This window comes from Dipteris shenzhenensis, chromosome 17, assembly GCF_047967505.1.
Source record: "Dipteris shenzhenensis isolate YYH24624 ecotype China chromosome 17, Dip_SZ_1.0, whole genome shotgun sequence".
In the NCBI taxonomy this organism is placed as follows: domain Eukaryota; kingdom Viridiplantae; phylum Streptophyta; class Polypodiopsida; order Gleicheniales; family Dipteridaceae; genus Dipteris; species Dipteris shenzhenensis.
Window position 1 is genome coordinate 35,246,106 of NC_141612.1, and position 144,179 is coordinate 35,390,284.

General features: G+C 42.4%; 3 protein-coding genes across 4 annotated transcripts; 2 read left to right on the forward strand and 1 right to left on the reverse strand.

Moving 5' to 3' along the window:
* Positions 1-23,835: 23,835 nt before the first annotated feature.
* Positions 23,836-75,886, reverse strand: LOC147892039 (uncharacterized). Its single transcript, XM_087388117.1, has 6 exons — positions 75,809-75,886; positions 71,406-71,634; positions 70,841-71,099; positions 55,328-55,507; positions 54,226-54,381; positions 23,836-24,744 (listed from the first exon to the last, which is right to left on the reverse strand). Exons 2-6 carry the CDS (start codon positions 71,615-71,617, stop codon positions 24,571-24,573), a joined length of 981 nt encoding a protein of 326 aa, XP_087244243.1. The 5' UTR covers positions 71,618-71,634; positions 75,809-75,886; the 3' UTR covers positions 23,836-24,570.
* A 22,970-nt stretch (positions 75,887-98,856) lies between these two features.
* Positions 98,857-109,746, forward strand: LOC147892040 (nucleotide-sugar uncharacterized transporter 2-like). 2 transcript variants are annotated; one of them, XM_087388165.1, is made up of 8 exons: positions 98,857-99,216; positions 101,016-101,309; positions 101,539-101,690; positions 108,253-108,461; positions 108,578-108,671; positions 108,830-108,996; positions 109,105-109,275; positions 109,354-109,746. In XM_087388165.1, exons 2-8 carry the CDS (start codon positions 101,207-101,209, stop codon positions 109,625-109,627), a joined length of 1,170 nt encoding a protein of 389 aa, XP_087244291.1. In that variant the 5' UTR covers positions 98,857-99,216; positions 101,016-101,206; the 3' UTR covers positions 109,628-109,746. The 2 variants fall into 2 exon arrangements, with proteins under 2 accessions (XP_087244291.1, XP_087244293.1); XM_087388167.1 differs by having other exon boundaries at positions 101,121-101,309.
* A 15,101-nt stretch (positions 109,747-124,847) lies between these two features.
* LOC147892041 (D-3-phosphoglycerate dehydrogenase 1, chloroplastic-like) lies at positions 124,848-134,331 on the forward strand. Its single transcript, XM_087388049.1, has 5 exons — positions 124,848-125,593; positions 127,879-128,255; positions 132,641-132,751; positions 132,875-132,970; positions 133,204-134,331. The coding sequence occupies exons 1-5, from the start codon at positions 124,951-124,953 to the stop codon at positions 133,879-133,881; spliced, it is 1,905 nt and encodes a 634-aa protein (XP_087244175.1). The 5' UTR covers positions 124,848-124,950; the 3' UTR covers positions 133,882-134,331.
* Positions 134,332-144,179: the final 9,848 nt, after the last annotated feature.

Consider the following 144,179-nt stretch of genomic DNA (forward strand, 5'->3'; position numbering starts at 1 on the left):
CCCTCGCTTGCTGCGCGGCCCCTCCCTCTCCCTCCACTAGCTGCTGCCGCGCAGCCAGCCGCCCCCTCTCCGCCACGCTCCTCCTCCTCTCCGCCATGCTCCCCCTCCCCCTCTCCTCATCCTCTCTCCTCTGCTGGTCACTCCTCCCCCTCGCCTCGCCATGCTCCTTCACCCCGCCCCGCCTCACTCCTCTCCACCCTGCTCTGCTCAGCCAACCCACCCCGCCCGTCCCGCTTCGCTCCTCGCCACCCGCCCGCTCGCTCACCTCACCCTCGCTCCGCTCACCTACCCCACCTCGCCTCGCCTACTCCACTCCATGCCACCTGCCCGCTCCGCTCCACTCACCCTGCCTCCCGCTCCGCCCCGCCCACCTCACCTCACCCCCCCGCCTCGCTCCGCTTCGCTCACCTCACCTCCCCCTCTCTTTCTCCTCCTTTTTTCCCCGCTTCCCCTTTCCCCCCTTCTTTTTCCTCCCCCTTCCCCACCTCGGGAGTTCGCAGTTAGTCAAGTGATATGGCGGCTACGTGCCCGGAACCAGTGGCCCAGACGGACCCCCCCCTCCATCAGCCTATCGCGTCACATTGACAGAGCACCAAGTCTCCTTGGTGAAGTAGGCCGCCACGGACTTCTCCCAAACATCAGTTTATGGGAGGGTCATTGGCTACTCCCCTTCACGAGCAAACATCAGGGACTGGTTGCAGTCCACCCTCTACCTCGAGGACAGTCACATTGAGGAGGTTGCACTCATGGGACGTGGCATTTTCTGGCTTAAGCTCTCCTTAGCACAGGCTGCGAGCAACATGGTCAGGCAATCCCCTACTTCTGTGGGTGGGAAGATCATCCTCATGGTCCCTTGGTACAGGGGATTCAATGTAGCGGACTTCGATGCCCGCTTTCGTATTCCTCGACACCTAGTTACCCTTATCTTCCCAGGTCTTGCAACCGAGCTTCGCCCGATCATCAAGGACCTAGGGGCGCACTTTGGTTGGCCTATGTAGGACACCTACATTGATGCGGCAGCAGCCCAAGGGGTACCACATGTCAAAGTGGCAGTCCTTGATCCACAGAGCATCCCCTCAGAGTTCGAGATAGAGACAGACAGGTGTGGTGACGCAGCACATTTTGGTCACTGGTGACCCAAACCAATGTCTGAGATGCCATGGCTTCGGGCACCAGGCTCGCTCATGTCCCATTTCACGGGTACAGAACCTCAGAAGACCCCCGTTTAGGCATCTCAAGATACTCTGCTCCAGTTAGCGACATCCCCTCCCAAAGGGGAAGGCTGGACGAAAGTCAAATGAAAACGGAAGGGCAATAAAGCAGGCCCCAAAAAACCTTCCCAGCCACAACAAGAGCCCCCTCAAATGAACCCTACTCATCAGCAGCCTAGTAAGGGGAAGGAGAAGGGAAAGGAGAAGGTCAGCCAACCTCCCCCTCATCCCTCATCCTGCCCTCCCCCCCCTCTCCCCTCCTCCTTGACTCTCCGACCCCCACCCCCTCCAGGATCCCCCCCCCGCACCAGTGGTTCCTGCGCCACACTCTTCCTCGAGCATGGTACAGAAGGAATCCCCCCCTCCACCTGTGCCACTTGCAGCTCCGAAGCCAGCACAGACCTCACCCTCGTCTATCCCCTCGGGCCCGACGGCGGGGATAGGCCCTTCCCCACAGGTGGCCAGCACCCCTCCCTCCGATTCAGACTCCTCATCGTCGTCCCCAAGCCCAAGGGCTGCTTCTAGAGCTCTTCCATTGGAGTTTTACTGAGCAGGTCCTTGGGACTACTTGGATGCAGCAGGTATTGGCTCCTTTCCCGCATGCCTAGACATCAGCATCTTCTGCCTCCGAAAGGGGGCAGAGGGTAAGGTGTCCATTCTAGCTCCACACGATGGTCCTAACTATTCCTTCACTATCTCTAGTGAAGGGAATGAGCAATGGACGAATGAAAATGTTTGGGAGACGATACGAGACCAGACCCAGGAGCAGGTGCAGGACTGGATTGGTAGCAGAGCAGCGGAGCTTCTTCTGGAGCAGTGGCAGGAAGGTGATGTTCGTCTGCGTTGGCGCCACAGCGCCAAATGTTTCCGACTCCTGGTCATTATTAGACCACCGCTGGAGTGGGCCTACGCAGAAGGGCTTCAACCCTGGAGGACTTCAGAGGTTGCGGGCTTCTATAACATTTCCTTAGCAGAGGCGTCGAGCTGGTTAGAGAGAGCTTACCACCACGGGATGAAGGGCCTTTCCCCTCTGCTGAAGGTTTTAGAGGATGGGTCCGATGATCCGACCTCTCCTTCGAAACCTTCACAGAAGCGCCTTCGTCTCCACACAGGACATCCTCCGACCACTTCGACTTCGACTGCAAGCAGACAGCTATTTGTGGCCCACCTTTCCTCCTCATGAGTTTACGCATTATCTCTTGGAACGTTAACGGGCTCCACTCATCAGGCACCTGTGGCCCCAGGAAGATGGTGCTCAGACAAGAGCTCCAGCCAGCTTTGGTGGGAAAGGTAGATGTGCTCCTACTATAGGATCACAAGCTTTCGGCTTCACAGACCAGTATTTGTGGGAAGGTCCTCACAGGATGCTCCCACACCTACTGGGAACCTTTGATTGGCGAGCAGGGGAGAAGCGGGGGTGTCTGTACCTCCATCGACGCTTCTCTAGTTCAACATGTGTTTGGTTTTGGACTTTGATTCTAGGACGTGCGCTTTGGGTGGGCCTGCATATTGAGGGATCCCGCATTAGCATCCTCAATATCTACGCCCCGACTGATCTCAGACGTAGATCCGTTTTTTGGAGATCCTTGATAGACCTGTTGCCAGAGATGGACTCTTGGATTGTAGGAGGGGACTTCAACAACCTTGAGACCTTAGAGGATTAGCAGGGACGGGGCCCAGAGTTCCTCGATATAGCTCAGGCAAAGTAGGCAAATTGGGACTCCTTCCTCTTTGCAGTGGGAGGTCGGGACAGTTGGAGGGAGCCTTCCTTTCGTAGATGGCCTGGGAGTCTGGACTTCTCTTGGGGTTACAGGAGGGAGGGAGGCAGACTCCTGGAGCGGCTGGACTGTTTCTATGTTAGTGATTGGGCGCTTGGCAGAGGAGGAGAGTCAGGAGTGGTTCCAAGGACGACACTTTCAGACCATGCCCCAGCCATCCTAGTCCTGCGGCCTCTCAAGCCTCACCTCCACGTTCATGCCGGATCCCAGATTCCATCTACACCAGAGTAGCAATTCATAGCAGGATAGTAGACCTTTAGGAGCAGGAGTGGGACCCTGCCAGGGATATGGCAGCACAGGTAGCTCAGGCGCTTGCTGAGTCTAGCTGCATCTGCCAGTAGGAGGCGATTCAGGTCAGACACAGCGGTGTTGGGCACGGGAGAGGGGTCTCAGACGTGATCTCGCCTCAATTCAGAGGATGCAGCAGTCTTCTCCACGCTTTGAGGAGCTCAGATAGCAGGAGGTTTGGGCCCGAGCCATGCTAGAGGAGATCACCCAGCATCGCTCAGAGTTTTCATTTCATGCTTCCAAGTCCTTCTGGGCTAGGAAAGGCGACAGGATGTGCAAAGAGTTCTTCAGGACCCATGGACAGAGGTCAACAGGGGAACAGCTCCGGTCTCTTAGGGCGCAGGATGGTAGTGTCAGGATAGATCCAGATGAGGTGCGGGCCTTGGCAACAGATTTCTACAAATCATTATTCCAGCAGGAGCCCCCAGACCCTCTGGCCGCATTTGCAGGGAGGAGGTGTGGAGATCTACACCGAGACTCATGCAGCCCAGCATGTGTGACAACCTTCTCACACCTTTCACTGTTGCAGAGATGCAGGATGCGGTGAGTGCTATTGATGGGCAGAAATGCCCAGGTGAGGATGGCCTCTCTAGAGCTTTCTTCACCACCTTCTGGGAGTAGATCCACTGGCCCTTGCTCTAGCCTTCCAGCACATCTTCTCTAGTGGGCAGATGCCAGAGAGCCTTGCGTCAGGCCTGATTTGCCTCATCCCCAAAGGGGGGGGATTGCTAGGAGATCAGACAGTGGCACCCAATCACCCTCCTCCCAACCGCCTACAAAATCCTCACCAAGATGATCAGCAGTCGCATCGGCCCCCTGCTACACGACTTGATTCATGACACCCAGACTGGTTTTGTCCAAGATCGCAGCATCTTGGACAACATCTTTACTTTCTCAGAGGCGACGGAATGGGCCCAGCACAGTGGCCAACACCTTGCCATACTCCTTCTCGATTTTGAGAAGGTGTACGACAGGGTAGACTGGTCCTTCTTGGAAGGTACACTCGCTCGGTTTGGTTTCCTGGACGAGTGGATCAGAGGTATTGCTAGCCTTTACAGATTGGCCTCCAGTCGGGTTATCATTAGCGGTAGGATGGGGGAGAGATTCACACTCGAGCACTCGGTGCATCAGGGCTATTCATTAGCGCCCTACCTCTTCCTATTTTTTGCGAAGGCCATGACACACTTCCTTCGAGCTCGTACCACTGGTCTTCGCGGGATGAGTCTCCCTATTCGAGAGGATGCCAAGCTGCTGGACTCCGAGTATGCAGATGACACAGCCCTATATGTGCAGGATGATGTCGAGTCACTGGAGCGAGTGAGACTGTCCCTAGAGATTTTTTGCCTTGCGGCTGGGGCGAAAATCAACTGGCATAAGTCAGTTGGTTTTCTTACGGATCCGGGAGCCAGCTCACAGTGGGGTATTTTCCTCGGGTTTCGCTGGATCCCTAGAGGACAGACGACACGTTACTTGGGATTCCAGGTAGGCTTGGACATCACACCGGCTCAGCAATTCTTACCGATCCTAGCCTCCATACGACAGAAGCTTGCTTTCTGGAGCTCGGCTCAGCTTTCCTTGGTAGGCAGGGCCCTTGTGGTCAACCAGGTCCTTCTTGCCACTACTTGGTATGTGGCCTCTTACTGGTGTTTCTCGAGGTCTTGTGTAGCCCAGCTGAGGAGACTGGTGCGGAACTTCCTATGGTCTAGTTCAGACGGTTCCGGCACCCCCAGAGCTAGGGTCGCCTGGCAGACGGTCATCCTCCCCCAGGCAGAGGGCGGCCTCGGCATCATAGATCCAGAGCTGCAGAGTCAGGCACTTCTTGGTAAGCTAGTCATCCGCGGTCTGACCCCAGGAGGACAGACGTGGAAGCTCTTGCTACAGCATGGTCTCAATGAGTGTACTCCCCAGAGAGGGGGTGTTTGGCAGCCTTCTATCCGATGGATCTTCACTTCAGCTCCTTTGACTCAGCCCCGTTCCCCCTTCCTCCGTAGCCTTATTTCGGTCTGGAGGAAGTTGCGACACAGCCTTTCCCAGGTTCCCCTAGCTGTCGAGAGGAGAGAGATCCCATATCCCTTGGGCACTCTGGGCGCATGGGCCCGCGCGCTCGTTTTGGGTTTGGAGGGACGTCTATAGTTAGATAAGCCCAGGCGAGCTAGCAACAGCAATAGGCACGAGACGTGGGATCCAGGCTCGACGAGCAGAGATTGATGCTACCATCTTTGCAGGTTGGAGGATTCCCGCAGGCACCAGACAACTCTTCCTAGGAGACGAGAGGTGGCTAGGACAGTTCACTCTACGAGGCATTCCTTTGGTGGTGGCAGGCCTCTTCTCGGACTCTTCGGTACACTTCTTCTCCATCACTGATGACAGTCGCCTACAGAGCAGAAAGGTTGTGATCGACCCCCAGCTTCCCTGGCAATGCCTTCGCATTATAGGGCTGCAAGAGAAGACTTGGCATATAGACCCCCTGATTATGCAGGACCAGGATTGGAGACTCTGGATATGGGAGGGCCGTTCCTTGTCAGAGGTGGCGTGGGACCCAGGGGAGTGGTGTTGGCCACCATCGGAGACTCAAAGAACCCTACCCCCTTCTTTTCTTATAGTGCACGCACGGGTCGGCATGCTCTTGGGGCTCTCCAGCGTGGGCTACCCACACAGGCACATAGGTGGTATGCCCAGGGGATATCCTTGGTCTTTCTTCGCACTTTCTGGAAGACTCTTTGGGCTAGCTGGCATCCGAGGAAGATCTCCTACTTCCTTTGGATGGTGGCACACAAGGGGCTTCCAGTTGGCAGTTGGCTAAGACAGATGGGGCAGGAGGGGCATTGCCAGATGTGTTTTCAGGAGGAGGAGTCCCTGAAGCATTGCCTTTGGAGCTGCTCACATGCACAGATGGTTTTGAAGGGAATCATGGGGATCTTAGCTAGGGCTACACCCAAGCTAGGATCGATCACTTGGGGAGCCATTTGTTGGTGCAGCACTGGAGCCGGGACATCACTTGGCCTATGAGTTCTCTAGATAGGATCCCGTCTTTTTCATCACGCAGGCCACTTGGGCATACATGGATAGTTGTCCATGGCATCTGACAGAGACAGATGCAGGAGCGATGCCTCGGCACCCAGTTTGGGAGATCATAGGGAGCATCACAGGCTGGCATATCTGGACTTCCAAATGCTTTCAGACTGTAGGAGCTCAGACTACTTCTACTACCCAGACCCTAGCAGATATCTGGAGCATGATCATTCACACGCTCAAGGGTCAATGGGATCAGATTCAGGGAGAGTCCCGGGTAGGGAAGGAAAAGAGACGACATTTCCTTCGCGACTGGGACCACCGGGAGTTATTCTTCCAGCACTCCACTCAGAGTCTTCAGTGGCATTACGCCCCTCCACCGTGGCTATTTGTCCACTCTCTGATGATTATGCCCTAAGAGGCTTGTATTTAGCATTTTGACTTCTCGGGCTGAATCCGTTTTGTGATTACAGCCCGCTGGCCTTCAGGCCTTCTTGTACTCTCGCTTTCAAGTAATATAACTAGCACTACTTTTTGCGCAAAAAAAAAATGAACAATACGTGATTCTTGGAGCAAGGTTCTTTGAAAGAAAAATGTGATCAAACTTGTCCCTCTCAGTGGTCCCAAATGTGTTCCAGGAATGATGAAGTTGATGGTTCTTGCTTCAAAACAAATTATATGCTCCCAAAAATCTCAAAATCCATTTCAAGCAATATTATGTAGAAAACTATTGATAGTAAAACTACACAAAATGAACTATGAACTAATTGTTTCTTCAAAGTTACATCATTAACAAACAAATTTCATCATAATCATTGTGTTGCATTGTTCCAACGATTATCTCACCTGAACCTCCATACAAGCTATCTAGATGGACCCCAAACCTTCACAAATGGCTCAAAATCATGCAGCCTTAGAGATTGCAATAGGGAAAGTGACTAGTATTGAGAGATGGGCAAAAGAAAGATTGATTTTGATGCATCAACAACTACAATGCGTGAAACTCAATCTTCTTTGATCCTTTCTCAAAGAATCTCGTCCAGTAGCTCCTTCTAAGCTCCAAACACCCTGCATCATTCATGGCTTGCTCTGAACATTAATTGCCTTGTCTTCCTGAATGAAATGATTTCAGATCATGGAAGAATCTCATATGAGAGAGGAAGTGGCGAGATTTGAAGGAGAAGTGCCCAAAATAGAGAAAGGAGAAGGTAGGTTGAATCTCATTCAATAATCTTGAAAGTTTTGAAAGAATGAGAGTGAAATGGGAAGGAAATGTAGGTAGAGAAGAGAAGTGATGAGATTTTGGCATGAGATTCCATCCCATGAGAGGGAGAATACAGAAATAAGCTTCTGCTCAGGAGCCAGCAGGAAATTTGAAAAGAGGGCTGGAGCAAAGAAAAATTTGAAATGGTGCTCAGAAATGAGTTGGAAGGAAGAGGAATGAGAGAGAATGAAAGGAGTGTGGTAGTTGGATGGGAGGATTTGGTTTAAGTCAAATGGTACAAGTTTGGTTAAGAAACTAGGTTTCTCAGTTTGGTTACAGTTAAAAAAAAGTGATGGGAGAGTTGAGTCCTAGTTCATTCTTCATGTATTTGTAGTCACTATCCCAAGGCTAGTTATCATATGAAAGCATATCATGGAAGCCCATTTTGATAGGCTTCATAGAGAGACAAAAGGAAAAGGCTCCAATGCCTACAAGAAGCCTTAGAATCAAACACAATCCTTGATCTCTATTAGATGTCGCAATTATGGAGAATCTCATCATCCAATAAGATGTACATGGCACATGTGGTTTGGGTGTTTGTATACTTGTGCTTCTTTTAATTGAGACTCTCTCAACAAAACCTTACAAAAAGAAACTCAAAAACTCAAAGAACCTTTCATAAAAACCTCACTATGTAACTTAAACAAATAACTTATTAATGTTCATAACAAATCATAAGAACACGTATTCACTCAATAGAGCGTAGCTCAAGCTCTAGGATTCCTAAGCTTTTTCAGTCAAAATAAAGATAAGATGAGCTCTACAAGGTGTGCTTAACAAAGAATGAAGATGCATGAGAAAAAGGGCTTGTGTGTTGGTGGAAGGAAGAAGGTCTCTTGCCTTGATAAAGCAATGGCTTACACTCTCACTACCAAGGATAGAACACCATTGGTTCTAGTACCATGCTATACCATGTTATATTCCAAAGAGACTACAATATATATGTTTTTACCCCTTAGCGTTAGGGTTAGAGTTAGTGATTATCCCTATGTCCTTAATGATGTAATTTACATTTTCAGCAAGGGAATCAATTGGTAAAAAGTGGGGTGATCTTAATCTAATGGTATATAATACATCATCTGATTGAATCCAATAATTGGAGCATGTAGTGATATTTGATATTAGCATAGCATGCATTTAGTAGAAAATGGGAGTATGGTGAACCAACACTGAACAAAGCACACTCCCTTCACACAAGATAGGAGAGAAAGGAAATACTTCAATGTATTATGATGGAGTTTACCATGAGAGAAACATGTGCATGGAGTGTCATGTGGGTGCCTACACAAGTCTGAGACAATGTTGTTGACCTCCTTTATTAAGCCATTTGATGGTCTCAGGTTGCCTTTATGTGAGTTGGCCTAACAGTCGATTGTTTGATGGAGTGGATTGAGTTGGGGATCTAAGCCAAGTGGTTGATGATGTGGTAGCAATCAATCCATGATATAGATCAATCGAGTTGGCACCTGAGCCCCAGTCAAACTATTAGAAAAGAATGAGCTCAAAGATTAGGTCAAACAATTGGAAATGGATGATGTCGAGCATCGAAATTGCTATAATGGGTCAACTCGATGGGTGGCTATTGTCTCGTATCATGATAGATATGCCATATGCAAGGTTGATGCAAATTTGGTTGACTGCATTAATCATTTGGTACCACCAAAGATGCATTCAAGCCATATATAGACAAGACATCACACCACTTGTGGTCTAGGCCTTCAAGCCATCTCAATGTTACCACATGTTGTCATGGTGGATTCTCCACTATTTCTAAGCACCCAATTAAGGAAGTCAAGGGATGTAGAAAAGAAGGAAATACAGATTATATATTCGTGTAATCATGTGCACTTTTGTATGATTTACATTCATGAACATATTTTCCCCTCATGCAATGATGACAAAACCTTTTTAGTCTATGAAAACAAGAAACTAGCTATTTACTATTGGTACTATCACTTTTACATGTATAGATGCATTTGTCATCATTTATCATCTAATATAGTCATGCATTATCATATAGCATCATCATGTTGCATGCAGTCATATTACATGTTACATGTACTTGAATTGTGAATGTTACATGCTCCATGGATTAATCTTAAATTTGTCCATGTTCTTGACTATATGCATCCAAAAATAATGTGCCTGCCATTTGCAATTCACGTAAGTTATGACCACAGATACACAAGCATGTACCTTCACACAAGTTGTTTGAAATGTCAAGAGACGAGTCACATCGCGATGATGGAACCCAAAGAGTAGGCAAAGGAGGATCAAGAAGAAGAGAAGCACGCTCATGAAACTCATGGATGATTTGAGTGCCTACAAAAGATTATCATTGCACCTCTAATGCTTGCCGGAAAAAATCCAATGAATCTCATAATAGGCAAATCCTACTGGCTTTCATTGGAAGGACATTAGAAGCTTGGCATCCAAACATGACATATTGTCTATCTAGCCACTAAATGGAGAGGAGAAACTTCAATCTAAGGGAAGACAAAGAAGGTGAAGGCACTCTACCTTAGGTTCTCAGCTTGTTGAGAAGCATGGGAGATGGAATATCATTAATTGTTAGCACCCAGAGATCCTAGCTTGAGCATGTGACACATACATTGATGTATATGGTGAAGAGCCCCATTGTGGGGATGTGCCTGTGTGCTTCACAAAGATGTTATATGTGCTTCACAAAGATGGTGAAAGGACTCCTAGTAGACTTCTCCTTGTACAATGACAACAAACACACAAAGTGCAAAAGGACTCCCAATAGACTTCTCCTTATAGAATGACGACAAACACACAAAGTGTGAAAGGAGACCCAATAGACTTCTCCTTTGTTCACTTTGTGAAAGCAGTCCGAGTAGACTTTGCCTTTGTGAAACAACTCTTAGTAGACTTCTCCTTTGTGAAACAACTCTTAGTAGACTTCTCCCTATAGATTTCTCCTTGTATAAAGATGACAAACACACAAACTTGCCTTGAATGGATGTTGCAAGAATGTAAGAGATGATCTTAGATGTAGTGGTGGGAGCATGAGAGACAATGGAAGATCAAGTGGGTAGGCTTTATAATGAAAAAAAGCTCACTCTCAAGAACTTCAATACTTGCAAAAAAATATGATTGATGAAGTTGCATGCAATACTCTCATGGCTCTATAGGCACAATTATGAAGGTTTAACGAATTGAACACGCACTTAATGCAAGAGTGCATGGAGCATAAAGATGTATTGCAATGGTCATAGTTTGATGATTCTAAGATGCTAGTATGTCACCATCCTTCAATCCAACCATGCCTATTGGAGGCACTTTTAGAGGGGAACGAAGATGCACTCCTATGTGTTGTTGGTCACGTGACATTTGATGCATCTATTGGATACTATATCACAATTTTGAGGGGAAAGATTGGGTTCACAACAACATAACTTATTTACTTATAAATAATTGCTACTTGTGATTATTATTTGTCCTATTGAATCCAAAAGAGTAAGACAGATCACTAGTACCTATAACCCAACACAAAGATGACCCTTTTCTCCACATAGCTAAGACGTGGCTTGCTACTACATCCATGTAGAAAATGGACAACTATCCAATAAAATGAGAGGCACATTACAAAAACATGGGCCACAGAGGCACTAAAACATAGAGATCGATGAGCATGGAGAAGTGTGTAATCACAATCTAAAAACACACGACCACATAGGCACCACATAGAGATTGTAGAGCATAGAGAAGTATGCAATCACAATCGAAAAACACACTTGCACACCAATCTCTATTTAACATACATAATACAAATGGTTTACTAGCTTCAAAAGTAATGACAGTCGATGAAATTGAAAAAAACAAAGGCACTAGCTTCATTGTTTGTTTGCTTCCAAAAGATGGAGAAGAAAAGCCACATTAGAAACATGCTCAAATTGAAATGTTTGGGGAAAATTGAGGCTCTAAGTGTAGGTTCCATGTGGACATTGCTTCCTTTGAGGGAAGGGCATTGTCAAGGTTCAATGAAGCTAGGCTCCAAGACTTTGTGTGCCAACGAAGCTTGTGAGTGGCTTTGGAATGATCTGCTACCTTCCCTCCACTAGAACCTAAGGTATATATATATAATCAATTGCCAAGTCAACCACTGCATGTAATTTCATTGCCATGACATGTACGTAAAGTGCTAAGTCAATTGAGATTAGACCTTAGCCGTCAGATTGGTGCACTTTCAAACACAGAATCTAGCCTTGCACTTAAAATAGTGCAACATCTAATTCAGGTATATAATATTGGTACCCATTTTAAGATTCCCTAAAAAATTCATTAAAATTATAACTTCTTCAGAAAAAGGTCATATTTTGCATAGTGAATTTTCAAAACTTTTAAAATCCTATCAATTTTGGTACATAATGCTGGCAAATTATGAAGGGTCTCGACTACTGAGCACAATATCAATGTATTTAGAAAAATCAAGAAGTCTGTAATTTTTTTCCTTCCTTTGACCTTTTATTTTCAATAGAAAAACTACATGATACAACTTTCATAGAATTAAAAAATATCATCAAATTAATGGGAAAATGTAAATGCCTCCTTCAAAACATTCAATGCATATGGGTTCTCAAATGTCTTAAGAACACTTGTCTATTGAAACAATTCAAAATCACAAAATTATCAATATAATTCCATAATCGGAGTCTACTCAATTCTCTCATATGTGTCATCTACTTCATCTTCATAACCATCCCCAATAACAAATTAATCGGAAAAACTAAATGTTCAAAACATTCAAAGCATATGGATTCTAAAACATCTTGAGAACACTTGTCTATTAAAACCATTCAAATACAAAAAACTATCAATACAATTCCATAATTAGAGTCTACTCAATTCTCCCATATGTGTCATCCACCTCGTCTTCATCACCCTCCCCAGTCTGGGTTTCCATTTTTCATTCAGACTTTGTAGTTTGGGGCAGTGATGACACTCATCACTGCCCCAAACTACAAGTCTGAATGAAAAATTACGACAGGCAAAGCATTGTTGTCATAATTGACATGAACTGGTCAAGAAGACTCATTAGTTCCTTTGCTTTGTAAGGGACCTCATCAAAGGGGGATCCGGGAACATTAAATCCATATAGTATATCTGGAATGACCATGTACTCATTTTTTAGAACTATCTTCAACAATTCATTGCAATCTCCATTGAGCACACGATAAAAGTTTGGTGGATGGTTTTCCCCCCTGTCAAACTCTAACATGTCATCACTAAAAGTGATAGATTGTTGTCGAGTTCGATGCTCTTTTTCTTTTGCAGCTTGGTCAATCAATTGCTTAAAGCTTGCAGGCATCATACTACTCTCAAATCCCTTCTTGCCTCTTTTCTAAAGGTTGTTGTCAAAATAACAACTCAATATTTTATAACATTCAAATCTACAATTCAAAAGAAAATTTCCATTAGCATATGTATACCAAATTTGACATACCATGTTTTGAATACATTGAAATATGGAGCCAAGCAGTCCATCCTGTTGCTCTCTGGATACTCCTCCCGAACAGCATCCCAGTCTGGCATGTTCAATTGCTAGATCATTGCTTCCTACATTCTCATGTATATTTTATGCTTGCATTGAAAACACTTGTAAAATTTTTCTCTTTTACAGTTGAAACAAAGTCTATTGAGAAACATTATTTGTAAAGAGATTAATGTAAAATCAAGGAGAGACATGATGCAAAGAAGAGAAGTTTACTTACTCATCAAATTCATTGCCCATTTCATCCAAAGAGAGATCCCCAGACACCACTCTGCCAAGCACAGACTTAATTAGAATCTCATCTTTAATTCCTTACATGCTCTTCCATGTTGTGGCTCGAATTTCTTTAGGTAATGCCTTCAAGGTCTGGGTTCCTTTCTTGAATCCTTTAGGTATGATTTTTTTTTGCTTTTTTATTTCAAAATTCTCCCACTTTGGAAAAACTACATTTATCAAATCCCAAACTTCTTCACTACAAAATGTAATTTGAAACATCCTATCCCATGATTTGAAGCTGTCACTTGGCCTTGACGGATCTTTGATTGTTGCAGAAATCCCAGTCTCATTCAACAAAGACAAGAGAAACTCTAGAGTGATCAAAGAACGTTCCTTATTGAGTTTCGTAACGAACTCATTGTGATAAAAACAAATCTGTTCTATCCAAGTCATTGTCATTATTGTGATTAAAAGCTAGTAAGTTTGCCTACAAATCAGTCAAACCAGCATAAACTGTACAATTACATGTCTTGCAATGAGAGTTGTGCGGAAACTCAATATTCAACTGCCTTTTTGCCTCTGCTGAATTGGAGCCTCCAAGAATAAAGTAGTTATAATCATTTGCTTTTTGACGATCAAAAGATGCCTTGTTTGGACAATCTTTTGGATCCACGGGCACAATGTAGTTCACAACTTGTGCATTCGAATTGTCCTTCATTCGTGACTTCAAATTCTCAATATGGAAAGGTTGTATTGCACGCACCTCAAATGGCCAAAGGCTAGTCCTAGGATCAATAGGAGGTCTGATAACATGACCAATGTGTGAAGTAAGTCTGTCGATCCAAAAGGTTATCTTGTTGTACCTTTGCTTGGACTCTATTTTTTTGTGTTTCTAAGGTGCCATCTCCAATGTTAGCTCCTGGTACTTGCAGCTCACCACTGGTTGGGATTTCAATGATATCCAATGGATGTACTCTCCTTGGAGCCTTTGATCCCGGTTTACTCCATTTTTTCCCTTGTGCAATAGATGGAGTCTCCTCAACAACATCCTCATAAGACTCAAGAGAAAATGCACTTGCAGCTAATAGAGGTCGTTTTTTCAAGAGTGGTGCATGACCACTTGGGGGTGTGCTCAAACCATGCCCACTTGGGGGTGCACTCAATCCATGATGGCCTGAAAGAGAAGGTGCTCTCAATCCATGTAAACCCATGGGAGCTCTTAATTTCTGTGTATTAGAGCCAAATTTTTCAGCTTCAATAAGAACCTCTTGGTTTGATTGGTGATATAGCAGTATCTTCTTCATAACCCTCCTTTGTATGCTCCTCAGAATCACTATTGGAAGTTGATACCTCCATCTCCTTGATTATTTCATCAACCTCTACAATTTGATTTGTTAAGTGATAAATAAGATCCTAGACACAAAACAAAATTGAATCTCTCATAGTATTCAAAAGAAATTACATAAACATAGAAAATTAGAAATTACTTATGGATAGTAACTAACCTTCCCTTCCTCTTTGATTTGTTTTAATTGTTCCGCTACAGTGGGTGGAGTAACCGCTTTCAAAGAGAACTTCTCTTCCATAACAATACAAGAAATAGGTTTCTTATTGTTATCAATCCCAAGCATTTCAACACTTTCCTCGTTGGACTCACTTCTTGCGATATCTTTATTATTGGCTTAAAAACTGATCTTCCAGTGGGAAGTGTCTTTGGAAGCAACAAAGTCATCTCTTCTATATCAGTGTCAACTTTGATGGTCCATTTTGAATCAATGTTATTGTGTACTTCCGCTATGTCCCATAATTTTTGAATTTGCAATGAACCTTCATCAAACGGAGCAAGAACATCATAAATCTATTGAAGTTGTCCTCAAGACTTGGATCCTTGGCACTTTTCTTTGGTTGTTCCTTGGTGCCTTTCTTTTCCACCCTTATCTTTTGGATTCTAGTGGAAGCATCCTCCGATGTGGGCTTTCCAAAGACACGGATTTCTCTGAAAGTTTGTTTGTTCAACATGATACCTACAAAAGACATAAAGAATGTCAAAACATTAAGATATCATGGAGAGAATATCTCATGTTGAAAAAAACAAAAGCTAGTATAACAAGCTTGATGGTTTCTAAAAAGACTTTGAGCTTCTAACATCTACATTCTTCATGGAAAAAGATGTCAACATGCTTATTACTGGAACATGATTTTGGACTAGAGAATAAAAAACAAAAAAGCATGAAAAGTAATAACACTACATTGCAAAAACTTCAAAATTATGGCCAAAACACCTTTCTCTCTCTCTCAAATTTAATTCAAAAACACTAAAAATAACTTCATAATTCGAAGAGAAAATTTCGCTTTTTAATAGAAATCGACAAAAAATAAACAAAACTTACCAAAAAACCCTCTCCCTCTCTCCAACTCTCTCTCTCTCTCTCTCTCTCTCTCTCTCTCTCTCTCTCTCTCTCTCTCCCCCCCCCCCCAAACCCTCTCTCCCTCAAACCCCCTCTCTCTCTCTCTCTCTCTCTCTCTCTCTCTCTCTCTCTCCCCCCCCCTCTCTCTCTCTCTCTCTCCCCCTAACTTCCTAACTCTCTCTCTCCCTCTGTCCCTAACTCTCTCTCTCCTTCTCTCCCTCTCTCCCTAACTCTCTCTCTCCCTCACTCCCTAACTCTCTCTCTCTCCTCTCCCTCTCTCTCCTTCTCTCCCTCTCTCCCTAAATCCGCGGGAGCGTAGGCAAAAAGAGGTTGGGGAGGAGAATCGACAAGGGAGCTCGGGGAAGAAGAAGGTGGCAGGGAAGAAGAAGAAGATGATGGCGAGGAAGAAGAAGCTCCCTTCAGTCCAAAAAAAATTAAAAAATTGCATGAGGAGATGGAGAGCTTACCTGGCAAAGCTAGAGAGTTGAGAGGGGTAGATGGTAGAGGGAGACATGGAGAGGTTAGAGAAACTAACAAGAAGGGATTGGGGTAGAATATAGGGTAATTTATTTTTAGAAATGTTTCTTGCTATTTTTAGTAAATTGGATAGACTAGCAATCAAAGCAAATGAGAAACAAATGTGGGAATCTCATGTTTATAGAGAATATTTTCTATTTTTAGAAATTTCTCTATGCTCAAAACCCTAAATTTAACCTTGACTTTTATGGTCATGCATATAATTTCCACCTTTCATTGTTGCATGGCACTTTTGGGGCGTTCCCTTTGGAGCTTGCCAAAGTTCTGCATGGGAGGTTTGTTCGACACTACATCTATCTCAATTTCTTCTTCTCATAGTTCCAAGGGCGCTTCCTTTGCTACATTGGATGTATCGTGTACTAGTGGTGGAACCTCTTTTGCCACCTTGGATGTGTCTCCTACTCCTTCACCTAAGCATGATGGTGGACATAGAAGCCTAGGTACTCAAATCCATGGACCTAATATTCCCATTGAAGAGAATGAAATAATAGATGTCGAAGCAAGCACGAGAGGTCAACAAGTGTTATCAAGTATGTGGTCCATGTCTAAGCTCATTCAATAGCTCTCTTTGTTTTGTTTTTGGAGCTAGAAATTATTTCTTACAAAGGACATCTAATCCAGATGGATCTCAATGACTGTCTCGGCTATCACAAAACGGGAAGCGGAATTCAATCTCGTCTATTGAGGAGAGACTAAAGGGAAGACCAATGAATGTGGACCCAAAAAGTTCTAGCTACACAAGAGGGAGAGCTCGTATAATGCTAGACACTGCACATCTGAAAGAGACTTGCAATACTCTTTGTTGTAGCAGAATGTGCCTAGCCACTTTTGGGGTTGCAAAATTAAGGGTGTTACAGTAAAATTATGTTGAAATAAATAAAGATGATCAAAATTTTTATTTAGCATGGTCTGTAAGACCTAGGGAAAACAATATGAACAAAATTGTGTTTGAGTACTCATTCAGTTCAAGGATTGTTTGTCGCAAAGCATATAGACTTGCACATTGTCTTGGCAATGAAAGGCTAAAAAGATCACAGGCTCGCCTCTATAGAGACCCCCACATTTGTACAACAGGACAAATGAGAGTGCTTGGACCACATGGCGATATGGTATGCCCATGGTTGAAAGACTTTGAGCAAAAACATGCTGAGGCTCTTCGAAATAGTGACCAGTTGCACTTACCGGATAATTTCTCCAAGCATGAGATCCATTCCATGTACAAGGATGCCATGGTTACTGCAGGTGACGAGTACGTGACATACCAACATTTTTGTAGGATTTGGAAGAATGAATTCAACAACGTGAAGATACCAAAGCTTTGTCGCTTTGGTGTCTGTGCCACATGCGCAGACTTGAAGGCCTTGCATAATAGAAGTCAAGGACAAGAGAGAGGTGTGTGTAATGATGCCGTGAAAATTTGCTTCTTTTTTATAAAAATGGTTTGCTTGCAACATCTAATCATTTTCTATATTTGCAAAAGAAGCAATCGGAGAGTTACAAATGCATCGAGAAATGCAAGCTCTAGAAAGGAAGAAGTTACCAAAGCATCGCAAGAAGAGCTACCAACAGCCTGATAAGTACATAACCATCATCATTGATGGGATGGATCAAAAGAAGACCAATCTTCCACACTACAAACGAGTGCCCAAGGATTTGAAAGAGGAGAACTTCATCACATATCATGTGGTTGGATGCATGATCTACCATGGTGAATTAATCCCCAAGGTTTATCTTACGACACCAAATGTAAAAAATGATCCTAATCTCATAGTTTCCATTCTTAATTATGCATCGAGGAATCTTACACAACCTCTTCCAAAAGTGTCGTATGTCCAAATTGATAACACATCGAGAGAGAACAAGAATCAAGTTGTGTTGGCATATCTTTGCATGCTTGTGGAGAAAGGCATATTTCTGAAAGTGAAATTAGGATTCCTTATAGTGGGTCACACACATGACCATATTGATCAGATGTTTAGGCGGTTCTCAATAAAGCTGAGAAGGAAAGAAGCATGGGATGGGGAATTGCAAACATGGAAAAAACGATAGATTTCAGATGCTTTGTGTTTGGTGACAATGAGCAAATTGATCGATATATTGAGAAGCTCAATGAGTTAAGCTTTTAACACCAATTTCAAATGAAGAAAGATCAAGAAGGCACGATGTTGTTGTGGGGGAAGTTCTATTCCACATCACCGACTTGGGTTCCAGTCAAAGGATTGAAGTTCTTGAAGTGTGTTCCAGATCGTGAGTTGTATGTGGCACCCTCACAACCTTTACAATCAGTGAGGGAGTTGTAAAAACGAGCCATGAAGGAGGGGAGAGATGTAAACCCTATAAGTTCAGTCAATGAGATTAGAGAAACAATCCAGCATGCTGCAATGTATTTTGAAGATGTGGTGTGGACATGGTCGAATCCATTCTTTGCATCCCAAATACTTATCAATCACCTACTAAATGACCCCCAAGATGTGTCAGATTTTAGTTGGCCACAATGCATTGAACAAGATTTTGTAAATGCGCATATGAATGCTTCTTTAAGTGCACATTTACATGCACCTTCAAAGAAGAACTATCTTGGGGAGGAGAGAGAAATGTACCTTGGAGCAAGAAAGTCCAAAAAAGCCAAGGAAAGGGTTCAAGAAATGTGGAGTGGTAGCATCGAGGACTTAACAGTGGGTATGATGGTTGCTATGTTAGCAACATATGATCCTAGTGGATTTCCTTTTTGAATTGCTGAAGTTGTGAAAGTCGAAAAGGAAGGTTCAAACACCAAGTCAATAGAGGTTCATTGGTTTTTCACCAAGTCCATGGATGCTTTCACGGGTCGATATAACCCCGAGATGGTGGTAACAAGGAAGTGTGGCAAAAAAGGGAATAGGGCGACAAAGAATTGTCCAAGAATTGATACTCTACAATTGGATGAGGTAGATATTTTGATATATGCATTTCAATTAACATAAGCCGGGCATTTGCCAAAGGAGACACGATACATAATATCCCAAAAAATTCCAAAGACATTTAATCAGATGTAGTGAAAAAATGGAAGCCAAGACACGCCATGCAAAAAAGAGGGTGGCAGCTAAACTTGCCCAGGTTGACTCAGAGAATGTTCTAGTGGACAGCCTAGAGGAGGAAGGATCTTCAACTTCTATTGCACAAAGCTTAGGCTCTAGTGCATCTAAAGATGTAGGATCAGAGGATGAGTACTGTTCTTTGTAGGATCAGTGGCATGTATGTTTGTGCAACAATGTGATTTGTACCTTTTTAGGATTTTGAAATGTGTTATGCCATGGTCCTTTCATGTGCATTGGATGCATAGGCCCTTATTGTATTGGTTTTAAAAAATTAATGCATTTTTTGCAATTTTGGTATTCCAAGTGTGGGTGTTTGTGCCCGTTTTCCAAAAAAACTTTGTCGGCAAAATTTCATAAAAGCATTGTTTTTATGAATTTTTTCAACAACCATCGCGCAAAAAGACCATCTTTTTCAAATAAACGTAAAATTCTCCTTTGCTTTGCCTCTTTGAAGAGTCATTGATATCCTCTATTTTAGCTTCTATGTTACTAAGTTTGGTCCTAAACGATGTTGCTTATGTGTTTATCTACCCCTCGAGCCCATTTCTCAAACGAGCTTTGAGTCTTGTAAGGATACGAAAGGCTCATCATTAGGAGGAGATGTTGCATGGCTACAACGGAGAGTGTAGTGGTCTCACTTGCAATAAAGAGTGTTCCACATCAAGACTAAGCTTGCTGCATTATTGTGGATGGGCCGGTTGCCTTTTGTCTCTCTTGTGTGATGCGTCCACTGAAAGGCCACAGTTCTTCCTAGTCAGCTGTATTTTGGATTCTCTCCCTATTTGATGCCAACTTGATCCTTTGAGATTGAGCTGTAGAACTTTGGTCTCAGATTAATTCGGGCGTAAGTAGAGCTTGAGGTTGTTCACAATGGACATCTCCTCACTATGACGAGGCTAGATCGACCTTGAATCCACGTGTCCTCGATTTGTTGAGCGACCACTTCGATTGCTTCTAACCATCCATGTGGCATAATCTTCACGCTCACTTTTGCCTACCAAACTTAGGCTATTTACACACTGCCAAAGGCTGCCTAAGTATATCCCAATGTGGGCACCCAAAAAGAGTCTTGGGATGTCATAAATGGACACACCCCATTGCACACTAGCTACCCATCGTGGGTTTTAAAAAATTGAGTGCCCACCCCATGGGCACCCCTTTACACATGGCACAATAGTTGCCCAACGGTTTTGTAATGTGCGAGACCTTGAACATACAAGTGATTGGCAGATTTGAAGGGTGCCCATCATTTGTAGCCAAGCCACAAAAGGGCTTGGAGAGGATAGGACTTGGAGTCCACATAGGACTGGAAGGTTTGGTCATGGGCGATTGTGTATGTAACGAGATGCCCACCCATCGCTTGCCCATCGTTAAAAAACTTGACCCCTATTGGTTCAGTGGGCCACCTAGGGATGGAAGCCTCTCAGTGGGTAACCAACCTTAAATAAGTGAAACACTACTTTTTCTTTTTGGCCTGCCATGGGGAGGCCTTAGTGACGGTGAGGCCTGCTTCCAAAGCGAAAATGTTTTTTTTTTTTTAATGATGATTTTTTCTTGCTATTTTTCTCCTCCACATTCTCTCTCTCTCTCTCTCTCTCTCTCTCTCTCTCCCCCTCAACCCTTTCAATTCATCATCTCCGCTCTCTTTCGTTATTTGGATTTCCGACATGCCTTACGAATGATTTATTATATCATTCACCTTGTTTTTTTTTGGGGCGGCGTACTAAAAACTTAGCCAAGGTAGACTTATTGTTGATGAAATTATAGTTTCTCTCCCTATGGCAAAATCAGAAATAACAAAATTGGACTGGCTTTTTTTTCATCAGGAAGCAAAGGTAGGTCTACATCATTGAAGAATCATGCATTTTTGGCCTACCACTCAAGTGGTAGCCTTATTGACGGTGGGTGAGCGAAAATCATTTCTTATTCTTCTTTTTGTGTACTTCTCTAATTTCCACGTTTTCTCTTTCTCTCTTTCGATTTCAAGGCAAGGCCGAGGACCTGATTAAAATCATCATATTATGATTTTTACAATTATCTTCGACACATCTCTTCTTATTCCAAACGTCAAGCTCTCTGTGATCAACACCAGAACGCGATGCTTCCTTGATGACCCAAGCGCAATCCACAACCACACGAAGCTACTTTCTACCACAGGCATTAAGGGTAAATAGAAATTGAATCATACGGTGGATTTTTTGTGATTATGCAAAGCAGCTACTTTCTACCAGGACGATTACTGGCTCCTTCTTAAGTCAATGTCTGTGGGCACCAACAATTCACATTATTGTGGCAGCAGCTAGCTCAGGTGGTCAAGAGTTTTCGCCATCAATTTCTTCCCGATATTGCCTAAGCCAGAAGGGTAGATAGGGCGAGTGCTAGGGCAGCACCCTCAGCAGGGCATCAACCTGGAAATTGTTAAATATGAAGAATCGTTTTGGTAGAGTAGACGAACGCTGCACAGAAGCAAGCACAGAAGCGGCTTCACTTCTAGCACAATTTACCTCGTATATCAATGTCAAACCCGCCTGGGTCTTCTCTTTGTGCTGGGCCCTGTCCTCTAGTCTCGCATATAGATCACCTGTTTACCGATAAGCCTTTTCTCACCTATTCCCCAATGATCGCCAATCTTCACCTGAGTGATCGAGGTGGATACATCAAATTTCTCTAAGGAGTTTGTGATGCAACTTGCTTAGGAGTGTTTTTGCATTTTCTCATATAGCTTTCATATGTTTAGAGAGTAGCCTTTTAAATTGGATCTGAGGACCCGAACTTGAGGCCTCACTGCCAACCTAAAGTCCACAACTTCACAAGTCGCTCAATATTAGCTTTTGGATAGCTTCAGGTTGGTCCAGGTTGATCATGTAGTAACCTTTGTCCATAAGGGAGTACACATCTTAACATTTGGGTGTATTCACAAGGATCACATGAGTAAGATATATTGTTCAAACGCTTCAAGATGAATTCAGGTAATACAATAGTTGGAGAACGTGCTAATATAATTTCTTGAAAACTTTTGTATAAATTATTGCATAGTACACAGTTGATAAAATTCAAGCATTTGCCTTTCCTAGGATCGTGCTTGTTATCACTATCGCAAGCTTGACATGAGTTTATAGATCCTTCTATGCGAGAATGTTGTTCATTGTTCATTATAAATGAAAGCTCAATTAATAAAAGGCACAAGGTAGAGAGAATAAGCAAAAACGTCATAGGTTCCCTAATCCATTCATTTTTGCTTCTAGCAATATGCTAGTCTTGAAGAGTATATAAGCAAATGCCCATCATTTATACACTTACAGTAGTTACAGATGTAGAGACTACTAGGAGTGTGATTTAATTAAAAATCCTACCATGCTTGCTGACTTGAGCAATTAAGATACTTTTACATGTACGTAGTGTGTGGATAATAAACCTCAAACAAAGGTTGAATGCATGGCTACCATCATTGCATGATTTCCTTCATTATGAGCTTGCCCAAGGGTCACATGAGGATTAAAAACCTAAGGCAACAAGACACTTGAGTAATCAACAAACGTGTATATGGGAGGGATGAAGGCAAGCTAGCTCCTACAAATTGCTATACATTAGCTTCCAGCACCTTGGGTGTTGTGGGAATTATGGAAAACTCTGTATTTACACCAAGTTTTCAATCTAGCCTGAAATCATTGAAAAAGGAGCAAAGGTTAGCCATATGTATCACTATCCTTGGAGATTCTCCTCATGAGTTGAGCTTGAGTTATAGTCACTAGATATAATATAGTAACTAGAGATAAGCCCTCTTCAACAATGATGGTTAATCATGAGGAATCTTAGGATTTAAGAAGTCATAAACATGCAAATATAGCAGGCCACAGCTCCGTGAGTTAGAGCAATTGTGGATCAGTGGTTTCAAGTCAAGGATGCAACCCCATGGCCATCATCTGTGTTACATCAATCCATCCGAGTCACTGAAGCAGAACAACGGCACGGTACAAAGGCCCAAAACTGAACGGCTTGTAGGCAATCAACAGCAGGATCAGCCAGTCAATGTGTTAAAGATCCTACCAACTTTACACCGCTTTAAATTCTCTCCATGGTTCCTTTGAACCAAAGCAAGGTGATGGCATATGTCCTCTAAATGTTCTTCCTTGAAAACCCACAGGAAGAGTATACACATATCTCCACCGGCAGCGAGAACATAAATTAATCGGAAGTCTTCGCATTCAATTTTCATCAAAACTCCAGAGGAGTGTGAACTAGGTCATAGCAACAAAGGGAAAAACCTACCACAAAATTACGTCTTGAGGGTGCGACTGCTTGTCAAAACAGGACTGTTTCCTTGTAGTCCCTCTTATACAATGAGCCTTCAAAAATGTAGCTGAAAAGCAACCCCAACTCTACAGATGAGTTATCCGTATGAGCTAGCCAAATTCTTACGGTCAATTATACATGATTATTAGTTGTTTAATTACAAAAAGGCACAACCTATGGTTTGATGTGATGATGAGATCAATGAATTTAAAAACCAGGGTAATAATTGTGCTTCATTCTACACAGAACTCATCAGCAAGTTACTCGTTATGACTAAAGAATTATGATGTCTGTCGTGACATTTAGCCAGCTGGACAGATTGAAAATGGCATTTCAAATGCATTAAGATAAATGCATCAAGAATAAACAAGATAGAAATATCAAAAACAAATTGTAGTTCCTCTCACAACTATATGGCTTGAACGGGCCATGTTGTGAGGCATGTCCACCAACACAACCTTCCATCGCTCAGCAGATAGAACCTGGATTCAGATTGCAGAAACACATTCGCTCCAACAGGTTGATAAGGAGCTCAGGGATTCTCAGCAGCTTTGATTGTTCTCCAGTAACAATTGAAAGTTCCCAAAGAAGCAGAGTGCCCTCAACCAATGCTTCTTAGCTTGGTAGTCAATCTGTTGGACCAAATGCACCCGAATACCCCATAGGACAAAAGTCAAAATTTGACATTGGTGTGGCTGAGGCCGTCATCAAGATAACAATTTGAGTTTGTTGATAATTGAAATGGATGAAAATGCTCTCAATCAAAGCTGTCTTTTAATGGCACGGCACCAATTAGGATTTCAATGAGCAAGCCAGCCCTAGAAAACAGAATTAGAAACCAATATAATGACATGAGGGAAGCATGTAAGTGTGATAGCAAGGCATATCTGCCAGCTCAAAATAGCATGCACTTGCATTTCCTTCAGCAAACACTGGACCTGAATGATGCTGACCAAGTTCCAAGGTGACCATCAAAGGTAATCATTATCCTTTAGAAAATCCTCGAACTTAGTCCCTTCAAGAGATTGTACTACTTCTTTCCAATTTTCAATCTGGTCCTTCAATGGTTTTGTATGGATCTTCACATGCTGACTCCCAAGTTTTATTCTTGGAACACCCAAAAACGTTAAGATTCCATCTAAAATCTGTTTGAGAACACATAGTACAATAGATTCTCAGTCATGACTTAAAGCATGTCACAGAAGAATTAAATCATCACTTGCATGTGATACCATGTACAATAGATTATCAGTCATGACTTAAAGCATGTCATGGAAGAATTAGATCGTCACTTGCAATAAAAAACCATATAAAATGGGCAGTTAAATATGACCGTAACCTTTGAGCAAGCTTAAAGGCCAACCCAACGGCCAAAACCCAATGTGATGTGCTCTGTTTTTTACTTTCCTTAAAATTTGAGAGCCCAAGATGCACGACTCAAAGCACTGCAATCAGAATCTTAGTTGCTCAGATCAACCACATCAAAACACTGGATGCCCTTGTCAATTCCAAACGCAAGATTGCCAAGAATCAGTGAAGACTTCACGGTCCAAGATGCATACTTGAAACCTAGGGGAAGTAATCTCTTCCCTGCAGGGCAGGTTTAAAGTTACCATGAGACAAGTTGGATATCCTCTTGGCTTAGAGAAAATATGTGCAGGACGAAGGGAAAAATTTTATGCTTGCTCTTACAAACGAGAATGAGTTGTTGTCAATTATCTGGCCTCACTCAAGTTAGAGCACAAGAAGCAACAACAAATTGTCCTCTATCATAACAACGGCTAAAAACAACACAAAACCCGAGTCAAAGAAACATGTTTGTGCACATCAGGTGATAGTGTACAATGGATTGCAGATCTCTCACATGGTGGTGAACAAAGTATTGTGGACTACATCTTGGGGTCTTCTACTTCCAATTTACAAGCTACCAACCTCAGAGTCTTACCTCTCACACCACAACCAACACAAATCACTCCCATAGTTGCGACAACATACAACCACTATCAATTCAACCATACATTGGATGTCATATATGATAGCTATCTATACACATTTCTAGAGTGTCATAGAGAAGCAAACAGTTCTAGATACCAAAATCCAGCTTCTCATGCATTCTATTCGCATCACTCGACATTGCTCCTTTCCATACACAGTCCAGTCCGTGGGAAAGTTTCCTCAGAATGGACGGTATGAAAACGAATGTAAATGCTTAGGAGACATTGGCACTCTGAGACTAATAAAGGGCATCCAAGCAAGGAATAGACCACAAAAGAGTACCATGCTTGCCATGCTGCAAGAAAGAGCAGTTTCTTGTACAATACAAGAGCTCTTGACCATCTTTTACAGTAGAAATTCCAACAAACTTTTATGCTGACGCCCTTTATATGATGTACTCAATCAGCCCATCTTTGACCTCATTGACATTCCTTGCCCCCCCTCCATCTCTACACGATTTACCACATTCCTTCTTCAAACATGCCATCCAAAAATTACACAATGGCAAAGCCAAGGATCATGAGTGCCTTCACAAAAACTCGTAACTCAGAGTTGAGAAGTACTTGGCCCAAGCTATACTTCTAAGCACAGATACCCTTGCCAGACTATCATGATGGGCCATTTGACGACCAATGTGTATGGGTCAGCACTAGAGATTCACATAGAATCAGTACGCTAGCGGGCAAATATGAGAGAGAGAACCACACAGAATTCAATCGAAGGTCACTCCCTCCTAGATCACATAATCATAGAGGCCGGAAACTGATATCATCAAGGCCTGAAACTGATATCAGAGTGTACTACTTCTTTGTGAACTTCTGTAAGGCCTTTGATTCAGTGCCACCTGTTCAGCTACAGGTTCTTAGACATGAACCAGATAGTGGACTACCAGATCAACACTGTTCAGCCCTCTTTCTTTTTAAGATCACAAAACATATGGATACGCTCAGGTGGCTCATAGCTAGATAGCAACCTTGATAACAGACAATCACAAGTTTCTAAAACAAAGAGCCTACACAAAGTGGACAGTGCATGGTCTGTGAGGCAAAGTCCACTCCTCACAAAAGCCAAACTCGCAGACTGTTGGGCACAGCATCTTCAAGCTCTCATGCCCATCTAAGGCAACCTCCTAGTAGCATCACAATGCCATGCAATCTTGCAACGTCCACATGTCCACAGACTAATAGGAGTAGATCACATTAGTAGCAAAAAAAATTCGACATGCTTCCGGGACAAATTGCAGATTTCAAGGCAGATTTGCAAAAATCATTTGCAATGACAGACATGGCTCGTTGCACAATTACTTGGGCATCTAGTTTGCATATGTTGAAGGGGGTATAATGAGAGTCAGTCCAAGTACATTGGACAGCTATTAGATCGCTTCCAGTCTGAGGATTGCAAGCCAATTTCTACACTATTGGAGCCTGGCCTCTGTTTCTCCTCTGAAGATGGGAGTGCCCCATTTGAAACCACCCTTTATCAGCAGGCTGTGGGCGCCTCATTTATCTATGTCACACTTGGCCAAGTCTTCAGGATGCCATCTCCTAGTTGAGCGAATATATGCACAAGCCCAGCATATAGCATTGGCAAGCAGTGAAGCGGGCCTTCCATTACTTGGGACTGTTCTATGGTGATGAGTCTCCACTGGTCTTGCATGCATTCATGGATAGTGAGTCGTGACTGGGCAGGTTGTTATGACACGAGAGTGTCCCACAGTGGCAATTGTTTCATGCTTGGATCTTCATGCATCTCATGGTTCAGCAGCAGCCTACAGTTTATACTTCCAGTTGTGAACTGAGTACAGGGCAGCTTTCATAGCTACAGTAAAGTGTATTTGGCTCTACAAGTTGCTAGCAGACATTGACAGCCCGAGTGCTTTGGCGTAACCCAATGTTTCATGCACGTAAAAAAGCACATTGAGGTTCATTATAATTATGTTCGAGAGCGATTGTTAGCTGGAGACATTCAGCTGTCCTATGTTCCCACGGAGGACAACTTAGCAGATCTCTTCACGAAGGCTCTACTGCTACCCAAGTTTGAGGCATTTTGGCTTGCCTTACACTTGGCTCCATTTATTACGTGATGATAATCTCCTTGGCTTCCATAGGTTGCTATATCCATCTTGGACGAACATGTGCAACCATGATATAGATTCCAGGTATTCCTGAGACGTTTCCAGGACGCTTCAGCCATACCATGGAGGGCAGATTGTTAGCACTTAGCCTTGGTATGTGCCTTGTAGGTCAGGTCAACTCATACTTCACTAGTCTTGACTTGGGGGCCATATAGGCCACCCTTTGTACCTTCTCATTATCCATTTACAAGTACTCTCAGTTTCCTTCAGAAAGTTGTTTGCTCCCTTGCATTCCACTCCCTTTCCATTGCTTCCAATACCCAACAATGTCTTTGATCTTCATCAGTTCACTTGATTTCTTAGGGTGCATTGCACACCTCTAACTTCTCTAAAAGGGGATTTGATATACTTGTTGGTCACGTACGCTGACATCTCAAGTGTCAACACAGATTTAGTGTGTCTTTGATCTTCTTTCAATTTTATTGGTTTCTTAGAGGTGCACTAAGCACCTCTTAGCTCCTCTGCAAGGGGGTTTGGTCAACTTGTTGGTCTCTTTGGCCATTTGAAACCTCTCACTCGTCTGGTCGTCTGATCGTCGTTGGTCGTTCAAGCACTCCGCTCCATCTCGTCATTCGTGAGCTTCGTCAACTTCGTCATTTGTGAGCTCGTTAGCTACAGTTCGTCATCTGTGAGCTCGTTAGCTCGTCGTTCAACCAGCAACTCGTCGTTGAACAACAATTGCAGCAGCACGTCGTCCACCACCGCCCAGCGTCACGCAAACCCTAGCCATCTCTTTAATCCCAACCGCCACCTTAACCCTAGTCGTGTTAGTCTCGAAAAGTTTTCTAACCCCTAGCTAGGCTGAACCCCTAGCCCGGCTGGGGGGTTAGTTTAGCCAGGGGGTCAAGCCTAAGTCTCTCTTCGAAATCCCCTTCAACTCCAACAGCCTAAGTCAGCAGGGTCCAATATGCCACATTTGCAGCCATGACACCCTCTCCATATGCGGAAGCCCAATAGGCCACAACCAGGACACCCTCTTCATTTTCTCACACATACCTATGAGGAGGCTTTAACCGACCCATCATTGGGCACCATGAACAGATTTTTTATCTACAAGAGCAAGTAAGAGACTTAAAGATGCAACTGGCAGATGCACTTGCTAGAATTCAGGTTCTAGAAGGACATAGCAGGCAGGCAGTAATCGATGAGGTTGTAAAGTCTTGCAAGGCTTCCCCAATTACCCCCCAGCTAGTCTCTACACTCAAGGATCTAGTTCACACTAAAGTACAGACCGCTAAGAAGGAAGTGATTGTGGAGTTTGATCCAAAGGTAAAATAAGGCTGACATTCACGAAGAGATTAAAGAACATGCAACTAGGCGTGATAATGCTTTGAAGATCAGAATATGGAAACTCCCCGAAGGATGGTACAAAGAGGAGGACTCTTTCAACAACACCTTAGCACATGTCAAAGCAGCCATGCCTAACATAGATTGGACGGTTGATAAGGATGATGCTCTTGATGATGATGATGAACCCAGAGCAACTCGTATCTTACAGTCTAAAGGTCATGCTATCATTATGCTTAACTCACGGAACCTACACGTCAAGCGTCTCCAACAAACCTACAAGTTGAAAGAAACTAAGATATGGATAGCTGAAGGAACTTACAAGAGCTCAATTAAAAAATAAGGCAGCGGAATTAACTAAGGTCAAGGCTGCTAGGAATGATGGAAAATGGACAGCATACCGTGAGGGCATAGGATTCATTAAAGAGTTTAAATCCAAGCCAAAAGACTCTCAGTCTTAAACTGATGTATGGCCTATTATGTTTTCTCCAAGCCATAATGTAGGTACTCTAAATAATTGGAGCTGCTTTTTGCACTCCCTAGGAGCTGCCATGTGCCCTCCCTAAGCTGATGTACTAGATGGTTTTTCTATTGTCCCATAGACCTTTGGTCTCCCGTGGCCTTTGGTCTCCCGTGGACGTTATATTAGCTGACTCATGTCAATCTTCTCGAGTAGAATAACCAGATACTGCAAGACCAGACTCTTTCTTCTTTTTTTCAGATGCAATTCTCTTCCTGCATTCAGAGATATCATGCCCAAGTTTCCTGCAATAGTTGCATCTTTTCTTCTTCTTGTTATCCCCCGAAGAAGAGGCACCATGGGAGTGACCAGCATGTGAATGAGGGGGTTTACCAGCTGAAACCTTGCTTTTATGCTGGCTTTGCGATTTGCACGGCTTTGTTTCTTTTGAAGTTGAAGAGCAACCAGCTGGTCAAAAGAATAATGGTTGGCATTTCCACCTGCAACCAACCTCAATGTAGTAGCAAAGCCCTGATAAGAGTCAGGCAACCCATCAAGGGTATTAGAAACAAGCTGAGAATCACGCACCACCTCATCAATATTAGCCAATTGCTCTCTCAAATCCTTCACATTGGTAAGATAGGCATCCATGTTACCACCCTCTTCAAGCTTCAAGTCCTTTAGCTGCTTGCGGAGATAGGCAACCCTCGCCTCATTCCGAACCTGATATAAGGATGCAAGCTGATCCCACGCTTGCTTTACTGTCTTGCAAGACCGGATATGAGGGATAATGACCCTTTTAACTGAAAGAGCAATCAAGGCATGTGCTTTGGCATCACGACCATCCCACTGAATCTGCTCCTGTGTAGGAGGCAAAGTACATGTAGTAGAAGATGCAGCTACTCCAGAAGTAGCACCAGACCCATCACCTGATGAGCCTGAAGTAGTACCTATAGCACCATGACTAACAACAAGGATGATTTGTTTGGGATGCTTGGGGCTGAGGACAAGCTTGATGGCACAAATTACCCATGTGGTTATACATGATGGGGCATGTATTGGTTGCCAAGAATTTGTGGCACATTGTTTCAGGCTCTGAGGCCGAGCCTACATAGGCCTAGTTACAGCCATTAAGGTCAATTGGTACAAGCATCACACGTCTCATTGTCATCATGCATGGATTTCTTAAGCCCTGGATCCATAGGAGTTGAAATAGGCTTACAAATCTAAAATTTTGAACCACTCAAGTAGTTTCCCAATGTACTTGGATTGCAACAAATCAATGCCCTTTTCGTGTACAAATCGAATGCCCAAGTAATAGCAACCCCAGACATCTCAAATGTCTTCTATAATTCAGCCTTAAAATCTGCAATTTTTGTAGAATTAGTACCATGAGCAACATATCATCAACATACAAGACGATGAAGAACAAATCACCTCCTTCTTTCTGGACATAAAGGGTGCTTCATTTGAACTATTTGACATACCCTGGTTCAAGCATACAAGACTTTATTCAACCTATAAACTTTCTCTTCCTTGCCAAGTACAACAAAATCAATGGATTGAGACACATAGACCTCTTCTAGGAGGGACCCATTCAAAAGTGTAGCCTTAATGTCCAATTGATGGCTATGCCTTCCATAAAATGCAGCCATGGCAACCACGCCTCATGGTAGTCGTACGAGAAATGGGTTCAAAGGTCTCGTCATAATCTACACCCTTTTCTTGAGCATAGCCCTTTGCAACAAGACAAGCTTTGTGCCTGTCAAGAGATCCATCCGATCTGTGGTTCAGCTTATATACTCACGTTGTACCTATTGCTTTCTCGCCCACAGGCAAGTCCACCAAATCCCACGTGTGGTGTTTCTCAATGGAGTCAATCTTTGCTATCATAGCCTACGACCAACCCACATTGTCACGTGAATCATCAAAACAATAAGATTCATCCATTTCCAACAAATTACTGGCCCAAGCTAAATCAAAACAGTTGGCAGCCTTATCCGGAATTAGTGACTATTATCATACAGTCGTTGATTCTAGGAGACGTGAGATTGGTATACGCCAACAGTTAGCGTCCCTTCAGAGGGAAGAGCAGAAGAGGCCCACAGATGCTTGGATTCAGGAGCGCCTTGCTGCAGCAAGGGCTCATATGCAAACATTGTTGGATCAGAGAGCAGAATATGCCTTTCATGCACGGGAATCCTTTTGGATTCAGATGGGTGGCAGGGTCAACAAACACTTTTTCTCTACTCATGGGCCTAGACATAGTAGAGATAGTGTCTCATAGCTTGTTGACTCAGACGGGGTGTTACAGTCAGATCCTGATGCTGTCATGCGTGTAGCTTCAGATTTTTTTACATCCCTTCTTACTGCAGATGCGGGCACACAGGCTATAGATGATGCCAGAGAGGTTATTTGTCAGTGTATCCCTGTACTCGTGAAGGATGAGATGTTTGTTTCTCTGGATGCACCGTTCACCAATGCAGAATTCAAGACTGCATTACTTGCCCTTCACAAGGGCAAGTGCCCAGGTTCGGATGGACTTACCCCTTCCTTTTTTATTACTTTTTGGGAGCAGATCGGTGATCACATTACATCAGCCATGCAGGGCGTGTGGGACTCTGGTGAGATGCCGGACTCACTTACAGATGGTCTCATTCATCTCATCCCAAAGGGGGGTAATAGGAATCTAGTGTCTCAATGGAGACCCATCACTCTATTGGGCACTTTTTACAAGATTCTAGTGAAAGCCATCAGTCTGCGGCTATAGGTTTTTCATCCAGATTTGATTCATGACACGCAGACAGGGTTTGTGCATGGCAGAAGTATTTTTGACAATATTTTCTCATTTTGGGAGGCCTCAAAATGGGCCATGCAGAGCCACCAGAGATTGGCCATTTTACTCTTGGACTTTGAGAAAGCTTACGACAAAGTAGACTGGGATTTTTAAGAGGGTACTCTATCTCGCTTTGGTTTTTCAGATGCATGGATTAGAGGAGTATCCTCTCTCTACAGATCAGCTCATAGCCAAGTGCTTATTGGGGGGGTAAGAGGGGACAGATTTCAGATTTCCAGATCAGTCTGCCAGGGATGTCCTCTTCCCCCTTTTCTTTTTCTGTTTGTGGCGGAAGCTATGAGTATCTACCTTAGATCTCAAGCTGATATTTATGGGCTGAGGCTTCCTATCCGCCGGGAAGAAGAGCTCCTGGATAGTGAGTTAGCAGATGACATGGCTGTTTTTTTGGATGCCACCCCCATGACACTCACTTCATTCCGAACAGCCTTGGATTTATTTTACACGGCTGCAGGTGCACACATTAATTGGCATAAATCCAATGGTTTTTGGATTTGCGATGACGACACCCCGGATTGGGGTAATGATATTGGCTTCACTTGGGTACAGAGGGGCGTCTCCGTCAGATATTTGGGCTGCCAGGTTGGGGTGGGCATCTCTCCCTCACAACAGTTTGCTCCGGTGTTGGAGAGCATCAGAAGAAAGCTCCTTTTCTGAAGCTCAGCCAAACTTGACTTGGCTTCCAAGGTGGTGGTGGTTAACCAAGTTCTTCTAGCCACAGCATGGTTTGTTTGCTCTTGTCGGTGCCACTCTAGAGATTGTATCACTCAACTTAAGAGGCCCGTACGAAACTTTTTATGGAGTGGTCTAGATGGCACAACTGATGTTACAGACAGGGTGGCTTGGGAGACCTTGATTCTTCCTACAAGAGAAGGGGGTTTGAATATCATCGACCCGGATCTACACTGTAGAGCCTTACTTTGCAAGGTCATTGTGAGAGGACTTATGCCAGGGCAAGAGCCTTGGAAGGATTTCTTTATCAGATGCATACAGTCTCGCACACCCACTTCAGGAGAGAATTGGACACACAGTACCAGATGGGTTTTCACCACAGCCCACCTCAGATCTCCCTCTTCCCCTCTTTTGAAAGGCAGCCTATCATGTGGAATGACAATATTTTGGATGAGCATGGTAGACCACTTGAAGCTTCTCCTTACATGCAGTGGCCAAGATGGGAGAGGGGCCCTGCATCTACCGTGGGAGCATGGAAAGCATTCAGGAAGCTTATTGCAGACCAACAGGCCCCGATGGTTCTTAATCTCAGAGGAAGTGCATGGAGAGTCCAACAGATTGATGCAGCCTTGCCCTTGGATTGGGTGGATACAGATGACATGCCTATTACTTGCTCCACCTGGATGGGGGCATTTTCTAGATTGGGAGTTCCTTTACAGGTGATTGCTTTTCATGACACACGAGGATGCCTTAGTTTTTTATGTTTCTTCGGGAGGCAGGCTGTCCAGATCCACAGACGATATCTTATTGGAGGTACCGTTTCAGCCAGTCAGGATAGTGGGCTTCATGGAGCATGGCTCTCTTTCACAGTGGTACTTGGATCTTGACCCGCTTCTCATCGCCCTGGGCTCATGGAGGCTGTGGCTCTATGGAGGTGTCCCAATTAAGTTTTTGCAGTGGGACCCTGGGGAATGGGAATGCATAGATGAAGGGCACCAAGAGAAGGGCATCCCCTTCTTTTGTTACACAGTCAGTAATGCCAGGAAATTCCAGCTCAGCTGTAGGGGTTGGAGGCCTACCAGAGCTCCCCATTGGGAGAACTTTCACATTTCTGCTGACTTGCAGAAACTTTTTTGGCAGAGGCTTTTGAAATCCCACCGGAATAGAAAAATCACTCTCTTCTTTTGGCTTTCTATTCATGGTGGGATAGCAGTGAACCAATGGAGATCCAAGTTTGGAGCTGACCCTTCTTGTCCTCGTTGCCTTTCTGCTTTGGAGACAATACAGCACTGCCTTTGGGATTGAAGACAGGTGAGAATCATATGGAAGGGGATGGCAAGACTTTTCAGCACTTTTATTCGCCTACCTTTCTATATGACCTGGGGATCAGTGGCTTGGCTCACTCTTTCAAGGCCTCAGGTCTTCTTTGAGAGACTTGACTCCTCTTGGGCTCTTCACATCCGACGACACCTTTGGAGTCGTGCTCTCTAGAGGATGTTCCAGCCACTCTCTTCAGGGCTGCTCATTCCTCAGTTGACTCTCCATGGGAGGTCTTAGCTAGCATTGCAGCATGGCACATTTGGAGAGCCAGATGCACTGAGGCTTTGGAGGGTTCTCAGGTTCACCCTTCTCAGATCTTGGCCAGTACTTGGACAGATACGGTACACACTCTGATGGCCATTTGGGCGACCATGCAGGGATCATCTCGTGCAACCTCCTTCAGGAGAGTTACTTTTCTCAGAGATTGGAGAGACTCTCCCTTCTTTGCTGAGACTTCTACAGGGTTGAGTTGGCATTTTCAGCCTCAGCCTTGGTTTCTTTCTACCTCATTCCTTTGAGGTGTTGTTATTACATGCTTAGCATGTTGTATTTCCGCACAGAGCTTGCTCTAGCAAGTTTCTTTCTTACTTAATAGAAGTCTCTTTTTTGCCCAAAAAAAAAAACAGTTGGCATCCTCAGTCTCTCTAGTGTCACGGCGTGTGCGTCTAGGAAGTGGTGCAAAGAGCTTGTTCTCCTTGAGAGTCCGGAGCAGCGAGCGAGGGACTGTCCTAGCTTCTTGCATTGCTGAACTTTCGTGTGCCATAGCATCCTCAACTTCTTGCTGAGTAACAAGACCAGCAATAGGCTGAACTGAATATCAGAAGATCAATAACTTGTGAATCCAGCTGCAAATTCTGATTCTCAACAGGCATATCAGCTCCACTATCAAAAGAAATCGGAAGCAGCCCTTCAAATGCATCTGACGAACCCTGCTTTTTATCGGAAAATCTGATTTCTCAACCAAAATAGCATCTCTACTAGTGAAAGCCTTCTTGGTAGCAACTTTGTAGAGTGTGTGACCCTTGCTTTCAATGTTGTAGCCTGCAAATATACATTTCTCAGCTTTGTCATCAAGCTTTCCCCTCAATTCCAGGGGTATGTGTGCATATGCTAGGCATCCAAATGTAAGGAAGTAACTGACATTGGGTCTTCTTTCATACCAAGCCTGATATGGTGTCATACCTTGAGTGCTTTGGTGGGACACCTATTCAAAACATGATTACAGCACATTATTGCATCCATCAAAAACTTGTGAGGCAGTCCTTTGGCCTTAATCGTGCACCTAGCCATCTCCATTACTAACACGTTCTTCCATTGAGCCACTCCATTATGCTGAGGAGTAATAGAGGACCATGCATTGATGTATGTTGCCTTTCTCACCCAAGAAGTTTGCTAACTCCTTGGACGTGTACTCTCCCCCTATCTGAACATGGCAAATCTGTTCCTGCGGCCTCTGTTCTGGCCATTTCCGGCCTGATCTGATCATCTTCTCTAGGTCCTGTAGCACTTAGACTGTCTGAAACTGCTGTGCCTCTGTACGAGATCTTTCTAGGCCCTTATATCTATTCTAGACTGCTCCATACTGCTCCTGCCCTGCTCAGTTTAGTACAGCTTCTGCCACCAGATCTACGCCAGCCCATGTGCTGCCTGTGCGGCAGCCCTAAGTTACATTTATTATTTGTATGCTTACTGCCCACATGGCAGCCCATGCGCTATCCATGTTCTCGCTCTCGTGCTTCTCTGTACCCTCCTATGACTCGCTTGTTTCTGATTCTCTACTTCTACATACAGTCCCTCTTGCCTTGTCTTCTTTCAATCATGGCTTCAGGTTCGGATGTTAGTACATATGCTCGCAAAGAAAGAACTGCAGAAGCTAAGCGCCGCTCTTCACAGCCTGCAGCACAAGACGATGAACTTACTATGGAAGCTCAATATGTGTTTGATACCCTCAAGGATGACTTTCAGCAGTCATGACAGGAATGGGGCAAACCAGTTCCAGAGGTCACATACAAATTGAAATTGCCCTCCCTCGTGAATCCTCTCAGGAAATTATCTCAAACCACGGTTATAATTTTCTTTCCAGGAAGAATCCTGGCAGCCAGTGATGTAGCACAGTGGATTAAGTCCATCCTTGGAGGATGCTTTGTAGAGGGAGTATATTTTGCATCTAGAGGCTTTTATGAGGTGCATTTATCGGATGCTTTATGCAAGCAGAGGTTACTTGAGCTTTCTCCCCTCTTTTATGGGAAGCAGATGGTTCATTCTATGCCTTGGTCCCCAAACAAGGATTATCAAAGTCTCATACGACATCATTGTCCTGTATGGGTTGAGGTTGTTAATTTCCCAGACTATATGCATGAAGAATTGCCTGGCCTGGCTGCTACTTTGGGACAGGTCATTTGTCCTCCATGCCCTATGGGAAACCGCAACAGGTTCTGCATTCTCTGGGACACGGATTCACCTACCCCTCCTTCTATTGCAGTGGAAGTTCAAGGAGTGCAATTGGGAAAAAAGTATTTTGAACTGAAATGGGGTGTGTTTGCAGGAGCTTGTTTTGCTTACCATAAGTTTGGGCACCTAGCCTCTGAATGCCCAATGGTTCTACATCAGCCCCCTCCCAATGCATTACCGCCCCAGACACGGGAAAAGAATGAGAATTTGCAAGCTAAGACAGCAAATAGAAATGGAGCAAAGAATGCCAAACCAATCAATCAGGTGCAATCATTTGCTGGAAAAGGAAAAGAAAAAGAAAAAGAGAAGATGAAGGAATCTGTGGGAACAGATAGGGATGGTTTTCAACAGCCTAAGAAGGTGGTTGTATTGAAGCAACGCCCCTTTCAATCTCGTCAATGGGATGCCTCTTCTCCCTCACCAGGACAGGCTTCCACTTCAGCTCCTGTCCTTCAAAATTGGGTGGGGGTTTTGAAGAAGCGCATCCCCATATGTGATTCTGAAGAAGGGGAGAATGTTATATCTTTCATGGACCATGAAGGCATGCAGCCCATGCAGGCAGAGGCTTTGCCTCTCTGATATCTTGTTTTCATATTTATACCTTTCTGTATATATCTCTTTCATGCATCAAACACTTAAGTGCTTTACATACAATGTACAGAGCCTCTGCAATGTCTCAAAGTGGAGGCTTTTCTGGAATTATGTACATAAAATGCAGCCAGATGTTGTTTGTTTGCAAGAGCATAATCAGCACTCTAAGGCTGGTCATCATGATTACTTTGGCGGTTATGATATATATTATGCTGGTACCACTACCTACTCAGGTGTATGCATAATGGTCAGACATGAGCTGGAGCCTCAGTTAGCCTCCAATGACAGCAGTGGCAGATGGATGGTCATACAATGTAATGTCAATGGTAATATTCTTGAGTTTGCATCAGTCTATGCCTCCCAGACCTCTGCCATGAGGGCTTCTTTATGGGATTCTTTAAGCAAATATCCATGGAGATCTAATGCATTTATATGTGGAGATTTTAACAATTCCCCTCTGCCGAGAGATAACACCACTTCAAGATCTCACATGCTATCATCGGAAAGGCAGAAATGGGATAGCATGCTTCTTTCTGTGCAGGCTGAAGATTTATGGCTGCTTCTCCAAGGGTCAGTGCCTGGATATACTTTTCATCATAATGCATTTACTACGTACTGGGCAAGGCTTGACAAATGGTATTTGTTTTACCCACAACAATATGCAGATTTTAGCCCTCATCTCCTCATAGATTTCTCATTGGGCTTGTCAGATCATGCCCCATTATGGATGAATCTGCAACTTGGTATGCCACTGGATGGTTTGCCACCTCTTTCCAGTAGATTACTGCATGTTAATCACGCTTATCTCCGACATCAATATTTCCAGCAAATGATCAGACTTGCAATTCATCCCTTGCCTTTGCATGCCCAGGAGGACATGGATTATGCTTGGGACAGTTTCGTCTCTCGTATACAGAATGTCATTAGGGAGTATGGAAACTAGCATATGACTAAATGGAGGAATGAGGTTAAATGGGCAAAAAGGACAGCACAACAATTGACTGAATTTTCACATTTCAGGCCTCTCTCTGAATCAGAAAACGATTCCCTTTCACATGCTCGGATCAAACTGAATGATAATGATAAGAGGAAATTGCACAAATGGTAGATTAGAGCAAGAATGAAGCCTCTCATATATAAGGGCTGCTCATCAAAAGCCTTCTTCCAGGGCCTGCATGCTACTCGAAAGAAAAACTCATGTCTAAGGGTAAGGAAGATAGATGGCTCTTGGACGCACTCTTTCTCTGATCTCCAAGATGAATGCCAAAATTATTTCCAGAAATTGTTCTCTGCTCCTGGTTCCCCATCAAATCAAGTGACTGATGCAAGGATTGAATTTCTTCAATTTGTTTCTGAGATAGTGGAAATAGATGATGCACTTACATTGGAGAGACCTTTTACTAACCACTTGATAATGCATTGTCCCACCTCAGCAAATACAAGTCCCCTGGTTGGGATGGTCTTACGGTGGAATTTTATATTTCTTTTTGGGATGATTTGAAAGATGTCCTTTTGCAAATGATCAATGTTGCCTGGCAAGAAAATCACTTGCCGCCCCTTTGGAAGCATGGCATAATCAAACTTGTGCCCAGAAAACATCTGTGTGACCATATGTCAGATTGGAGGCCTATTACTTTGATGCCTGTAGTTTACAAACTCATTGCCAAAATGATTGTGTATAGGCTTCACGGGATATTGAATGCGGGCCTTCATCCTCATCAGTATGGGTTTGTGCCGCGAAGACAAATCCATGACAATATCTCAAATGCATTGACTGCAATTGAATATGCTAAGTACTCGCATCAAGATGTGCTCATATTGCAGGTAGATATTGCTAAGGCATTTGACACTGTTCAATGGGATTTTCTCTCTCAAATCATGACAAAGTTGGGCTTTGGTCCCAAGATAGCAAACGCAGTTTATTGGCTTTATTCTGGCTCTACTTCTCAGTGCATTCTTGGGGGTCATCTATCTCGGTCATGGACATTGGGGAGATCAGTTAGACAGGGCTGCCCTCTTAGTGCTCTCTTCTATGCTATTGCGACCCATCCCCTCTTGATGTATCTTGATCATCTTACAAACACAGGACAGATGACTGGTCTTAAAATCCCTGAGGCTGCATCTTTTTTGGCACAAGCATATGCTGATGATTCCTTCTTTATGCCACAAAATTCTCCCCGGGAAGTTCACATGCTTATGACCACACTATCATTGTATGGATTAGCAGCGGGATTGCATGTCAATTTTGACAAATCTAAATTGCTTCCCCTGAAACAATGTGACTGGCATTCTATTCTCTGGCCAGGTCAGGTGGTGCGTTCCAAAGATGTTGTCAGGCATTTGGGATATCCTATAGGATGGCATATCACCAGGAAGCAGCAGTTAAAATGGATCTTCCAAAGACTTCAACATAAACTGGAATATTAGAAAATTTCTACTTGGCCACTTCATGTCAGGCTCAGAATAGTACAGTCCATTGTAATGTCCTATGTTCACTTCTTTTTGCCTTTGTTACATTGGTCCCCCAGAGATATTTCAGCCTTTATGTCTCAAGCTATGGAGCTGTTGTGGAGGACAAAAACTGCTGTGAAAGCATTGAGACTGATGGAGATGGAAATGGTGTGCTCTCCTAGGATGCATGGTGGACTTAATGTTCTCAATATAAGATATCATGTACTTGTAAGAAAGGCGACTATGCTCCATACTTTTTTCCGTCAACAACAGCCATGGACTTGTATGATAGCATCCATGTGTGTCAACATGAGGACATCGGCATATGGCCATTGGACTATTGATCATTGGGAGGTTGTCATTGGGAGATTTGTAGGGAAGATACCTGGCTGTCCTTTCTCTACTGCTCTGATACTTGACTGGAAACAAGTACTTTCTAAGGTCAAATGGGCTCCCAATAACTGCTCGGGGACAAACTCAATGAGGAAAGAAAGTATTCATTGGGGTGCCATCTTTGACATTCCACTTGCTTTACAGGAACCTGTTCAAGCATATAATCTCATGAAATTGGGAATTAGATACATAAATGATGTGGTAGATGATCAGGGCTATGTCTTATCTTTTCCTCAGGCCACTGCTTCCTATGCATTGGGAAGGCATCATAGGTCGATATGGAAGAAAATTGCTGATTTGTTACATCCTCTTCTACCTGTTCCTCCTGTGGCTAGCACAGACAGGCTTATGGATTGGCAATTGCAACCCTCTGCTACATGCTCTCATCCTGTTCCTCTGCCTGTCTTGACCTCCATCAAAGCCTACAGGCTTCTTCAGCCTACTCCATGGATTCAGCAATATGCTAATACTCTGTGGCATATCAGGAGGCCCCTTTCATGGTGGCGGAAGAATCTCCGGATATTATGGAAGTGTAAAATGCCTTTGAAACAAAGACTTTTTCTTTGGAGATGCATGACCAGCACTTTGTCAGTGGGAATCACACTTGCCAAACGTCACATTGCACCATCCACATGTTTACGATGTCGAGCTCCTTCAGAGACTGTCCCTCATTTGCTTTGGCACTACCCGTGTTCTAGGAACCTCCTTGGAAGAATTTCAGATCATCTTCGGCTCCGTTTCCCAAGCCACAGATTTGGGAAACATTTTTGATTATTTGGAAGATTTATGAGGTCTTTGTCTCACTATTCACTATTTCTCTCATGGGTCAGATATTGGGCTCTTTGGACAATCTGGAGTGAGCATAATTTGGCATACTTGGGCCGCAAGATTCACAAGTCATATGAATCTTTCCGAGCCTCATTGCGGCAATCCTTATATGATGCCTGCCATTAGGGTGATATCCATGCTTCTTGCATAGAGCTTTTCTTTTTATGTTTCTGATCTTTGGGATACTCTCCATTTTGGAGACTTCCCATCTTGTAAATTTATGAGAATATAAATACACTGGATTTTACTAAAAAAAAGTTAGTCCTGTCCATGTGGTAGGCACAAACACTACCCACTTGTCAACCAACCTACCTTGTTCTACCTCCCCCTTACACTCCTCATATGGGGGCTCACAGATGGGGAGGTGACAATCTATACTCCAATAGATTCATCTAGAGGGCTTTGTAGCAAAAAATGTATAAACTGAAATTGTAATTATGTGTTGCCAATTTTGGCTACAGAGCGACGGCTGGGAGGTTAATCTTCATGCTACCACCCGTCATGTAATTGTAGAGTTCAGCAAATCGTTAAAAATACCGGCAAGCTGTGCGTAGGAGTTAGGACCAAGGAGTTCTCTATTCCCTTGTTAATTCAGTTTGTTTGAGGTTTGACAATTTTTGAGTTCTAAGTTGCAGTATCAGGTGTTTGCAGTTATTTAGAATTGCACATAGTTCCCTAGCATAGGAAAAAGGCATTGGTTCTAGTTTTTGTGAATTTACAGGTTTGCATTTTTGGAGTTCTAGACAATTTCGGATACTTGGAGTTTACAGCTGTATAGCAATGGTTTTGGGATCCGGTTTATGCAAATTGGAATTACAGCTTTGGATAGTGTGTATTTAAAAAAAAACAAAAACCTTGGGACTCATGGACGAAGGAAAAGCTGTAGCAATGGAGGTTGAGGGAGAAGCCTCCTAGAGCAATGGACATTGAGGGAGAACCCTCGTGGGTGGATCCCGTAGAAATGGGAGTCCAATTGGCACAACAAGTGTCGCGCTCTGCGGCCCATTCTTTGTCAAGTAGAATTGTGATAGAGGATGTCTTAAAGCAAATCATGACTCAGCAGTTACACACACCAATGTAGGGCAATCCAAGTCGAGAGAGATGGTTCAAGGCCTATCCACGAGAAAATCCAAAGAGGAAAAGGGAAAGTCTCCTATGAAACCAGAAATTTAGTGTACTTATGGTTGAACCTGTAACAGTTAACATGCCTAATACTTTCAATTATACACGAGGCAAGCTGAGTGGGTTTGTGCAGGCAAGGACTGAGTACGAGTACATAAAGAAGAGTGGGTTTCATAAGAGGTGGGTTAGAAAGTCTAGTGTTGCATAGCCTAGTAGTCTAGCCAAGTGGGCAAAGCTAACTAGGGGGTCTTCAAAACCAAGTAACATCGTTGGAGTGAAATGGAAACACTAATGGCAGCATGGGCTTGGTCAAAATTCTCTTTGACCCCAGAATAGAAAGGAAAAGCAAGGAGAGAAGGCCAATGCTTTGGATGCCTTCATTCTCGTCATTGGAAAGATTGTCCACATAATAAGGAATGGCTGATGGTTGAGATGGTAGCCTCAAAACGTGACATGAATTGCAAGACAGAGCCAACAAGATGCAATTGCAGTTAGCAGGATCTTCTTAGAGGTTAGTACCTACGTTATTGTGTCTATCCTTTTTAAGTTAGTAAATAGTGCACTTGATAACATCGTATCTAAGGCCGCACCAATGGGATATATAGCCTTTCATAATACAGAGTTAAGATGAAAGGACAAGTAACCAATCATGATCTCATTGTGTTGTATGACTCAACGTCGATACACAATGTAATTAACTCCAAGCTCGTGAAAAGGCTGAAAATTGAAAGTCAATCTTTCTAACTACGCATATACATTCATGTTGGTAGGTGGAAGTTCTACTAAAGTATGCGACCAAAAGGTTACCCAATTAGAGCTTCGTCTTCAAGACTATACAGAAAAGTTGGGCTTTCAATTGACTAGGCTTGCTCACGCAGACATAGCTGTAGGACAGACATGGCATTCTAAGAAGAATCCAGCTATTGATTGGAAGAAGCATGTTTATAAGTTCAAGATGAACGATTTAATATGTTCTGCAAGGTGAAAAGAATTTAGCTCAAGGACCGTTGGTCTGATAGAGGTTTTAAAAACTCCGAAGACTTTTTATTTCTTTGTACAGCATTAATAGAGTCGGTCGAGAATGTATCGACTAGCACTAAGACTACCGAGATGGAAATTGCAAAGGAGTTCTTAGATTGCTTTAGGGAAAAGTTGCCTTATGGGTTACCTCCAGAGCGGAATGCTCAACACAAGATTAAACTTATCCCGGGAGGCAAAACCTATAAATAGACCTCCCTATAGGTTAAGCTTTACTGAAGAAGCTAAGATGCGAAGGCAACTGAAAGAATACCTGAAGCTGGGGCATATTCAGCGCAATTTCTCACCTTTCACTTCGCCAATGATATCAAAAAAGAAAAAAGATGATACACTTCATCTCTATATAGTTTATAAAGGTGAACAGTATCACTACTAAGCACAGATATCGATTTGATGATTTGTTAGACGCATTACATGGAGCCATAATTTTCAGTAAGATAGATCTTAAGAGTAGCTATCATCAGATCTGGATTAGAGTCGAGGATATGCATAAAAATGCTTTGAGAAGTAAGTTTGGACATCACGAGTTTTTGATAATGCCATTTGGGCTTACCAATGCTCTAGCTACGTTCATCACGCTTATGAATGATTTACTCACCCATATATCAGGAAGTTTGTAGTACATTTTACTGATGATATTCTTATTTATAGCAAAAGTATTGATGAGCATTGTGAACACTTAAAAGACATTGTTCATTACTTTGAGGAAAGCCAGTCCAAGAAGAGGCCAAATTATGCAAAATATACCATAAGAATGGCATGCTAAAACGTAATGGCAAGATAGTTGTACCTATCAGAATGATATTAGGCAAAGGATCATTCGACAATGCCAATGATAGACCATGTGCCGGACATTTAAGCGTTCAGAAGACATATGATCTTACGAAACAAGATTTCTTTTGGCCAAAGATGAACAAACATATTCATGAATATGTGACATTGTGTTTCTTGTGTTAAGTGAGTAAAACAGAGCTAGTGAAGCCACCTATCCTTTTGCAACTCTTGGCGATACCATCAACCATATGGGAAGCATTTCCATAGACTTTATCACTGATCTACCTACGACACAAGGTAGATATGATTCTATCCTTGTGTGGATGACCGTCTTATAAAGATGGCTCACTTCATTCCAACTAGGGAGTCTATTAGTGCCCCACAGTAGCAGATTTGTTTATTAATCATATGCTTCGTTTGCATGGATTACCTAGCCCTACATAGTGTCAAACACGGATACTAGATTTACCAGTCATTTTTAGACTGCGGTTTTTGAGACACTAAGGACTGAGTTGGGTCTGAGTAGTGGGAAACATCCTGAAACGCATGGTCAGACAGAGAGAGTCAACCATGCTATAGACGATATGCTAAAAGCATATGTATCATTAAGGCAACATATGTGGAACAAGTGGTTCAATTGTTTAAGTTTGCCTATAATGATAGAAAATGTTCCTCTACAAAAATGAGTCGGTTCGACTTGAACTATCGTTATAGACCAACACATCAAACTATAGTTGGAATACCTGAAAAAGCGCCTAATGCCACGAACTATGTTGTTTAGATGCAGGAGATACTAGCACTTGTGAGAGCCATTATCCACCTAGCTATGGATAGAGCTAATATATATGCAAGAGCCAATATCCACCTAGCTATCTTTCCGACAGTTTAAGGAAGGAGAAAAAGTTTCTCAGGATTCCTCCATGCTCCAAGTTTTTGACGTAGAAGGTGTGCAAAGTTATCATCCCAATATTATGGGCGGTGGTTTATTCTAAAAAGAATAGGCCAGGTATCCTACAGATTGAAATTACCATAGGATTGTAAGGTGCACCCAGTGTTTAATGTTTCTCGCTTAAAATAGTTTTTGCACTTAGGCGACTCACTAATCAAGGGTATTGTTTTATTTCAGGATAGATGATTATGAAAAGAGCAAACTAACAAGAATCTTGGACTGAGGAACGATGCAAGTATGCAATCGAAAGATGCCCATGGTGTTGGTTGCATGGCATGGTTTACCTCTATCTTAGGTGACTTGGGAATCCGCATACCAGATGTGGAGAGCATTCCTCGATTTCGTGACTCATCATTGCAGACATTGATCCCTAAAGAGGAAAGGAATGTTATGCTCAAGTTGAGATAACATGACCTCATATGGGTGAGTTGGCATTAACTTCCAAGTGACCAACATTTGTATTGTATTTGTGTTGCACTTTATGTACATGTTCAAGAGGTTTAATGCCAAGATCGACAATGTGGAAAGTTCAATTCTGTAGAGAGTTATTGTCTTTCACATTCTATTATAGTTTTATTGCATATGATATGACATGGTATGGATTCTTGCATAGTTTTAAGTGATTCCCCCTTCCAGCAACCTTCCCATTCTGACATCTCACATTCCTGAAATGTTTCTATTCCCTAGTAGTTATGTTTCCATTCCCTAGCGCTGAACAGCTCCCGAAGGAGCCCACCTTCAAAAAGAGATGAAAGATGAGGTTTTTCCCAACAGAATTGCCTCCAAACGACTTGGGAGGTGCTGAGAGTGAAGGGCAGCCTCAACTGATACCAAATGTTGGAAAACGGAGCTAGGGTTCGAGAGAACACAAAGAGGGAGCAAGCTGTATTGAGAATCCAACAACACACATGTGATGATTAACTCAACCACTAACTATGATTGGGGGGGCAGGGGTAAATTTAAGGGCAAAAGTGGCCCTAACCCTTATTACATTGGCCACTGCCTTAGAGATTACTATTTCTAATAGAAGCTCCACTGCATGCAATATTTGGGAGCCATGCTCTTCTCTACTGGGCTCTCCATTATTGGATTTCATTAGCCTTCCTTGCAAAACTCCTAAGACGAGAGGTGAAGGACCAATGTGCCACACTGCAGATTGCTTAGCACTCTAGCTCTCTTGAAGTGATCAAGAGTAAGGAGTCACTTGAGAGCGTCTGTAAGAGAGTGGAGATGCAACTTCCACTTTATAGCCATGGAAAATGGCTGGACAACCAGCCCTAGAACTAGGCCCACCAAAAGGACAATCCAGCCAAGCTGTAACCGACCAGTATGCCGACTTGGAGCCAAGCTGCCAAGTGGCAATAGTGCCACGTCATTAGCCAACTCTGCCACATCATTCGGTGCCCCTGCAACATGTGTGGTTGCTGCCACATTACTTGCCACTAGTACAAGTAGTTGTTCTGCCACATCAGCAATCATACAGCCTACGTGACATGTGTACCATGTCACCACTTTGGATGGTGTCTACGTGATTGTGTGCCACATCATCACCCTCGTGGACAGCCTAGAGCTTTCTTGAACAGCCAAGAACTGTCCTCAACATACATATGCATTGCTTCTTCACCTATGCTATCATGCTCATGGCTTCTCCTCGTATGGGGACCTTACATGTCAGCAACTAAGCTATGGTAAAGGATAACAGTGGGTGAATCATACCCTACAAAAGGCTCTATATGGATTAAAACAGGCCCCAAGGGCAAGCATTGCTTCTTCAGCTATGCTATCATGCTCATGGCTGCTCCTCATATGGGGACCTTACATGTCAGCAACTAAGCTATGGTAAAGGATAACAGTGGGTGAATCGTTGAGCTCCAATGCTCCGAAAGGCACTATATGGATTAAAACAGGCCCCAAGGGCATGCATGGATGAAAACAGATTGGATTGTTTAGAAGTTAGGTTCCAACCTCCATCTCTATGGGGAGGAAGGTAAGCGAGTTGCACTTTTCTTTATGTTGATCGTTTGATCTTGAGGAAAAGATCATGAAGATTCAATCACTCTTGAAGAGAGTTTTAGATGACTCACCTTGGACTATTGCATTAGTTTCTTAGGATTGACATGCATCAAGATAATGATGGCATCTCCATTTCACAACACAAGTGCCGCACAAAGATTCTTGAGTCTTACCAGATGGAGCAGTGCATTGCTACTCCAATGGAGGTAAATGTGATGCTGTCCAAGAAGAACACTTTTCCACTGGTAAACATCACAGAATATTGGAGATTGATCGGTAACCTCATTTATTTGTCAAACATGAGACCCAACTTTCTTTGCAATTGGAATATAGTGTAGGTGCCAAAATTAATAGTTATTGTGGCTCAGATTGGGTCAAACATATGGATACTTGCCGATCTAGTTGAAGTAACAATTTCAAGCTAGCACGCATTTGTGCTTCTTGGCTTAGTAAAAAAGCAATCCACAATTGTTCTTCCTTCCACAATTGTTCTTCCTTCCACCAAGTCGGACTATGGCCCTCACTGCATTGCACATGCGAAGCAATATGGTTTAGATGGGTTTTGAATAATGAGGGTTTTTTTCACAATGATTCGACCATCCTGCATTGCATCTAGTCTTCCATGCTCACACGAAGTGCATTGAGTTTAAGTACCACTTTGCACTAGAAAAGATCCTTAGCAAAGACATCAAACTTGTCTAATGTCTAACCAAGTAGATGCATTAGACATCTTCACTAAGATGTTTTCTCATGAGACACACAAGTACCTTATGGAGTTGCTTGGTATTAGACCACCACCTAGTCCAGAGATGAAGTTACTCGGATGACACTCTCTAGATCCACCTCCTCAACATGTAAGGCATCCATACAAGGAGAATCCAATGAGCACTAGGTTAGGTGGTGAATTCAGACATGCATAGCTAAGACAAGGACATGCATGAACACCGTCAATGCATGGATTTGCCAGAAATGGAGGGTGCATCAAAAACATCGGATATGCATCATCCAATGATGCTTATGTAGCAACCACATATCGGCTGATGACATGGTAGACAAGTCAAATGATGGCATGGCATACAGTAGCCACAATCTTCACATGACGGTGTGACACATTCAAATTGTGGTAGCACAATCAACTGCCGTTCACAATCCGCTAAAGTGGCAAGTCAACAAACTTGCATGTAGAGAAGGGGGAAGGGGCAGATTTGGAGATGGGGAGAGAATAACAGAAGGAAGGGAGGAGAAGAAAGGAGAAGGGGACGGAGAGAGGAAGAGAGAGAAGGATGAGGGGCTAGAGAGATAGAGAGACGGAGGAGAGAGAGTATGAGCGTAGGCAGCAAGTAGCAGGTAGGAGGAGGGAGTGTAGATACGATTAGATGTCACATCAAAAGTAACATACAGCTACCCCTCCCCAAGGAATTTCCCCCTCAAAATTTTATATGTGGGCTGTTAAATAGGTGCAGCAAACAGCAAATAATAATCAGCCCTATAGGAGATAGGGGTTGTCCTGGACAATGCTCTCTGGCTGCCATGAGTTCTCATCCTCAGGAAGTCCCTGCCACTTGATAAGACACTTAGTGTAGACTTTGTTTCGGAGTACGTGATCCCTGAAACCCATGATGCGCTCCGGAACATAGAGTATGTGGCCCTCCTCATCCATAGGTGGTAGCTCAAGAAGGACTTGGACATGCTGTCCGACATGTGGCTTCAGCAAGGACACATGGAAAACTGAATCCTGGAGCTCCTAGGTAGCTCCAACTCATACGCCACCTCGCCAACTTTGCGGATGATCCTGTAGGGACCGTAATACCTGTGAGCAAGCTTCATGTTGGTGTTACCTTTTAGCGAGGCATTACGGTTCTTATGGAGGCGTAAGTGCACATAATCCCCTTCTCCAAAAGACAGATACCTCCTGTGTTCATCTGAATACTTCTTCTTCTTCTTGGCTTGGGCATCCTACATATTCTTTTTAGACAATTGCAGAAAGGCATCCATACTCTCCAAGTCATTTCTTGCTTGCTGATTTTTTACAGCCATGTTTGCAACTAAAGATGGCATACCCACCGTGCATCCATAAGCCTCGAACAGGCTCATGCCAATAGAGGTGTGCTAGGTACTGTTGTAACAAAATTCAGCAAGTGCCAACCACTTATCCCAAGACTTCTGTGTGTCATGACAGAAATGCCTCAAATACTCCTCCAGCCATTTGTTCACCCTTTTTGACTGTCCATCCGTCTCAGGGTGGTAAGCAGTGCTAGGTGTAAGAGAAGTGCCCACTGCTGTAAATAACTCCTGCCAAAAGTGACCCATAAATTTTGCATCTATGTCTCCCGAGGGAAGCCATGATGCTTAAAAACATGCTCGATGAACTGCCAAGCAACCTGTGATGCTGAATAACAGGTCTTAGTGGTATGAAATGAGCCTGCTTTGTCATTCTGTCAACCACCACAAAAATGCTATCCCATATCTGCTCTGTGGAAGGCAACCCTGTGATGAAATCCATTTGCCATCTGGAATAGGTAATGGCTGCAAGAGACCCGCGGGTAACCAGCTCTCCACTTTATTCTGCTAGCAGGGCAAACATTCACTGACAAATTTAACTACATCCTGTTACAAGCCATCCCAGATAAAGCTCTCTTTGACCTTTTCATATGTCTTAGTAATACCCGCATGTCCTACCATAGGAGATGAGTGCATTTCCTGTAAGACCAGCAGTCGGTACTTTGAATCTGGCACCGAATTGTTGGAGATAAGTGCACACTAAGTACTATTTCCCGGTCTACATTTGTCTAAGTCTAAGTCTAAGTCTAGTCTTTATGTCATGAGTGTGTGCCATGTGGCACTTCTACAATTATCCCATAAGCACTCTTGCTTTATGTCTTGTACTTTGGCCCATATATTCAATGGGTCGCATCATTCTAATCTATCAGTCTAGCTTGTGTCTTGTCTACACTCTTCTCAAGGTATTTCTTATTTTTCAGTCTTGTCATCTCATTTCTAGTTTCTAGTTCTAGTTCTTTCTTCCATATTCCAACATGGTATCAGAGCATGTAGATCCCCTCTCCTCTCCTCTCACTCTGCTGTAGCCATAGCTTCGTCTTCTCCTTTCAGTTTACCTCTCCCTCTGGCATCTCTCTCTTCAGCCTCTCGTGGCACCTCTACCTCTGCACCGCCCTCTTCTACGCTTCTGCTGGCCGACCCTTCTCCGAGATCTGCCCTCTTTCTGCCCCGCCATTGCGCTCAGATCTGCCCTTTTCCTGCCCCGCCATTGCGCTCAGATCTGTGCTCAGATCTGCGTGTCCGCCTGCTCCAAGTCTCTGTGCCGGATCTGCTGTAGCGCCAGATCTGTGTAAATCTGTCGTCCGTACGTCCGTACTTTGCGCCGTCGTCCGTACTCTGCTTGCCGTCGTCCGTACTCTGCTCGCCGTCGTCCGTACTCTGCTCGCCGTCGTCCGTACAGTCCGTACGACTGTACGGAATCCGTACCTACACACGCTGACAACTTCTCCTGCTCCATCTTCACGGAGATTTACATCCTTTTTACACTTCTATTTCTGCCCGGGATTAAGGTACTGAGCTTTTGCCTCTTTCAGTTTGCTGAACAGTCTCTCCTTTTTTTGCTGGTTCCTCCTGCTTCAATAGGCTGTCATATGCTATGGCCTTGACAAAGTGGTGAGAGAACCGGCTTCTGGGATCTCTTCCTCTCATTTATTTCTGCAAAATTGTAAGGGAATAGACACTGCCCTTGCATCCTAGCAAGAGGTAAGACCTTCCTACATGGCATCTTCCTCTCATTCTCTCATATCTATCGACAAATTCAATGGGTCCAACTTTCATACTTGGCAGATCAAAATCAAGAGCCATCTTATGAAAGAAGGTCTTTGGGACATTGTTCACCGTGATGCTCCCGAAGGTCCATCTGAGCAAGTTGTTGCTGCCAAGAATGACAAAGCCTATGCTATCATATTGCTCGGCCTTGGAGATGATTACATTCATCACATCTCCGACATACAGTCTACTCCTCAAGCATGGATCACTCTGGATACTCTTTTTGGAGCCCGATCTAAAAACTCTAAGATTGCACTTATGATCTCATTCTTTGATCTACATATGCAGGAAGGAGCTACTATAGCCTCTCATGTCAATTATCTTCGCAGTCTTATGGTTCAGCTTGCGTCAGTCAAGTCTCCCATCTCCGAAGATATTGCTATTGCTGTGCTTCTCAAAAGCTTACCTGACTCCTATGATACTCTTGTCACTACCTTCAAGTATCATAATAATCCTTCTCTTGAGGGTATCATCAATGCTCTCCAAGAGGAAGAAAGAACTCAACAACGAAAGGTAACTGACACTGCATTTTTAGCAAAGAAAGGAAGTTCTAAGGTAAGAAAGCCTTGCACCCATTGTGGCAAAACTAATCATGTGGAGAAGGACTGTTTCAAGGCTCATCCATGCACCATTTGTGGCCGTGATAATCACCGGGAGAAGGACTGCTACTCCAAAACCTCTACATCAGTTCCCGCAACTACCTCAGCCCATGTTGCTGCAACATCTCCATCAGTTGATCCTGCTATTCCTTCCTCACATGATGAGAAGTGGGCTTTCTGATTACTTCTATGTTTTGTCAACCACCGATGATGTAGGTCAAGGGGTTCTAGTGTCTTGGTCTTTCTATTTGTCTACAGTCAGTCTTCTGTCTATCTAGTCTTGTCTGTCTGTCTATTTGTCTATCAATCTGACTGTGTTTTAGATCCATCTTGTCCTTACCCTTGTGGACCCATATGAGGATATCACTTCAGGAGGGGTGTCTCAGGATCATTTGTCTGTCATGTTTTCTATCTCTCAGTCTATCAAGTCTGTCTTCTAGTCTTGTCTTTCTCTCTTACTCCTGGTGTCCACTTAAGGAGGGTGTTGGAGATAAGTGCACACTAAGTACTATTTCCTGGTCTACATTTGTCTAAGTCTAAGTCTAAGTCTAGTCTTTATGTCTTGAGTGTGTGCCATGTGGCACTTCTACAATTATCCCATAAGCACTCTTGCTTTATGTCTTGTACTTTGGCCCATATATTCAATGGGTCACATCATTGTAATCTATCAGTCTAGCTTGTGTCTTGTCTACACTCTTCTCAAGATATTTCTTATTTTTCAGTCTTGTCATCTCATTTCTAGTTTCTAGTTCTAGTTCTTTCTTCCATATTCCACCACAAATAAATTCTGTCCTTGCACCACAACAGCCCATTATGCAGCTTAAATTCAGCATGTCCCTGGCTCGATGGCCTCTCTAACTTCACAAATATGGGAGCTGCCTTAGAATCCTGCATGAGAGGCCATAGGCCCACACTGTTTTCTGTGGAGCATCACGATGCGATGCCTTTTTATGCACGTGAAGATGCAGGTGGTAATGCTCCTACGAGGAGGAGGTTTATTGGGATGCCCAGCCAACACTTTATACTAGTTCCATGCATGCCCTGATGGGTGCCAAAAGTGCTGATACTATCAGATTAACAGGGATGATTAATGGCAGGATTGTGCTAGATTTTTTAGCATAATTTGGCAAGGATATCTACCTTGTTTATCTCCATACTCTTCACATGTGTGAACTTGTCTTGAGTTTATTGCTTCTCATCTTGTGCATAGTGAATCTATCTAGTGACCACGGCTACAAAGAGGAGTTGTAGATTTTTCAGCTTGATTTGGCAAGGATGTCTACCTTTTTCATCTCCATTCTCTTCACATGTGTGAACTTGTCTCGAGTTTATTGCTTCTAATCTTGTGCACATGTGCACGGTGAATCTATCACATAAAATCTGCCCACGTCTTAGAAACCCCAAACTTGTAAGCAATTGGCCACAAGATCTTAGATCATCCTTCTTACAGCATCATGATTCCTGCCGCCTCATCATGCACGTGTGTCCAAGCAACCATCAGAGCAGAGCGCACCGATAGTAGATTTTGACATGCTTCATAGGCATTGGGTACTCGTTGGGACCCCAATATTTCCCCCATAACGTCCATTCACTTATGGTAACACATGATCAAATACACATTTATCCATCTCTTAGGAGTGTGCTAGGGACCTCAAGTTCCCTTGTAGGCGGTTTGATCACATGTTGTATTACTCATTGGTTCTCTGGCCTTCTACAAACTCTAATAAAGTCCTCCCTTGCTTCAACCCCCCCACATCTCTCTTCTTCCATCTACAACCTAGCAAGGTATCAAGTCTCATCAAGCTCGTTGGACATGCAAACAAGCTTGGATAGCCTTTTTCACTCTCTTGGACATAAACAAGAGGCACACTAAGGAACTGAGGAGCACAAGAGAAGACAAAAGTAGGAGGGACATGGGAGAATACGAGAGCAACAAACAAAAAGGTGGAAGCTTGTCAAAGCAATGCAACCAAGGTGAAGCTTTGCTAAAGAGCATGTTGACACAAAGATCGGGTTGAAGTATGTAGACAAGGGCTGGTACAAGTTGTTCTTTTTCCTTTTTGTACAAGGAAAATTGATTTTCATATCATATCATATCAACAGATTAAAGTGCAGAAGTGAACCCATAGCCTGTGATGAGTGAACTGGAACCCAGGGCCCAGAACAAGTGTACTGGAATAAACTTGAACTGAGAATAGAATGGAAACAAGTGAACCTAGAACCCCAGCACTCCGAACAAAAAGAAAACTGGAACATGTGAACCCAAAACACAAAACAAGTGAATCTCGAACTCAGAACAATTGAACACAGAACCCGAACAAGTGTGGAACCCGTATAAGTTGTTCTTAAACACAGCTCATTTTGTCAAATGGAAATTGAAGCATATAAAAAGCTTCATGCAAAAATGTAAGGACGTTTAAAACATCCCTCCAAATCTTCCGTATGTGGTCATACAAAATAAAAGTGAAGGCAACAAAGCAAGAAATAATCTTTCACCTGGATCACAATTTGAATTTAGTTGGCCAATATAAGGAGATTGATTTGTAAATTTGTAAATTACAGACTTTTCAAAGAATGGAAGTGGACATAGTATACTAGTAGCCTTCAAAGATTAAATTGTAATCCATATCAAAAATTATCAAGCCTTGTCAAAATAGCCTACACAACAAGAATTGACCACAGCTTCAGGTATAATTTTCTCATTCTAGACTAATTGAGTAATAAGGATTTCCCTGCCATCATATAAGAGAAAAACACTCAACAATTGGAAGCTAAATACCACATTGGACACTAGTCATTGAAGCACAAGTAATTCAAGCACATTATTAAACTATTCAAGATTACATGAGAGAATGAAATCAACATGCCTTGTAGTTCTTCACAAGATCTTCATAATAAATTGTAGTATGTCGAGTGCTGTTAAAAAATTGAATGGCATTGTTTGTAATATCTAGAACCCACTGTAAATGAGCTGGCAAAAAATCTTTGTTGATGAATGGTCGGTAAGCAGCTAATGCTTCTGCCTGTGGAAGTAACCTCTTTTAAGTTTGTAGAAGCCTAATTATAGCAGAAATCAAGCAATACACGATAAACCTCCCCCTCTCTCTCTCTCTCTCTCTCTCTCTCTCTCTCTCTGTGTGCTACTTTTCTAAGTCGAAGCCTGCCTGTAATCTCTTTAGAAGGCCAAAACAAAAGGAAAAAGCAAAGAAGAAGCTGCCATTCGCAATTGCCTTTAGCAAGATACGGGATGAACCAAAGGGGAAGGCCTTATACCAAAAAGGACTTAACCCAATGCTGACTTATGGGACATATAGCCCTTTAATGAGAACATCTCCCTTGGGAAACATGCAGACTATGAACTATGAACTAGCTCTCAGGTGGAAACAAGTAGTTGGGAGAATGTACCAAGGGAGGGCCGAGTTTTCAAAATACGCCCCTTTAGAGACATTGGGAATGAGCACCATACAGTTCTTGTATGCCTGAAATAGAAATAGATAAGGGAAAAATACAAGAAACATACTTATGAAAAGTCTTAAAACACCAAAGGAAAGTTTACACCTTGGCGAAATTGCCTATGAGCACAAACATGCCTGAAAACTATGCAGCTCCTATACAGCTATCTGAAGAGCTGTAGATTCTGGTCTTTGATACAGTACCATCCTTTGTCCCATAAATCCTATTGGTCTCTAATGGACATTAATAAAATTATATCATAGCAACCGCCCCCCACCCTCTCTCTCTCTCTCTCTCACACACACACACACACACACGCGCCCGCATATGCATGCGCACGCACACACATCCATAAATACAAACAACTCTGCCAGACAACAGGACCTCCATGTTTAGTACCTGACATTAAAACATCTCAAAACATTTTAAGCTTTACTTTTCCTTGGAATCCAATAAATTCCAAAGTAGGCACAAAATGTCTTAATATCTTACAAAAATGAAGCATATAGTCCATACCTCCTCAGCAGAATGCACGTGTGCTTTGTGTGTACCATTCAATAGTTTTACATCTCTGTCATAGGCATTAGCCAGAACAGAAACCAGCCGTTTCAAAAGATTGCGTCTCAGCAAAAATATGATGGAGACTCCATTTTCATGGAAATATGTCAAAGCTTCCTTACTATACTCCATTACACCCTGATATTTATGAGCGTATAAGAAATCTCTCTCTCTCTCTCTCTCTCTCTCTCTCTCCCCCTCCCTCCCTCTCTCTCTGTTTCTTTTCTCTCTCATAAACACAAATGTTGTCGTCCCACAATGGCTCCAAATGCCTCTCAGCAAAAATATGATGGAAACTCCATTTTCATGGAGATATGTCAAAGCCTCCTTATTATAGTCCATTATACCCTCAAATTAGTTGCATAAGCTCTCTCTCTCTCTCTCTCTCTCTCCCCCCGTACAGCCCGCCTCAAGCCCCCCCCCCCGCTCAGCCTCTCCACCTCTCTCTCTCTCTCTCTCTCTCTCTCTCTCTCTCTCTCTCTCTCTCTCTCCAACTCCTCCGTACAGCAAGCCGTACAGCTCTCCTTACAGCTCGCCATAAACCCTCCATACAGCCCGTCGTACAGTTCCGTAATCCCTCCGTACAGCTCGTCATACACTCTCCGTACAGTCCCGTACAGCTCGTCGTACAGCACCGTACAGTTCTCCGTACCCTTTTCGTACATCCCGTACCAGGCCATCGTACTTGCCCGTACCTTCTCTCAACAAGCTCCTACGGTTTCTAACCCCGAATTGGGCTAAACTCCCAGCCCAACTTGGCGGTTAGGTTCAGCTAGGGAGTTCTAAGAAATAGCCAATATGGATTGATCATTGGCCTACCCTCTCCTCCAAATCCCCCTCAACTCCATCAACCTCAACTATCAGGACTCGGTACTCTACAGTTGCAGCCATGACACCCTCTCCGTATGCACGCAATTACCAGCAAGAAGGGTCCAAACGACCTATCATTGGACAACATGAACAGATTTATTATTTGCAGCAAGCAGTTAGAGAGTTAAGGCTTGAGCTGGTAGAAGTAAAAGCTCGACTTCAAGTTCTAGAGAGACCTGGCAAGCATATACCTAGATGAATCCAAGAACATTCCCAAACTCATCCTCTAAAAACACAACATAGTGCAGTTTCAATCTCACGATAGTTTCAAGCAGGCAGTAATTGCTGAGGTTGTGGACTCATGTAAGAATTCTCCTCCTACTCCTAACTAGTCTCTACAATCAAAGATCTGGTCTATACTGAAGTACAATCAATCAAGAAAGAAGTGATTGAGGAGTTTGACACAAAGGCAAACAAGACTGATATCCAAGAAGAGATCAAAGAACACGAAGCCAGATGTGATAATGCATTGAAGATTGGAGTGGGGGGGGCTCCCTAAAGAATGGTTCAAAGATGATGACTCTTTCAATGAGACTTTAGCACATGTCAAAGCAGCCATGCCTAATATTGAATGGAAGGTTGATGATGATAATAATGATGATGATGATGATGATGACGCGGCAACTAATATCCGGCACTCCAAAGGACATGCTATTCTTACACTTAAGTCGCGAGATTTACGGATCAAGCTTCTTCGACAATCTTACAAGTTGAAAGGGACTAAGATATGGATAGCTAAGGAACTTACACGAGCTCAATTGAAGAACGAGGCAACGGAATTAGCTAAAGTCAGGGCTGCTAGGAAGGATGGAAAATGGGCAGTTTATTGTGAAGGCATAGCACTAATCAAAGAGTTTAAATCAAAACCAAAAGACTCTCAGTCTTAAACTGATGTATGGCTAATTACTTTTTCAGACTACGATGTAGGTTTTCTTAATAATTGGGGTTGCTTTTGCAGTCCCTGGGAGCTGCCATGTGCCCTCCCTAGCAGATGTACTAGATGGTTTTTTGCTGTCCCATAGACCTGTTGGTCTCCCGTAGTAATTAATAGGCTCTCTCTCTCTCTCTCTCTCTCTCTCTCTCTCTCTCTCTCTCTTCCCACATGGCGGTGGGACAAGTACAGTGGACTATCTATTGGGCCCATTAGCCCTTGCCTCGCCGATACACGATCTCATTGTACCCCCTTCCCCACTCGGAGCTGACCACTCATACCTGGCCTTCCGTATCTTTGCTACTATGCCAATCACACGGAGAGTTCCTCCACGCCTACCTGTACCCAAATCCACTTTGACCACGCCCTCGACCCAGTATGTGTGAATCAAATAGCTAGAGAGCTTCCGACCATACTTGGTAATGATATAGACCTCGAACACCCTTGCCTTAGGGTATAGGACGCTGCCACCAGATCCTTTCCCACGACCCGATCCACACGAGCCCAAGATGGGAAGATGCCTCAAAATCTTTGGTTTGACGACGAGTGCAGAGAGGCAAGAGCCCACCTCACAAAGGAGCAAGCCCTAGGCCACTTGGCGTCATCTAAGGCACAGCGAATCTTCTGATAATTGGCACGCCATAAGAGGCAGGCCTTCCTCACACACAGGATGGACGAGAGCCCACCTCACAAGGGAGCGAGCCCTGGGCCACTTGGAGTTATCTGAGGCACAGCGGATCTTCCGACGATTGACACACCATAAGAGACAGGCCTTCCTCACACACAGGCGATGTTAGAATTATCGCCATAATTCATGCAGTGACCAATGTATGACTAATAAGCAAGTTAGGGGCACTTTTCCCTCATTAGAGGTTTTTTCCCCTAACCGCAGTTAGTATACCCAACTACAGTTAGTAGTTAGTGGTTGGGTTAGTTAGGTTTTTGTCACTTTGACAAAACCCCTAGTTTTGTATGTTTTGTGTATATCTCTTTTGCAATACAACTGACGTTGCTCTCCTTTCTGCACACACCCTTTTGTTCACATTTGGTATCAGAGCAATCGAACACTCGAACGTCCTTAGCTCTTAGCTTCATTGTCAATCTTCATCGTCAAGTTCATCGTTAAGCTTTATCATCACGCTACAACTCCCGCCCCTACGTTTTTGTCCGTACAGCTCCCGCCTGTACGTTTTTGTCCGTGCAGCTCCCGTCAGTCTGTACGTTGTATGGGTGACTAAGCTGTTCGTCTCGTACACCGACAAGTGCCATCTGTACAAGCGCAGCTCCATACCTGTTATGCTCGTCATCCATACTTGGTATAGATTCCATACGCTATCGTACATCTCTCTGAGTATCTGCCTGTACATATGTACGTCAGTTGTCCGTACAACCGGCGCCACCCGTCGTACAACCTATGCCACCTGCCGTACAAGATCATTCCAGATTCAGAGATGGTCACTACCACTTTGAATTCTCTTCCTAAGTCTTATCTTGGCTTTCACACCTCATTGAATTTGTCATTGAGGGGGGGTGGCATCCCTCTCACTTTTCATGAGTTGATAGGACTTTTGTTGCAGAAAGAACAAACCAAAAAGAACATGACTTCACGGGCTGGTGAACATGCAATGCTTTCGAAATTCAAGCCCAAAGGGAAGGGGCAGCATAAGCAGCATGTAAATCAGCCTTCACATCAGCATAAAGCTGATTCTCTCACAAGGCTAAGAATGATACAGAGAAGCCCAAGAGAAAGGGTGTTTGTCATTATTGCAAGAAGCCGGGTCACTACATCGGGGAATGTAAGAAAAGAATTGCCAAGGAAAACAAAAAGGATTCTGGTACGGCTGTCACAGATTCAGCTCCGCATGCACATGATGGTGGTGATGCTTCATCCAACTTAGTAGAAGAAGAGATGCCTTTCTGACTTGCAGTCCTGATATTCAGACGGTTGCTTCTAAGGATTCGTGTGCTTTCAATGTCAATGAGACATTGAATAATTGGTACTTTGATAGTGATGCCACCAAACATCACTTCCACGAAGCGTGCGTTTGATTCTCTGCATCCATCACCCGTTGGAAAAAGGGTGTATTGTGCCAATAACTCTTCTTATTCCGTTTGTGGCATTGGTGAGATTGTACTTACAGCCACAAATGGCACAAATTTCAGAATTCATGATGTGCTTTATGTACCTAGAATCAAGAAGAATTTACTTTTAGCGTCCTCTCTTAATAGAAGAGGATTTCAGATTGTCTTTGAAGATGACAAGTGTGTTGTCCGAAATAGGGAAGATGACTATGCCTTGAGACTATCTGGCACGTTGTTTCGTGGTCTTTTTCAACTTGATGTTTTTTAGAAAAGACTAGATGATGCACTTGCAGTTTCTTCTCCCACAGCTACTCTGCAGAATGCAGAGTTATGGCATGCTAGATATGGGCATATGAGTTATAGCTACTTGCTGACACTTCAAAAACATGCTATGGTTGATGCTTTGCCTCCTTTGGAGTCACCTCCCCTCCATGCTTGTGAAGGGTGCATACTTGGGAAGATGCACAGGTTTCCCTTCAAGAAGGATAGTGCATACGAGCTGTTCGGAAATTGCAGCTCATTCATAGCGATGTATGTGGTCCCATGAGGACTCCTGCATTGGGTGGTTATCTCTATTATGTCACATTTATTGATAACTACTTAAACTACACTTGGGTTTATGGTTTGAAGAAAAAATCAGATGTATTTAAGCATTTTCGACACTTTGTTGCCAAGGTTGAGAATGAAACAGGCCTCACGGTTCAGATTCTACACATAGATAGAGGCGGGGAGTATAAGTCTCATGAATTTGAGGCTTATTTGAAAGAGAAGGGCATCACACATCAGCTTACAATGAGGCTTACCCCTCAGCAAAATGGCAAAGCTGAGCGAAAAAATCGCACTCTTATGGCGATGGATAGATGCATGCTTACAAGCAAAAAATTGCCTCACCGGTTTTGGCTTGAAGATCTCATGTGTGCCAACTATGTTTTGAATCGCGCTCCCACTAAGGCTTTGCGAACCAAAACTCCTTATGAAGTTTGGCATGGCAAAAAGCCTTTACTGGATCATTTTTGTGTCTTTGGATGTGTTGCATATGCCCATGTGCATGTTGAGTTTCAACATAAGCTGTCCGACAAGGCAATTAAGTGCATATTTGTTGGATATAGTGCCGAGAGCAAAGGTTATCGTCTCTACAATCTTGCTTCTCGCAAGATTTCTGTTAGCAGAGTTGTTATCTTTTCTGAATATTCAGCGCATACACATGTTGAATTTAATGTTCCACCTTCTTCCATCTCGGATGATGTTTTTGAGGGATTGTTACCCATTGCATTGGGTTTTGGAGTTGATATCCCTACTGAAAATCAGATTTTACAGCAAGCACCTCTTGTTCCAAGGCTAATTTAGTTACACCACATGTAGTGGAAGATGCCGTCAACCAAGAAAGGACAAAAATACACGCAGCAAAATCAGTTCCTCATTGGTTGCTTCAAACTCTCAAGGAGAGAAGGCTTGATGCTCCTTTGCTTGGCAGAACTCGGAGTGCATCCAAACAAGCAGAGGGGTCAAATTTTGAGGATTCAATTTTTATAGGTGCACTTCTGGATGAAGAAGAGCCCGACTCTTTTGAGGAGGCTCAGGATAATGTGCATTGGATGAATGCCATGAAAGATGAGTTGCAGTCCCTTGATAAGAATCGGACTTGGAATCTTGTGGATTTGCCACCAGGGAAGAATGCCATAGGTACCAAATGGGTTTTCAACGTAAACCGCAAGCCAGCTGGGTCTATTGATAGTACAAGGCCAAGCTGGTTGCAAAAGGTTATGCTCAAAAAAAGGGCATTGATTATGAGGAGACTTTTGCTCCTACTTCCAGGATGACTATTATCAGGTCAGTGATTGCCATGCCTGCACATTTTGATTGGCGTGTACATCGGTTGGATATAAAAACAGCTTTCCTTAATGGAGACTTGTTGGAAGAGGTTTATGTGAAGCAACCTCCCGGTTTTGAGGTGTCAAGTCTAGCCCATAAAGTATGCAAGCTGAATAAGGCTTTGTATGGGCTGAAACAAGCTCCACGAGCTTGGTATTCGAAGATTGATGCCTTTCTGATCAGCAAGGGTCTCACTAATAGTCCAACTGAAAGCACCCTCTACATCAAGAAGGATGGGGGGATATTTTGGTCATCATTCTTTATGTAGATGAAATGTTGCTCATAGGTTCAAATGAAGGAATAATTGCAGATTTCAAGGCTGAGTTGAGAGCCACTTTTGATATGTCACATTTGGGCATGCTTCATTTCTATTTGGGGATCTAGTTCATAAAAGAGAGACGTGGCATCATTATGTCTCAATACAAGTATGTGCAGAAGCTTTTGGATCGGTTCAGGATGCATGATTGTAAGCCCATAGCCACTCCCATGGAGCCAGGGCTGAAACTTATTATGTATGATGGAGATGAACCAGTTGATGCCACACTTTACAGCCATGCTGTTGGATGCCTCATTTATCTATGCAAAACTCGGCCTGATATTCAGTTTGCAGTTTCCCACAGACTATGCATTGGCAGGCTGTGAAACGCATCTTTCATTACTTGCAAGGCACCAAGTCTTATGGCTTGATGTTTCCCAAGGGGACCAAGGGGAGTGACTTGCAGATGCGTGCTTACAGTGACTCGGATTGGGCTGGAGATTATGACACAAAGCAATCCACTAGTGGTAATTGTTTCTTTGTGGGTGATGCTTGCATTTCTTGGTTGAGCAAGAAACAATCTACAGTGGCTGCATCCTCATGTGAAGCTGAGTACAGGGCAGCTTTCACAGCAACAATTGAGTGTGTTTGGCTGTGTCGTTTAGTGGCTGATCTTCATCTAGCATTGGAGGGTCCTTCTCCTATTCTCACTGATAGTCAGAGTGCTATTGCAATTGCCAAGAATCCTGTGTTTCATGCTCGCACGAAGCACATTGAGGTTCATTATCATTATGTCAGAGAGAAGTTGCATGCAGGGGAGGTCAGTATGATCTATGTCTCCACACATGACAATGTTGCAGACATCTTCACCAAAGCACTTCCACGTGAGAAATTTGAGGCATTCCGCAATGCTCTCAACTTATCTCCTTTTGGTGATTGATCTTTTCCTTGTACATCATCACATTGGCATTGCAGGGGGGTGTTGGAATTATCGCCATAATTCATGGCAGTGACCAATGTATGACTAATAAGCGGTTTAGGGGCACTTTTCCCTTATTAGAGGTTTTTTCCCCTAACCTTAGTTAGTATACCCAACTACAGTTAGTAGTTAGTGGTTGGGTTAGTTAGGGTTTTTTCACTTCGACAAAACCCCTAGTTTTATATGTTGTACAAGCGGAAAGCACAGGACATGAGAGCGTCTGGACTGAGCTTTTTGCACATGGGCAAGAGGTCTTAGCCCCGGTTCTAGCACAGATGTTCAACCATGTTGTATGCCACAACTTCCCACCTGCTTGGAGTGCTACCATTACTGTACCGATACACAAAACACGAGACCCCATGGATGTTGGGAACTACCGCACCCTCATGATTGGCCACACATTGGCCAAGATTTATGATCAATACTAGGAAGGGAGATTAGTAGTCATCACATCTTCACTTTGAGGGCTATCATTGAGGAGGCTAAGTCCAGACACCAGAAAGTCTACGCTTGCTTTGTAGACTTTTGAAGGCCTTCGACAACGTCTCGCCATCCCAAATGACTAGGAGACTACAAGAGATGCAAATTCTAGAGCCTTTGATTTGGGTTGAGCTATATGAGTCCGTCAAAGGGAGAGTTCGTGCCCCAAGGGGTTTATCGGACTGGGTTGAGAGCAAGATAGGAGTGAAGCAAGGTTGCCCCCTCTCACCGACTCTTTTTGGACTCTACATTGAGGAGATCACATCCTTCATCGACCGCCTAGGGGGCGAGGGATCACTACTAGCTGAGCTCATGATACATATATTGCTATACGCTGATGACATAGTCCTTATATCATCTTCAATGGAGGAGCTGCATATACATTTGAAGGCCCTAGAGGTGTTTTGCAAAGAGAGAGACCCAATAGTCAACCTTGGGAAGACCAAGGTGATGATTTTCAACACCTCACGCGCAGTGCTTTCCCGACATAGCTTCACTTACCGAGGTGAGCCAATGGAGATATTGCAATTCTACACATACTTGGAAGCACTCTTCATAGGGGCTGTCTTCACGATGACTCAAGCAACCAGGGCACGACTCACACGAGGTGAGAGTGCTTTGGCTCGACTAGAGAGACAACGCTTCCAGGCACATTTTCCGGATCCACCGACGACGAGCTGGCTCTTTGACACTTTAGTGCGGCCGACTGCCATGTATGCAACACCCTTCGGGGGGGGTGATCTCCCAATGACAAAGTGGAGGACCGGACACACTCTTAGTTTTGAGCTCGATTTTGCTTATTGACTTACTATTTTTAATTGATTCAACATAGGTAATAGGGGGTAAAAGGGAGTTGAGAGAGCTAAAAAGGAGATGAATGCAAGGGGGGGGTTGGGGTTGTTTGGGTGTTACAAGTCATTTTTCTCTCGTGCAGGTATGTTTTGTATCGAGAGCAGGCGAGCAGAGCGGATTCCCAGGGAGAGTCGTATCTGCACATTGTGTGAGCACCATGAGGTGGAGTCAAAGGAGCACTTTCTCTTCCGTTGCCCAGTCTACTATGAGATTCGTGGACAATATCATTGCCTTTTTAGAGACGGATTCGAGGGCCTCTCCAGACTCCACCTATACCCAAATCAGAGATGTCTAGCAGCTCTTATTCACGAGGCAGTCCGACATAGAGACCATCTCATCAGATCCCGGAGGCAGAAGCAAGGAACCGTGCCCGGCCCATCTCAGAGTACGATCACAAATTTCTTCCCGACAGAGCAGGTTGCTATCCCGGCCATTGTCAGTAGGAGAGGGAGAGACCCTAAGACCGAGACACGTACACACGGCTGAGGATAGACACACAGATCACACTCATTGACATCTCCTCCATTTTCAGAACTGGGGTGCAGCCGACCAGGGTTATAGTGGCGCTCATCGAACGTCGGATAGCGGCAAGCAGGAAGACACGACAGGTTACTCATCCAGATAGCAGACAATGATCCATTATACGCGTCTTGCCTACACAGCCCAGTCCGCCGTTGGGTACAGCAAGATGTTTTATATGCCTATTATATTGAATTGGATCAGACTGTGTCTCCACATAAGGAGGAGGATTCCAAGATGGCTGTATAGGATTTTGATGGACATGTGTTATGATATCATTGACTATGTCTACACAGTTTTCTAGCATGGGTTAGGATGCTCGCTTAGTAGCTCCACCCTTTTGCTCATTGTATCAAGTTTTTCTTCAGTCTCATAGACCCATCGGTCTTTAGCAGACTTTAATAAACTTTCTTTCTTTCTTTCTCTTCTCACTCCTATCTACTATTATTATGGCCCCCTTCTCTAAATCTTCCCCATCCATTTGCTAATAACGACACTAATGCAATCCTGAAGGAAATTCTAAACATGGCCCATATTTGGCACCATTTATTTTGGATGTGTTTACCTAGTTATATGCTATTGCCAACAACTGGTGGAGCGGCAACCTATAATTTTGTAGTATGTTATACATCTTGTTGTGTCTCCAAAGGCCATCCATCACACCGCCGACATTTAGGCTCAACGTCCCCAACAGCCCTCCCCAGATGGTCATCACACTGCCGCCAGCCCTCACCTTCTACATGAGCTCAGAGAGTTCTCTCTCTTTATGTATCGGTATTGCTATGATCATGGTTTTCTTGTTGTGTTCATCATAGGTGTTGATGCTTATTTAGAGACTCCACCCCTCAGGTCATTGGATCATATCTTTTTTGGTCTCATAGACCCTTTGGTCTTCCAAAGACATTTTTGGTCTCATAGACACTTTGGTTTTCCATACTATTGATGGCAGCTCGACAAGCTGCAAAATGGGCTGCTACAGAGATGGGAAACTGATCATCCGAGAGAGCATGGATAAGGAACAAAAGGAAGAAGAGGACTTGGACACCACATGACGGTGTCTAACCTAGGGGATGAGAGTACAAAATAAGTTGATTGTGGTAGTGTGCAATTGTAATGGTACCCTCTAGTCACCCAAGAGGTTTCTTAGAGGCCTACACAGATAGAGATGCGATTTTCTATATAGACACATGAGAGCCTAGAGAGAGGATCCCCACAGTCACAGGGTATGCCTAGGAGTCATCCCATAGGGTATACATACCTAGGAGTCAGCCCACAAGAGAGAGATGAGGATGTTGGGTGTTGGAAGCAATGGAAGCTCAAAAATGGAAGCACAATGGAGAAAATTGAGATGTTGTAATAGACTGCTGAAAAACTCAAGTGTGGAGGCTCAAGGGAGAGCCAACATAACAAAACCCTAGGGCTAACTGCCCTAACTTGACTAAGTGTCCTAACTGACCTAGATGGTACATAAACTAACTGTACCAATAGTCCTAACTGACTATAACTAGGCCTACAAGGCTCATACCGAACAAGATCAATTTTAAAATCTGCAATTTGCTGAGCATGTGTCCCAGTTACAAGCATATCATCCACATAAAGGACTAAAATCAGCAAATCTATCCCATGCTTGCAGATGTAAAGGGTAGCCTCGGTAGGGCTGTTCTGAAAGCCAACTATGAGCAAATGAGGATGAATTCTTGAATACCAAGCCCGAGGTGCCTGCTTCAATCCATAGAGGGCCTTTTTCAAGCGTAGCCTCAGTAGGGCTGTTCTGAAAGCCAACTATGAGCAAATGAGGATGAATTCTCGAATACCAAGACCGAGGTGCCTGCTTCAATCCATAGAGGGCCTTTTTCAAGCGGCATATAGACCTCTTCCTGCAAATGCCCATGAAGGAAAGCTGTCTTAATATCAAGCTGATGTATCTGCCAATGAAAGTGGGTAGCAAAGGCAATAACAATGCGAATGGTAGTGATCCTGGAAGTGGGAGCAAAAGTCTCCTCAAAGTCAATGCCATGCTGCTGAGCATAGCCCTTAGCAACAAGACAGGCTTTGTAACGGTCCACTAAACCATCAGCTTTCCGTTTGATCTTGTAAACCCACTTAGTTCCAATGGCATTCTTGCCATAAGGAAAATCACACAACTCCCAAGTGTCATTCTAATGGATAGAATCCAATTCAGCTTGCATGGCCTTCATCCAACAATCATTATGAAAGGCATCTTGATGACATAATGGCTCTTCATTGCATGCTGTAGCAACCAAAGCATAAGCAACAAAACTAGCATGCTCTTTCCGGACAGCTGCTCTCGTACGGGCTGGCAAAGGAGTGTCTTGTTTGCTGTCTTTTAATGTGTCAAGAAGCCAACGGGATACCTTTTTAGGCCCCTGAATTTCTGCTCTTTCCTGGTCAAGAGCCCTGTGCAAATGATCCTGATCAATGATAGGCATATCAGGCTGAATTTCTGCATGCACATGTGGCTATAAATGACCAACAGATGGAGGAGGGACAACCTCAGATGGAACATCATCCCGAGCATCGGATGGAAACAAAGGCATCAAGCTGTCAAATATCTCTGAGGCATCAACAACGGGCTGTTTTTTACAGTCCAACAAAGGCATAGTGGAAGATTCATCAAACACAACATCCCGACTGACAAAACACTTGCCCGTGCAGGGCTGATATAGCTTATAGCCCTTGCTCTCTGAACTATACCCAAGAAAAATGCATTTAACAGCTTTATCATCCAACTTAGTGCGTCTCTGTGAAGGCACATGAACATAAGCTAAGCATCCAAAAGTCCTCATGTGGGAAATGCGAGGCTTACGACCCGTCCAAGCCTCATAAGGTGTGATAGTCTGCAATGCCTTTGTAGGACATCTATTCAAGATGTAATTTGCACACATGATTGCATCCAACCACAACTTATTAGGCAAATGTTTGCCTTTCAACATGCATCTAGCCCTTTCCATCGTTGATCTATTCTTCCGCTCAGCCACAGGATTCTGTTGAGGAGTATAAGGCACCATGCATCGATGATTAATGCCACGGGAAGCCAAAAAAACAGCAAACTCCTTCGACATGTATTCACCCCCCCTGTCTGTATTAATGTGAGCAATGTGCAGCCCACTCTCATTCTCAGCCAAGGCAATAAAGTGCTTGACATGAAGAAACATCAGACTTGGATTTCAATGCGAAAATCCAAGTGTACCTGGTGAAATCATCAATAAAAGTAACAAAATAGTAGAATCCCCCAAGAGCTGCAACCCTCATGGGTCCACAAACATCACTATGAACCAGATAAAGCTTATGTGAAGCACCAACTCTCCCATCCTTGGGAAACGCAGCACGGTGCATCTTACCAAGTAAGCATGGTTCACAAACATGTTTGGTAGGTATATGCATTTTGGGAAGATCCACAACCATATCTTTCTTATATAACTTCACCAGGGCTCCAAAATTGAGGTGTCCAAACCTCTCATGCCACAAATGAGTATCTCCCATGGTAGAATCAGTAGCAAAGGCATGTGCATCGGCAAGTGCAGCATCATCATATGAACATCTGTCATAAGCATCAAGTCTGTAAAGACCACTAGACAATGTGCTAGTCAAAACGCTTATGTCTGCAAAAGACTCTGCTGTCCCAAGGTGTACTTGTTGCAAGAAAAATCCCCAAAGGCAACACGAGGCCTTCCCAAAACGCAAATGAAGCAAAAATTGGAAAAAAGCCAATGCAACAACAGCTTACCCAATGATGTACAGCAGTGCTCTGAAAGCGAGCAAATGAGGGCTTGAAATGAGAATTACAGCAAAAGAAGTGCTCCCACAAGGAGGAGAGTACGTAGAAATGGAGTGAAAGAGATCCAATGGAGAGAAGCTCGTAGCCTGAGGCAAAGGGATGCCAAATGAGGAGGGAAGGGCTCAAAGAGAAGTCTCCGGATTAATTCAGCAGCTCCAAATGGCTCCAAACGCCAGCACGCAACTCGAGGCAGCTCCAAAATGCTAGCATGCAGCTTGAGGCAGGTCCGAAATGATGGCACGCAGCTCGAGGCAGCTCCGAAATGCTGAGAAAACCTGAAAATGACTAGCACGCACCCCGAGGCAGCTCTCGTACTGCAGTAAATGCTTGCTGACGCAGCCCATACTGCAATAAATGCTTGCTGATGTAGTGTACGGATTTCTGGTGCAATTGTACAGCATTTTCTGACACAATTTCTGACAATGTCTGTACGGCTGTATGGATTTTCTGACAGGTCCGTATAGTTAGGTTTTTGCTGCAGAAATTGCTCAGATTTGCTCCAAAATTAAGGTTTTTGCTGCAGAAATTGCTCAAATTTGCTCCAAAATGCATCTCCTTCGCGGTAGCTGCTCCAAAATGCGATCTTCTTGTGTCAGAATGAGATCTTTCGCTGCCAAACATGGGAAAGCTGTCAATGGCTGAGGGAATGGTTTCCCGACCTACTCTGATACCACTATTGGGTGTTGGAAGCAATGGAAGTTCAAAAATGGAAGCACAATGGAAAAAAACGAGATGTTGTAATAGATTGCTGCAAAACTGAAGTGTGGAGGCTCAAGGGAGAGCCAACACAACAAAACCCTAGGGCTAAATGCCCTAACTAGACTAAGTGTCCTAACTGACCTAGATGGTACATAAACTAACTGTACCGATAGTCCTAACTAACTATAACTAGGCCTACAAGGCTCATACCAAGGCATAAGTGGCATCCATGGATAGCCCATGAGATAGCCTACAAAGGAGAGATAGCGGGGCACAGGGATCGGGAGGTGAGGGAATTCCCTTCAGATAACACTTGAGATCTCATATATCGGTGTTTACAGAGAGAGGAGCATGCACGACATATGTGGATACGAGTCTAGCTACCGGATGCACAGCCAATCTTCATTGCAGAGTGCTATTTCTCCCTAGACACATCACCCTCTACGCATGAGGTCACCACAAAGGGGCACAACCCATATGAGACTATATATGATGACATCACAGAGTTCTTCATGTAAGGAGACACCCTTCTCCTTGATGACTTCAATGCACACACAGGAGAGACACAGGTGGGCTTGCTAGATTTTGCATGTGACTCTCTCATAGTACCGGAGCTAGATCCAGTAGAGCTTGGGACAATGAGGTGCTCAACAAATGCACCACGTATGACAGGATATGGGCGACATCTACTCGAGCTGGGGGCTGTCCATGACTTGATTATGTATAACGATCTCCAAAGATGGCCATCATCTGGCGGACTCACCTATTTCCCGCATGGCAAAGGATAAGGACAGTGGACCTCATGGGTCCCCTAGCCTTTGTATCACGGATACAAGACTTTATTGTGCTTCCTCCCCCAATCAGTGCTGACCACTCATACCTAGCCTTCAACATCTCGGGCACTACAAGCCATAGGGAGAGACCCTCCCACACCCACCTGTGTCCAGATCCATTTTGACCGTGCTCTTAATCCATTATATATGAGCCACTTGGCCAATGCGCTTCCGGCTTCACTTGGAGATGATGCAAACCTCGTCCATGCCTCGGACACCCTCGTCTTAGTGATACATGATGTTGCTATTAGATCTTTCCCTACGACTCGATCTTTTTTCACATGTCCCAGTTGGAAAGATGCCTTAAAATTTTGATGAGGAGTGCACAGAATTGAGATCCTACTTCACATGTGAGCGAGCCTTGGGCTAGATGACGACACACGAGGTACAACGGATCTCACTGCTATTGACACGCTGTAGGCCGGGCTTTCCTCACACATCACAACATGGAGAATGACCTGAGCACGCAAGATCAAGGTTCAGTCTATCTCAGCTCTCCTTGGAGGTGACCGCCAGAGACAAGGCATCACTCTTGACATCGCCCGTCCAATACAGAGGTCGAGGAGACCACATCCTCCACCATAGTAGCGAGAGATTGCAGCCCACCGAAGAACCACCATGGCAACGGGTTTCAGTTTCTGAATTTCAGCTTCTAGCATTTGAGCTTCAGTTTCTCAGTTTTGAGTTTTGAGTTTGAGCTTTTTAGCTTTTTAGCTTAGCACTCAACAAGGGCCCTAGCGCACCCTTTGCTTCAGCCCACAGAGGCTTGTACGAGTTTCTTTTATTCATGTACTTTGTCCCATAGGCCCATGAGGCCTTCCAAGGATCTCTCTCTCTCTCTCTCTCTCTCTCTCTCTCTCTCTCTCATATGTGGGGTTTATTACACCGCTCACATGGATTCTCTTAGGTCCCTAGCATGTACTACAATTTTAAAGTGTTCATCATACATCATATTTAAAAATCCAGCAAGACTAACATTATGCCATGATGTTCCCTGCAGGGGCAGCATGGTTTGCTCGTTGCAATGGGAAAAAAAAGTCAATCTGAATAGGTTCGATCATGATTGATGGATGTTCTTAGAACCCTGGCTTGTGCTTTAGTGTTAAAATTGTTGACCATCCAGACTAGATAAAAACAAACATCCAGCAACTAATTCTGCCATCCCTTATAGAGCAGAACAGTAGCAGGGAAAATTATCTCTGAGTGCATGTGCACATGCGTGCGTGCATGTTTGTGAATGTGCACACAGGCACAAGCAAGAACTAGTTCTCTCTTTATTGCCATCTTGTTTATGATTACCTGATTGAGCATCCACTTGAATCCCACTGCAGTTGTGCACTCATTCTTTGAAGCACTGCTGATCCAATCAAGATTATATATTGTATCAAGAGTGTTTACAATGGCTGCAAAATTTATGCGCCTTGACTTGATAGAAAACACCTCCCCATGAGAGCTTATGTTAGGGTGACTATTTAGAAGAGTCTCAAACCATCCACTTCCAGACCTTTGCATGGATAGAATCACAAAATTGTGCACAGGTGAGCATGCACACTTTCCCCTGAAAAGTCAAGATGAATTAATCAAAATGTGGATGACCCCAGACTTAGAAGTATATGCACTATGGTTATCCCGTTAGATTTGCATATGCATCAACCAAGCAATTGCACAATTTCCCCTGAAAAGCCAAGATGAATTAATCAAAATGTGGACCCAAACTTAGTAGTATATGTGCTGAATGTTTGTCCTGTAAGGTTACGATATGCATCAAGTAGTATCCCAAAGCAAATTCAAAAGTTGTCACAGCAAACACTTCTTCCAGATTTAAAACGTAAGTGTTATAACTCAGATCATGAAAGACTCACACCTTTCATATTTGACTGGTTTTGGATAGTGTCGGAAAGGGTTTGAACCAACCGTCCCAGAACATAAACTAACCAGATGTGTATCCTTCTGCTTCTGTCTCATATATATACCAGATAGTTTGTAATCTATTCCCCTCCAGCAAAGATATATTCCACAAAACCCAACAAGAATCAGTACTAGCAACTTCCAGGTCGAAGCACCTTTCTTTGACATTGTGATAGGTAATGAACCTGCAGTAGTACAACAACAAAATGAATGAACAAAACCCTGGAAACGTAAATTCTTGGCCTCTAGCTTCTCTACACACACACACATGTGCACAAATGCACGCAAATATGAGGTTTCTTTAGCAACATAAGAAACAAGATTATAAGCTCTATTCGCACATGTCCAGTTAAGAAGCTTTAACACAAAGGTGGTGTTTAGTAGATTGCATGTCAACCTCACAACAGGAGAATGTGCCAACAAACAATGCACTAAAGCATCCCTGCTAAAGCTGACATATCTTTGGAAAAAAGAAAAAACTTAAGGTCCAAATAGACACAATAAAAGGAAAAAGACATGAAGCAAAGGCACATCAACATTGGAATATAAAAAAACTTAGGTTTCATCAAAACTGAAGTACTTGTGTACAAACATACATAAGTCATATGCATAATGCTAGGTTTGACCAAAAATGGTTCAGATCCAGACTCACAAATTCAATATTTTATGAAAAAAGCGAACAAAAGGAAAAATGTTCACGAATCTTTGGGCAAACTACAAAGTTAGACGTTCAAAATACTCACAACAAAAGAAGGCAACATGAAGCAAAAGCACTTAAACCTTTTAAACTAAATCAAGGTTTGTGGTTTCCATGAAAACCCGAGCGCAGAAGTAACAATCTTAACAATCTCACCAATTAAATAAAGCATAAGCAAACACTAAACAGTAGAAAATGGACAAATCCCAACTAAAGCTAACAGAAATAAATGGATCATCCACAAAGAAATGAGAGTCCAAAGTAAAGAGTTGGGTATTAACTGAAATGCTATGCTTTTGTCCATCAAACCTCCAAGATCAAGACTTTGAAAGCATCTTGACATGCAGCTTCTTGTTGGTGATTGCTCTCTCTCTCTCTCTCTCTCTCTCTCTCTCTCTCTCTCTCTCTCTGTCGGCCAGTTCTGGTCGGCCAGTAATGGTTGGCCATTTTTGGCCTTTCTGGCCACTTGTTTGGCCCTGGCTTCTGCGTTTGGAGATTGCCTGGCTTAGCATGGGGGGCTCAAAATCTGCAAATCTCCTCACAAATCTCCTCAAAACAAGTGGCAAAGCTCTTCTTGAATACTTGTTGCTGGTCGCAGACACCTACGCAGCTGCAATGCTAGTAGCATAGGCTGATGCAGGAGTTCCATACGGTTGTATGACAGTTGTACAACACATAGGAAGGCAAGTGTACAGCAAAGTAGAACAAGTGTCACGGGAGCTGTACAAGGGGTTCGGTGCAAATGTACAGAACCAACCACACGAATTGCAGAGTGAATTGACAACTCTTTATTTCAAAAAAAACATCCACACCTTGGACTAACGCCTGAAGCATGGAAACAAAAACTACTCCCACCCAAACTTTATTGTGCATCAGATCGGCTCCTTCCTTCAACCATCGCATGCAATTCCTTGAGAAGGTGGGCTGAGCAATGAGCACGGGGGGAGGTAGGTAGGAGCAAGAGAACTTGATCTGATACACTTGTTGGTGTGGGGAGCAATGGAGTGGAATGGAATGCAAGGAGGTAGACAACTATAGGGTTTACTTCCATATTCATCTCTGGTTTTGCACTGGCTCCGGGAGAAGAGACTCCGGCTCAACAGAGTCCTAGACGACTAAGCGCTTAAACTCCCTGAGTTCAGACTTCACTATGCACTATAAGAGTGACTCCTTGCGTTCACTGCATAACTCAATACTAAGTTCAGCAAGTGCCAGTTCATGAGTGTCCGGACTATTGAACGCCTGCGACTATTCATAGAGCAAGCTGCAAGCTCCCTTCCCCACCGACCTAGAAGCGCTGCGGTGGTGGCACCAATCCTTGACTGGAGCCTAATTTTCCTTTGGCAGTCAAGGTGATTCGCCCCTGCTTCGCCCTAGTTTATAGTCAAAAGAGACATCCTTGAATGCCTTCGAACTTGTCCATAAATGCTTATAAGTTAACCAATCCTCTGAATCCGATTCGGGACTCCTGCCTTCTAGAACAAAGCTAGGCTTCATATCCATCCACTTGGCCTATGTTCGATTTGGGCTTAATGGATGTTTTGTCGTTCAAACCATTTTTGACAACATAGCCATTGTTGCTGATAGAACCCTATTTGATAATGCGGCCTTTGTTGCTTATCCCGCCCTGCTCAATGACATGGCAACTATTTGCTGATCGCTAGACTATTGAAACTCCATGTGGGACAATGATTTCTAACATCACCTCTCATTGACGTCCAGGCTTGAGTCTTCCTAACAACATTTGTGCACAAATGGGGCTGCATGGTACGGGACAGGTAGTCTTACCTAGGATGGACTATGGTGGGAGGTTGCTTGGCCTCTAGCTTGGCGGTGATCTTTGGGGTTCTGAGATTAGGAGGTGACGCAGTAGCCTATATCCAACGTGCCTTCATCCGGTGATTGATGAACTCAATCAACCCATCCTACATCCTCAATCAACTTCCTGATGAAGTGGTAATGAACCTAATGTGTTTCATCCTAGCATGGAATATCGTGTTCTTTGCCGTCACTATACACTTCTAGGTGTCACAATAGATCTCCACCAATTCATAACTTTGGAAGATCTTCATGGCTTCCAGAATTCAGCCTAGTGATAAAGACTCACATGACGCCATACATCCTATGATCAATACTCTGCCTCCAGCGAGGACAAAGCCATTGTGGATAGCTTCTTGGTGAGCCAAGACATAGCCCCAGCCCCTAGCACAAAGTAGTATCCAAAGTGTATCCCCATGTGTCTACATCTCCGGCCCAATCTGAATCACAATACCTGTGGAAGTTGATTCCACTCCAATCGGTGATTAGAAGAAGATATGCTATTACTGTGATCAACCATTGACATATCGTGCATAATTACAAGAAGAAGAAGAAGAAAGAAAGAGGACGTTCCAAAAAGGAAGAGCTAGAACCAAAGACAACTAACATGGTAAAGAAGAGCTGTTCTTGGTGCTTGTAATAGCCCCGAGATTGGATTCATTGACCAAGGTGTGACACTGCTCATGTGCGATATTGGGGAGTGGGCATATTGGAAAGTGGTCAAGAGATCCAAATTTCTATACAATGGTGAAGGACAACAAAGGTTTCTCAGATTGCCCTGAGAATGAAGCCGCCTCCATTGGGAGAGATATGGATGAGAAAAGCCATTCTAAGGCATAATGTGGGGCAGTTGATAGTACCAATTGGTGTGTCAGCTCAGAGGCTCATGATGATGCTGATCTGGTGGATACTTCTGGAAATTATCTGGCTTGCTACAGCAGCAGACAACAGGAAGATCGTGAAACGGGGTATGTTCTCTCTCTGTACATCAGTGTTGAAATCAGTTCTGTTTCCTATCAGGAATGCCCAACAAATGGGCAGGCATTGGAGAGATGTATAGGGCCTGTTGGACCAGGAAAGGACCCAACTGGGGCAGCTACTGCTGCCTAGGGGTCAGGCTAACGCACAATGTATGGTGGCCATTTGGAGTCCACCTTGTGTCGGCCTTACATGGGCTGGTCGGAGGGAGCCACATCTGTTCCAGCCTAGGTCTTCCACAATCTGCCCTCTTCTAGGGCCTGTTGGTACGGGAAAAAAATGCTCTCCCTCAGTCGTGTATTTGAGCTTTCCAAACACTATTTCCCACCACGAGAATTGGGAAGGTCATTGGCAAAACCGCCTGCCCTTAAGCTCCTGGAACCCAAAGATGGACGTCATTAGATTCCCGAAACAGCGGCCTTCAAGCTCAAAGCTCAAATGATCTCGCAGCATGCTCGTACTGAACTGCTGATATTCCTGCGCCGTACTGAACGACAATTCGGAGCGGAAGCTGCGGTATTAGAATGATCGGTACATTGACCGAGGTTTTTCAGCTCCTTGCTTGTCCTTAAGTCCACAAGACCTCTATCGAGACGCAAAAAAATGCAAGCGCATTACGCTATGACCTGCATTCCGAAGTTCAAGGAAAACCGAGTATAAACGGGCAGTAAGTTGTAAAAGAAATCCGACGTCCGGCGGGGGGGCTTTAGAGCCATGAATAAGCGCCCAACGCATGCAAAATGTGATGTTTAGTGGATCGTTTTGCTTGTTCCCGCGGAGGGAAAATGAAGCATGAGGAGGCAAAAACAAAAAACGAAAGAAATCAAATGTAAGGCAGCTACGAAGAGCAAATGGATAGTGAGTACCTTGGCAAACAAGGAAATCATACTGGATCCGAATGGAATTTGGGCAGGTAGCAAAATCGACAAGAAGTGCAGCTGAGAGGATCCCTCTTCACAACTCACTAGTGTTTTTTACTTCTACCAAGAAAGATCCAAGTTCCAACCACGCTCGGTACTCACCTCACCCAGGTTTCTTTGCTCACCTCTGGTTCCTCGCCGCGTGTTTCCCCGCCGCCCGAATGCGTGCATTCGGGTGCCCCACCATCTCTTCGATTTCCCACCACGGGAGTGCCGAAGGGTGCAATGACGTTGAGCGCATTCGAATGCGCAACAGAGTCCGCCTTCCAACTATTTTTTGTTGGACTCCTTTGGACACCCGGTGCTCCCGCTCTGCCAGCTAATCATTGGCATTTTCTCCATCACTTTCGTTGGAAGCTCAGCCAATACCTCACCTCCAGAAGTTCCTATCAATCACCATCCTCCTTAGTTCCTGTCGATCGTTGCTTCTCATGATGGGGCTTTTTATTGCTCCACACGTTGCCACTCGGTGCCCAACCAAACAAGCACCCCACTCAAGGCCCATGGAAACAGGCCTTTCAAGGTCATCCCAGATCACACATCGCCATTGTATGCCCACCAGTGACACTGACACAAAATATTTGTGTCCAACCCATGAAGGCCGCCCACTCCATTGCCAACTCCTCCAACTGCTACATGATTGGCCCATTCTAGAGCATGGGCTTCATTCCATTATGGGGTATTTACACAAGTTGGAGAGCTTCTCTCTCTGCATGCAGGAATTGTAAGACATTCTCTCTCTACATGTAGAACTTGCATATAGAAGTTGCATGTAGGAGTTGCAAGTTGCATGTAAGAGTTGCATGTTACATGTAGGAGTTGCATGTTGCATGTAGTAGTTGCATTTAGAACTCGCATTTAGAACTCGCATGTAGAACTTGCATGTAGGAGTTGCATTTAGAACTCGCATGTGAAACATGCATGTAAGAGTTGCATGTTGCATGTAGGACTTGCATGTTGAACTCACATGTAGGAGTTGCATGTTGCATGTAGGAATCGTATGTAGAACTTGCATGTAGAACATGCAAGTTGGATTCTTACGAGGGATTATTCCTAACCTTATGCAAGTACAAGTGGAGCTTTGCCCGCCACTCTACACACACATATTCTGTGCTACCTAAGTCCATGTTGGCACAGAGACAACATACTCCCATATCCATTTTATTACTCGTCCTCATGTTATGGCTTATTTTGATTTCAAAGTTGGGATTTCATGCATGTAGCACGTTCTGTAGTCAGGAAGCTTATCTCCACTTAAGGGAGGTAGACGGCTGTGAATTTTGGAGGGGATCTCGTTGTTGTTGAGGCTGCGGACTATGTCGTTGAATCTTCTTTGGAAGAGGTTTGGCGGGGATCTCGTTGGCTAAGGTTGGCAATTCTTGCTATCTTGCATTCATGTTGGATGCGATTGCACTCGGATCATTGAACTTGTAGATCAGTTTGTATGCAAGTGTGATATTTGTTCATTTAGGAGACGGCTATGATGTTTGACGGGGATCTTATTGCTGAGGCTACAAACTCTTTTGCCAATTCATCCTGAGTTTTGGCATAGCTTCTTTTCCTACTTGTGAATTCATGGCATGCTTTGAGAGTATGGAATGAAAGTGTGTGATACTATTCTTAATGCAATCTATTATGTGCCTATGCAAAATCATGTGAGTGCACATGATCTGTCAATTAGGTAGGGACTAACTATATGCTTATTTGTGGGATTTCATAGGGAAACTAAGACTCAATCATCCCTAAGTGGAAATTGATTAGGCCTTCCTAAATGTGCAAAAACGTGCATATGCCAGTGAGTGTGCATGTAACGATCTAGTGCAAACTATATGTGCAAAAACGTGCATATGCTAGTGAGTGTGCATGTAACAATCTAGTGCTAACTATTGAAGACTTGGGGTTTTCGAAATTTCATTACTATCGGGGATAGCTTGCGTGTTGATATAGTATCGCTTCAATCGGCTCCCCTATTTATGGTTGTGTTGAATTAGACTCCATCCAATGTTTCTAGCAGCACAGCTCCACTGGAATTCATTTTTCTTACTCAATAGGGTCCTTGACCTAGATACTTGAGTTTTTTCTTGTGTACTTTGGCATTGTATAACAAGACTAGGTCACCTTGCTTGATGTCTTTCGCTTTAAGATTTCTACCAAACCATGACTTTCTTCTGCATTTTTCTATTGTCATGGCATGGTAGGCGACTAATTTGGTCTCTGTTTGCTTCTCCAATTGATAGTCTTTCTTTCAAGGATGCACGATCTCCCATGCGTTCCTATACTGCTATGCATAGGCTTGGTATTACAAATTCTAGTGGGACCACAGCTTCAAGGCCTTACACCAATTGGAAAGGTGTATTCCCTGTGCTGACCTTGAGTGTGGTTCGGTATGTCCATAAGGTTGCATTTAGTTTCTCTACCCAATCAGAATGCTGTGGTTCTACTAGCTTGGTGAAGATAATGCATAATATTTTGTTGGTGGATTCGGTCTGTCCATTCCCTTGGAGGTAGTAGAGTGTGCTTTTTCTATGTATTACCATAAAGCCAAACAAAAGCTCTTAGATTATGTCATTGACAAAATGCGTGCCTCTATTTGACACAATTTCAGTGGGGCGTCTGAATCGGGTGATCACATTCTCGTATAAGAATCTTGCTGTGCTTCTGGCATCTGCCTTTCTGACTGCTTTAGCTTCGGTCCAGTTGGTAAAGTAATCAGTGGCCACAACGATGTAGCATGCATATGTTCCCTTTGCTGCTGGATGGATGGGACCCACATAGTCAATCCCCCATTTTTCAAATGGTTTTTGTGCAACAACTATTGTTAGGGGATTGAAGTCTTTGTGTTGTGGTTTAGTAGACCGTTGGCATACATCACAGCCTTTGACATATTCATAGGCATCTGCCCAAAGCGTTGGCCACCAATAGCATGCGAGGATAAATTTTCTTTCTGTGGCTTCCCCTTGGAAGTGTCCTCCTGCAATGCTTTCATGGACTTCACTCACGACTGGCATGATCTCATGAGCTCCTCATGAGGCATTACACATCTTCTTAAAACATGGTCCTTGCCCATCTTGTATAGTTGTCCGGTAATGAGTTGATAGGGTGCAACTTTTAAAATTAGTTTTCTACTACTTTCATTTCAGGGGGTGGTCTTCGTGCCATTAAGTACCCAATGATATCTCCACACCAATTTGGAACAGCATCTATTTGAAATAGTATGGCATATGGCAAGTCATCTTGTACTCCAATGGCTTCTTCTCCTGACTTTACATGAGACATGTGATCGTCGGCAATGTAGTGTTCGGTACCTTTGTAGACCACTATTTTGAAGTTGAATTCTTGAAGTAAGAGAAGCCATCTGGTTATTTTTCCTGTTGTACACGGATAGTTCACAAGATAAAGCAATGCTTGGTGGTTGGTGTAGAAGACAAAATGATTTGCTAATAGATAGTTGATCATTGACTTGTTGACTGGCAAAGTAGAACGGGTAATCTTTCCTATGTTCACCAAGTTGACAAAGCGCACTCCCAATTGCATACTTGGATGCATTAGTATGAACATGAAAATCAATATCCCAATTGGGAGATATAAGGATGAGTGTTGTGATTAGGCGCCACTTTAAAAGCTCAAAGGCTTGGTCGCACTCTTTTGTCCATAAGAATTCCACTAATAGTTTGTAAAGTGGTCTGGCTATCATGGCATACCACAAGACAAATCTTCTATAATAGCCAGCATGTCCCATAAAGACCTGTACGCCTTTGGAATTTATAGGAGAAGGCAATTCCATGATGATTTGATTTTGTCCATGTCAGTTGCAATCCCATGTTGAAAAACAATGTGTCCCAAAACAATCCCATGGGTGACCATGAACTAGCATTTTGTTGGATTTAGGGAGATGCCATACTCCCTACATTTTGATTAGTACTACTTCAAGACATTTGAAGTGGCCTTTTTTGTTCGAGTGGATGCACAAATCATCCAAGAACACTTGTAAATACTTATTCAGAAATGACTTAAAAGCTATGAACATGACTTGTTGGAATGTGGCCAAGGCATTACAAATGCTGAATGGCATGACTCTATAGGCAAAAATACCCCATTCTATAGCAACTGTTGTTTTTGATTGGTCAGCAAAAGCAATTTGCACTTGGTTATAGCCATTGAAGCCATCCAAGAAGCTATATATCTCGGAACCTACCACCTTTTCCAACACTGTTTCTGTTAAGGGTAGGGGATAGTGATCCCTAATCATGACGACATTCACATTCTTTAAGTTTATGCATATTATGAGTTTCTTGTTACATTTAGGCACAATGATGACGGGTGAAACCCAATCAGAGTGCTCTATCTCATAGATGAATCCAGTATCTAAGAAATTTTCAAGTTCGTCATAAACCACGGTGCCATACTTTGGATTTGTTTGATAAGGTCCACATACCTTAGGGTGGGCACCTTCCCTTATAGGTATCGTGTGTACTACCACGTTTGTTGAAATTCCTTTCATTTCCTTGTATGACTATGCTAGGCAACCTCGGTATTCCGTTAGGAGTGCTTCAACTGGGTTTCATCTTCCTATTGAAGTTGTTTCCCAATGAAAACCAAAATTTCTTCCTCCCCTTCAAGGGCGAGGTTTATTGTTCGAGTTTTTACCGGTCCCTCATAGATTGGAGTTTCTCCAATGCTATCAGTTCCTTGAACTTCAGATTCTCTTAGTTGTCTTGGCATTGCTATGGGGACACTACCACATGTAATTCTTGAAGTACTCCGGCACTTCTCAAAGATCAGTCTCTAATTGTGTTGAACTAGCCTGACATGTGCTATGGGTACTGGGTGGCATAGTATCATTAACCAATTTGTTAGGCTCTTGGTGACTTTCTTTTTCTAAAGTCTCCGCACATGTGGCTTATACTTTTGAAACTTCTTATGTTGGAAACTGTGGGGTAACTTTTCCACTGATAAGGTGTTCCCAAGTAAGGGTTCATTTGCTGTGCATACTCCTTTCAGTCCATCAGGGGACCATTTAAGAGGAGGTAGCTCAAATTTTGAGGGAGCTAGCTTTGCAAGATACAATTCGATGATCCTTGTTTGGACTTGTTCGAATTCATTGAAGTGTTTAGCCTTGGCTTTTGGATGATTTTCATCTTCAACTTTCTTGCGGGATCTTCTACTATTATTCAACTTTGGAGGTTTAACTTTGGGAAGCTCAACCACCATTAGGGTATGCAGAATGGCTAAGTCATTGTCAAAGACTTGATCTTCAAATCGAGCATTGTCAACCTCAGTTTTGAGGTCCTAAGGAAAATCTGAGTCATCATGGGTATGGGTACCTTCTTCAGGTTCATTATTTTACTCGAGGTCAGCCATAAAGAACAGCACATCTAGATCGATTGGTTCTTCATGTGTGAGTGGAGGATCTACCTACATGACCCTAACATCTATCTGCAAGAAGATGGGGTCTAATGAATGGCAGTTGTCAATGGTTGCCAATGTTTGTATCCAATTATTGACATTGCTTTGTGTATCGCCTGCTATGTCATGCTGTTTTAGGGGAGATGATTTGCTTGAGATTGTGGTTGAAGAGGTTTCATCCAATGCTCTTGGCACAATTGGTTTTATTGCTCCTATCCCCACATTTACTTTGACTGCGGTGTTGTGACTTTGGATTGTTAATCTATCAATTTCCTAATCATGGAGGACTGATGCTTCATGCAACCAAGGACATCCCAGCAAGATTTGATAGGATTTTTTTGGGAGATCCAAGATTGTGAATTAAAGGGAGAAGTGGACTCTACACATGAGGAAATTTACATATGGTGCAGCCGGAAGGCTTTGAAGAAAAGGGCAAAGAGCATTTAGTTTGCAAGCTGAATAAGAGTCTCTATGGTCTTAAGCAAGCACCTAGAGAATGGTATCAGAAGTTTGATGCTTTCGTTCGGTCCCAGGGTTTTAGAAGGAGTGAAATTGATCACTGCCTCTACACTAAAAGGGCTAAGGATAATAGCCTGATAATCCCGGCACTATATGTGGATGATATGCTATTGGCTAGCAAGAATACTTATGAGCTAGACGCATTAAAGGCCAAGTTACATGAGGCCTTTGATATGAAGGATTCGGGACTTGCAGGTCATATTCTTGGTATGCGCATCACGTGTGATCGGAGTAGGAAACTCCTTTGGCTTTCACAGAAGGAGTATGTTACAAAAGTGTTGCAGCGTTTCAATATGGAGGGGGGGAAGACAATGAGTACTCCATTGCCTCCATATGTGAAACAGAGTCATACATATAGTCCCAAATTAGATGAGGAGAGGGCCATGATGGCCAAGGTTCCTTATGCATCTCGGATTTGGGGGCGCTTGTGCAAATATCGGTTGCTTGTCCGCTAGTATGGGTGCCGGTTGGTATTGTTGAGGTCGAGGCAGCTTGTTGCGCATGTCGAAGATACAACTATTTTCATCATGGCCACTGACTACGCAGATATAGCACCACAACCTTGGCAGTGGATTTGCTTGTGCAGTGATCCTGGCTCGTAGGACCGGGCATTCATTTGCTATATGATTGGTCATGCAGTGTGGGCACCATACATTTTCTCGTCGTGGATAAGTCTGAGGTGGTGGCTGAAACATGTGAAGCTTTTGTTCCATGGCTTGCATCGTTTCTTCTTTTAGCTTCATGGTCATGGCCTTTAGGCGATCTTCATTAGACGTTTCGGTAGTGGACTTGGATTTTTCCTTTTTAGAGCATTTATCTCATGCACTGGATCTTCCATCATCACTACTAGTGTCAGAGTTGGTCATGCCATCCTCGATGTCAATGGTTGCCACATGAGCAGCACTGAATGTTTTGTAACTGCTATTCTTTTTCATGACTTTGTGAATTTTCTTCCTCAGGCCTGCAATGAACCAGGCCGTGAGGTACTTAGCATTGGGGCATGGGTCACATTTTACGATCACCAAATCTGCATATAACTCCGCTGCAGCCAATGCCTCAGACAATTCTCTACTCCGATTCCCTCCCTGAAATTCAAGAAATTCCTTTGACTCCTCCATGGCACAACATGGCTGGGTGCTATCGCGGATGATGGGGATCTTGACCTCGATGCAGAGGAAAACAATTTCTTTAACAATCGCAATAATTTTGGCAAAAATAATAACAATCAAGGTAGGCGCCCCCTAGGCAAACTCGAACTTTCCAAATATAATGGTAGGGGCGATCCAGCCCTGTTCCTCTAGCATTTTGATGCTAAATGTTGAGCACGTGGAGATCAATCCAATGAAACCAAGGTCGCGTGGCTCCCCATGGCCTTAACCAATGAAGCCTTAGAATGCTACCTAGACCTGCTAGTGGAAGAAAGAGCCACATGGGACCTACTGCAAACTAAATTCAAGAGGTGCTTTCAAACGAAGAGACTACAAGATGATCCCGCTCTCCAACTAAGCAAGCTCAAACAAGGTCGCCGAGAAGATGTACGCATGTACTTGGGCAAGATGAAATGCTTAATGGTGTCGGAGGCATTGGCTAAAGCGTAGCTACATGCAGATTTGGTGAGAGGTAAACAAGTGTCTTTGCCGAAAGTGTGGGTGTTGATGTAGTTGTGTTAGAGGGGTTAGAGATGTGTTGGTATTGTAGGGATCATCGTGTTAATAATGTGCATAATATTGTCCCACGTGTGTAGGGAAATGTGTCGGTGTAGATGGATCGTCAATCGGAGGTCATGATAAAATTTACGAGTGAATTAGTGCAAAAAGGAGCCACACAGGGGTGCAAATTAATGAGTGCTAGGGATGCCGAAATGGTGTGCAATGGGCTGGAAAATGCCCCATAGCGTGGTGTTTTCATGTGTGAAATGGTGGTTCAAACAGGGTTCAATTTGGGTTCAAAATGAGCGCATGTCATGGGGGCTAAGTTCCCTTGAAATTTTCCACGTTTTCTTTCTCTTGCTCACACCCTCGCACTATGGAACACTTCCACCACGCAGGTGCTTGTTCAGATCGCCCTTGTGGGCTATGCACAAACTCCCTCAGTTTGGCCTCTACAAGGAAGCCTCCAAATGACTAAGTACTTGGAGCTCTCCTCGACCATTCAATCTTGTGCACCAATCTTTGCGCCACACGATCACTCTTTTTGAACTACGCCCTTGATCTCGTACGTTTGAACTCCACCGTCCAATCTTGGATGGGACTTTTACATGTTAACCTCTGTGGCACCCAGGGTTTGAACCCGCGAGCTTACTTCAGACCCGCCCACAGTCAGTGGCCCGACCATGTGGCAAAAGATTACCTCACCACCCGACCACTGGCGGTATGCCACACATCCCAAATATTCGCCTCGTCGATTCTCCTCGCAGATCTGCACACAGCGGGTCAAACCTGCGACCTCCTGATTACACATGAGAGACCTTTGCGAGACGAGCTACAACCACATATTGACCTTGTGTGTGTATTGCTTCCTTATAGCATTAACTCCTGGTCCCGACTGCAAACCAACCCTAAGGTAAAAGGTCAACTCACTGAGGAACCCCAGGTCAAGGCGAGACCTTAAGGGAATATCTGATATTCTCGGTGCAGATGCTAACAGGCTAGCGGGTCTTCCGAGGGTTGAGCCCGCGACGTGGCCTTTGTCGCTTGGTTGGGCTAACCGAGCAAGCGTCCCGACTTGGTTGACCTTGGGAGCACTTCCGCCACACTTATATCGTTAACCCCCTCGACTAATCTACTGATGCCCTTCTCCTGGCCAGAGGCTATGCACAGATGGACCCATGAGCTTTGGCTACCTTTGATGATCCACACCCAAAGTCCACTGATTACTGACATCAAGACCTATGACGTTCCCTCCATGCAATCCCATGCTAGACAAAAGTGCTTCGAGCTTTACAATAGAAGCTGCAGCTCTTTCTTAGGGTTTCATATTCCATACATACACTATATGTAAGTATGGAAACTTGTCAATCAAGCGCATCTCTACATGCAAGACACAAAAAGCCACTCTTTCTAGTGGGATGTTTAAAATTGCATCCCAATTTTCATCAACGTTGTCTCGATCGGGTGCGCTTCATTGATCACAACTCATAGCATCGTTGCTCAATTGATACTTGCCATCATCCACATTGGTATTCACCATATCCACATTGATTTTACTATTTTTTGTGTTCTTCCCTACTTGTGAGTGCATGCAAAAGAGACATGGGTAGGTTGTGTTTGCACTTGTCTGGACTCCAAACATGCACTTCAATCTTTTCAAGTCTCCTAACATATGCCACTTAATGTTGTAAGATCCAAGCCCTTCAACATGAAGCAGCTCTCCCTTGGTCTGAGCATCTATAATGTTTGGAATTGGATACCGTTGAAAGACCCACTTCAAGTAAGAGTGGGACTCTTTATGGACTTCAAATGCAAAAAGTGACCAAATATTCTTTTTTGATTACGCACTAAAATCTTCAATAACTTCCCTATCTTGTGCATGTTGTAAGGTTTTATTCATAAGTGTAATGCTAAGTTTCTCTAACTTATGTGCTTTCACTACTTCACACTCATCTAACTTGATAACAAACACTAGTTTCCCATTGCAATTTGCAAAAGCACAATAGTAAAACCATGAAGCCTATGCACAAGTTTTCATTAACACAATGCCTCAAGGAAGTTGCCTTGATATCGAAAACCACCTCTTGCAATACTACAAGGCGCAACACACATTATCTTGGATCTTGAAGAATAGAAATGAATTCCTTCTTTTTGATGGCACTCTTAATAGCATAAAGTTTGTCACAAGTGTTCTTTCCAACAACATCACTAATAAAGTTCCTGTAAAATAATTTCTAAACACAAAATCAACATAATGGAGACAAACAATCCAAAAAAAGGATAGTACATTCAATAAGTACAATGAAAAACATGGGACGTAATACAAACCATGTGGCTCGCACTCTACGCTTCCTTGCACCACCAGCAACCATGAAGCACTCCATTGGTTGGATAACCTGTTAACCCTGTGGCAATAAGAGCCAGAAGTGTAGTCTAGGACAACAACGATGAGAGCATTGTGTGTATAGAGTAGCGGTAAAGCTCCGCTTTAATATCTTGAGCCTGAAGGATGGTATGATAAATCTTAAAGGATGAGGATAGCCAAAATCCTCTCTAGAAATGGTCCAATCATACTTGCAAAATCATGATCTAGAGAGAGAAATACTAAAAGCCTACACTTTTTGAGGTCCCCCCACTTTGTGTAGAGATCCGAAAGCTCCCCCCACTTTGTGTAGAGACCCAAAAGGTCCCTCCCAAAAGTGGAGGGACTCCTAATCTCCATTGCATCCATGCTCTCTTACACTATCATGTTCTAGCATGCCCTTACCCTTGCACTCCCTACCCTTGTACTCCCTTCTCCTCCTCCTTGTTGCTCCACCGTCGTCCTCCATCCTCCTCCCTCCTCCCTCCTCCTCCACCCTCCTTCTCCCTCCTCCCTCCTCCTCCCTCTTCCTCCATCCTCCTCCCTCCTCCACCCTACTCCTCCTCCCTCCTCCTCCCCCCTCCTCCTTCTCCCTCTCCTCCCTCCTCCTCCCTCCTCCCTCCTCCTTCTCCCTCCTCTCTCCTCCTTCTCCCTCCTCTCACCTCCCTCTTCCTCCTCCTTCCTTGTCCCTCCTCCTCAACCCTTACCCCTCAAAACCACGAAGGAGACTAGCTCTCCACTTCTCAACCTTGGACTCCTCCTAAACACTGCAACCCCCTCTAAACCTTGGAACTCCTAGATAGCTCTCTCAACCCTGTCCCCTTTTCGAACCCTAAAATCTCCTTCTAAACCCTTGAACTCCTGTGGAGGTGAGAGCCTCTATCAATTGTTATGATCGAGCCCTCTTTCTCACCCACGCGTGTATGAGATCTGCTTTCCACGCTTTAGCCTACACCTCTCACTAGAACACAACCCGGGGACCTATGCTACATTTATGCACACCAATGCTACAACGAGCAATGACATGGCTGTAGGTGACCAACACCCTTGGAACTTACACTTGGGAGAAAAAGGGATAGCATTTTGGCGCCGCTACCGGGGACCTTTGAGTCTCTACACAAAGTGGGTGGACCTTTTGGGTCTCTATACAAAGTTGGGGGACCTTTTGGGTCTCTACACAATGTGGGGGGACCTTTTGGGTTTCTACACAAAGTGGGGGGATCTCACAAAGTGCAGGCTTTTAGTCTTTCTCGCTCTAGATTTAGTCTTTCTCTCTCTAATTCCTGATTTTGTAAGTATGATTGGAGGATTTTGGCAATCCTCATCCTTTAAGATTCATCATACCATCTTTTAGGCTCAAGATGTTACAAGAGGAGCTTTACCGCTACTCTACACACATAATGCTCTCATCGTTGTTATCCTAGACTGCACTTCTAGCCCTTGTTGCCACAGGGTTAACAACTCCCCTAGACCAATTTGATTTCCCGTCCTTGGGTTATGGTTGAATCTGTAGACGATGTTGTGTTGCGGTTGTCTTTACCCAATGAGTATGATAAAGATGGCGGTGGTGATAGATGGAGCGAGCTTGTTGTCAATCTTTTCCTTGTAATCCATGAATACCATAGATTGCTTGCTCAATTTTTAAGAAGCTAGTGTCAGCCATTTCTTTGAACACACACACATAACACCCTTGAAGAGATATGGCTCTTTGATAGATGCGACTTGTTGTTTGAGCATCTATCTGTTGATTTGGATTGGAGCTGAGATTGGGCAAATGGTCATCAATGGTGAGGGACATCTCCAGGATTATTACTAAGGCTTTATTTTATTTTGCACTTTCCTTGAGTGTTTTGTCATAACTGCCTTGCATAATTGATGCATGTTTGTCCAAGGCTCTAATGAGTGGTGGGGAAAAAAAAAAAGAGAGCACACCTTACTACCCCCAAGGGAATGGACAAGCCGAATCTACTAACAAAATATTATGCATTGTCCTCACCAAGGTAGTATAACCAAAGTATTCTAATTGGACAGAGAAACTAATTGCAGCCTTATGGGCGTACTGAACCACACTCAAGGTCAGTACAAGAAATACACCTTTTCAATTGGTGTACGGGCTTGAAGCTATGGTTCCATTGGAATTTGTAATACCCAGTCTATGCATAGTATTACAAGAACATATAGGAGATCATTCATTGCTGAAAGAAAGATTCTACCAATTAGAGAAGCATACAGAGATCAGATTAGTTGCCTACCATGACATGACAATAAAAAAACAAAGAAGGAAGGCATGGCTTAACAGAATCTCAAAGACGACATCAAGGAAGTTGACCTCGTTTTGCTGTACAATACCAAAGTCCATAAGGGCAAGCTCAAATTTCTAGGTCAAGGACCTTAAAGAGTCAAAAAAATGAACCCCATCGGAACTGTGCTGCTAGAAACACTGGATGGAGTCCAGTTCACAACAACAATAAATGGGAGTTGGCTGAAGCGCTACTACGTCAACATGCAAACCATCCCTGATAATAATGAAGATTTTGGGGCCCCAAGTCTTTCATAGTTAGGACTAGATTGTATCACGAGCACTCACGAGCATATGTACAACTTCGCACATATAGGTAGTTTCAATCGATTTCAACATAGGGCTCAGAGGTGATGATGACTGAGTTCAAGCTGCCCTATGATTCCCAAATTAAGCATATAGGAGGAATGCCCACCTCACTAGTCATGCATAGTGCACCCACACATTTCGAGCACCACAAATAAATTGCACAAATTAAAGCCCCAAGAGATACTTGTTTTGATCCACACACATGGCACCCTCATCACAAAAAGAGTAAAATGCATTAGCCACTCACAAAAGAAACAATCAATCTTAGCACGTGGCACTATATTGGCACTGTCAAACTAGGACATGATTCATGTGTGCAATGCCAGGGTGAAGACATTCCAATAAGATGGGAAAAAGGCCTACAATGCCATCGACAAAGCAACACCATGCCAAACGACCCAAGCCTCAACCTCAATAGCCCTCCTCAAATCACCAACCTGAAGAAGGACAAGATCCAGAATCACTAACCCAGAGTTTCGCACTAAAACGACCACGGCTAATGGTTCTGGACAGTGATACTGATGAGCAAATAAATGCAACATGCCAAGAAGATATGCCACAGAACCTAAGGATGTCAGGAGAAATCAAGGAAGAGCAATTGACTATGTAGGATGTAGGTGCATAGCACCTTGATGACCAAACTACCAAAGAGCTAGCAACAGATGAAGCAATACATCTTGTATGGCCATGAGTCTCAACGTTCACCATGTCACCCAATGCTTACAACTTCTTGCAGTCAAAGGGCCTAGGAAGTCTTTTTGAGAAGCTAAAATCCTTCTTACCAACACCTGTTATGACAGAATACATTTGTCAATTCATAACATCATATAAAAGCAGAGAATTGGAGAAAGATAAGTACGGCACAATAACATATAAAGAAAAGCCCTTCGAGATCTACCTCGGTAGATCCACTATACAAGAGGCTTTCTCTTTTTCAAAGGCACAAGAAGAATATCCAAAGTAACATTTGGATGCAAGATTCTTTGAGATTCAAGATTTATTCCCACCTAACACAAAGTTACAAAGCAGGGGAATATGCCATGATATGATTCTGGATCCCCTATGCAAAGAGGCAACTAAGTTTTTGGTTGACATTTTCAATCATATAGGAGTGAGAAAAAATTATATGTTAGTAAAAACTCTTACACTCCTTTGTAGAGAAAAACAACAAGACTGGGCTCAACACATATCCTTGCTTTGCTAACCAATTATGTATCCACTACACATAATGGCAAAAGCTACATTGCGCATCTATTGGCCATAATAATTGAGTTTGCAATACAGCAAGAGGAAGACTCTACACCCCTCTCAACATAAGATATAGAGGACTTTGAAACATTGATATTATTGCCAAAATGGGAACTAGACCCTACACCTACTCTCAATGTGGATAACATGGATGGGCAACAATCCGAACAGATTCCAGAGAATGACAATGTGAAACTCTGCCAAAGAATCGTGCAACTCAATTCAGTCTTGCTCCTACAATAGAAGGACTCGAGCATGGAAATCCAAGAGATACCATGCCACATAATGACTTTGCAAGCCAAATAGCATGCCTCTCCAAGAATCACAAGTCACCAACGTTGACGACTCCATGACTCTAGAGTCATAACCCCCAAATGTCTCTAGTGGCACCATACAACAGACTGATGTTCAAGAAATAGATCACAATTCCACATGGGCACATGGGAGTCAACTGTATGTCTAGTATAAGCAAGGCCATAGCACATTCCATATCATACATCATCACAACCGATAGTTACAACAATGGTCTCAATTATTTGCTACCATGGCAACACATGAGCAAGAAAGAGAAATGGAAAGGTAGATGGTCCCATCACTCCAAACCAAGTTGCAAAGTGCCGAGACTGAACTCATAAGCTCAAGGAAAGCATGGCAAAACAAATGCAACAACCCTTTGCACAAAATGCTCTAGCAGAAAGTAGAAAGGATGCTCAACAAGCCATGGTTTCTCTCCAAGAAAAACACCTACAGCTATCTGATGCCTTGAATAAAAGGAAGAGGTTAAGTTATCCCTCTCCCAAATGCAAGCCACTTGTGATGATATCAAGAAGGAAATCATGCTCTTAAATGAAAGATTATTACATAAAGAGGATCAACTCCATGCCACAATAGACACAAACAATGAGTTGCAGAACAGCCTCAAAGAAGGTAAACATCAAATTTAAGCACTAGAGAAGGAATGCATGGCATCAAGGGAGATACTTGTGAACACCAAAGCAGAACTAGACACTCAAGAGCAAGAGATACTCCAACTCCGCATGCTTAATAATCAATTTCTAGGGCATCCCAAAGCAGCTCAACAATTCAATAGTCTAAAGCTTGCATACATCTCCACACTAGGTAAGTATAAAGACAAGTGCATAGACTGGCAAAATCAAAAGGCAATAATTTCCAAGGTGGAACTTCAACTACTAGGTCAAGCCGATGACGATGCGAAGGGGTCAGCACAAGATCTTTTGCTACAGGGCATCATTACATTATACCAAGAGCTTGTTGCAGTCCTTTAGCAAGGGGATCACCTTGAAGGAAGAATACACATACTATGGAAACACTTGCAAATCAGATGTAGTATCTAGTCTTGATTGGACCAGACCAATAAGCACAAAGACTCTTCAAGATCTATGCTAGCACATGGATGAAGACAAGAAGAATTTGTTCTGTCTCTCAGTGCATGCAAATCTCATACAACTAAAGGTTGATGCAATACTACTGTATGAATGCTTGATGGGAAGCCCCCCTCTTCGGGTAGTAGCTGGCCTCCTTTTCTTACTGCAACAATCATCAGCAACTTCCATGGGATATAACTCCCAGAAAAATCCAACATTAAAGCTGCCAATGCCTACTAGAAGCGATAAAGATCTGCTAGAGGAATATGTGGTCTACCTTTAATCTAATCTCCCCTATCTTACTACTCTCTATTCTGATGTACTCACCTCCCTCCCTAACTCCAGTACTATCCTCCATACCTTTCTAGAAATTCACGCTAACCCATATTCCTTGCCATGGATCTCAACACTGTCGCCTAATCCAAGAATACAACTCCTATCATCCAGTTACACCCAACTTTTTTCCAACACATGACAATCCATCCTTGAGGAGTATCAAGTTGCTAAATCCATTTGCCCTACTCTCCCTCCAATTTCCACCAACATCTCTACTTCTACCTTCTCAAATTCACTACTTGCTTCAACCTCAAGCTTTTCGCCTATAACCTCTTCCTCTCCCCTAAGACCACATATTCCTTCGATCTCCCTTAAGTTTTCAAAGGAAGACACCATTAATGATTCCATGAATGAGCTTCAAGAATTAGATAATCCCATTCGCACACCCACACGAGAGTTGCAACAAGATACAGATAGGATTCCCATGCATGGCAATCCCATTGGTGATTTTTGGAGGTAATACCCAAATGTGTAGTCAAGAGGAGGATGGGACCTCTTCGATATTTCAATGAGTATCCACCAAGCATAAATCACTCAATACATCAACATCAAATTGGAGCCATAGCCTGCTTGGCATAGACCAAAGCTGCTCAATGAAAAGTACCTCCTTATATACTTACAAGCTCCATCTTCCTTTCACATGCATCCCACATTTGATGCGATACCCCGCTGCTACTGGTGGGATGCCAATCATCATCATCTAGATAGTGCGATGCTCTTCGCAATTGGCCGTTAATCAAAAGAAACTCTAAAATCAAATGGACAAGCCAGGAAACACTCATAAGAGCCTTGGACAAACATGCATCAATTATGCAAGGCAGTTATGACAAAACACTCAAGGAAAGTACAAAATACAGTGAAGCCTTAGCAATAATCCTAGAGGTGTCCCTCACCATTGATGACCATTTGCCCAACCTCAACTTCAATCCAAATCAACAGATAGATGACAAGTCACCTCTTTCAAAGAGCCATATCTTTTCAAGGGAGTTATGTGTGTGTGTTTGAAGAAATGGTTGACACTGGCTTCTTAAAAATTGAGCAAGCAATCTATGGTGTTCATGGATTACAAGGAAAATATTGACAACAAGCTCGCTCCATCTATCACCGCTGCCATCTTTACCAAACTCATTAGATAAAGACAACCGCAGCACAACATCGTCTGCAGACTCAACCATAACCCAAGGACGGGTAATCAAATCGGTTCAGGGGAGTTGTTAACCCTGTGGTAATAAGGGCCAGAAGTGTAGTCTAGGACAACAACGATGAGAGCATTGTGTGTGTAGAGTAGCAACAAAGCTCCGCTTGTAATATCTGAGAAAACATGCATGCCTCAGGATCTATGGAGCACTCTAAGGTGGATGGAACCTATGTGGAAACATGATGAAGAGAATGCTCATGACATGTACTCAAGTCAACTAGGTTCCAAGATAGATTAGCTTGGACTCATAAACAGAATCTTGAGTGAGTGTGCATTTCTCTCTTCTCAACATACATGATAGGCCTCTTATATAGAGAGTGCCCTTAGAATAGTCAACACATGTGGGATCCTCTGACCCACATCTCTCCTTGTGGATATCCTTTATCCACATCTCCACATCATGTAGTTCACATCCTAGGGTGGCTACTTTAATTCTTTCCTATACCATACCTTAGCCTCTAATTTATGTGCTCATGGCACCATATCTCGACACCTCCCCTTGGTGCCATGATCCATTGGTTACCATAAGGTGGCCAGATGTGAGTTTACATTCCATCACCTCCCCTTAGTGCATACATTCCTAGTTAAGGTGGTCAAGTGTGGTTTTTACATATCAATACCTCCCCTGGGTGCTTTCATAGCTACTCTCAGGTGGTCAGGCTTGATTTACAAATGTGTGGGTTGAAGGTGGCAAGGTTTTGCTTCTCAATACTTAATGTTGATGGCATTCTCTTCTTTGCTTGATGTAGCTTGACACATGATGCTTTGTTCTTCCATGTGCCTTAATGCTTTATGTGTGGATGCCATGTTCTGTGCTATGGTCATCTCATGCACTTGTGCTTTCGGCATGATTATGATAGCGATGTATGCATTCATGCTTTGATTTATCGGTCTTATCAATTGATTTCTTTCAATATTGGCAGGGTCCAATTGTTGCTAACAATGATTTTGACATAACAGACGCGTACGGCTCGAAAAGACAATCACTTTTCCTTTTTGGAGCGTGTCCAAATTCCTCCTGGATTGCAAGTTACACGTTGTCGAAGTTTTTGTGAAGAAGAGGGGGCCTTGATGATGTGACACAGGAGTTCATATGCTGCTTACAAACTGTGCTTGGCAAGGGCTATGTACTTAGGTGGCACTTAACTAATCCTACCCTTGACCATAAGCCTTAACCATGGTTTAACCTAACCACACCCACACCCAACCTTATCTGCCATGTGGCATAGACTAGAGCACTAACCAAACCAATCTAACCCGAGGTTGCTTTGAACTAACCCAGGTCAAAAGCCTATATGCCATGTGTCACTTGTAGGAAACCTTAGGAAGAATAAGAGAAATTTTATCTTCTATGACGGTCTACGCTATGGAGTTTGTGATGACGATATCTTGGTGGGCAGGAGTGCTGTGGGCTTTCTCGTGGAGTCTAGAGTACTGCGTACATAGATGTGAGTAGAAGCAGTAGTGTCATTGGTGGGAGCCCGTGAGCCCATGAGGTTGTGTTGGAGACGCCATTAGCATTGAAGAAGGAGCTCGTAGGAGCATAGGAGCTATGGCTCTGTGGAGTTACCGGGTTGATGCTCCTGTATCAACAACTAAAGATGGAGAAGGGTCGCGATCCTCAAATTCTATGGAGGAGGACGAAGAGCAACAGCAGCAACATGAGGGCATCTCAGGCTTTTGGCATAGGAGATCTGGCACTCTAGGAGTCATATACTTTTGATGAGGTGTAGACTAAGTCTTTTGGAGCTGGTTGAAAGGCAAGCTTGGTTGCCTTTGTAGATGGGTTGTGCTTGTCGTTGATTCACGCTCATGGTCGTTGATGCAGAGCTTCTATAGTACTCTTCTCGACCACCTTTTTCTGCAAAACGAGCTTCTTCAAACAGGCTGCGGTCTCAGACTCATTTGGCACATGCTTAACCTTTCCATGGTCACCTCTACGAGTCCTTCTTTGAGCTTTCCCATTGGCTCTATTTGGTCATGAGCTTCTCAGGTAGCTCTTTTCTTCTACAACACCTTCTCATGCTCAACCAGATTGCCTTTGGTGGCCCAAGCTATTTCCTCCATGCGGCTACTCCAAGCATTCGGCTTACTATTATTGTAGATGGGTTTGAGGTGTTCAAGCAGCTCTTAATACTCAACTTCTTCTCTTTGTTTCTACTTTGTCTTCATGGCATGATTGCTGCCTTTGTTCATTGCCTTTTTTATTTCTTGTTATACTTCATCTTCATGGCATGATTGCTGCCTTTGTTTGTTGCCTTTTTTATTTCTTGTTATACTGGCCTCTTTGCATCTCGTTCTTTGCTGTTGGTTGGTCAGTGGCTTTGCTACAAGCTTCGCCTGTCTTGTTGACTACTAGCTTTGGCTGTGAGCAAGTCATATCTATGCTCTGCTCTTTTAGGTTGTTGTATAGCCTTCTCTCAATCACAAGCTTTACTGCCAGCTTGCAAAATGGTAGATAAGAACATCCATCACTCTCAAACCTTAAACATGGGAATCTTCGAGGACTCAAGAAATTTTTGGCAAATGCATTCAATCACTCTCAAAGAATGGGCTTACCTAAGCTCTAATACCATGAGAAAACATGTGTGTTTTAGGATCTATGAAGCGCTCTAAGGTGGATGGAACCTATGTGAAAACATGATGAAGAGAATGCTCATGACATGTACCTCAAGTCAACTAGGTTCCAAGATAGATTAGCTTGGACTCATACACAAAATCTTGAGTGAGTGTGCATTTCTCTCTACTCAACAATACATGATAGGCCTCTTATATAGAGAGTGCCCTTAGAATAGTCAACACATGTGGGATCCTCTGATCCACATCTCTCCTTGTGGATATCCTTGATCCACATCTCCACATCGTGTAGTCCACATCCTAGGGTGGCTACTTTAATTCTTTCCTATACCATACCTTAGCCTCTAATCTAGGTGCTCATTGCACCATATCTCAACAATATCTTGAGCCTGAAAGATGGTATGATGAATCTTAAAGGATGATGATAGCCAAAATCCTCACTAGAAAAGATCAAATCATACTTGCAAAATCAGGATCTAGAGAGAGAAATACTAAATCTAGAGAGAGAATGACCAAAAGCCTACACATTTTGAGGTCCCCCCACTTTGTGTAGAGACCCAAAAGGTCCCCCCACTTTGGGTAGAGACCCAAAAGGTCCCCCCACTTTGTGTAGAGATCCAAAAGGTCCCCCCACTTTGTGTAGCGACTCCCTACCCTTATACTCCCTTCTCCTCCTCCCTCCTCCTCCCTCTTGCTCCACCATCCTCCTCCATCCTCCTCCCTCCTCCTCCCTCCTGCTTCTTCCTCCTCCCTCCTCCTTCCTCTTCCTCCTCCTCCCTCCTCCTCCCTCCTCCTCCTCCCTCCTCTCTCCTCCCTTCTTCCTTGTCCCTCCTCCTCCTCCATCCTTTCTCGTCCCTCTTCCTTCTCCTTCCTTATCCCTCCTCCTCAACCCTTACCCCTCAAAACTGCGAAGGAGACTAGCTCTCCACTCCTCAAATTTGGTCTCCTCCTAAACCCTGCAACCCCCTTTGAACCCTAGAACTCCTAGATAGCTCTCTCAGCCTTGTCCCCTTTTTGAACCCTGAAATTCCCTTCTAAACCCTTGAACTCCTGTGGAGGTGAGAGCCTCAATCAATTATCATGATCGAGCCCTCTTTCTCACCCATGCGCACATGAGGTTTGCTTTCCACGCTTTAGCCTACACCTCTCACTAGAACCCAACCCGAGGACCTATGCTACACTTGTAAGCACCTGTGCTACAACAAGCAATGACACGATTGTAGGTGACCAACACCCTCGGAACCTAGACTTGGGAGAAAAAGGGACAACATAGCCCTACAACTTTGCTTGTAACCAAGAGGTGTGCTTTTAAATGTGCTTATTTTTAAATTCAATGCCTCAATTTGTTGCCTTTGCAGCTCTACTTCATTCACTAAATCATGCTTCTCATTTTCTAAACTTTGAATGATTTGTTTTGCCTTTTCCTTGCTAGTTATATGTTTCTGGATGCCACTTTGAGTGTCTGAAAGCTACGTGCAAAGAGATGTTAAAAACTATTCTTGTTCTTCTACCTTTTGTTGTAAATTGTGAAGAGCACCTTGAATCTTTCCATATCTATCTTGCAAGAGAGGTGGCTTCATCATTCTTGAGAATTGGGCTTGAACATTATTTCTACTAATGTGTTTGCAATAACTGAGCAAACCTTGATGACCAATCTCCAACATAATGAAGCAAACTTGCCAAATTATGAAATGTGAGAGGCACACAGGTATGACGATCCACTAGATAGAGTATGCCATTACTCCAAAGGGCAAGGTGCTTATATCCTTTCTCATGTAGCTGGCTCAATGTCTCTTTATCCACACTCTTATTTCCATTGCATTGATGAGTTGTGGCATAATTGGGTGCAATCTCAATGCGTAGGTTGCATTTGCACTTTGTGTTGGTGATATCTTGTAATGGAGCCATGACAGGATCTAAAATTTACAAAATACCAACAAGGTGAGAGATAAATAGATCTAGGGATGAAGACTCGTTTGGGTCAATGGATATGGGTTAGGAAAAGGTTTGAAAGGGTTTCTACTTGGGGATAAAGTTAGTTTATGTCAATAGGTATGGAGTTTTGGGATGATATCCAAGCCATTAGGTGAGAGAAAAATGGAGGTTGAAAAATGACTTTGGTCAATTAGTATGGGTTTGGGAGGGTTTTCAAGCTCTTTTGAATTTTTGGTTGATGTGGCATATGTAGACACTTGTTGGGGATGGGGACCCTCCAAGAGAGACTTAAGAGGTCACATGTCTTGGGAATTAGAAAATTGCACTTTTTTGGGGACAACGGTCCCACCCCCATGTCTAGGAAAGTGCACTTTGTAAGAGCTTAGGGACCCACCCTCCCATGCTTAGTCCTTAATCCATTCCTTATGAGGCCCTTTTTGACCCAAAATCTCCCCTAATGACTTTTGTGAAGAATGTAGAATTGCATGCGAGGAGGCCAAAATAGGAAACTTATCATCTGTGTAAAAGTGTGCAAGCATCATCACCATCTTTGTTTATTCGAAGATGACTCAAAGTATAGATTGGAATCCGTCAGGCTCAATAATGAACCTTTTGGAAAGAACAAGAAGTCAACTCTTTCGGAGAAGCAAAAGAGTTATGGGTTGGGTGTGGGAAGCCACAATGTGCAAAGGTTAAGAGACCCATTGTAGAGTTCTTAGGAAGTTAGACATGATTTTACAAGTGCTTAACAGGTGTCGCAAATGATGATTAGTTAAGTCTTCAAGATCTAAAAAGAGCTATTATGAAATACATGGATCTTTCGATGTTTTGTGGATGTATACATTGCATTCGAATCTAGTATGATATCATTTGAGTCACTTGAACACGAGGTAAGAAAGAAGCAGAAAGTCATAAGGATTCTGTCAATTATTTGGTGGAGGCCATTTAGACACTGTACTGACAAGATAGTAAAGGTGGTTTGCCAGATGTTATTAAACGGACAATGCTTTTGTTAAGCTGGGAAGCCTTGAAGAAATGGTCAAGCAGGTAGTAAAGGCTGAGAAGCTAGATATGAAGCATTAAAGTTTTTGATTCGTTGAGATGAAGAGTTGGTGGATCAAGAGTATCTGGTGGACAAGCGAAAAGCACGTGGGCTAGGGAAAATGGTTGACAAGAGTTAGGCCATGCATTGGATGAAATTTTGGGATACTGATGCAACATCGACAAAGGATGTTTGGTGTCTACATGGAGATGGTGCATGCCAAAAGTACATGTGCTTCATCTTTGGGTGAATTAAAAAACCAAATTGAAAAGGGTGTATATGTACACCACTTATATTTGAGAACCCTTATCTTCCCATTTATGCAAGGATCACAATCGCTCTATGCAAGTAGATGTCTAAAGTTTCAAGCAATATTGCAATATTTTGTTTTCTATACCACCTCTATCCAAGAACACTTACATTCGCATTTGTTCATTGGGCATGGGGCGGAGCTGCCACGAGGAGGGAAAGTGTTATTTTCAGCGAATGGATGGATTTTTGGTGAGGGGAGGGAGGGTGTATGAGTGAGCGATGGGGGGCATGAGATGTGTGTGTGTGGTGGATGTGAAAAGGAAAAAAAAAAAAGGGAAGTGGTGGGGAAGGTGAGGTGACGAAATGCAAATATGAAAGTAGTTGGGAGGGTGGGGCTCAAAGGACCCAAAGAGTAGGGGTGGAGTAACGCCTACATCATCACCACCACCTCCACCTCCTCCTCCTCCACCGCCAAGTTCCAACATACTGCATTTCTTTTCATCAATCAATCCATCAATCAAAGCTTTCCACCTCTTCTCCTCATTGCCCTCCTCCTTCCTTGCTTCCTTGCTTTGCTTGCTTGCAATCTCTCCTTCCTTGCCTTCCACCCATGATTTCTTCAACCCTTCACCTCGCTTGCCCATCAACAACACCCATTTCAATGCACTTTTGCTCCCTTCCTCCCATTTCTTGAACCCATCACCTCGCTTGCCCAAAACCCAGCTCGGGATTTCTCAGATCGTTGCCTTCGCCAGCTTCCACGTGCTGCATTTCCTCTACAATGCTTCTTGGCTGCTCGACTTCGACGTAGCGCCTTCAGCGATAGTCACTCCTAAGGTGCAGACGCATGCACTTTTCTTTGCCTCAGCAAAATCTCAGTTTAACGATGTCACGTCTTTCCAGCAAGACGTCAGTTTGATGATCTTACTTCACTCCTGAGAGTTTCAACAATGAGGACTTCCATTTGCATACTTGATCATCTATAACTGCTTGGTACAGTTTTGCAAATGCGATTAGCCCTCTTGAAATCTGTCAATTCAACAGTGCTGGGCGAGATCGAAATGATTTTTCTTCTCGATATTGCTGCGCCTCACTTGAGCACAGATCTGGACCAAAACGTATTTTTGACTCGAAATGGAGGTTTGCATGGTCAATGCACTGTGCTTACTTGCAATGACCGTTTGCATTTTACGAGGACTGACTTGAAAGAACTATAAGATCGCTACTTTATAAGCTCTATAAGGAAGTCCTCGAGCATTGTTCCTAATTGGGAATAAGTGTTCTGATTACATGTCAAAGTGTTAGGCTTTTCTAGGGACCACCATATTCCACACGCTTGATCCTGAGAGAGCCAAGTGCTCCTGTATAACAACAGTTAAGGAACACACCCCACGTCACCCTGCTCCATCCCGTAAATGTAGTTGTTAATGTGGACACATTAATGTTTTTGTTGACAGCCACTGCTTTGATTGGGAGGCTTTGTTTCATAATGCACGTGTTGGAGCCAGGGATATTTTGGCTGTCCAGTCAAGGCTCAAGCATAGTATGACCTGAACAAAGTTAGCAAATATGAGAAGCCGTCATAACTTTTTGAGATGGGTTACAGGTTATTTTATATGATCTTGGTCTCGCCTAAAAAAGTTGTCCCAGGTTTCTTGGGAGTTCCCTTGTAAGCTTCCTGTAATCGAAAGCATCTTTGGGCTTCTGCTAAAGCATAGCAGAGTGCTCCTTCAGGTCAACCAGAGACCCATATTTGATCAATGCAAACCAAACACCCAAGCGCCTTTAGCTTTAAAAAAAGGCAATGACACAAGCAACATCTGCCATTATGCATGTTGGGTGTGGGGTAAGCAATCCACAGTGTGGAAGGTCAATATCATTCTCTCAGATATGCTTATGAAGGATAGGACTTACATCTGAGTCGACAAGGGTCCGAGGGTTTTTGTTGATGCGAGCAGTTGCCTGGGATTTCAGGAAGGTTCGATGAAGTAGTTGTGGAACAAAAAGTTTTCCAGCTCACATAGGTACTACCATCAGGGTCCACTTGGTGAGGCATGCTTGTGAAGCTCCAGTTGGTCAGGAAGAGTTTTTTCACATCTCCACCTTTGCTCTCTTTGTAAGTGCGTGCAAGTAGCTACATACTCTCTTGAAGCATGTTATCGAATATTGCATTCTTCTGATTGTTTAGTAGTATTCTATACCTGCTGATGGTTGCCTCATGCAAGCATGTGCTTGGCTAACATGCCATTTGACAGCTGAAGGCTTAATGTTGTTACGTAGGGACTCTCATTGTCATAATTTATGCAGCATGTAGGCCAATCAAGAGGTCATCATTAAGATGGAAAAGAGAGGTTTGACTGGCAGGTGGTCATGAGATGTGGCTGTCCATTGTGTAGAGATATGGATTGTACAGTGTCTCATTCTGGATAAATTATTGGTGATAAGATTATTGAACCATATACCTAACCTGCTTATGGATTTTCCTTGTTTTCAAATGTCCTGTGGAATTCTGGATTGTTTAAGATTGGAATTATCTATACTTTCTAAGAAGATAAAGGCTAGGTGCGGAGGCCTGTTTATCTTCTCTTTCAGACTTTTGTTTTAGTCGGTAATTCTTTGGCTTACTTTTACTGCAGGCTACAATCTTTCTTGAGTTCAGAGATTCTGTTTCTCAATAATATGTAAGGTTGACATTATCAAAATACTGGCATCCATTCTGAGATATAACTGTGGATTTCAAGATGCAAGTCAAAGATAGCACAATCCAATCAATAACGAGACAGTAGGTGGAAGGTTATGTCCAACCACCTTCTTGCACCAAATTCTCATGGCACTACTGAAACTAGCTTTGGGAGAGAGCATGAAGTATTTCATCAACAAAGACATCCAAAAATTGTTGAAACGGAAGGACAGTGATGCTGGTGAACGAAGTGAGTGGCTATACATTCTTTTCAGTTGAAATTTATTATGAGTCTCTTGAGTCTGTCGATTGTTCTTTTATTTGATCCTCATTGCTCATTTTCTCCCTTACCAGCTTTAACGTCTCAATAGCTTCTTCAACAGTCAGAAGGCGATTGGCCTCTGGTTGTGATTGGGATTGAATAAGTGGATTCTGGCATAGTCTTTACATTGGCATGATTCCATGGCTTGTTTTTGCAGCTAGGGCACTAGATGACTTACGGGCATCTCTGTTCAGTGAACTCCGCACGGCAGAAGGCGCAAGACGTCAGCAACAACATTTTTGTGGCCCTCAAGTTGCTTTATCCTTCAATTTCGTTGTTGCTGTTGCTATCATACTGATGAATAAAATGGTAACACTTCCCTGCTTGTATGAATAAGATGGTTGATGTATGTGATTACCATCTTGCTTCCTGGCATGTTACAAATATAATTACGACATATATATTTGATAATTATAGTAAGACTTGTATTTGAATTAAACGATGTTTTATATAGACAATCAGACTCCATAAAATTTGGAAAAGGATCAAGGGGGTTCTTCCTGCAAAAAGGAGCTGCTCATGCATGAATCAAAATCTTATCCTGGTTTAAAGGGTCTAATGTAGCTCATGTGATCCTGTTGACGTTGGATCTCTCCTTTCTAAGGATGTTGCAGGCGAAAAATTAATTCTCCAGGCAAAGTGGAAAAGTATCTTTAACATATTCTCAACAAGCGAGTGACGCATGACTTGGCGTTACTCTGGGCTTTCAATGCCTAGTTGGGAGGTGGTTCCTTTCTCCATTATTTTAGGAATTTACTTCCATAGTTTGCTTAGACAACCATCGGGTGAGACGTGTACGTAGGAGTGTTTTTGGTATTCGATATTTTTTTTGCCTCGGGGTGCAGTGGCTTTTTGTGCAGCCAAGGCTATCTTTACATAAATAGAAAGACGTTTTTGCAATGGACTAGATGATTTTGACAACTTCTTGGGATCACAGAACTTTCAAGAATGTACACATGGGAGTCAGCACAATATTTTAGATCCTTCTAGGACATGGCTAGAAAGTGATTTGCACTTTGAAAATTAGTTAAGACTGCTGTATTTAGCTGAGACTGGCCAGCTTGGTTTGTAGTAGCCTTGCAACTTTCTGTTATTGCTGAGGTTAAGTATTATTCTATGTACTGGCAACTCGTGCATATCTACAGGCTTTAGAGTTTTCTCAAAGGGTCTAGATAAATCATTTGTAAATGCTATATTACCATTTCCTGCCGAACAACTGATGTGAGGCTTTTCCACAAATATCTGTATGCACCAACTGAAGGACATGAGTCACATACTTGATGTGGTTTCTACAAAGGAGGTAGTCCAGTGACTACATTGTTCCGTTGCATAAACTATTACAATTTAAATGCCCAAATGAGTGACTGTTGGAGAGAGGATCAGGTATTGAAAAGCTTGGCCCCTTGTCGCTACAGGTGGAAGCAACTAGACGAAAAGAAGAAGAACAAGGCCTCTTTGACAAAGAAAAAAGACAAGGGCAATCCTGGCAAAGGAAAGTTCAAAGAGGATTCCAAGGGCAAAGAATGGGATGATGGAGACAAGAAGAAAAAGAATAAGTGTTTCTACTGTGAAAAGCTTGACCACTTTGCGAAAGAATGCATGAAGAAGTGATTTGATGCGAGGACTGACGTTTGTGATGATCCGATCAGAGCAATCTTGGAGTTGAGGGTGCAAGCTGATCGTAACCGAGACGGTACATAGTGTATGAAGTCATCCATGCCTTCGAGGCTAGCTTAGAAGCACTTTCTCTTTGGATAGGAGTTCACAGTTTGCCTGGATCAACCAGGCGTTGCGATGGCTTCAGATTGTGCCAGCAGCCTAGTGGTACGATAGACAACTCCAGTGGACCTAGATCTTTCAGTATTTCAGGGGAATGGCTAGTGTATGCCTCTGGTTCTAGGAACATGATGCGCCTGACCATAGTGGATGTTGGAAGTGTCACTGACCCTCCTATGAGCCCCCATACGAGGAGAACAAGGGGTCAGGGCACTGAGGAAGGGTGGATTACCTGAGTATGGATGGATGTCACTGTGCCTGGCTCCAATTCCTAACCCTTATTTTTTTTCTATAGAATTCTTTCTTCTTTCTCTTATTTTGGCTCTATTTTTACCCACTCTTCTAAGAAGATTCTGGATATTGTCCACTGCTTCATGCCAAGCCTCTTTAGTAGGTCTCTATCCGAGAAAGGTTGCTCTCCAAACCTTGATGACTTGGTCTTGAATGATTTTCAAAAGAAAGACTTTAGGATCAATCTTAAACCATAATGAAGACAGGTAGCTAACATTGGGTTAAGACAATAGGGTCAGGGAAGGAAAAGTCTAATGCCTGACTTGAAGATCAAATCTTGAGATAGATTAATTGTATCAAGTCTAGCTCTCTTCTATGATCTGGAGGACTGTCTGCATTTGAAAATGGAACAGGAACAGCCGCCATGACAAGTGGCAGGCGTGTGTGGCACAGGGCTGGAGAACAGCAGTACAACTGCACTGCTAGGGCCTATTTATAGGCCTGGCAGTAGGTTCCTACAGCAACATCAAGTTCCAGACTGTTCAGGAGCAGTTGGGTCAGTTCTCTGGTCAGGTACACAGCAGCAGAGCTGGTCTGTGTTTGCAGGGAAAAGTCTGATATTTCCAGCAGACTAGGTTGGCTATTTTGGCAGGTCCAGGCACCCTTCACTACCTATAAATAGGCGACTATTTTGTGAACACTCTATGCAGCTACTGAACCCTTTGATGGCCCAGCAGACTGACTGGAGTGTGACAAAATGTCTCTTCTGTAGATCTCAGTAGGGAGCAATCATCCTTGATTGCTATTTTGCCTGGCATCTCTGACTGGATGTATCTGGCGCATCCTTGAGCGGTTTTCCTATGATGTGGACGAATATACTGAGTTCTCTTCCTCTCTATGCTGTATTGTCTGTGAAATTTCATTGGGTGCTGCTGTTCCGAGGAAGATTAGTGAGGGATTTGAGTTCATTCCGCTGTGTTAGGGTTTGTGTCCAAACAGTCCCTAACATGGTATCAGAGCCTCGTCAGCGAGTCCTGTGATACCCCTCAGCCCTGAAGGAAGGAGCCCCTCCCGGGAAAGAGGCGATGCTGTTTCAGGAAGAAGGTTTCTGTGTTCAATACAGAAAGGACAATCTCCTCTCCTAAGCCTTTCACGTCCTCGTCATGGCTGCTAGACTACCCATCCCAAGTTTTGGGGAAGCGGGTAAACTCGATGGGAGAAACTAAGGTGAAGATCTGGACCCACCTTGTGATTCGGAGGATATGGGAGATTATGATAGGAGTGGAGATCACAGCCTGACAGATTTGCAGCCGGAGCAGTCATGACACCAGTAGATCCTATTAGGAGCCAGAGATTGGGTAATGTGTGGTGCAGATGCCATGGCCATCATCATTGGCACCATTGCAGATTCTGTCCTGCCGCATATTCAAGTTGCGGACACTGCATGGACCATTCTCAAATAATGTACGAGATCTATTATGCTGCAGGGATCCTCGACCTCGAAATATATCTCTACAACAACCTCTACATAATGCTTATGGATGAGAGGGACTCAGTTCAAGAGCACATCACCAAGATGAAGGTGGTAAGAGATCAACTCTTCACAGTTGGTTAACAGGCATTTTCGACCTGAATTGCTAGGCTCCTTGGCATGCTCCCCAGAAGCTGTAAGGGTTTCATGACATCCATCGTTGGAGGGCAACGATCAGAACCGGTTGCTTTTGAAGAACTAATGCTCCTTCTTATGCAAGAAGAAGCTTGAGAGAAGAAATCCGAGGAATCTAGCAACAATGCCTTTCTTGCAAAAGGTAAAGGCAAAAAGGTTGGGCGTGGAAAAGGCAAGCCTAAGGATGACAATGACTCCAAAGGGGGCAAGTCAGAAGATAGTGGAGACAAGAAGAACAGCAATCGGGTCTGGAAGTGTTTCTATTGGAAGCAAAAGGCGGATTGAAAGTGAAAGGAAGGCGACATGCTGAGAGGAGAGTCAAAGTCAGATTCAGCAAACATGCCAAAAGAGGAGCTCTTTCTAGTCATAGAGCACTGCTCAGCTCATGTAGTGAAAATAGTGATGGCTGTTACATTGACAGTGGTGCCTTCAAACACATGACCAACAAAAAAAGATGGTTCAAGGAGCTTCAACCTGCACATCCGAATTCACATGTGACAGTTGGAGACAGCAGGAAGTGCTCAGTGTATGGAATCTGGATTCACCACATGTTCAGGTGAAGAGAAGGCACTTGCAAGAATCTTCTATCTTTTGTCTGTCAGCCGAATCACAAAGAACAGGATGAACGCTAAGTTTGATGATGGAAGAGTGCTGATCCTATCAAAGGACACCAGAAATGTGCCAGCAAGAGGAGTAGGGCTTTTACAAGATCTGGTCTTTAATGGCTCAAGCTGATATAGGTAATTCAAAGTGGTGGGATGAACGGTTCGGGCTTTTAGCCATGGAAAACTCTCAGAAATGCAAAGAGCTGGACTAGTGATGACCTTCCACATATTGTAGACAGTGCTGAAGTCTGCCAAAAGTGACACTGAGAGGCATTCCCGAAGGAGGCTACACAACGAGCCAAGGTTCCACTTGAGTTGTTGGTCCACTCCGACGTGTGGAAAGATGTCCATGACATCACTGTGAGGAGTCGAGTATTATCTAACCTTCGTTGATGATTTTAGTAGAGGTAAAAGAGTGGAAGACCTAGGTCGAGAAAGATTCGAAAAAGAAGATCAAGACCTTCAGAACCAACCAACCGAGGGGCAGAGTTCATCTCAGAGGCCGTTGATTAAAAGAGGATTGACTACACACATCCTAGCAGAATGAGATGGCAGAAAGAAAGAACCTTGGACAATCGCTGAAATGGAGCTATGTATGCTAAGATGGAGAAAGCTTCCCAGACCTTTTTGGGGTGAGGCAGTTCATATGGCTGTCCACATCTTGAGCTGGACAAAGACCAAACTGGTGGAAGGGAAAACCGCATATGAAGCGTATTTTAGTAAGAAGCCTGTTATTTCTTATTTAAGGATTTTTGGTCCTCACGCTTATGTGCATGTAAACAAAGCAGACTAAATTGGATCCCAAGAGCAAGAGTGTATATTTACGGTGAGGAATCAAAGGCCTCTCGATTGTACTTCCCAGAGACAAAGAAGCTAGTGTGGTGAGCAGCGATGTGGTATTTCAAGAGTCAGAGTCCAAGCCACAAGAATTGCACTTGAAGCTCTAATTGTTCCCAGGGACCGAGACTTGCTATCACGCAAGAACAGGAGATGAAGCATCTAGAAACTAAAGAATCAGAGTGTGAGTCTGAAGCACCCATGTCAACAAGACAGACCATGGGGAAGGAAAGAAAGTCACCAGCGTGGTACTTGAAGACCTTGGAGGATTCAAGAGTCAGAGATGTTCTAGAGAGCACTTGAGCAGTTCGGAGGTCTCAAAAAAAAGTCCTTACCGTGAACTATGCTTTGATGGTTCAGATCCAGAAGTTTGTTGGATCAAGGACCTTTGAAGAACCAAAGGGAATCCTAGAATTGCAGGATGTTATGCATCAATCTCTGCTTGCAAGGCATGAGCATGACAAATTGAGGCAGATACATGTAGCCATACATGCTGGGCAAAATATGACACCTTCTGTAAACATGGGGCAGTAACCTGACGTCAAGCATCATGTATCCCAATCTCCAGCCTAATCCAAATCACAGAATCCTCCAAGGACGTTACTGTAGCGATACATGATCCCATAGCTTGTTGTGTCTTTAAGGTACCTGTGAACCCTGAATCCTGCCTTCATGTGATCCTCCCTTGGTTTGAATGAGAACTGACAGAGCACTCCTACTGCAAAAGCTATATCTAGTCAGATACAGCAAAGTACCAACCATTATTCGATACACTGCTGCATCACCCTACTCAGGCATGTTCTCATTACTCAGCTTTGTCCTGACCTCTATTGAGGTTGGTGTTTCTTCGCATTCCTACATCTGAAATCTTTTCAGCACCTCCTGACAATACCTTTCTTGACAAATGACAATGTTGTCATTCTTTTGTGAGACTTCTATACTGAGATTTGAAAATCCTGCAGAAATGCTATTATTGCAATCAGCTTGGACATATGGTGCACGATTGCAAGAAGAGGAGGATGGATTGGAAAAAGAAGGAACTAGAGACGACACACTTAGTGAAGTGGCTGTTCCTGGTGGTTTACATCTAATGATTGTGAGATTGGATGTCCCATTGGTCCAGCACCTTAAAAGAGTCGTCATTGGTATCACACCAAACCTATGAGTTTGTAAATCCGTGTAAGAAACACCCAGCCTGGCAGCCATAGTTTGCAAAACGAGGCTGAGCCATCCACTGTCTGAGTGATCAACAATCTACCTGTGTCATGCATGTCTTGGGGAAAATGTACTTAATCGATAAGATACACTTGGAGGGTCCCAATGATTGTCCCATGAAATACAGCATTTTCTCCCTGATATCCGATCAAAACCTGTGGGGACAACTCCTCATCCCCTACTGCTGCAAAAAGAAAACCCAAGGCCCTTCCCAGGCTTAATGCCAATCACCTTGAGAAAGGGGGGACATTTTCCTCTTAAGATGAATGATAGGTGCTCAAAATCAACAATCGTGGTTCCCCTAGTTGGCATTTCCTTGTACTCATCTTGATTGACAGACTATGCCTTATTGATTCTTGCTCTGAAATTCAGCGATCTTCATTTTGCCTTGCACTCACTAATTAATTTAATATTACTGTCTTCTTTGTATATACTCTTGTTGTTCCTTACGGCTTGTAGCATTTTGAAGCATGTATTCTAGCGTTAACTAGCTTGTGAGAATATTAATTGTCTGATAAGAGTATATGCCCTGTGTTTGCAGCTCTTGGGGAAGGTGGGATTCAATTATCCTATAGCACTTACATTTGTGCATTACGCGGTGAGCTGGATTCTGATGGCTTTCCTCAATGCGTTTTCTTTGCTTCCTGCAGCACCTCCATCAAAAGCATCACCATTTGCTTCTCTTATAGTCCTTGGTGTGGTCATGTCATTTGCAAGTGGCCTTGCCAATGTAAGCCTGAAATATAACAGGTAAACATCTGTACCTTATGGGCAACTCGGGATAATGCATTTATGCAATATACATATTACATGTGTTGTAGAGTGTTTGGGGTGTTGACCAAGCAGTGCTTATGGGCATTGTGCAGCGTAGGTTTTTATCAGATGGCCAAAATTGCAGTGACTCCCACAATTGTGATGGTGGAAATGATGATTTTTGGCAAACATGTTTCTTTTCAGAAGGTAATCATATGTGGTTTTCTTATGAGGCTGATCTATCCTAGATGAAATAAGTGGTTTGTTATATCTTTGTTTGAAATTAGTACTTTGTTGATCACCTGCTCTTATAAATCTGAGGGGTGGATTTGTATTTGTTGTGGCAACTTTTTGTTTTTGTGCAGGCTCTCTCTTTGATTATAGTTTCTATTGGAGTAGCAGTTGCTACTGTCACAGACTTGCAGTTCAACATCTTTGGTGCATTGGTCGCATTAGCTTGGATTGTTCCTAGTGCCACAAACAAGATATTATGGTCCAACTTGCAGCAGCAGGAAAACTGGACAGCACTTGCGTAAGCTGCATTATCCTGTTTGACATGATGCTCATTTGACTAGTCACTGCATTTGATTAACCCTTGTGTTTTAGATCAGTGATTTGAGATGCCTGGATGATACAACAGGTTGATGTGGAGGACCACTCCAATCACTCTTTTGGCACTACTCGCCATCATGCCATGCCTGGATCCTCCTGGCCTCCTTGCATTCAATTGGAATTTTCCCAATACCCTTGCAATCTTTGTGTCTGCAATTTTTGGTTTCTTGCTGCAGTGGTCTGGAGCACTAGCCCTCGGGTAAGTGGTTCTGTATCTAAAAGGGTCTGTGACTTGCATACTCCAGGAAGTTGGCTCACTTTTTATGCTTGTGTTTAGGGCCACTTCTGCAACTACACATGTTGTGCTCGGCCAGTTCAAGACTTGTGTTATCCTACTTGGAGGCTTCCTCCTCTTTCAGTCAAACCCTGGTGCAAAGAGTCTTTGTGGAGCTACGATGGCGTTGAGTGGAATGGCTCTGTATACATTTGTAAATCTTAAAGAAGTGACAGAAGTACCTGCAAAGCAGAACCCTGTTAAACAAACTCATGCTAAGGCAAACAAATTATTTATAGAGAACCATGATGCGAAGGAAGGCTTAGATTCCGTATGATACAAAAAAGCTAATGTCAGCATATAAACATGGCTAAGACATGTCATCCTCTAGCTTACGATTATACATATGTATTTCTGGAGGGAGATTTTGTATCATAGCCACAAGGCAAAGGGAGACATACAATGAAGCTTAATTATTGTTTATTGAATTTTTAAAATAAGCTTTCCATGTAGTTTCAGCTTGAATATAGTGCGGGGACATATTAAGCTGCATTAGGCCACAATTTAGATGTTTGAAGGATCATGTTGTGTTTGAAGTTTTTGTATGAATTATGGCTTGTTCTGCATTCTTGAGAGACGGAGAGTCTACATTAGGTGTAAAGCTTGTTTCGATACATCTTGTGCATGTGCATGCTTTCAGCTTGTTTTGTCCTTGTGCATGTGTTTTGCATTATTTAGACTAACAAGTAAAACTTAAATAATGCCTTCTCAGTAAACTGATTATCTCTTAGGCCATCTCTAAAACCATACCACACTCAAGACTACTGGAAATTGTAGAAGAATACACTTTAAAGGATTGTGATTCTAGTAGCCAAGATTCAGGAGTGTCACTCCAGTAAAAGTTTTGCACAATTTGCAGCTGTAGGGTTCTCAACCCTAGGACGAACAAGCAAACTAGGCTGACTTTAAAATAACATTCAATAGTAAACAAGTTTTCACAAAAGGAAGACAACAATAAGCAAACCATGACCAAGCTGTGGCATTTCACTTTTTCCTATTTCATGCTAGTTCTTTCTCATTTGAGCTTGCAGTTTGGTGATAAAATCATAGAGAGGGAGACGGCTAGTATGTCCCTATTGATAGAGATTGAGAGGGCCAAAATAAAGTTATCAATCCTCATGAAGAAACCTATGTTTTATACACTAAGGTCTTTAAGAAACATATGTTTTATACACTAAGGTCTTTAAAATCTACCCATACCCCTTTTTTACTGCTCTACAAGTAAATTTATTCTTGGAGGCCTTAGCTCATCATGGGCATACCTAATAGCCTAAATTTTAATCAGCCTTGTAACTTTAGAGGCTAATGCAATCATGGAAAAGTTAAAAAGGAGACATGGAATCTCTATTCACCATGTTAGTAGTCCCCCCCTATTAACTTGGATCCAATCCTTTGTATTTTGTGTAGGCTCAAAACTCAATCAATTCGTTGTTAGGCAGGTTGGTGTTATTAGCCATTGAATATTGAGTGTTAACTTCTAAGGTAGGATTTTCGGCATGCTTTAGGCAAGCAAACACAATCTTCTATGTGTAATGATACCAATCTCAACATTTGGTTTGGAATAAAGCAATCTATCCTTGGGTTTAGGTTGAACTTCAATAGTTGAAGAGTCAAAATGACATTTCACTTATTTGTAAAAAAATGTGGTCACTACATGTGGATACATAGTTATGTGCTATGCCAAACCCCTTGATTTTGGAAATTTTTGTTTCAAGTACTACAACCAATTGTGGCTGAAATTAATGGCCAATCAAATCCACTTTTTTGTCCTTGGCTTGACCAAAGCTCATCTATTTGCACAAAGCATAATGGTGGTGAGTTTATACAAAGATGTTTGGGAGCTCAATGTTAATGCATGAAATAGAGATGAGCTTAAACTTTTTTTTTTGGGTTAATGGGCTTCAATTCCCATGGCTTCATTACTAATGATTATCAAGCTATAAGTGATAACATTCCATCATGTACTTTGAATATTTCCTCTTAAATGCATTGATGTTTTAGCACAAAATGAATAATGCTTTTACCAAAGGCTTAGTTTATGTGTCTCTTTCCATTTGATTTGACGTCATAAGTTCTTAGAATCATTAAAATTCAGGGGAGGGCAATTGTTAGTGGAATTGTAATAAGAAATGAAATTTTTAGTAAGGAGAAGTATGTGATGGAGAGGTGAGACAATTTAAAGGACGATGAATATACTATGGGATACATTTTCTTTTACCAAACCCAACGCATACAAGGAAATATTATGGCTCTCTAAATCTAGTTTGCAGTTAAAGATGTCCTTTGGCAAGGAGTCATTGTCTACCAAGGCTATAGAGTTGGTGCTAGTCCTAGTGTTAGGGGAGTCATTCCACCCATTAGGCTATGTTAGGTTGGGTGATTTTGACCTTTGATTTGGGCTTTTTATGTTGTTTTAAATTTGGATTTTGGTCACAATGAGGCCCTTGTTTGATAGGATTCTCCTTCTCCTTAGGGTTTTGGGGTTGGATAGAATTGGAAACTTTAACAAGTTTGGCTCCATTAAGGTCCAATTGGGTATGGGATGATGTCATTGAGAACATACTCGAGGCCAAAGATAGCATAACATCGTATCCCATTTTGATAAAAATGATTAAGCCTATTGGGTGTTATTGAGAGTAGGAACTGTGTCTATGTCTAGCCAAGTTTGCATATGTGGCAAAAGAGGGACTGCATGGCTTCGAAATTCTCCTCAATATTTGAGAAGGTGAACATTTCTAAAGACTAGGGCGGTGAGGGTATGAGCATAGCCTCATCTAGCATACCTTTTGAAGTTGCCACAAGAAAGAATCTAAGCAGCAGCCACCATGACCATACAAAATATACTCAATGAATATTGTCAAGGTGATTATCTCTTGTTTCCTTTACACTAGTTCTTTTGAAAGAATTCGAGCATGAGAGGATCTTCATACGTCTTAACTCTTTCAATTGCCACTTGGTCTTTATGATACTTACAGTTGAAATATATGCATCCTCAACTGTTCTAACTTCTAACACCAATGATCTACAACGTTGTCCCACTCAATAGTACCTAGCATTAGAGCTTTAGCCCTTTTGTAGGATCTTCTATGTTAGCCACCTCCCCGTTCTACTCTAGTCACGTCTTCCCAATTATGTAAGCTCTTCTATGTTAAAGCCCTTCCCCTTTCTAGTGTATTCACCTTTTTCCAAATAGAAATTGTCTATTTTCAATTAGAGTGCTTCCTACTTGATCTTGTATTTCTTCATGTCTTCTATCACAAAAGTAAGATATTCAGTTCTCATGGACAATTTCTCATTGTCGTTGGCAATAGCAATGAAATCTTGTAGCTTAGCTCTAATGGAGCTATTAGTCTTTTTGCCTCAATGTTGCAAATTGTGATACCCCTAAGGAGCAGCTATGACATTGGGTAAGAGCTACCTTAGCTATGTGCTATGTTGTATTTAATTTGTATCTGGGGGATGAAATTTCCAATTCTAAAATGGTATTAATTTAAAACCATTTCCTTGGTGTCTACCTCAACATGCTTTTAAGTATCCTCACAAATTTGTGTCTTTATTTCAAAATTAATGAGACTCACTTTTGCTTTGCATATTTGGTTTGTAATGCATAGCCCTTAATAGATAAAGGCACCCATTTCACTCAGGAGAGAAGTGGTTAACAAAAAAGCACACCTACTTAGAACCACATCAATAGCAAGATTTTGCATGCCATGGGAGACAATATGAATCATAGACTACATTAGTAAATTCAATTATGTTAGAACTTACTATTTTTTTCTCCCCAAAGAAATGTTAGAAATTACTATTAGGCAATAGTTTGCTATTTTTCTTCTAAAATCCATGAAGGGATGGTGGACAAATACCTTTGTTTGTATAAAGCCCTAGGATTCACCCTATGAGAGGGTCTTATTTTTAGACTATTTATACTCCATTGAGACACGAGTCACTACTTGCTTCATTTTTTGTATCTATATTTAGCACGATTGAAGATTAGAATCAGGAGTTGAATGCATAGAAACCACACCCAAATGGAATGAAGGGATGTTCTATCTTCTTCCTTGAATTATTGAGCAGGATATACAATGGTTTTTTGAAATGGAAGTAACAAGTAGGACAACTTACATATGTGCATATCACACTCGGTAGTATTCCACTTTTCTCAAAACAAACTCAGTAACAAACCAAAGTACAACCGTACCCCCTAGACACAGGCACAAGAAGGCACTTGGAGGGAGATGCGAGAGGTGGTCTTGTGTCCTTGTTAAGATTTATTGTTCCTCTAGGCAAAAGAATGGTAAGAGAGTATTTATTATTCCAATAGGCAAAAGCATGGTATGAAAGCAACCTTGCCAAGGATCCAAAAGCATGCTAGGAGAGTAGCCTTGCAAAGGATGCAAGAGCCCCAATAAGATATACTAGGAGAAGGCTTTGAAGAGTCCTAGTACGTTTTGAGTTGCCTCAAAGAAGATACAATAGAAGATCCCATGGTAAGAGAAGCCCACAAAGGGATGAAAGAAATGAGGAAGCAAAAGTGGGCAAGCGCCATACGATTTCGAGGAAGGCAAGGAGAAGACCACGGATGGAGTAGCCCTATCACAAGGAAGGAATAAAAAAAGAGAAATAACTCTTCCAAGCAAAAAGACTTGAGGACACCACAATAGCAAGTGCATCTTGAGAAACAAATAAAAGCTTAGATGAGAATGAAGAAAGGGCAACTAGGGATCTTGATCACTCTTGACTAGTGGGCAAGCCAAGAATATGGTATCACATCCAAGAATCAAAGTGAAGCTCTAGAACTCTTGGAGAACTTAGGATGAACTCATTTCCAATATACAAATGTGTTACCAAGTTTTCTTGGAGCATGGATCTATATGAACTATTATCCCATAACATAGCACATCACTAATTCAACTAAATCTTAGTAAGCTAGTTCAAGTATTGGGACCAATTGAAAGAAGCCCACTATCGAAGATACAGGAAGGAAATCAATGAAGAAGTGTGCAAACTTGATTGATTAACCTTAGGTAGGGGAAGACCAAGGTCGTGTAAGATTTTGTACTTGGAATTGCAAGTATTCATTAATCAACCCAACCAAGAGCCAGATTATACAACAATGTAGACTTGGCTCTTCAGTGATTTAAATTTGGACCTTGGGTCCATGGAAAGTTTGAATCCAACCCACAAGTACGAGGGGTTTCTCCCAAGGGCCATACTAGGTAGAAGGGGCATGGTATCTCAAAGAAAAATAAAAGCAAAAAAGATAAAGACTACAATAAGGAGGCTGAAGAAAAGGATTCCCCATGAATCAGAAAAGAAAAATTGGCCATAGAGTTGCAGAAAACACTTCAAGAACTAGCACTTGAGGTAGACTTGACTTTCACAAGAAGTGGTGCAACAAATGCTTGAAGCTTGAAAGGAGAGTGGCAAAAAAGCAAGTCTCAAGAGAAAAGAATGAAGCCACCCAAGAATAATCAACAAGATCATAACACTCATAAATGAATGCTATTATTGAGGATCCAGGAGGAAGTCAAAATAAGATAAGGGGAAGGTAAATTACTTTTTATATGAAGAAAATGTTCAAGTTAAATCAGAGTGCAATTCATGGCATAAGTGTGTAAATTTGCTAAGGAGAAATAGTGAATGCCACAAGATAGAAGTGTTGATTATGGGTATAGATATGAAAAAGCCTATACCAAATCCTCAAGGAAAAACCCCAATAATGGATATGCCATTCTCAAAAGTTAGGTAATATTAGAGTTGGTTGTTGAGCCAAGTGTAAGAGCACCTAACGAGCTCATAAAGCCAAGCCATGTGCATAAGCACCAAGTATGGCTAGCAAAGCTCATGAAAATGAGTCAATTGTAGTGGCACCCATTATAGGTACCAAGAATTAAGAAGTAGAAATAGTTATTATAAGTGAGGTAGAAGAAACTAAGGTCACAAGGCAACAAGTTGCTATAGCTTACATGCATGGGAGGAATTAGAAAAATTAAAGATATCCTTGGGCATAGGGCAATTGTTATAAATGGTGCCCTTTAGCAAATATCTCTTCACTCTAACAAGTTTCAAAATAAAAGAAGCTAGTGGATAGGCTAGTTAATATACACATCATTGAGATACCTCACGATCTTGGTGTGGATTAAAGACATGCATCAAAGGCCTGGGGCGCCAACTCAATATGTGATATGTTACTACCCTTGTCCAAAATCCAGGGTATGGGGGGACAAGATCCATAATTAATATGCATGAATTTTCTTTGAAAAATTCAAATATGCAAGTGAAAAATATGAAAATTTCATGTCCCCCCTCCCACAAAATATAAGGTATATACCTTGAAAAATATGCAAGATTTTAAGATTTGTACATATTTTTGATAATATATGAGGCCCAAGGGGGGGGTCTTTTGGATGGGGGGGCTAAACAAAAAATACACTAAAATATGAAAATCCATCTCCTTTCAAATGAATGTAACTTTTTCATGTGTTATCCAAATTGGCATATTGTTAAATTCATCTCATACTCAAGATTTTGATAGGTTTTCTTACTAAAGGGAGTTGGCGCCTCAAGATCAAAGGTTTGATCATTGGTGTGAATATCATCTAAAAAATTCATCACGTAAGCTAAAGCTGAAACAACTCAAGACCTTGACATGCTTTGAGTGTGAATGGTAGCTCAACGTCCTATGATGCTAAGAGGAATGCTATAGGATGCATGCATGAACATTGGTAGTATTTGCCATGTTGTTAGTTTGATGGTCGTAGTGATGGAAGAAAATGGTCATACCCTACTACAAGTAAGACCATGGTTGAAGAAAGCTTGAGTAATAATAATCGGCATATCAAGTAATAGCTATTTGCACCACAAGGAAGGAGATCCGAGTTCTTGCTAGCCCTTGAGGTAGTGAGATTGTGTTGTTATAAGTAATAGTTGAGTGGAAGGAGGTGCAATGGATTGAGAAAACAACAAAGCAACAAGATAGTTTTCAATCTTACTACATAGAAGATCAAGAAGGGAATGCATAGTAAAGGAAGAGCCATCTACCCAAGTATATAAACTTGGAAAATTAGATAATTCTATTCCTTAACCAATACTTGACTCAACTTGTGAACTAAGGAGATGCCTCACATAGTGTATATAGCAACAAACATTGAATCTCTAATTCAAAATGCAAGTTTGAGAGTTATTATAAAGCATTTTTGCACGGGTCTACATAGGGCTACGAGGGAGCCACTAAGACATTGTGTGTACAACTACATAGACATACGAGACACTCCATCCAAGGTTTGACTGCACCAGTGCCAAATACTAAGTCAATTCGGCAACAATGGTAAAGAATAAACCCAAAGTGAGTAGAGGATGTGGGTTAACTATTTCAAGGAGGGTTCATTTATATGATGGATAGGAGTGATTGGCCCTTCCCCATCATGGTGCTTCCTAAAAGGGACATTTAGTTATGAGTATGGATATTGCAGACTGAATACACGAATTGGACTCAATTAATTCCCTTCTTTTTCCCACAGATGAGATTTTAAATCAAGTTGGGGACATACGGTGTTCTCATTATGGATGGGTTCAATAGGTATAATTGAATCTCCATTATTGAGCAAGGAAGGCAAAAGATTCATCACCAATTGGAAACTATGCATGTGACGTGATGCCATTTGGATTAAGAAATGCCCTATCGACATTTCAAAGGTTTACGGTTGAGATGTTTAGAGACTACTTGACCAAGCTCATGGCAATATTCCTATGATGACTTTTGTGTCAATACAACCAAGGAAATGCATCTTTGAAAGTGTTTAAGTGATGTTACTTTGTAATTCCAACAAAGTGTGTTATTTTTGTCAAGTTAGGTATGTTACTTGGCCACATTGTTTGTAAGAGGAGGTATAATAGCTAAATGGTCCAAGATTAAGGCCATCAAAGAGCCTTTTATCTTGTATTATCTTAGAACATTCATTGGGTTCGTAAGCTTTGATTGATGACAATCTATTAAATATTTTGGCCAAGTTGTGAAACTACTATATGAATTAACAAGAAAAGAGACCTGGCTCATATGGACTAAAGCACGAGTAAGGCATTCTAAGGATCGAGCTATTAAGTCACCAATTTTGTGATAGACAAAATGGAATTTCATTTTTCATGTTCAGGTGAATGCTTCAAGAATTGCCATTGAGACTATATTTAAAGAACCAAAAGAAAGGGTCTACTATGTTGTTGTTATACACGAGTGGCCAAGATTGCATAAATTTGTGAAGATGTGTACTAAATCATTAGCACAATCAGGTTTCAATATCTTTTATATTTTTGAGTGGTTGAAATCAAATTCAAGCCAATTTCACTCATTTTAGAAGAGGATCCCATGGCAAGGACACACGTTACAATAGATGTGTTTTCTCTATGTTTTGTACCAAATTGTTTCCACCATGGGGCATGTCAACCTTGCCAAGGGTTGCTAAAAAACTGACTTTGTATGCATACTTCAATCTTTGGTAATATGCATCTCTCCTTTGAACTCCAAGGAGCAATTTGGAGTACACTTTATAGAATTCTCACATGACTTCAATGTTAGGAAAGGCAACTCAAGGAAATGGTATGTATAATTGATCCATATTAGCTATGCTATTATAGCATGATCTTGCATGAATTCCATTACCTTCTCATTTTCAATAATCATTTTTGAGTATGAATTCTTTGGCACCTACCATTTGCAAGGTAAGAATAAAGGGTGTCTTATACTCACAATCCTTTCCACCTTTCATGAAAATATTATGGACTGGACAAGGTTGATATATTTCTCGACATCCTTAACATCTTTCCACACAATGACCATCATTTATCTCTGATATTTTTTATGAGAGCCACCCTCACTTCTTGTAGCCTTTCCAACACGAGATACAATATTCCAAGTCTTGCTTGACATTATTTGTAGCACCTATGCAAGTACATAGCAAATACAATAGATGCGTATTGATGCTTCTTGATAAGCTTCACCAACGGAAATGGTAAAACCATAAGGTGGCATGACCTCAAAGGGTATTCTTTTCAATGTGCTCTTTATTTTCTCCAAATACTATGTTCTCATCTTATAGTTTTTGGCAAAGTGAATCTAGGTTTTACAATGCATTTATTGAATTCCTCACCATGTTGAAAGGAAAACCTGCAATGAGTGCTTGTGCCACTTAAATGCTTCTCATATTTTGCTTCTCAAATCATGCACTCAATGATCTTTGACAACATTTACTCTTGCATTTAGTGGCATCATCATCACAAATTGTTGCATATGATCACCTAGGCATTTTAGGCATATATGAAGGGAGTTGTGGCATTCATCGTTGTGCATTTTTGTTGTTTCAATTGTCCATGGCTAGTAGTGCCAGCATTGGCAGTTAAATTTTAAAGATACTTAGTCACATTGGCCAATTTAGATTCTTTATTGCAGTGATCCAGATCAAGTCTTATTCCACATAATTGTGGATTAGGACATAAACCACATAAGTGTGGGCTAGGACATATTCCACATAAGCGGGTTGTTTAATGTGTGTTGCACCTCCAAAGAATCAATGTCCGGAATCTTTGCATTGAATAGTTGATTATGTTCTACCTCATTCTATTTCAATAACATACGGCAACTCTTTTCCATGCATAGCCCCAACATTCAAAGTACCATGCAAGTACAAGGGTCCAGACAATAATACCATGCTACATTGGCTTCTATCCTTGCAATGTTGTTTATGAAAGGGGGGTCAAAAGCTATTGTCAAGACTCACCACAAAGAGAGCTAGATAGGAGATGCAGAAATTTGTGTGTGTGTGTAGACACAGAGAGAGAGAGAGAGAGAGAGAGAGAGAGAGAGAGAGAGAGAGAGATGCATGCATGTATAGTGTTGACCTTGAAGTTAGAAATGCTAACACCTTTCACATGTGCTTGCTCAAGTTCTTGAGGGAGGAAGTATGTATTTGCATTTAGGCTTGTGATACGATTACATATTGGCTACATGTGTACACACTTTTCCACATACAAAAGTATATTGATATATCTTTCAAACTTTAATAGAGCCAAGCTATAATGCTATTTACCTATCATATAGTTACTACAATATTTCATATTTTGTAAAGGTCATTTACCTACTACGATATATTTATTGCAATAGTTTTTTTCTTTCATAAAGTTCATTTTCTTATGTAAAAGATTCACAAATTTAGTCTCTTAAAATTTGAAAAGTCTTCAATCACACATCATGCTTTATCTGAACTTCCTTGCTATACAATCATATCTACATTGACTAAAATCTCCATACTTATGACTTTGTCACTTCCTTCAAAGATTATACTCCATAGTGAGCAAATTCTTTGTCAAAATCTTCAAGCATTTCACCTCACAAGAGAAAAAGAACATTAAAAATGAGAAAAATCTAGCATTGATTTGATCAACTTAAAAATAATAATATGAATCAAATAAATTTTCTTTTCTCGTTGAAACATACACACACAAAACAACATCAAAGCAATGGAAGTCACACAATATAAGCTTTCAATAACTACAAGTGTTGTTTCATAATTAAAATAATGTATGAAAAACCACTCAAGACCTTTATTGTAAAAGAGTATCCATAAACAATCCAAACTTCTATCACTTCAAAAGCCAATTTGTAATGTAACATGGGCATTCTAAATTTGAAAGATATGGCTTAGACAATGTATAAGCAATGCATAACACATGAGAGCAATAGGACGTTTACACAAAATCTAAGCTTTTTTCAATTCAAACTTCATTTCACAATCAAGCTTTGGTACTCAAAAGTTGAAAGCTAGTTTAGTAATGAATAAAAGACCACAAAAAGACATGACGATATATCATTCACAATCTAATTTCAAAATGGAAGTTGATATTGCTTCGACAATGTATAAAAACCTCAGTCACACATGAAAACAATAGGTCCTTTTTACCCAATCTAAGTTTTTATTTAATTTAATACCGTTAAAAACATCGTAAAGAATGTATGAGAACAACACAAAAACATAGATGCAAAAGGTTATTCATATATAATCTAAACTTCCATAGAATTTAATTACCAAGTCAATAATGAAATATTGACATTCCAATTTCAAAAGATATAATGTAGATATTGTATCAAATTTCTTTAGACAAACAATACAATAAGCCATTTAAACAAATTTGAACTTCCATCAACCTCAAATGCCATTTCACATGTGAAATTAGCATTCAAAGCTTGAAAGAAAGTGTAGACAATGAATTAAAAACCACACAATTTTAAATAGATAGTATCTAAAAAGTTGAGGAATTCTAGACAATATAGATAAAATCAAACATGTAATTTTAAAAGTTGTAAAATCACAATACATTTTTGTTCAAACATTTGGTTATACATTTTTCTTTGCAAATAATGTGATCAAAATTACATCATGTTACTACATTGTAGATGTCAATGTATACTATTAATAAGTTTCCCCAGATAAGCCCATTCTATGCTTTCCATCTCTTATTTTTGGGAATAATTTCTTTCTCCATATTCAATATAAGATGGTAATTTACTTCCAGCTCATAACTTGTTTTTCCCAATGCTACTTTGATTTAATCCTTATTTATCAATAATTTAAATTCTTAAAAAAATAAAACAAATATTTCTAAAATGCTACCTTTATGTAAAGGTCTTTGTTGCTCGAAGCTAAGCGAGAGGCTCTAAAATGCTCAAAACAAGAAATTGTACAAAAATAGTGACTCATGAGAATATAGCCAAAGTATATTTTTGTACCAAAACATAAATTTTGTATGAAATACTATGGTTTGTGTGAAACATCATTTCGTACAAAGCATCTTTTTTGCATGAAATACAATAAATATGAGAGTCTAAGCAAATGCCTTACATGCATGGCAACATGGTAAGGCATTGCATTGATGAATTCGAGTCCCTTTCCTTAAAATCTCTCAAATTTCACAAATAATTTAGATGTTGAAGAAAGAGCAATGCGACTGAGGTCAGAGCCACATTTACTAGGACCAATAATGCCATTGACCACCCAACCTTTCACCAAATGAATCATGACTTGTTTATGCATGGTGTAGGGCTTAGTTTCTAAATTTCCCTTAGCTTCACGACTTACAACATGGCATTGCTAAAATGGTTGGGAGGATGTCGATTGTTCATGCTCTAATAAGGCTCCATTAAATGCAAAATAGGCTCAGATACTTTTGGAATAAGATGGAAGGCTTTACACGAGGGTGTTTGTATAAAAAAAGGCATTTGTTGAGAGGACCTTTCCTAGATTCATGTTACCACTACCAACAAGAAGTTGGATAGGCAACATGGTAAGTAGTGGATTTCAAGAGAAAAAAAACAAAACAAGAAGTTGGATAGGCAACATGGTAAGTAGTGGATTTCAAGACCCCATAGGATGACCCATAAGGTGCTAGCAATTATAAGTGCCATAGGCTAATGGAATAACACCAGTCTTAGAATTTTTGGATAGCTCTTCAAAGGGTCAACCTTCCTCTTCAAATGCCACTCACATGCCATCACCATTATTCAATTCAAATAATATGTTTTCTTCCCATTTTCATATCATTACTCTTGAGTATATTTGAAATTCACTCATACTTGCTATTGTAATGCTCCCATGTCTTTGCTTAAAACCCCTCAATTAAATGGAAGAATGACAAAAAGGATAAAGTGAAGTGATGTGCACAAACTAAACAAATCATGTATTGGAGAATAGAATAGATATAAAAATTCAAATTGGTAAAAGAGTAGAATTCAATAGACTTAGAAACTTTGAAAGTTATGCTTTGTCCTTTATGCTATTCAAAGGCAGATTACATTCATATTTTCTCATTATGCTTCAGAGATACGTAAAGCAGTTCCAAGGCAAAGGAAGAATGGATGTTTGAAAATTTTATAAAAAAATGCATATTACAGGGACATAAGTTATTTTTGGAACTAATATACAAGGAAGGAGGAAACCCACAAGGTGTTGGAGAAAGACAAACTTGTAAGAGTAGTGATGAATGATCCTTTTATGCAAAAACCATTTTGCTATAGTGAGCTCTCACAGAGTAGATTTAAAGAGTTGCCTCTTGAAATTTGTTCTTTTTAAACTTTTAGAAATTGTTAAAACTCTTTTTGGGATTGTAAAAAATGAGAGCTTACGTGTACTCCATTCAATGTGTTGTCATTTGCATAGGGATTTGTATACGGATGGGTCCAGGTCATAGGGTAAGGAGGCATGCAATGATAGTGAGATATTGTTCTCAAAATAAGGCCCAATGATCTTGATATTTAAACAACATTTTACTCATTTAGTGTATTTGAAAGTTAGAAGTGGGAGGTCTATGTGATGGTAACATGGATAAAATATAATAACTTGTTTTGACATGGTTAAAAACTTTTAGAAATTGTTAAAACTCTTTTTGGGATTGTAAAAAATGAGAGCTTACGTGTACTCCATTCAATGTGTTGTCATTTGCATAGGGATTTGTATACGGATGGGTCCAGGTCATAGGGTAAGGAGGCATGCAATGATAGTGAGATATTGTTCTCAAAATAAGGCCCAATGATCTTGATATTTAGACAACATTTTACTCATTTAGTGTATTTGAAAGTTAGAAGTGGGAGGTCTATGTGATGGTGACATGGATAAAATATAATAACTTGTTTTGACATGGTGTTGCTCATGGTAAAGAGAATGTGGCTTTTAGGAGGAGTTGGCAAGGGTGGTTGGAGCATTGATGTGCTTGGAGTACCAAGAAGAATATGCTGAGGAGGGTAGAACACCTTGTTTTGTAGGTGTAAAATCTATAAAAGACGGCGACAGAATGTTGTTCTAGTCAAAATCATGATGGGAGAAGTTGTAAATGCCTTGCAAACTTGACACCAAAGCGAAGAAAAAGTTGGTGGGACGATTATGGTCCAATGTGGGCTTTTAAGAATTGACTTTGCACTATCACCATAAAAGTAGTTTTTTTCATTTGCTTGGTCTCCATGAGAGTGCAAAGGGATATAGTTTTGTATTTGGGAGGGACTCGTGGGAATTTACAATATTGCCTACACCAAGGGGGAAGGAGCTCTGATTATCGTGAGAATACTGCCTCGATGAACTTATTCAATAAGTTCTACCTTTTTGGTCATATTCATGTCAATGTGTATTTGACTTAGAACCACTTGCATCCATTCACGTACCTACCGTCTTGCACCACTATAGTTGGTGGTTCTATATTAGTTGGAGTAAACCATTGATGTGGTGGGGTTGGTCCTTGACGGATTGCACTTTACTATTTGAGAGGATGTTGTTTCGAATGGTAATTCTTGCCATCCTTTATAAACCATTGCTAGTTGCTTGTGCTTCGCCTTCCAAGGGCCCTCTAGGCTTTTGGTTGGCGATTCTTGACGAGTTTCTTTTAGAGAAAGGCCATTCCCTAGTATGGCTTTCGTAAGTCGAAGAGTGGGATGTGCGCTTGAATGAACTCCATGTGTGAGCACTAGTGTAAGATCTCTCAGCTACAAGTGTTTTTAAACAAATAGAACTAACTGAGGAGTAGTTTGATTAGCACAAGCGTGCATAGGCCACCTACCGACGAACTTGGGAAGTCGAACAAGAGTACTTGAGGGCACTTTGCAAGTAGTTCCATGCCTTCGTGGACATGGTGCACATACAATTATAGAAAAGGTAAGGTAGTAGCTTTGCATCTCTGCTTGGGTGGGCAATGGGCGGCCAAGATTGGCTGCTTAGTAGTGGACACCCATATTGGCAGCACCCTCAATGTGTAACCACTTGGAGAACAAGAGGGAGGCTTGGGTTGCATAAGTTGTTTACACACTACCAAGACCTTGATCGCCCAAGCCTCGAGAAGGCTTCTGGCAGACGGGGATACATACACAATGCCATAGCCTAGCAGTGAAGTTGTAGAATACGTGGTGAGTGGTCTTGTGTTCAAGCCGCATCAACAGCTTGTGCATTTATTTTTGATAAAGAAGGAATTGCCCGCCCAAAGTTGTCGAGGTGGTGAGATTCACAGGATCAATTGCAAGAGCCGCACAAAGTTGAGGCGGCGAGATTTGTGGGATCAATTGCTCAAGCAAACAGCCTAAGATTGGGTTCACACCACAGGTTGGCCATCTCCGAAAGGTGATGTGAAGGATTGCCATCCTAGTTGGCCAATCAACACAGTGGAGGCATAAATGAGCATCTTGATGACGACGGGCTAGTGTACGCGGCAGCGGTCGGCGCCCATTCTTCAATTCTATTCCCTTCTCCATGGGGAGAGCGGAGGCACCCGAGATCTTGTGATGCTCACAAGTCCGATCTGCAGCAGCGGCGGGGTAGGAGCGGTGGTGGTGGCCCTCGTGTTGGACACCTACAGAGTTCGTAGCAAAAAGAGAGAGTTGGTAGCAAAAAGAGAGTGAGACTCTGGAAGAAGTTGGGGAATGTTTCACACACCTCCCTCAAAAAGAGGGGGGGGTGTGGGTGCTGATTGTGCCCTGGGATTTTGCCTCTGTTTTTTGTTGTTTATTTCATCGTCAGCTCAAAAGCTTCAAGCTCTGCAAGCTCTCGAGCTCAAGCTCAAGCTCAAGTTCAAGCTTTCATGGCGTCCTCTGTAGCATTCGTGAAGCCTTCCCCTTCCCCTTCCCCTTCCCCTTCCCCTTCTCCTCTCCTCCATCGCTGCCTTTCTTCCTCCCCTTCTTCCCTCCGCCTCCCTCCCTCCTCTTCCTTCCCTGGTGATCGCCTCGCTCCCCGCCCCCCCCTCCCCCTCCTCCGTAAATCCCCCACCTTCTTCCCCCCCCTCAACACCACCGCCACCTCCAAAACTGCCTCCCCCGTCAACAATTCCGCTCCCACCGAAGTCTTGGCCAAGAACACCGTCCTCGTCGCTGAGAAGCTCGGCGACGCTGGCCTCGACCTCCTCCGCCAGGTCGCCAACGTCGACTGCTCCTACAACCTATCGCCCGAGGAGCTGTGCGCCAAAATCTCCCTCTGTGACGCTTTAATCGTCAGGAGCGGAACCAAGGTCACCAGGGACGTGTTCGAGGCTTCCAAGGGCAGGCTCAAGGTGGTTGGGAGGGCGGGAGTCGGGATCGACAACGTGGACTTGCAGGCAGCCACGGAGTATGGGTGCCTGGTCGTTAATGCTCCCACGGCCAACACGGTGGCCGCAGCGGAGCATGGGATCGCCCTTCTGGCCGCCATGGCTCGCAACATTCCGCAGGCAAATGCGTCTTTAAAAGCTGGTAATTCCTCGATCTGCTATATTTTGTTTGTTGACTGAATGGTTTTGTGCGTTTGCCCTTTTATTGCTGTGGAGTCTCTGAAACAAAGCGATTCGGTAGCAGATTTCATGATTTTGGTCAGCCAACTATACTTCTCGAATTTACGATTTGTAAGATTCTTACCGAGCCGTAGAGAGTGATTTCCATTTCACAAAAGTTTGTGTGTTTGCTTCGGGGGTGGGTGTTTGCCAACTATAGTTGTGGAATTTACGATTTGTATGTCTAATATCTAAGCAGAACGACAATTCTGTGATTTCCATTCGCAAAGTTTGCTTTGCTCCCCGCCTCCCCCGAGGTGGGGATCTGCCTGCAACCAGCAGGGTACGGTACCGTTCGGAATCCATCCTCACAAGTTTTTGAACACGCCCAATTGCAGGTTGCTCAGATTCAAACAGACCAGGGTTTATTTATCACCGGTTAATAATAGAGTCTGTGTTTCTAACGGAGGTTATTTTTAATATCGTTGTTCTTAGAGGCAGTGCTATAGTGGAGAATTGGTTTCTCACAAAAATGCCCACTAGTAAATTTCTTAAGTTAGACTGCTTTTTACTATAGTGGAGAATTGGTTTCTCACAAAAATGCCCACTAGTAAATTTCTTAAGTTAGACTGCTTTTTACTGAGATCATTCTACAATTCGGGCTAAAACTGCCTTTTAATAGCCCAACGCACTAAAAAAATCGTTTGATTACCACTTGCTCTTAATTTGCGGCTTTCGTGGGCCTAAGTTGGTATGCTTCATCGTCAGTTTATGTTTTAGGCTAGTATTTTTTACCACTGACCAAAATTGAAAATAGGAACTTGCAGAGTTTTGACAATTTGATAGGGTCAAGTAATTATAACGTCTTGGATATTGAGCAGCTTTGAGGGGTTCTTGAATAGTTCTAGGATGTTGCGCTTTGTGTCATCGTTTTCCATTTTTTATATGACCAATTGTGCCAATCCATAGAACAATGCTAGTGTCAACATACCTTCATTGCAAGGACCAAATTTCCCATGGGATGGATTTTGAAGACGAGTGCTTTTTCTAAAAGATTGGGATTATTTACGATGGTTCTAATCTTAATATCTTAAGATGAATGGGCATGAAGTGCTCTTGGAATTTCAAGGCACTAAGCACGTTGAGAATTTTCTAAAATTTGTCGTCAATCAACTATTTCTAAAGGATGCCCATAAACCCATTCGGCTATTTAAGTTTGTCTTCTCCCCTCCCCCCCCAAAACCCTCTTCTTTGAGTTGTTTTCTTAATGAAAAGAGCGCAATAGTGTTGTGAATCATCCTGAGATTGCGGCATGCAAAGGTCCTATATTTTGTTGGATTGTGTTAATTAGTCTGAAGAACCATTATCCCACATGGCTCGAGGATAGTAACTGGGATTGAAATTGAATCCATAGCTTAGCTTTCCAGTCAGATTAAATTCTTTTCTTCTTATATGAGCGGGAGACTTAGTCAAGGTAGGCAGGCACATAACTGAGACAGTTGTCACATCAGTGCGACTACAAATGTGTCATCATAAGCTGCTAGACGACATGAATGGCAGTAAAACTAAGCTCGGATCGCTCTTGTACCTCCTGAGTTATACTAGACTACATTCTTAAACCCATTGGGAGCCCTTGCCAAGTCTTCATTTAGGCTGACCAGATATTTTGAAGTCTCCTTCTAGCCAGCCCTTGCCCTGCCCATTTAGGTGAGCTTCCACAGAATCTGCATTCTTTGGAGTTTTATTAAAGCTTCTCTGTGTCTTCCATGCTAGAATGGCCGCTCATCCTGTTTGCAAGCTGTTCATGCAAGACTTTGAATGACACTGTGCCAAACTCCACTAAATAATGTCAAGGTGTTTTTCCGTCCATGCACGTGTGAGAGAGAGAGAGAGAGAGAGAGAGAGAGAGAGAGAGAGAGAGAGAGAGAGGAGGGTGAGGGGGGTTTTGTGTGTTTTTTTGTCTTGCAACAATCAAAATGACTTCTGTAGCTCTAGGGTTTCTTTTATAGGTCTGTGTACACTGTACACCGTTGGCTCTGTAGTTTGGATTTAAGCAGCAACTCAGTTTGTAGAGTTTGTCCTTATTTTACATGCTGGAACTGGTTCTCAAGTCACAATTTGGATTTGTGTTCTTCTATGAAGCCTTTTGTCTTCCTCTTCTATTCAGTAAGCGACGAAGTGTACTGTGAATGCTGTGTCTTATTTTTGTTTTGGAAGAGAGCAGAATGAAACGTCTGAGTGCTTTCTTTTTTTTTTTTCTCTTTGCAGGAAAGTGGCAACGCAACAAGTATACAGGAGTTTCTCTTGTTGGTAAAACTTTGGCTGTCATGGGCTTTGGCAAGGTTGGATCTGAGGTGGCTCGCAGAGCTAAGGGACTAGGTATGACGGTCATTTCACATGATCCTTATGCCCCGGCAGATAGGGCCCGTGCCATAGGGGTGGACTTGGTATCATTTGATGAGGCAATTGCAAGAGCAGATTTTATATCCTTGCATATGCCGTTGACTCCAGCAACGTCAAAAGTATTCAATGATGACAGTTTTGCTAAAGTGAAGAGAGGAGTCCGGATTATCAATGTTGCACGAGGAGGTGTCATTGATGAAGAAGCTCTTGTTCGAGCACTAGACAGTGGAGTGGTAGCTCAGGTAATTGTCTTTAAAAAATGGTCATCTACAAAGTTAAGCTGTCATATTGTGCTATTCCCTCACCTCCAAAGTTCTGAGGAAAGTCTTATGTTTATTAATGCAATTAGCCTCCTGTCCCCTCCGAAAAGAGATTCTGGTTAGTATCTGATGGATTTCAACATAATCCGATTTTGTTGAAGAAGTCATTGGTTGGTACCATGCTCTATGGGGGTTTCTTCAATCTGCAAACTTGTGAAGTTGTACCTGGAACATGAAACCCCTACAGCTGATCCACGTTTTTGGATGGCTGAGCTGAATCAGTTCTTTATTGTGAGCCACCGAAATGAGGTTTATTTCTACTTTTAGCCAACAAGACTTGATTACCATCAAGCACATGGATATATTTTTTCTCGCCTGTAGCTCATTTTGTTCTCTTTTGTTTTCTCTTTTATTTTCTTTGTAGAATTTAGGACTTTATACTTAGCAAAATTCTGAATTTGTACGGTTGGATATATTCTAGTCTTACAACAGTATATATTTTCCCTCGTATGTTTCTCTTGCAATAACAGGCCTTGAAAAGTATTGGAACTGTATTGCCCCTCATTGACAAATTTAGATAAGTGTGAAAAAACAAATAAGTCCAGCAAAGAATTCAAAATTGTAGACACAAGCTGGCTATCATGTATAACTTCATCAATGTTAGCAGATCCTAGTCAATGATTTGACATATAGTCACCCTTTTACATCTTGACATTGTCAAGCCATCTTTTCAATAAGAACCCTAGCCTCATTCCTTACCTCATATATATTCTCCAAGGTATCCCAAGCTTGCTTGGAAGTCTTGAAGGAATGAATATGAGGTGTGATGAACCGCAAAACAAACAAGGCAATGAGTGACAAAGCTTGGACATCTCTGGCATCCCATCTCCTCTGATCCCGAGTAGGGGCAGTCTGAGCCTGCTGCCTATCACGGGGATTACCTTCTTGTTGAGGCATACCAGCTCTTCACCTGTAACAAAACCCCATATACTCTTTGCAACCAACATATTCTTTACCATAAAGCTCCATAGGGAATAATCGGTGCCATCCAATTTATCCTCCTGGGCCAAGGCTCCAAAAACCTCTCTCGGATCCTGATTCTGGTATTGAGCCATCTTTAAAAATGAATATACAAATAGTCCGAAAAATTCACATGCTATGAATTTGTACTGCACCAACAAAAGAACACTTTTCCACAAGCCAATGCTTGGCTAGGGAAATGTAGCATGAATATATCCTGAAGCTGCCTTAACAGAGGTTTCAAACTCAGTTTGTGTTCAAGCCTTCAAGCTTCATTTGGAGCAGCCTTTACTGGTATTTTCACTCTCTAGTTTGAAGTAATCCAATTTTCTTGGACTGCTCAAGCAGTCCACTTTTTCAGTCAAAATTGACAGCATCAATGAAGAATCAAATCTGCCACAAAAATGCGTTCTTTGCAGAAGGTTTCTTGACCAAAAACAGCTCCAAAGGCATCCCTATGTCTGTTGCAGGTTGAAACAATTGTTTCACAGCTAGCAGGGCCTCGAAAAGAGTGCAGCCTGCTCCGAAAGGAGCCTGCAGCTGGTTGCAGCGGTTTCAAACAACTCCAAACGTCTGCGCAAACACTGAAATGTGCGAAGAATTGTAGAAATCCTCTCCAAGAGCAGATAGGTTTCTGGAAAGTCTGCAAATGCTATGTCTGACAAGCATGAATGTACGGACAGCAGGTGTGACTGTATGGACTGTTCTGTACAGCCTCACACAGGCCAATAAACTTCTGAAAATAGGCTGGTTCAGGGTTTCCAGAAGCTGTAGACAGCCTGTCAACATCTGCAGCAGCTCTGAAACCCTAAAAGTGGGGCAAAAACAGCCTATAAACTGTGAATGCACTCCAAAAACAAGTGGAAATTATAGCAGAAGATGGAGAACAGCTATTGCGCAGATTTCAGCACTAGAACATGCGTCAAATGCCTCGAAATCTGTAGGAACACCTTTGAAAACAGCAGAAATGCTCCGAAATCTGCACCAGAATTTGGTTGTAGGGGTTTAGAACAGCATCACAGCTGCACATGAGAAGGTGCACAGATTTGAAATGCTGGCTGAAGGAGGTGGCTGCAGTAAAACCAGGTGATTGAAGAGGTTCATGCGACAAAACTCCTCTTGCAGACTTGGAATGGAGTGGAAAATGCCGGGGCAGTACAAAGGGCTGTCAACATGACAAAAACATAAAAGCCCAGGTAACCTGAGTGTCAGTTAAAACTCACTCAACCCTAAACTCAACCACTAATTGTGGTTGGGGGAAACCTTTGAAGGAAAAAAGGGCCCCTAACCCTCCTAACCACTTAATACTTAGGCCACTACCTTAAATATTAGAATTTTTCCAAAAAGGGAACCTTGATGAATACTTTTGACACCTGATTTCAAATGAATTCCTTGTTCAGGAAGATCCTATCACCAAGTCCTCAGATGAGGATCCCATCTTGGCATATCACCATTTTATTGGAGGAATACTCTTGACGATGCTAAACTTAATCTATTTCAGCAATACAATAATAGAATCCATCCCCACCAGCATCAAGTGTCAAAGTATTTCATCATAGAATAATACACACCACCCCCACCGGGTAGGTTCAATTTATTCCAATGATGCCAACATGAAACATCCAACCATTGGTTGATCTCCATGTTTCCAATATGGAACTTTCAACCACTATGTTAAGGACGACTATTATGTAAGTGAAGTCGAAATTATATGTGTTTTCATACTCTTCAAAAGCATGAGCCACCCAACTTAATATTGTTCTTATAACTGATGCTGCCATCGTGTTCTTGTAGACCATGTGTCTTGGCATCCCATACCACCTTACATAGTTGGTCCGAAACCGAAACTTGCATTTCGGAGAACCTAAAAAACGCTCAAATCATCAAACCTTGTGGTTCGGAGCACCTAAAAAACCCCAAAATCGGAGTAACTAGCATCATTTCAGCTTTGAAGATTGAACCTCTCGTCATGTGACATGAATCATGATTCATGCATCTTTTTCAATTCGTGAATTTGACCATTGACTCTTGAATCTTTAATGATATGTTGTTAATTTTCTGAGTTAGAAATTAGTAATATGTATCAAATTTCAAGCTCTAAGTGACAAATCAAATGTCTGTGCACTATGTTTCATGAGTTTTTTTCAAGTATTGGAGTTCTAGTGGTAATAATCTAAAATGTCTTAATTTTTTGGGACAAATAATATATATAAATACCGTATTATGCACGAAACGTTTTTACTGATGTTTCGGGATGGCCCTGAAACGTTTCCGAAACCTTGAAAACTTGCCGTTTCGAAACCCCTTGACTACTATGCCCATCTTAATGGACAAGAGGGATTCTAAAGTGCACTATGCCTCTGATCTTAAACACAAACAGGCACTCAATCCAAAGAGCCAAGCCTTAATGCAAGCATTCACCTCTTCAATGTGCTTATGAATTAGACTAGCGGGATTCTCTTAGATCTCAAGGCCTGCTTTGTTATCATTTTTAGGTCCTACTTACCATAGATAGATGCAAGCAACACGAAGAAACTAACCCCATAGGTGTTGAGCCTACCTACCAGCCATAGGTTCAATGTTTCAGAATCAGCCTTGAGCCTGGGGTCTAGGAGCTCAGTAATCCCTTTGGCATGGTAGTTGAGAAGTGGTTGAATACATTACAGGGTTGATGTCACTTATGATAACCTGTTGAGATAAACTAATTGGTGGTACATATGACTAACATGTTCTGTAGTCGTACTTTTCATGAATTTAAAGGGCCCTTTTCTAGTTGGGATAAGGGAGTATTTGTGCCGTACCTTATGCTTTAAGTCTAAAATATCTCTGATGCTAGGCAGACTAAAATTTGCATAAACTGACTGTACAGTGTGGGTGTGGTAGGGAGCATGGGAAAGGGTTGACCATGATTTAAGGATACGATTATTGAAAGTTTGTTATTTTGACATAAAGGGTATCGTGACCTTCTACTTTTGTTCCTGCCAGATGGCGTTTCTACATCTTCAGAGTTTTTTTTCTGTCTGTCGTAGGCATAGATTGCTTCTCTCTCTCTCTCTTTCTGTGAGAAATTTTATCTTAAGCCAGAGTTACTGCCCATAAGCTGTCTTGTTCTTGTCATCTATCCAGAATTTCAAGTGAAAATGTTGCCCATCACAAACACTCCAAGTTTTGTATATGTAAAATGGGTGCTAGGCTGTAGGACATTCTAAGTAACTGCTTTATATATCTCTTTGGGTGCAAGTAGTAGTCTGTTTGCACTATACACTCATAATCTACCCTCTCTTCTTATTGTATGCCTTGTCTTTGAAGCCTGGGTAACAAATCATGTAATCTGAAATTATATACAGGCGGCACTTGATGTCTTCACAGAGGAGCCACCAGAGCAAGATAACAAGGTGGTACAGCATGAGAAGGTTATTGTTACACCTCACCTTGGAGCAAGTACAGCTGAGGCCCAGGTTGACATTTTGGCCTGCCACTATGTTCTATCTTTCCCATCCCTTTTTTTATTGAGACATTTCAACTGGTGATGGCTGTTGTCTGAATGTCGAATGTTCAATTCTGCTTTTTGTTTTGAACAGGAAGGTGTAGCTGTGGAAATTGCGGAGGCAGTTGTTGGAGCACTGCAAGGGGAGCTTGCTGCCACTGCCGTGAATGCTCCAATGGTTCCACAAGAGGTGCTTACTTTATTTTAGTGTTAAATTATGTATTTTTTGTTACAGCGATCCTTGACAAATTTATGTGGCGAGTGTTATTCTCCTTTCTTTGGGTTCTAAATACTTTAAAAATCTCTCTCTCTCTCTCTCTCTCTCTCTCTCTCGCCCTCATTCCCCCTTCCAACATAGTTGTTTTCTAGATGTAGTAAGGCGGTCTTTGTTGCTCACAAGGGATATGCTATTTCTCCAAACAGGTTCTGGCTGAACTGGCTCCATATGTTTCTCTAGCTGAGAAGTTGGGGCGACTTGCTATCCAATTAGTGGCTGGAGGAAGTGGAGTGAAGAATGTGAAACTGTGCTATGCTTCTGCACGTGCTGATGATGATTTGGACACACGTTTGCTCCGGGCTATGATCACAAAAGGTCTCATCGAACCAATATCAAGTGCTTATATTAATTTAGTGAATGCAGACTACATTGCTAAACAACGGGGCCTGAAGATTAGTGAGGAGCGACAACCTTCTGATGGTTCACCTGAGGTTCCCCTTGAAACCATAGAGGTGAAGATAGCACATGTGGAGTCAAAATTTGCAAGTGCTTTATCTGATACAGGGGAAATCCAGTTGGAAGGCAAAGTCAAGGATGGAATCCCTTATCTTTCAAAAGTAGGCGGTTTTGATGTAGACATCAGTCTGGAAGGAAGCGTGATCCTTTGCCGGCAGGTAGATCAGCCAGGGATGATTGGTAAAGTAGGGAGCATTCTTGGGGAGGAAAATGTAAACATCAGTTTTATGAGTGTTGGAAGGACAGCACCTCGGAAGCAGGCTGTCATGGCCATTGGTGTTGACGATGAACCCAACAAAACAGTCATGCAGAAAATTGGCAACATTCCTGCAGTTGAGGAGCTAGTATATCTCAAACTAAAAGTTTGAGAGACATCTCTTCTACTAGGCTGCTGCTTTTCGAGTTGCCAATAATTGTTAAGATGCCTTGATTAGCAGGCTCTTTTTCCAATAATTGGTATGGCACATACATATGTGTTTTGGCTACACAAAAGGGATGACTTCCCTGCATATCTGCAATTTTGATTTATCAGAGAGTATTGCTAGGTGGCACAAGCCTATAAATGCCACGAGTGGATGCTTAAGAGGGCGGATCCTAACCATCGACCTTGAGCTTAGCAAACCTTGGGTTGAATAATGGCGAAGTTAGATTATTTTTTGTTACTGGGAGCTTGAATCTAGTAAGCAAATTTTCTCATTTCTGATTTGAATGTACTGCCCTCCCCTGAAGTTCCAGGACTGCCAGGTCATTGTGGACTACTCAGTGCAGAATTATAATGTTTTACGGACTTATAATGCAGGTGGCCTTATTAGTCTCAATTGTGCTTCAATATGGCACCTGAGAGGATCTCGTGCAGGTTCAAGCTCACTTGAAAATTTGATTCCAGACAGTTCTCTGGTTGTGAATGAATAAGCCCGTTATAGTTCTGTTTTTTAATTTTAGCTGTCATTGAAAGAATTATATTAAATGTTTGGCATAATTCCTTCTTATGCACTTTTTGTTGTGTTTTTATGCCAATTATTCATGTGCATTCCCTAACAAATATTAGATGTTTCCATCATTGAACCTCATCACCATACATACGTGCATGATCTAGTGCATTGCTCTTTTATTGATTCATTCATCATGCAGTCATCTAGTTTGCCATGTTGCAAACTAGGAATGTATCCTGTAACTATATCGGCTTTATAGAAAAACATATGGGATGGACAAATTTTAGTATCCTGTGGCATGCTAGGCGTATCATAGCGATTTGACCGATATTCTGTAATCATAGTTGAAACATTGAATGCTGCCTCTCTGTATTTAAACCAACTTAAATTTAGGCAGAGCTTGTATAAAGTATCTCTGTTTGGAAACGTTTATAATCTTTTCCTCGTGTATGAGGTTGCACACATGCATTCTCTCTCTCTCTCTCTCTCTCTCTCTCACACGCACGCACGCACGCGCACGCACGCTCGCTCGCTCGCCTGCTTGTTTCCATGCAATTTTCAAGTTACGATTTGATGTGTCCATATCCATGTGAACGACATGCATCCACATTGGTGCACATGCACTTGTATTGGAGTTTTTGTATTGTTAATCCACATAGACAGTGAGCTTGGATACCATTTTCATTTTTGACAAATATCTTGAGTTGGTCATTGCACATTTTAATTTCTTTCTTCGAGAGGACCGGTTTCTAGTAAATAGCCAAGGTGAATGTTATCTTTCGCTCTTTCTATCAAGGTATGCTATGTATATAGTAGAATCTGGACAAACTGAATAAGTACGATTGGAACTTTGAAGGTTTGGAAGTCTGAACTTTGAAAAACAGTTTTTAGAGCAACGAGAGCCTTGCTCAACCGCTTAAAAAATTCAAGAACACATCAAATTTCCATGGAACACCTTGGAAAGATAGAGCATGGTGAAGTTTATGAAGAACGGTTGGCAAAGAATGAGGAATTGCCGGAAGATCAGCACTCCAAAAGTTTGTTTACTATTTCAAGACAAATCTTACAAGCAACTATGATGAATCTTGGTTTCCAGAGGTCCGAAGTCGCACACTTATAAGCAAGATAGCAATTGTTTTTAGTCACGACCTAAATAAAAATTGAAGGGGCAAAGTGCATTACTTGCAAAAACAAAAAAACTATTGAGGCTTATCCTTCAACGTGCAACATTCCTAGAACAAATTCGTAAACCCAATACCTAACTGGTCTAATATGACTCACTCTTCCCTAAACCACCTGATAACACTAAGTAAACCCTTGCCAACTCGCAACCAAGTAAAGAAAAAGCCAAGAAAACAAGAAGGCTATGTTTGCTAAAAATTAATCGGACAACAAACAAGAGCACATGAAACTTTAGAAGTATGGAAATGAGAACCTATAAACATCTATTATGAATCACCCAGCTCCATGAACTTAACCACTCCCACTACATAAAACTCACTATGCAAAACACAACCACCTAGAGCATACAATGCTCTAGCCTTAAGAAGACATATAAAGCAATGAAAGAACCATCTTACTTAGTAAGGATGAATGAACTCCAAACGAGCAATCTCTAACACAAACTAAGCTGCCACCCTAGAAAAATGACGCACAAACTAAGTTGCCACCCTAGAAAAATGACGACTAGTGTCTGGCGAGCTCTCCATCCCTAGAAAGACTGAAGGCTCTTAAGAGTAGACAAGGAATTTGGGTGGGAGATAAGCATGCAACTCAAAAGCAAAACATTAGTGCATGCATAAACAATGTAATTAGATTAATGCTTTAGGAAAGCTTTGATGCCATTATTAGCATGTTTAATTTGGCACAAAACTTGTTTTCAAAGGCTTTGTCTAATGTGTCATAAATTCTTTTGTTGAACCACCCCTACTAGATGGTGGCCCCCCTCCCCCACCAAATGGCGATCCTCCCCCTCTCCCACTAGGTGGCGGGCCCCCCCCTCTCCCAGATAGCGAGGTACGTCCCCCTCCTCCAAAAGGAAATGGACCTCCTCCTCCCCCAGAAGGTGGGGTACCAAACCCTCCTCCAAAAGGCGGCAAACCTCCTCCTCCCCCACAAGGAGGAGTACCTCCCCCTCCTCCAGAAGGTGGCGAACCTCCCCCTCTCCTGGAAGGTGGGGTACCTCCCCCTCCCTTTGAAAGTGGCGAACCTCCACCTCCCCCTGAAGGTGGGGATTTTCCACCCCCTCCCCCATAAGGTGACCTTCCTCTTTCATGACACCTACCTCTACCTAACATCTCTAGGATGCTCAAGATGGCCCTCCACCCCTTAAAGCTTCATCGACTCTATAAGTCTCTCACGAGACTATAAAACGCTTAAGGGATTTTGAAAGGGTGACGTTTTGTAAGGGTGTATGTTTTTGCTACTTACGGTTTAAGGTGGCGTCATTTTTAAAGAGATCTTACTATTCAAAATTTCTACTAAGAAGACGGCACGATCCATAAGTTTTGCTTTGGCTGTCTACGTGATATCTTATTATAAAGTAGCTTGACTTTGTAATACTTAGCTTTAACACTAAAAAAATGGAATGAAAAGGTGGATCTTGCCTAGAGCGGCAGCCACTCGTTTTTTCTCCATTGTCTTCCTTCAAGCTACCAACTCAGCTGGATTTTCTCCCCATAACTTCCTCGAGCTTGCTGCTTCAAGAGCGATGCAAGAATGCCTGGATTCATAGATGAACAAATCATGTCTCGTACTTTTAACGTTGGAGTAGAAAGAAAAGCCAAAACGAGGGAACATCCTACGTCAAGTCAAGCATCAGCTTAAAAAAGCAAGAACTACTTTTCATGCTTTGGCCTACACCTTTCCATCAAGTATGGCCCAAGGCCCTTGGACTATAACCACTATAGTGAGGTCACATAACACTTGTAGGTGACCAAAACCTTAGAATATGCTGGAAGAGAATACATGAGAATATGCAATGCAGATGAAATTCTTTTAGGTCTCAAACATAATGATTCTTCTTTCTTGCATTTCTCTTTTTATTTTCTTAAAGATGCACCTTATCTTTTTGTTGTGCTCATGTCATTCTTGTTGCCACCTATAGAGTGATGAAGCGTGATTAGGAGAGCCTCTTGACTATTTTTATTGAGTAGCATAGTGATCTAAAGAGCTCCCTAAAACTCTGTGCCAAAATTAAAGCTTTAGACCTATGATGCATTGAACTCATATTAACATGAGTCTAAGGGGAATTCAGTGACTACATATGAACCTAGGAGAGGATCTTCCACATATCAATAATGTTACAATCAAAGAAGAACATGGAATCCTAGAAATAGAGTTAACTCAAATAGAGGGAGTTGGCAATCTAATGCTCCAAGGGGACTACAATTGCAATTATTATCATATTGCAGGTCATCGCAACTTGAATGCATGAAAAATTAAAACAACATTACAAGTGGGTAGTTCAACAAAAATACAAGACAAAATTCCAACAAGTGGGTAGTTCAATAAATACAATAAAAAATGCCAACTTTGCCCATGAATGATCTTAGAGTTAGCCCCAAGACATAATCCGTCATGAAGTTCATAATTCATCATGAAGTTCATAATTCATCATGAAGTTCATAATTCTTAGCACTAAAATGTAAAAAGTCCAAAGCACATGGACACTGATGAGGCTATCTAGTGGTTCAATTTTAGAGCAAGTAGTCATGTCACATAACAAAGAACTTAGAATTGAATCCAAACAAAAATGCAAGGGAGAATATAGTGATTGGTGATAATACTCCATATCAACCCATACAAGATAGTAGGAATTGGTGACATTCTTGTACACAGTTCTTAAGTCCATACATAGTGCATTATTATTGTTAGTGACATTCCTCTACATAGTTATTATTGGTGACATTCCTATACACAATTATTAAGTCCATACACAATGCATAGGAGATGCATTTTTTGTTCTAATGTCCTTGAGTTAGAATATGAAGAGACATTGTAGTGCTTGTCCATGGTACCATATCCTAAAGGTATACCTTGGGAATGCCACCAGAAATCAGTCTTACGAACCTAGTAGTATAGCCTAGTTGGTGGATATCTTTGCAAGTAAGGTGCAAATGGAGTAGTCGACTGATGGCTTCTGCCACATGAGTGAACTATAGTGCTGATAAAGGCACACTGAGGACTTACGATGACCACTTTAACAATGAGTTGACAAAAAAAAAGGTCTTACAAGAAAGGTTATGGTGGAGTACCTTGTTATGAGATGCTTACTAGTTTTGTACCAAGTAATTGCTATCACTAAGCTCTCTAACCGTGTTCTCATGTTCAGAGAACCCCTAAGCAATTGTAATGGCAAATATCTTGGTTATTGTTGCTAATACATCATCATCTGTTGTTGTGATGTAGGATCATGGACATATGTACTCCTATTATGAAACATGGTTTTCCTTGTGATCCACCTAGTTTTTGCTTATGGAAATCATGTTTAAAAAGCTTAGTAACTGTGTTTTGAAATTTCTATTCTTCCTAATTCTTTATGTCAGTTTTCAATTTCATGTACTAGCGAGGGCATGGAGTATACCCCTCAATGTTGAATGATCTATTTTGGTGAGTGAAAGGCAATGATAGGTTAGTATGTATGAAGAACTTCTTGTCCTAGTGTACTCCTTGATTAGTGTGGTCACTTAATCAGTTTTGTTATTGGACCACTTAAATAAGCTCTTGGATGACATATATTTGGGGTTTCTCCTTTATGGATTGAGTTCAATTTTTGCCTTCTTAATTAGATAAGGTCTCATACCAAATCATTGGCCTCTAAGTAGCTTGGTCACAACAGGTGATTCAGTCCAAAAGGAAAGGATGGCATTATAGGCATATTGTACCTAAACACTTGGAAAAATCTATGCATGTATTATTGTATAATGCCAAGCTGGGACCCCCTTATCGAGTAGTAAGTTCTTGAATCACACAAGGCTTGGATGTAGGTCACTCGGTTGATAATGCCTTGGTTATGCCATGTGTGACAAACAGCATGCCAATAAGCCATTTAGTGGTAGTAGAAGGGATGCGCTGCATGCAACCATGTGGCAATTTGAACATTATAAGGGCATTAACATTGGCTGATCATATCTAAGAAGGGGTGTTCTACAAAATTGTGTAGCCATTCAAGTGACAAGATGTCCATTTTTAGTTGATTGTACTTAACTCCTTCTTTCTATCATCTTTGTCACTTGCTCTTACTCTCCCTTATAGTCTATTTGCCTTCATCCTCATTTCCAATTGCTCTCTTAGCATTTTTGTCACTACTTCCATATCATACTATATTGGTGACCATGGAGGAATGCAGAGCATGCAACCATTGACAAAAAAGGCACAAAGCACCTTCCCACATCTCACCTTCACATCCAATCATGAACTTTGGCAACAACACTGCTAGAGGAATTCCAAGGAGCAACAAGCTCCTAAAGCTCGTCAAGCTACCTTGGGAGCAGGTTTGGAATGAAGTTCTAGTGGAGGACATCCTTGACTCTTACGACGACAAAGACCATAGTATGGTCATCTAGGATATGTACATGTCTGCCTCAGCTTTGGTATGTTGGAAGAGGTGTTTTGGATGAGGATTCCAATAGTGGTAGCCAACAAACACTGTGGTGCTTACTTCGATAATGGTAGCTACTCATCTTCATAGGGGTACCTGATCATCAAAGCATTTAATGAGGGTCTTTGAGTAGTCTACAGGATCCTTTCAGAGTTCATTAGATTTAAGAAGAGTGTTGGTTATGTTCCACGATAGTAAGTGGCTTGGATGGTCACATCAATGGAGGATGGCCATGAGGTAGATTGGTTCTCCACCTTTGAAAAGATTTCCGATTTGCAGAGCTGAAGGTGACCAGCAAAGGCCATACACTTTGCAGCTCAAGGCGATCAACAAAGGCCAGACACTTTGCAAGCTTGGGCCACATTTTTGTATGTTGTACCATAGACTCACATTCGGTGAGGTGCAGTGACCGAATTCTGTTCCCTCACCAATTGGAGGAGTAGGGTCATCTAAAGCTAAGGAGGATAGTGAGAAACATTGGGATGAACAGGGATCAGGGAACTACAGCTTCCAACCCAAAAGCCATACAGAAAGGTGTTAAAATAGTCGTGACCTTATGGGTAGTTTGATTAGCCCAAAGCACAGCATGAAGTTTAGCATTCCAATTACTCTTATGAGACTGCACTGAGACTGCACTGCCTTAGTCAAGATTAACTTGAGTGTCTTATTGGCTGATTTAGATTCACCATTCTCACGAGCATAATAAGTAGTGGAAAATGTATGCATAATATTGAATTCAACCTGCAGTAACAACTGCATAACTTCATTGAGAAAATGTGAGCCTTGAACTCACTGACAAGCTGTATGGGGCATCTGTAACTACAAATAATATTCTCAAAGACAAACTTGGTAGTGCTTTGAGTATCATGGAGTGCCTTAGCTTCTGCCCAGTAGCATAATTGATAGGGTTGTAATGTCATAGACTAGTTTGGCAACATGTGTCCAATACGTTTGCACACATCATACTACATACACTTAGTCTAAGCATCCTAGAAAAGGTTTCTCACCATAAACTTGCCTGTAAGACTATTTTCGCAATCAACTCTACTTGAAAATGTCCACCAAATAGACTTGAGTGAGCTTCTTGCAAAATTATAGCTTTCTCATGTGCTAGAACCCATTGCCAGAGAACACCATTTGCACACTGATGGTAGAGATGTCCACCGATAAAAGTAAATTTCCAATCCTTCTGGACTAATTTCCTACACTTTTCTCGTGGCATAATATGAGGAAATGTGCCATTAGATAAACAATCCATCAACTCGGCATAGTCATGCTCATAGTAATTAGCTGCAAAGAGCTTGGCAATTGAAAGTTTAGTAACGACTCCTTGAGTATCTTCTAAGGCCGGTAGCCTAGATAAATAGTCAGCTTTGACATGAGTTTTTCAAGGTTTATGAATAATCTTAAAATTGAACTCTTGTAAAAGAAGAATCCAACACATGAGGCATCCCTAAATGACATACTTATTGATCAAATAATGCAAAGCCTGGTGATCACTGTAGAAAACAAAAGGGTTGCTGAGTAAATAATGCCTTAATTTTTGCGCAGTGAATATCATGTCAAAGCTTTTTGCTTACTGGTATTGTAGCTAGACTTAGTCAGCCGATTGGCATAGTACCCTGGATAATCTAACAAACCATCTGGTTGAGCCAATATAATGCCTAATACATACTCATATGCATCAACATGCACATGGAAAATGACATTCCATCTAGGTTGCCTTAAAATGGGTGTAACTACAGCTCGACTTTTCAAGTCATGAAAAACCATGGATAATTGAGTAGTCCACTCATGAGTTGTAATCTTGGCAAAATCTTTGATGAAATGCTTATACAACTCATGAAACTCACAAAAGAATGCAATTGAGTTCAATTCTTAGGCTTTGGCATTTGCTAAATAGGCATATATTTTACGTGGCTCACGTATACATCTTGTGAAATGACATGCCCAAGCAAGTTACTCACTTGGGCATAAAACACACTCTTGGTTCGATGATGTGAAATTTCACTTGTCTACATCTTTGAAATATCTTTTCCAAGAAACAAAGATGAACGTTATCTAAAGAATAGGAACAGTTTGAGAAATCATCCAAATAAATGGCAATGAATTCAGTTAGGTAGTCTTTGAAAGTCTCTATCATAAATTTCTAAAAAGTTGTGTTACATTTCTCAAAACCAATTGGCATCACTCAGGTAAGCACCCCATTTTGTAATAATGGTAGTTTCATATTGATCTTGTAGAGCTACAGTAATTTGATTGTAGCCATTGTAACCATCCATAAATGAGTACATCTTATGTCCTACAACTTGATCCGAAATTCCATCTATGAAAGGTATTGGTGGAAATGCGTTAGGAATATTTTGTGCATTCACTTTTGGTAATCCACACATACTCGAAGTTTAGTTCTTTTCTTTGGCACCACCACAATGGAAAATAACCAACCACTGCAATCATTAGTATAAATGAATCTAGTATGAAGAAGTTGAAAACAACTTTTACCTGCTTAGCATAATTTGCATTCATCGTGTACCTTTGTTACCGAATTGGTTAAGCATTTGGCACCCGTGGTATTCTATGTTGACACAACTCATAAGGAACTCCTCGAAGGTCACTATAGTTCTAGATAAAAACATCATTATACCTAGTAAATAGTTCTTGAACAATTTTTGAGTTGCTCAGGGGAAAGATTAGTTCTTACCACCACTGTTGCAGGTTTGTCTATTTGGCTAGTTCTCTTTCTTCTTCAATGTCTTTAATGAAATTGCTTGGAAACAAATCTTTTTGTTTAGCAATTTGCTTGGCCTTCAATTTTTTTTGGATGTCAACAACCACTTGGAAAACATCAATCTCACCACCAGGCAGTATTTGCAGTTCCATCATTTATGATTCTACATCTTGAGGAAATGCCTCTATAACTTCCAAATCCTTAGGCCGATAGAGCTTCTCAGAAACTTCCAAGGACTTGTGGGAATGCAAACATCTTGATTATCAATTTTGATGAGCATTTCTTCTGAACCCTAATCATGTGGTACCTTTGCACCTTTAAGCCAAGGTCGCCCCAACAAAATAGGGTAGGCATGTTGCTCCATGGCAATCACAATAAAACTAAATGTGTAATAAATGCCACCTATAGAAATGACAACATCCTATAGCATACCTTTTGGGTCAACTAGTCATTGATTTGTCATCCGTACTCAGAAAGGAGATGGCTCAAATGCCTTAAACTTTAGGCACTTGGCAATATCTTTGGAGATAATATTTACTCCTAAGGAACCATCTACTATTGCATCTGGTATGGTCTACTTTTTTAACATTGATTGTGATCACTAGTTCATCAACTTCTGCTGGGGTGTCGATGACAAGTATAGTGGCTAAAGAGTTGACCTCCGATTGCTCTTAAAATTCCTTAGTCTGTCGAGAGCAAAGAAATCATGACAATACAGACTTATCTGCATTAATTCAGCAAATTTCAAGCTAATTTTCATATTCTTGAATATTCCCCATACTCAGGTTAGCTCTATGCTAGATTCTAATTAAAGTGCTTGGTACCTTAGACTTGAATATTTCCCTGGTTTAGTGATGGGTAGCTGAGACTTCTCAGATGGAATCTCCACTTCATTCTCTGACCTTAAAATCTCTTGCCAGTTTAGTAGCAAAAAGGCCCTTTTGTGCCTTGATACCTTTGTCTGAGGGACTAGTATCTGTAGAGGTTGCAACTGGATCTTTTGACTTGGTAACCACTTGGGCATCCACTACATTTGGTAGCTCCGCTACAACTCTGGATCCACTTCTTTTTGTTCCATATTAGTTTTGAGGAACTTCAAATGTTTAGCCCAAATTGGATAGAAAGAACAGAGATGGTTCTTTGCATAGTAGAACATTTGAGCTTGGGTGGATTTGTCCTCTTCTTGCCATTCTTAGCCTTATCTTTCTGCTTGGGGCGTGGCGGTTTGCCACTGGTGGTCCGAGTATCAATGGCCACCTAGTTTGCTAATATTTGGTGAATTTTACCATTGACCCATGTTTTGAGTCATCATGCCCAAACTTGGTTCAAGTGTTGTAGTACTTTGTTTTGTAGTCTTCCTCTAAGTGTCCATTCCTAGAACACTTATCACTACTTGGCTTCCCT

Bases quoted from the DNA above. Each gene is read 5' to 3' on its own strand.
- LOC147892040 (XM_087388165.1), top strand. From the start codon at position 101,207: ATGGCACTACTGAAACTAGCTTTGGGAGAGAGCATGAAGTATTTCATC. The intron at 101,691-108,252 runs GTAACACTTCCC...CTGTGTTTGCAG, and splicing joins TCATACTGATGAATAAAATG to CTCTTGGGGAAGGTGGGATT. The intron at 109,276-109,353 runs GTAAGTGGTTCT...GCTTGTGTTTAG, and splicing joins TCTGGAGCACTAGCCCTCGG to GGCCACTTCTGCAACTACAC.
- LOC147892041 (XM_087388049.1), top strand. From the start codon at position 124,951: ATGGCGTCCTCTGTAGCATTCGTGAAGCCTTCCCCTTCCCCTTCCCCT. The intron at 132,752-132,874 runs GTTGACATTTTG...TGTTTTGAACAG, and splicing joins CAAGTACAGCTGAGGCCCAG to GAAGGTGTAGCTGTGGAAAT. The intron at 132,971-133,203 runs GTGCTTACTTTA...TTCTCCAAACAG, and splicing joins CTCCAATGGTTCCACAAGAG to GTTCTGGCTGAACTGGCTCC.
- LOC147892039 (XM_087388117.1), bottom strand. From the start codon at position 71,617: ATGTCAAAGAAAGGTGCTTCGACCTGGAAGTTGCTAGTACTGATTCTT. The intron at 54,382-55,327 runs GTATGGACTATA...TTACTTCCACAG, and splicing joins ACGTGCATTCTGCTGAGGAG to GCAGAAGCATTAGCTGCTTA. The intron at 24,745-54,225 runs GCATGTTGATTT...GTTCTCAAACAG, and splicing joins ATCTTGTGAAGAACTACAAG to ATTTTAGATGGAATCTTAAC.